Source organism: Hydra vulgaris, chromosome 02 (genome assembly GCF_038396675.1).
Source record: "Hydra vulgaris chromosome 02, alternate assembly HydraT2T_AEP".
In the NCBI taxonomy this organism is placed as follows: Eukaryota; Metazoa; Cnidaria; class Hydrozoa; order Anthoathecata; family Hydridae; genus Hydra; species Hydra vulgaris.
The window spans coordinates 25,898,831-26,043,009 of NC_088921.1; the positions used below are offsets into that span (position 1 = coordinate 25,898,831).

Below are 144,179 nucleotides of genomic sequence, written 5' to 3' on the forward strand. Positions count from 1 at the left end.
ATTTTGACTGCACTCATCTTCAATCTTATCTAAGTAGTTCAATACTAGTTGATTGCTTCCGCGTCCACTTTGAGTCTCAAGCCATGTGTATATGTCCACATTTTGTTTGTCTTGTTTTGTATCAGGCTGAGTATTTCTTAACAGATCAAAAAACTTTGAAGCACGCAGTTTGTGGACTCGCAAGTCAGTAATAAGCTTTTGCTTAGCAGCTGGTGTGCTTGCACTCTTAATTTCCATTTTCGTTGTCTCACAAAATGAGCAGACATCAGTTCTAGGATTTCCAAAGCCTAAGACCTCACACTTTTGCCTCTCCCATAAAGACTTTCTCTGCATCGATAGGTAGCGATGAAGTCTGTGATGCTTTTTGTTACCCTTATATTGTTGAGACTCTGTCCGGATCGACTTCTGGTCTCTTTAATAACAGAGCTTTCATTCTGAGCGTAGTTGCGCTGTATTCTCTGAATACGGTCTGCAGAAAAACATGTAATCGATTTAAATGACTTAGAACATGCAGGCACTAGGTCACCTGCACTGTTGCGCACAGTGTAGTTAAGTATTTTCCGGCGTGTTTTAGTCTGCAATGCCTTACGATGTCTTGTTCTAGATGGCATTTTACTCGACACATGCCTTAGAATGAACTTGTCTTGCTCAATCTTTTCTCCACATTGGTAAAATGCATCGAAAAATCCTAAAAACAAAAGAATATATAATTAAATATAATATAAATTATATTACAATTTCATTATGTTAAATTTAAATATTAACATTAAAATATTATAAATATAAAACCATTTTTATAATAAACAATAGTACTTTATTAAAAACTAATAAAATATAGCCTATATTAATAATAAAATATATAGGTCTAATCTTTGGAACAAAAAGTTATTTTTTTCAATAATAACTAGACTCGATTATATTACTATAACTATAACTATTAGACTACTTTCTAATGGTAGATCTACTAATATTAGAAGAGACCAACCTTGTAAATCTTTCAAAACTAGGTCATTAGCCCTACACTGGCCATTACGATGTTGGCAGCTTAGTATTGGCACTTTATCGATCTTTTTATATTTTGTACTCCTTATCTTTTGTTTTCTGCCATTCTTTAATTCTTTTTCGTCCTCTACTGGGTGTTACTGGGGAAGGGAATTCTTCAAGGAACTCCGATACATCTACATTGTCGTTCGACGCCATTGCAACAAAATGCTTTCACTGCGCATGCGCATGGACATAACGAGTTTTTGAAAGAATTCGTACCATGACTTACCAAGTTTTGGAAAAATGTCAATATTTTGTACTTACTTTATATTGCCATATAACAAGTTTTGCAAGAAACGGTTTTATTCATTAAATAGACGTCATAGAGAATTTCCAGAAAAATCTCATTTTTTTCATTTTTTGACTCAACCAGTTTTGGAAAGCTGCTCTTCAATTATGATAAATGCTCTTTCTTTTGCTTCTGCGTTTGCAGTGATTCCAGGCATCATTCTGAATTTTTTTGGCGATTGTGCAGTTAAGTAGATAAGTTAAGATAAGTAAAGTAAAAAACTCTGTATTTCCTCTTTTAGCAACCAAATTCGTTCTATGCACATTTTTTTATTGTGACTTTAACACCAAGAATATGCCTGGTCAGAGGTTCTTGGGGCTGTAATGAAGTCTGATGTGGCCTCTTTCAGGTTCACCCATTTGGGTTCCTCCCTCATTTTCAATCATGGATGTGACCAAGAAAAGCTAACAAACTAAGCTATTTCTTTCAATGGTTGCCTTTCTTCGGGGACTCCATTTTGCTGAGTGAGAACATGGCAATCTAGTTGGTAGCTCCAGTTTGTATAAAATATTCTTATCCAACTAATGCTGAAGGCAATGCATTACCTAAATGAAAACATACATACAAAATATTGATATATATTGTATGCATATCATTAATGTTGAAAAAGAAAAATTTTAATGGAAAAAGCCAAATTAATAGTCTAAAATTGTTTCTTCAAGTTTATCAGTAGGAAGTGGATGAGGCATTTTATGCAGGATATTAAACGATTCCTTATTGTGGATACTTATCTTTTAGTTTCTTTATAAACTGAAAATCAGTTAGAGCAGGTGATTTTGATGGTATTGGTGAATAGAAAATTATCATTTTTTAAAAACAAGGTCTAAAATGCGAGCATTACCCATAATACGGAACATGTCTGTTAAATAGCTCAGTTCGTAAAACGTTTATTATTCCACCAGAACTATCATAAGCTCCACCTAATGAAAAAAGTAGTTACATATTTATAAATAAATAATAATATTAACTTTACGAACCAGTATTGACAGAGCAGATGTTGTATATGATAAGGGATATTTTATCAACAACATTATACTCTAACATCGTTTCCCTTATCATAGCTGCTAGATTTTTAGAAGTTTCACTAGCATGTAGTATTTTAATGCCAATGTACCAAAAAATTGGTTTCTGACTGAAGGGCAATGACCATACGTTCCTAGAACGTATGGTCATTGCCCTTATACGTTGTAAAAAGAGCAGATTAATGTGGAGTGGAAATATCATCATGGAAATAACTTAATGAGCGAGTTACTCTAGCTCCTTTGTGGGTAGAGATTTCAGCTTCGGCGCATATCATAGCAACTGCCATTGCCTTTAAATAAAAACGAAGTAAATATATTTACAAAAAAAGTAATAATTTTTATTTTGAGAAGTATTATTACTTACGTTTGATTCAAGTTTCCGATTGGGTGGTTCGAACGAAGGGTCAAAACCATCAGAGTCATAATCATTTTGAGAGCTGGATTCTGCATGTAATTGCTCCAAATAATCAGGATACAGGTTTTTTAGTATGAATTGCCTATTAGCAGGATGCTCAACTATTTCTTGACTGGTGAATACGCAGCTCTTTCTATCAGCCCTTTGATGATTATAAAATATTTGTTCTTTGCTTTTCATTTTTCTTCTTATCTCAAGAAAATTAAACGGCATAAGAAAATTCATAGTTAATTTTCTTATGCCGTTTAACATTCTTGAGATTTTTTGTGATGCCAGCTCTTGATACTGACGGTAAGCTAAATTTCATATTACGGAGCTGCTCCAAATTCTCCAATATTATTTGTATAACAACTTTTGATGGCGCTGCAGGGTGCTCGTCAACTAAATGGTGATAGTAGCCAAGAATTGCCGAACGTCTGGAATGGTCTTGGAAATAGCTAAGTTTGTCCTAAGTAATTCATAAGGAGCAACTGATACCAGAAGCTCCCTCAATTCTTTTGAACATGCGGGATATATTTACGGAACTATATTTTTAACTAAATTATAAAATTAAATAGAAGTACTTTGTTTCTACTCCAACAAAAACAGTTAAACTTAATTTATAGTATAATAACTATTAACTTCATCTAATTTAAAAACGATATAAATGCTCTCTAGTAAAGAATAAACATACTTTAGTAATCCTGATAAGTAATTTTTTCTTCTTTCTATAAAGTAACCTTTTTTTTTTGACCTAATAAATTTTTAAATATTTAATTTTCTTTTTATTAAACTGTTTTTAGAACATATTTATTAATATTATGGAAAATATTTCATGAGAAAATAAAAAATAGCATCACCGTAATGCAGGCCCATCTCCACAAAAAGATCGCATTATGTCATAAATTGAAACACCTTTGACTTCAATTGGTTCCCTGGGTTCTTTAATATCTTCCAATTTTGTATCAATTTACATTATTTGTTGATTGTTTAAAGGACACTGCGCCAAAATATACAATTCTGGAGATTCAATTAACGACTGTACATGAGTATGTTCTCTGTATTTATTGAAGTATTCATTATTACTTAAGTAGATAGCTTTGTTATACATAACATTCACCATAAATAAAATGTATGCATGGCTTCCTATTGTCGAGCCATCGTGCCATAATTGCATATATCTTCTGCTTCTGATTTCTTTGTATTTTGTTTTTAACTCAACATCACTGTAGTTTTCTTTTAGTGGTATAGAAAGTCTATCAAATTCGAAAAAAATAGTTACTTTTGACATTAAATTGATACCAATATCACTTTTCAATATAACTTTTCCATATCACTTTTCAATATCACTTTTCAATATCACTTTTATCAAAATTCTGAAGTACGATTTGTGCCTCATTTTTAGTTTTTTACGTATCAATTTTAATGAAATCTTTCGTCCTCGGATTTTAGTCTCTGTAATAGAGGCATGCAGATTTTTATTTATGGAAATTTTGGGATATTTTTATGGAACAATTAGCTGACCTGTCATATTATCTCCTCTGTTAATTAGATCACTTAGTTCTTGTTTCAGCTTTTTATTTGATATGTTAGTTGGTACACTTACATTGACACTATCAAACTTGAGTTTGCTTTTTCTAATACGCTTGTTCTGTGCAACAACTTTATATTCTTCAAAGTTTTTAATTTTAACACTCTCTGAAATTAAAAAATCTTTGATTTATGACCAGCGTTACCTGGTAAATTCCCCAGTTTGTTGTGCACACCGTATTTTCTTGCAAGAAGTGAGTAATTTATTTTCTACCCTAATTTATATTTTAAAAATTCCTCTAAACAATCTTTTTTATTCCATGGCTGTGTAGAAGATACGTGGTCTCTTGATTTTACTTTGCCATCTGTTACCCTTTGTTTTCTAATTAATGCTCGCTTTCTAGCTTGTGTATTAATTTCAAAACTATGTAGCACACTTTGTTCCTTCGACTTAATAAAACGTTAAAACCAAACGCCCTACACACAAGTAAACATAATTTAAATGCTTTTCTAATCTCAATGAAAAAAAAAATCAACATATCTTTAAACAATAACAAAATAATAGTGTAGTCGTTTTTTAATTACAGTTAGGGGTGATTTTAGTAATAAAATGAAGGGAAGAGGGTGAATCCTTTAAAAGTGCCGATTGCTTTCCAAAATAAAAAGGCCATAACACTCTAAATCTACCAATTAGTGACGATTTTACTGAGGGGGAAGGGAGGGGTTGCAAGACACCGCCTCTTAACAACAGTGAGAACATTTAAGTGCTTACCTATGTTGCTTTACCTACGCCCAAAATAAAATTCCCTTATATTTAAGGGTAAAAATAAGGAAATAATCCCTCAAAATCAGCACTAGTAAAGATTTCCTTACAATAAGGAAATACAACTTTAAGGAAATAGTTTTAGTCAAAAAAATTTCTTTAAAAAAGGGAAATATTTAAGTAAATAATTTCCTTATGTAAATAAAGAAATTATTTACTTAATTATTTCCCTTTGAATGTAAATAAATGAGCGAAATTTTCCTTACATTAAAAACGTCATTTAGGCATTTTTTCTGCCATAAAGAATGTAATTAAGGCAATATTTCCCGACATTGGGGAATTTAATTAATGCAATTTTTACTGACTTTAAGGATTGTAGTTAAGGGATGATTTCCTGACAACAAAGTATATAATTAAGGCAATCATTGTGTCATTTGGCAAAGCCAAGGTTTATATTTTGAAACATGTACCTAAGCTACATTACAAAATAGTTGCGCGAGTAACACCCAAGATCCAAATAATTAAAAAGTCAAACGCGTTAAATAAACTCACAAATCAATATTAATAACTTATTGGGGAGCAAGTCAAAAGATTACAAGTATTAAAATATACTAAACTGTTTACACAACTTAATAATACAAAAATAAATAAGTTGATATAATATAATAACTGTAGCAAGAGCACACAAAATAACACAGCTACTTGTGCAGCCAAATATTTATGTGAATGCATTATAATAAATGCAGCATATTCATACAAATTTACAAAGTAACTTACACAGCCAAATATTCCTGTAATTAAAATGTAATTAAAAGCAACTGCAGCACGAGTATTCGTGTAACAAGGCCAGTTATACAGCTAAATATTCAAGTTTATACTATCTAATAAATGTAGCATGATGAGCACACAAAATAATAAAACTGAAGTAATTATACAATTTTGTTTACACTATTATTAATTTAACTATGCCATGCTTTCATACATCACAAGTGGTGATCACTAGTTAGTATATGTTACAGTTGAAAAAATTGAGCTACACTGTTGATGGTGCCAACCATTTTTCCTTGCCAAAAGTTAAATTATATTTTAAATTACAAAAATTTAAAAATTATCTCTAAATCGTTGGAATGCTCTAAATTAAGAATCCAAAACAACTTAAACATGTAATCCAAACATTCCACAATTGAAAATTCAGTCAAGCAAGCTTTTCAGTCGCACACAACCCAGTGATCATGTCAAGATAATTTGACAAATATTCTAGGTACAACTTGGGATGAGCCAAGTTTTGCAGAACATCTGTAGAATTGCCAGTGCTAGGCTAAATATAAACCACTAAGTACATGCAATACAAACTACACACTAAAAACTAAAGGTAGAAGTTTTTAGTTAAGGTAGGATATGTGATATACCCTTAGTAAGGTATAATTTTCTACCTTATAAGGTAGAAAATTATACCTTTAAGTAAGAAAATTGTATGACAAATAATTGCTTTTAACATAATTTTCTACCTTAAAAGGTAGAAAATTATACCTTACTAAGGGTATATCACATATCCTACCCTAAGGTAGAAATTTTTTTTTTTTTTTCAGTGTGTAGGAGATTTCCAATTCCATACAAATTAAAAATACTCACAGTTTAAATACTAAATTAAATAAGTTTCAAGTTAATGTTAACTTGAGGAATTAAAGACTTTATAAGATAAATGTGAATTTTTGAACTAAAAAAGAAAAAAAGACATTATATTTTAACAAATATGAACAGCAATGCATCCAAAACGGTTCTATATGCAATCAGCAAATCAAACAACTCCTTTGCAGTTTGGCGCTTCTTTCCTGTCATCGGCAACAGGTATAGCAATGCTTTCACAGCAGCTGTAGTCTGTCCGCCTATAAAAAATGCATTAAACTTACTAATTTTACTGTAAAATATGCAATTTATTTGTATTGATAACAGTCAACCTCTAATTATATTTACAAGTCTCGGAACTAGGGTTGGCATTCGGCAAAGCCGACCTAAAGGTGTTCGAGGTCGGCAATTTTTTGCCGACCTTGTTTCTATGTTTTATAGTAAGACCGTTTTATCAAATTGTTTTTGACGTCTAAAAGGTTGAAGTCGGCAAATTATTGCCGTCCTCATTTTTCCTAATTCCAAGAGTTGTATATATACATAACACTTCTTAGACAATTTATATATTAACTTACTTTGGAAGAAATAATGTAGCACAGAAGTTATCAAATTTCCTATACACACAACAAAACCATTACTTGCATCAGGATAAAAACGACGAAAATCTTGCAGCAGCGAAACATTAAATAAATCTTTACAACATAGGCTTACTAATGACAAAAAAATAATGACATGAATAGTAAGTTACGTACTAAAAACGGTTCTATTTACTTTTTAATATCTATTTAGAAAATATTTACTTTTTATGGCAAGGATAAGTAACAGGGTATCTACTGTACACATTATAGATATGATGGATGAAGTTTTTCAATCTTTTCACTTGTAGCAAAACGCTTTCTTTGCTGTTACTAGGAAATCTTTTTCAAACACTGATGCAGACAAGGTAGTTAACTTGACCATTTCTGTTTTCATATCATCGCTGCTATACCTGTAAATCAAAAATAGATTATATGTTTTACGCAACAAAGTGTGTAAACAATTTTTAATAAAATTCATGAACTACATAAATGAGTCAACGCAATACTCATTAGTTAAACAGTTATTTAAAAACAAACAATCTAAACAAGTCTTGACTTGAGTCTGTTATACTAATTACTTTCACAGAATTCGCACTCCTCAAATCCTTAACAGAAACCTGTGAAATGAGCTCATCATTTTGTAGAACAGTAGTTATCAATGAGTTTGCAGAGGGTGAATTGGACAGTGCTGCAGTAGTTTTATTTCTTTCCTCTTTCGGAGTTTAAGTCCATCTTTTTTAATTGCTGTTAAGCTTAGCACATGCGTTTTCTGTTTTGTTTTAAATTTTTTATATTCACTGGCTGGTGTCTTTCAACATATTTCTGGCACCGGGTACCGGTACTATTTTATTCAGAAAAAAAGTTGATATTTTCAGTTAATTTTGTTATTTACTTTATGATTATGAATTTAAATTTAAAAAATATTAGTTACTAAAAAAAACCTTTTTTTTTTTTTGAAGAGGTTGGGAAGGAGTGGGAAAGAGGTTTTTATTTTTAAGATGCAAAAAAAGTTTATATTTATAACAAATATGAATAAAATGCATAGATGCACCTCAAAAAGTTTTACATAAGTAATGTACTTGTATAAAACACTTCAATAAAAAATTTAGCTAAAATCAAATGCCAAAATCAACATTCAAATTTTTTTAATTCACTAAATAATCTAATTAAATCTAATAAAGTTTATCTAAGTTAATCTATTAAATCTATAAATATTTATCATTAAGCTCCTTGATTTATATTTAAAAACAAAAATGTTTATATAATTATTTGTGCGGCCGTGGCGCAGTGGTTAGAGCGCTTTCTTTAGAAGCAGGAGATCCAGATTCGAAACGAGCCCTCGACATATTTACGCGTCACGGTAATGATGGAGGCGTGAACTTCCTGGTTACATGTACTTCCGCGGTGCTCTGTGACAAGACCGTTAGGTCTTCCTGGGGCACCTAAATAAAAAAATAATAATAACAATAATAATGATTGTATATAATTAAAAGATAAAAGTGTTTAAAACTATATTCATACATATATATATATATATATATATATATATATATATATATATATATATATATATATATATATATATATATATATATATATATATATATATATATATATATATATATATAAATATAGAGTGTACATATAAAGCCTATGCATTGAACTTAGCTAGTTAGGCTGGTGGTATCAAATATGCTTGATTTAAATACTTTTCTACGTTAACCTTAGGTTAAAATTATACTTAACAATTTGATAAGAATTAAATGAATATTTCACAGTTTATTTAAAAAAAAAATTTTCTAATACTCCATGACGATTGGGAAACAGTTTACTGCTTCTAACAATAAAAATAACAATTTTTTTGTGAATAAATAACTTTTTCAGTATAATGTAACTTTATTATTTCATACGATATCAGCGCCTTTACTGTAACACTAAAGGCGCAATTTATTTTAAGGAAATATACTTTTGATCGAATACGATATAACCGTATTTCTTTAAAATAATTCCTTTGTTTTTACTTAATTTGGATTTATGAAAATAAGTTTCCTTAAATTATGGAATGCTATTTACTACGAAAGGGAAATTTTTAACGAAAAACCTGTAAGGACATTTTTTACCTTAATACGCTAAGAAAGATTTTTTGAGTGTATGAACAGCAGTTTTACATACATGTTTCTCTATATTACTTTTTAGATCATTTGCCGTTTTTCTCTTTATGGCTAGTTTTTCATTTTTTGTTCATTTCACTGACAAATTTAATTTTTTCAGTGTTGTTTGTCCTTCCGGAAAATATAAAGAAGATATAATAAAGCTTTAAAAACTTTTTAAATCTTTATTATATATTTTATTTGCTATATCTTTGACATTATTTATGATTGGTGTGGATATTAGTTTTGTCTTATGAAATATCTTTGTTTTATTAAATATCTTTTTAATGTAAAAGGTATTTTTAACTTTATATTATTTTTAAGAATTATAAATTTAATAAAATGATTTATTTTAAATATAAAATTATAATCTTCAATTACGTTCTAAATAATATCATATTTTTTTAACCTCTTTACTGTTTTAAAAAAGTTAATGTCGCCGAATGGCAAGTTCAAATCATCAGCTTGCTTTTTTTTAAGCAACGTTTTTTATTTCAAAATAAACTTATTTCTTAAAAAGTGTTTTATTTTGTATTTCAGAAAAATCGAATAATATTTAATGAGAATAAAAAAAAAACCCCGCCAATAGCAGGAATCGAATTACGACTTTCCGAAACCCGGTGTGCTAATCACTCGGCTACGCAGGCATATTGTCTAACAAAAATTTTAAAAGTACATATCAAATAAAAGACTATATAAAACGAAAATAAATGCTTCAGATCAAAGATCTTGCCGCAATGCAATTTACAAGTGAAAGTAAAACTGTAAAACTTCATATATGTTTTTGTATGTTTTAACATTTTGAAGCTTACGTATATTAGATATTTGCTCAGACTTTCGTTGAGTTTTCTTATAAAAAGAAGTCCTGAAACTTTTTCTCACTGTTATTTCGTTTGTAACGGCTGCCAAGAGTACCGCGTCAAACACGCTCGAATGAGCAGTGACATGTTCCTTATTATATTATAATATGATTAAGTTAAAGTTAATCTACTTAGTTTATATATATTAAGAATTTATAAATTAATAATATAATAAAATATTTTATTATATAAAATAAGATTTTATAGAGTATTAATAACATATCATCTTTAAAAGGTGTTATATTTTTATGATGCAATTATGATTTTGGTAATATATATAATTGTTGAATTATTGTGTTTTGTAGAAAAAAAATTATATCTTAATAACTATTTTATTTCACAATTTTTTTGTTAAATGGTACATATCTCATTAAGTATAACAATCTTAGTTCATTTAGTTGTTTTAATAGCTTTATTTAGATTTAGTTAAAACGGAATTTAGTAAAGTTGGTCAAGATCAAATCTAGCATTAGGCTCAGCATGTTTTGTAAAATCGTTACTCTAATGTAAAATGTGTTCAAAAATTTTGTTTGTTTAAAAATAAATAGAGATATTGTCAACACATGAACAATGATTTGTCACCAATCACATTGAGATGCAACCCAATTTTTATCAGAAGCAAAAGTGCTAATATCAATTAGGCTTTTATCAAAGGAACTGGGAGTTTTTAAAGAATAATTGGTAAAAATTATTAGTCATTCAAAAGAAAATAAGTTAAAAAAAAAAGAAAAATCATTTGTCCTTTTATGGTTAGTTATGCTTGTTACTGATGAACTGTTACAAATAAATTTTAATAGAGTTGATTTGAAGACTAAGTTTACCTACTTAAAAATAGCCTTTTTCCTTTTTCTGAGTTATTGTCAAAAATTATCCTGGATAAAGAATTTTATTTTTTTTAATTCTGTATTAAAAAAAATATTGAAATATCGTAATACAGGTTGTTACCAATCATGTTTATATGATTTAATCAGCCAAATACAACAGAGAAAATATATTTTAATAAAGTTGAACTTCAGGTAGATATTGATGTGGAGCAATCCTTTGGTCATCTCAAAAACCATTTTAGGTCACAATAGAGGTTGAACAGTTCAGTGCCCCAACGATATGCTCACCCTAACAATATACTGCAAAGTATATTTTACATGCATTTTACTGGAAAATCTTTGCATTTTGTTCAGGATAACAAATTCCAGATGACACTAACTTTTGAGAACAATGATAAAGATAATGTACATAATGTTCATGCTAAATTAACACAAGCCAACCAAATTCGACTTGGTATTGTATAAAGAACATAAATTAAAACTGTTTATTTGCAAATCAAAGGCGTTAATATATTGTTGAATGCTACATGGCCAAATGTTACAAGGATTTTTTAATGTTGTATAATTTACGTTTAGGCATTATGCAAACTCCAAACTTATATAAGTTCATGGTTATGTCAAATTAGAAAAAATTTTGCAAAAATACAATAAAAAGCATTCCCCTTACCCCTCCCCCCTCTCTCTCACACACACCAAATACAAGTGCAATTAATAAAATAGCATTAACATGCAGAGTGCAGAGTTTACAAAAAGCCTGTTTTCAGTTTCATATCTAAACCCAATGAAATGTTGTAGTTACCGTATGTTGTAGTTACCGCATGTTGTAGTTACCGCATACGTTTTTTTAGTTATTTTTATTTTAAATAAGCACTATTTACTTGGTATTTATGGTTGAAGAAAATGAAATTTTTTATGGCAAGTTCAATTGTATATCAAGCAATTGTCAAAATTTACTTGCCCTTAATAACTTCTTTTTAGAATAATCAATTCTGAACCCCTCTCCTCCTCTTTTTTACTTAAAGCTAGTTTCCTAATTTTTATAATAATTTTTTTTAGAAAATATTCAGTAAAAAACATTTAGCTTTTTAAGATTTTTTTTTTTAAATTTTATTCATACTTTTATAAACATTTTTATAAAAAAGTTTTATAAAAATATTATAAAATATTATTAAAACTTTATAAATTATAAAGTTTTATAAAAATATTATTATTTTATTAAGCTATAAAAAGTATTAAATTAAATATCCAAAATTAAAAATGCTTTATAAATAAAAGTCATAAAAATATTGTCATATTAAGCCATAAAAAATGATAATTAGTAATAATCCCTTATTTGAATTTGTTAGAAATTAGATGAACTAAATATGAGAAAAGTTTGTTTTAAAAAACGGCCAAAACTTGGTTCATTATAAAAAAATCAATTCGTTGTTGTTGTTTTTTTCGCGTAAGTTTAGCGCTGCTCGTGTGCAACCCTAACTTTACGGAAATGTCGTGAAACGTTAGTAAATACCAAATAGTTACGAAAACAACGCTGAGCGTACGCTTTCCGTAACCTTAGTTGATCAACGCAAGAGTTACGAAAGTTTGGTGAATACGCACCCAGGCTCACTAAGACTTAGGGAACCACTAAACCAAGAAGCAGCCTCATAAGACTTAGGGGACAAATAAAATAAGGAGGCTACTCATTTTTGGTTTAAATTTTTGGTTGTAACAACCTGCTCTCAACTTCAACTCCCAAACACAAACCTTTATAAACAAGTTTGCTTTTTTTTTATTGATTTCAGAGAGCAATTGGTATTTTAAAAGGTTTCTGTAAAGAAAGGATTTAAAATAAGTTGTGTTTTTTCGTTAAAATAGTTAAAGTGGTAAAAAAATGGTTAAAATTGCAAAAGTTAATAACTTATTCTGAGAAACTTCTTTAACTAAAACGAATAATTTACTATTTGAATAATTAATAACATAAACAAATGACAAAATATTCAAAGTCATAATAATCAGAAGTATCCTGAAAAGGTGATAAAGACCATTGTGATAAAATCATGTTCAGTGCTAAATTATAGTTTAAAAAAACTTTAATAACTCTTATCACCAGAATCAATATATCCAGATTTGAAAACAGAGATAAAATCTGTATTATTAGTATTTATAAGCTAAAAAAAACATTGAAAAGCCAAGTTAAAAAATAAAAAATGAATCAACTTTTAGAATGTACCCTTTTCTGATAACTGTTTTTAATTTTTTTCCCCAATATTTTTTTTTCCTAATTATTGTTCTACAAAATAATGGAAATTTATAAAAAAATGGAAATTTATAAAACTGTTATTTCTTATTATTATTCATCAATTAACAAGAATGAAATTATTTTTTAGACCTCTGTCATCTTATATGAATGCTAAATAAACAAATTTTATTAAATCATTGATTTTTTTTTAAAAAAACGAAGATTAGTTTAACATTTCATTACGTTTCACAAAAACTCAATCAACGATTCATAAAAATTCAATTACTGAATGAACAAATGACAAATAATTATTTACGATGCACAAACAAGAAGTATTATTATTTAGTCTAATTAAATTATAAACTTATAATTCAAAAATTTACTTCAACAATATAAACTTTTTTAACAGTTTTTGTAAAAATTTTTCTAAAACAAAATTTTTTATTATTAATTCCCTATATAATAATAGTATGTAACCAGACCCGCTGTTTGATTGTGGTGACACGCTCTACATTTCTTTAAAATTGAGCTGAGTATATAATAAATGATTTGCAAAGGAAAACACTAAAAATCAATTTTTGGTATTATTATAGCTTGCTTTACCTTTTAGAGATATAGGTACTTAATATTATATCAGCCTGATAATAAACAAAAATTTAAATATAAAAGAATATGTCAAACTTTGCTGAAAGAAAAAAATAAACACAAAAACCAGATTAACTTTTATTCTTGAAATTTGCGTAATTTTTGCCTACAAGTATATAATTGTTTCAGGTACTAATATCTTAAAGACTTAATCTTTTTCCTGAAAAAAATTGTTAGCATTAAAGTTACTTTAAAGGCAGGGGGGTAAAAGTTATGAACTCTTTTACCCGCTTCTTTTTTAGTTTTCGCATACTTTATGAATAAATAGCTGGATAATAAAAAAAAATCTTTTAACTAAAACTATTTTTTGTTACAAACTATTTTTTAAAAGAATATTTTAATATCCTAACTTCCACAAAATCACAAAAAAACTAAAAAAAAACCAAGCCTCGCTTAATTATATTAAATATTCATTGTTTAAAAGTGGTTTTAACAAGCAGATGTTTGCTTAACATCGAGAGATCATAATAATCACATTTAAATTTCTAAATGGTACAACTAAAGCATTAAAAAGATTTTTCAATTGACCTTCAGTTAACAAACTAATGAGATCAGTATCACGAAGGTTTTCTAAATATTATTATAAATAAAATAAAAGAGTTTAATTAAGTACAAAAATTTAATTCAAGAAAATTTTTTAAATAAAAATGTAAAAATTTGAACTAAATAAAATTGTTTTGTTATTTACACTTACCGAAAAGACTCGAAACCATTCATTAAACTTTTATAAAAAACAAATGTTATTATTTAAATCCAAGTGGGCAAAATGATATCTAAAATGCATCTAATATACATCTACAAACAGATCTAAAAGACGTTGAATTTACGTCGTGATTGAATGCTAAATTGACGCCTTTCTTATGGATGTCTTTTAGATGCATTTTATTCGACACAAAAAATATTCCTGAAAATAACATCTAACAGGCGCTTTGTTTTAGATGCATAAAAAACGTTAAATATACATTTTAAGGATGTATATTAAATGATGTCTAAGGGGCATTAAAAAAAGTCCATCAAACATTTTCCATAGATATTATTAGCTTTTTTTCCACATCTAATATACATCCTTAAGTTGTATATTTCACATCTTTTATGAATCTAAATCAATGCATCTTTAAAATATTATTTTTATTTGGTATCGAATGAAAAGCATATAAAAAGCATCTATAAGATAGATATCTATTTTGCGTTCATTCACGACGTATATTAAGGCGTCTTTTAGACTAGCTTTTGGATGTATATTAGATGCATTTTAGATATTTTTTGTCCAATTAAGTTGAATTAAGTTAAAAATATTCGGCAAGTAAAGAATCCATTAGGTTCAAATTTGTTAAACTTATTTATAAATTTAAGAATTATACAATATAATATAATTATGTATCGAGTTCGCCAACTCACTGTTCCACGTCATCGATATCTAAAATGTAAAATAATGTAATAATAAAAACATGGTAAATAAACACACTGATGCTTTAAAAAGCATATAGACTTTTCAATAATCTGTTAACATGAAATATATATAAATTTTTGCTTGGCTTTCTGCAAATTTCAAAAAACATAAATCAAAGATAGGAGATATGACAAAATTTTCTGTTGCACAGTGACCAAATTTATTATGAAAAAAGCTTATCTTATTCACAAGCAACAGTTAATTTTAATTTAAATGTGTAATTTAATGTGTTTATGCGAAAAGTTGTAGTGAGTTAAATATATAACTGCATCAGCAAAATTTGTGTGTTTTTGTTACATTTTAAAAATGTTTGTGTAATAAATAAATTTTATTTTAATGGATAAATTTGAAAATGTTTTACATGTTTACCTTTATTACACGCTTTTCTTTTCTGGCTACATGGATATTTCCATATCTTTAACGGAACCACCACTACAATCAAAGGAATCTGTCAAAATGAAAATATTTAATAACTTATTTAGGTAACTCAAGCATAATGATGAATGTAAAAATACTAGTATTACACAAAAACGAGCCTAGGAGTATATTTTTAATACAGATAGTGATGTATATATTATTAAAACTATACCTAGTAAAGTACTCCATATATTTACATGTTTTACTAGACTTATCTTTTCCCCATTACCTCTTCGATTTAGTTTCCATTGTAGTTGGTTGAAAAATAATCTGACAAATTAAATTTAAACGGGACAAATTAAATTTAAAAATAAATTGACATATATTTGAATATATCAATGGAGTTACATATTTAAATTTATAAAATAAACTGACATATATTGGAATAAATTAATGCATATATATTATCAAATTTATAAGTGTTAAACTTAAATAAGAAATTCAGAACAAATTTTTTTTTTTTTTTGCATGTACAAACAACATACAAACTTAAACATAAACAATAAAATGTTTCTCAAATCGTTATGTTATAAGTAAATGCATAAAAAAAAATAGTCGAAATAAAATTTTGTATGCTCCATTTAAATTTAGTTTTAAATTAATTAATGATTAATTACAAATAATATCATTTACTTTTTCATTATCACGTACACATGCTCTCTTGGATTCCTGCCATCAACCTTTTTTAAATTATCAAGCTAAAAAAATGTAACAAAAGGTAATATTAACAGCAGAGCTACTTAGCATAAATCCACATTTGTGACACTACATTATTACATATATTACATTATATATATCCATTACATATATTTTTCATTAGAAATTAAAAACACCAAATAAGCCAAACGGAAACTTATTTTCAAGTAAGATATATAGTTAATACCAATTTATTAAATTCTGTTTTGTCATTTAATTTATTATCAAGAGAAACCACTTCATCCATTGATTCTAGAAGCTTCATCCCCCTTGCATGATACATTACTTCTACTACCTCCTTTAAAATAACTTTTATTTCTGCCAACTCCTTAAGAATAAAATGTTGCGTTTCTTTAAACAATAACATATATGTGGAAAAAGGTTTTACTTTAAACTTATCATTTATCTCATAAAATAAACAATGCTATTAGTTGTAAGATTGTAACTATGTTTACATACACCGACATTTTTATTCATAAACAGTTTTTAATGATAATAATCCCCAAAAATACAATATTTGTTATTTTATTTGCTTTTTTATTTACTTTTATTTACAAATAGTCGCCTTAATATTTTCCCAAACTTACTTTTTATATCAGCAAATTCTTGCGATGAATCAGGAGCCTTTAGAAGGAGGCAGACTTGAAACCTAGAAAAAATAATCTAGACTCTAAACAGTTATTTAAACATGTGGGAAAGAAAAAGTTTACAAGGTGGTATAGAAAATTTTACTTAACAGGTAAACAAATAAAAAGTCGCAAATTAATCTGCATTGACATACTATTATCCTTTTATTTTTCTTTCGGCTTGGCTTTAGAGCAATTGCTGAGCTTTCCTTCTGTAAAAAATTTGTCTATAAAGTTTCTTTAACTATTCACATTAAACCTGGACTTACAAAAAACATACTAATTAGAGATTTCAGAAAAGAAAAAAAAAGTTGTTTTTAACTAAGATCGCAGTTTCTGAATCTGTTTAAATCTGTTTAAAAGACATAATAAATATTGTGAATTAGTGAAATCAGACAAAAAGTTCCACCAACTGCCATCCTCATTACTGTTTTATCAACCAGTTTTGATTTTATACCAAACTGATTGATTACAAGTACATTAAATCTATATATATATATATATATATATATATATATATATATATATATATATATATATATATATATATATACATATATATATATATATATATATATATATATATATATATATATATATATATATATATATATATATATTCTCATATATATATATATATATATATATATATTCTCATATATATAATATATATATATATATATATATATATATATATATATATATATATATATATATATATATATATATATATATATATATAATCATTCCATGGTTTGACTATCTTTTGCTTTATATATATATATATATATATACATATATATATATATATATATATATATATATATATATATATATATATATATATATATATATATATATATATATATATATATATATATATACATATATATATATATATATATATATATATATATAAAACAAAAGATAGTCAAACCAGTAAACAAAGGTAAATCTTTTTTTTTCAAAAAATTTAAAATTATATTTAGTGCTGTTTTGGTATTGTAGCAAGATGTTAGAGAAAAGAAAATACAATAAGTTTTAAATCCGATGATATATTTTTAGCAATCTTATTTAATCGATAAACAAATATAAATACCTCACAACTAATAAGATAAAATATATCACAAACTTTAAATGGAAATTTAGTAATTTCTATGTAATTCCTAAAACTTACAAATGTCAAGAAATTGTTAATAAGGTAAAAGACTCTTTATTTAATGAAATGAAACCACCATAGGATTTTAAAGGTAGACCAATTATTACCCGAATAACTTCGCAAACATCTCAATTGAGCCAGTTTTTACATATATATTTTATCACCGGTTGTAAAGAAACAAAAATCTTTCATTAAAGATGACTAGGATTTCCTCAGAAAAATTCCAAGAAAGTTTGAATCAGTAAGTTGTATAATGACATGCGACATTGTTAACCTTTAAACAAGCATTCCACATTATCTTGATTTAAAGGCCCTAAAGTTCTGGATATTTAAATATAAAGAATTGATAGATAAAAGATTTAAACCTGAATTCATAATTAATTCAACATCTTTTATTTTAAATAACAAAAATTTCGTATTCGATAAATAACTATTTCACTAAAGAACTGGCACAGCCATGGGTACAGCTTTCGCACCAGATTATGCTTGTCTTACTATCGGGTTTCTAGAAGAGACTAAGCTTTTTCAAAAAATCTTACCTCAGTATTTTTCAAACCGTTAAGTAGATGATATAAAGAAATTTTATCTTAGATATATTGATGATGGTTTTATAATCTTGTCAAAACATCTTGACATCATAAATTTTAAAATTTCTCTTACTGAATTAAATGATTAAATTAGTTTCACAACCGATTTTGGCAAAGAGTTTTCTAAAAATGATTACATCTACAGTGTAATTAACTTTGAAGACATCGCAGTTACTCTTAATAATTGCAAAAAAATTCAAACAGACATTTATTGTAAAGAAACTAACACTCATGGCTACTTAAACTATAACAGCCTTGATCCATTTTACATCGAAAAGAGTATTCCTTATAATTCAGCTAAAAGAATAATTGTTTTTACATCTAATTACGCAATTAAACAACTTCGTTTAAAAACTAGTCTAAAACTATTGAAAAACATCGTCTAAGAACTCTTCGTCAGAATTAAGCTTATGTTTGAAAGATTGTGAATACCCTGTAATTATAGATAAAGCATTCCATGATGCAAAACTACAAAGACCAGCACCAAAAAAGAAGTCTGAAGAAATATTTCCTTTAGTGACAACATTCTCAAGCAATCTCAATTGTTAACCTTTAATCTCAGAAGCTAACCTTTTACTCAAAATATCTTATAATGAAAGAGTCAAAAATGTTTTTTCTAACATTCATACGGTATTTGCTTTTAAACAACCTCCTATCTTACTAAGAAAACTTACTTCTTTAAAAGTTGAAGCATTTATTAAGAAGATTGACATATTTAAATGCAAAGACATTTAGTTTAAAATATGCAGACTCTAGCTAAGTAAGTCAGAGTTAGGGTTAAGAAGTAGATGAGTACTTAAACGTAAATATTTCTAGTTGCAGAACCGGCCAATGAACTAATAGATTCGAGAACCATATTTTTACCTGTCAACGTTCCAACAAAAAATAAAATTGAACCTTTTTTTCAACTTTTTATTTTCCTTGAGCTTAACAATGAAAGTTTTTTATTATCATACGAAAAGCATCTGCACAAACAAAAACATGATACTTTTAATTGATACTTCCTGTGTATCATTAGAATTTCATCCATCATAATAGCTACTTATAGCAACAATATGCAATTAAAGCTATTTTTATTTTGTATGCAAAAATCTTGCTAGAATATCAAAACAGAACAACTGAAACAAGAGTTTCTCCACCATCAACATTAATTTCCTGTTTTACTTTTTGATACTAAAATCCTTCAGGAATAACTTCAACATTTAGCCCAGCATCGATTCTATTTTCAACATTATCTTGAATTCCAAAGTAATTGTGTAATTTGTTTGCATTGGTACTACTTCTATTGGAACATTTAATTTTGCTACGTAGCATCGCAAATGGGTAAAATTTTGTCAGAACCAACGATTGTTAACAAAGCCGAAAATGCTTTTTTTTGATACATTATACTGTACACACCATAAAACAAGTTTGTCTTGTAATTAAAGCTGATCTAAGTATTTTAAGTGAGAATTTTGGTCATCATCTTGACTTAAGTTGTCTAAAGTTTGGAAAAAATCTTGATCATTGGAAAAATTAAAATTCTTTAAAATATTTTCCGTATTTTTATGGTGAGTTGCCTCATTTGTAAAATCAACTGTGGTATTGTCAACTTGAGATATAGAAGGTAAAACTGCAGAGCAGTCGAAAGGCATATTATCTCCTATCAAATAACAAGTAAAACATCACACTATAAAACAGCTGACTTATTATTTAAGAACATTTAAAAAGAGTAAAAGAAAAAAGAGTATTTATTTTATTGTTGTTTTATATGACATGTATTACATTTAAGATACATTAATAATCAACCTTACAAATTTGTTCAACCATAACCTTATAAGTAAGTTTATATAATAAATTGTATGTATAACTATCGGGGGCTATTTGTATAACTATATGCATTTTAAACCATATTACTTTACTTTTATATTGCATTTACTTATAACTTTAGATCATATTACTTTAAAAACCTGGAACCCAAACTTTTTATTATTAATAACACTATTGTACTTAAAAATTAAATTTTTTTTGTAAATCTCCTGGTTTTGTTTCTCAATGTAGTCCATAAGTCTCTTTGGTCTTAAAGACCTTATGAAATCCTAAGTTAAGAGTTTTAGAGCCTACCAAAAATTTATAGAATCACCTCCCTCCCTTTTTCTCGTTTTAATTAAAGAGAAAGGTGAATTTATGTGACTTTCTATACAGTTTTTTTTTTAGAAAACTGAATCCATAAATTTTAACAACACTTAAATCTGTATCAGATAATTGTATGCAGATAAAATAATCAAGAGCTGTATTCAAATAACTATTATATTATTATAATAATACGTCTATTTCCACAAAAACTCTTATTTCTTTTAAGACAGAAACAAATTATTTGTGGTAATTACATACTTTCTTGCCATTTTTCACAATTAATTTCAAATATTTTTACACATAAAACTTAATTATTTAAAATAAGCTGAGTATAATCTCGCTGCGTATTTTTTAGTTTCCAGCCTTCAAATAAAATCTCATATAAATCCCACAAAAAACCAACGTGGAATTTCCCATGTGAATAAATAACATATGGTTCCCACATGTAACCCATGTGGGAATACCCATATGGGTTTGAAGTAACAATATTCTATGCGGATACCACACGGGAAAATCCATCTCATGTAAATCCCATGAATCCCACACGAAATCCACATGGAGCCCATGTGGGACACGGTTTTATTTTTCACAAGTTTAGGATAGTTCTTTTCTGTGATGAAAATATTATTTTACGACAAACGTAACAAAAATTTAAACACTTTCTTGACATGTTGATTTGACAAAATTAATAGAAAAGATTAGACCAGAAACTTTAGCAAACACACAAAACTAATATCACAAGTTTTAAACATGAATAAAACATTATGGATAATCAAAAACAAAACAAAAATACTTTTTCAAAAAATAAAAAATTGTACCCCTGAGAAAAAATTTTTGCTTTTATTTCTCAAACTAGTGCTAATATGTCATCTTCAATGTCATTTTTGAATTCAGCTAGTAGAAATACATAAGAAACAACTAATTTTGGTTCCGAAACAAAATCACTGTTGGGCAGTGTAATTTATCTGCATTAGGGTCGAGCTAGCTTTTTTGTTGTTTAGTTCGAAGTGGTTTTTTAGTTTCTTTTCTATACTTGATGTTAGTACGCATTTTTAACAACTTGTTATTATACGGTTGAGAACATCTAAATTTTCTAGCGGCTGCTGTTTGAGAACGTCCTGATCTATGATTGAACATATTTTTTAGTTTTCTAATGTTATTTTTGTTGCTATTTTTATTGGCAATTTTTCTTTTTAATATACCATATTTTTTTACTTGTTTAATCCAACGATATATACTACGTTTTGGGGCAAGATGAACTGCTTTGCAATTTAATTTAATTCTATTTCAGGATTCTGAACAATGAATTTGTACAATTTATTTTTTATAGTCTCGTACATTGCCGTTTCCAGTAAATTGAAAAAAAAAGAAAGTAGTAAAAAATTGTTTTAAACTTTTCGATTAAATTCTTTATTTTGAGTAGTTTACAATGTATATAGTGTGTAATAATAAAACTATGTGCACTTTTATATTTGAGCCAAAACTTAGTTACTACCCGTTATTTTGCAAAACTAACATTGAATTCATTGTTCTCTTGATCTGCTGTTAGCAAATGATTAAAAAACAGTAAATGCATAAGTACTCTTTACCTTCAGATGAATTCAAGACTGTCAATGTGCTTTTTTAGCAAAGTTTGGCTTTAACAATTTTTTGTTTACTTCCGCTCTTATTATTTAGGTTTATGATTTTTAGTCTCACTAGTTTTTATCATTTGTTACTTATGCTTTGACAGGTAAGTCAGTTAGAATCATTGTTAAACGCTTTTTTCTACCTCTATTTGATGCTAACATTTGACTTGCTTTAAGCAGAGGCCTAAAACTTTCAGTTTGTATAATTTAATTTTCAAAAAACTAATGGAGTGGTTGAGTCATAATCGAGATTTTGCTTGATAAAAGTGGATCTTTTACACTTCTGTCTAGATGATTAGCTGATATTTTAACCAGACTCTTTAAACCTTTTATTCAGTGGTTCTATTTGAACTGAATACGGTTGGAAAATATCTTTATTTAAGTCTGCATGTGATTTGGGGATCAACATCAGTAAAAATATCAGAAATTACGGGTAAATACCAGTTGCGGCAAAACCGCTCAAAATATTCTTGGGAGAAACAGCCTGTGGAAATGCAACGCCTACGATTTTTGGAATATCATATAATGTAACGTGTTTCGAGGATTTGTTACCAACCATGAAGTCATGCCAGTATTTATATCGCTTTTGAGAAGACCATAAACAGCCTTATACATCGGTTTCAATCTTACAAAGTTTTCTTTCTTCCTATTAAGACAAGATCTTTAACGTTTGTACAAGGAAAGAATAAAAAATGGTGGAACGTTATTTCCAATAGTATTTTGTGTGCATGCTAAAGTTACAAGTGTTCTTCTTTCAGCTGATCTGATAGCTCCTACTTGTTTAATCCTTTCTTGGAAATAATTTTTTTAGATTTTTGTAAAGTAGTTACTGCTGTTTTGTTCATGGCCCAAATGTTATTTGGTGGATAGGAGTAATTATGCAGGTATGTTGCAAGTTGGTGCAATATTCTGCTTTTTGAAACTGGTTGTTCGACTTAATATAGTAGCTTCAGGTTACCTTAAAAAAATATTTAAATGGCACTTTATATATACAGTAAGCCAATCTTTACCATCTTGCTCTTCTACAATCCAAGAATTAATTGCAAGCTGGAATGTAAGTTTGTGACTTTTATGGAGTTAGACCAAATTAAATTTCTGCTGCTTGCAACGAGTTGGTTACCAGTTCTTTTTCTATTGTGTCTTGCAATATCAGTCATTTACTTAGTCCAATATTCATGCAGGTAGGCTCTTGATTTTTTGTTATGTAATCATGAGATATTTTTACAATAACGTGTTAATGTTCTGTAGTTAATACCATGGTCATTTGGGGATGATCTAATAGATATGTTATTAATCTTTACATCAGCACTTATCAGCACGCATTATGACATCTGCAGAAGTTTTACTTCCTAGTTTTTCGTTTAAAATGTTGTGGCGTTTTTTTACTAAGCAAAGGAAAAATCTTCTCATGTTCATTTATACGCCAAATATATATGTATATAAATTCTGGACGCCCATCATCGTGGACTCGACAAAAAAAAGCAAAGCTTCGCAGGTTGACCAATAATTGAAAAGGTGTAAGTCAAAGAAAACTTGCACGTAAATTCAACGTCGATCAAAAGACGATTTGTACACCATTGGCCAAAATGAGCATTAAGCACCGTAAACTTAAAAAAATATCCGAATACAATGATGGACAACGTCTAAGGGCACCAAAAAGAAGCCGAAAACTCTTAAATCACGTCTATAAAGAACGGAGTGTTTTAATTTTAGTCGACGAAAAATACTTTTGCTTCGGTGGCGATGAAATGCTTGGAAATGCTGGATATTACACGGATGACAAAGACAAATGTCCAGATAATGTTCGTTTTGCAGAGAAAGAAAAATTTTTAAAAAAATTCTTGTTTGGATAGCACTATCTGAGCGTGGAATGTAAAAACCACTCTTTTAGTCAACAACATCGGCTGCAAGTTAATCAAGCATTTATATCAAATAATGCTTAGAGGAACGACTTATATTATTCATCGATAAGTATTATCAAAACCCAAATTACATTTTTGGCCAGATTTAGCTAGTGCTTATAGGCCTAATGAGACCATTTCCTGGATGATTGATAATATCAAGTTCGTGCCGGTCGATATGAACCCTCCTAATGTCATCAAAGCCCGGCAAATTGAAGACTTTTGGGGAGTATTGGCTCAAAATGTGTATGAGGGTGGATGATACACCCAAAATTCGGTTTATAAAAAATAATATTGTTAAAATAAGTATTGTATTAACTTAAAAAAAATATTTAAAAAAATTTTGCTTTTATTTCTTTAAAAATACAAGGCTTTGATTTTTGTGTAACTAGTTTTTCCTCACACGTGTTATATATATATATATATATATATATATATATATATATATATATATATATATATATTTATATATATATATATATATATATATATATATATATATATATATATATATATATATATATATATGTATTTGTATATATATATATATATATATATATATATATATATATATATATTTATACATATATATATATATATATATATATATATATATATATATATTTATATATATATATATATATATTTATATATATATATATATATATATTTATATATATATATATGTATTTGTATTGACGGTTGAGCCATGACAAGCGGCTCAACCGTCAACTAGTGAGGAGAGATCAAACTTACAAACAGAGTTGCGGTTGATTGGAACTCTCTCACACAGCACACTGTAAACGCTCCAACTTTAAATACATTTAAAGATTGTATTTCGATATGATAAACTGTTAAATCAACTGTTAAATATATACATTTTAACTGAAAATAATGACGTAACAATAATAAATAAGTACATATTTATCTATATATATATATTTGTATATATATATATATATATATATATATATATATATATATATATATATATATATATATATATATATATATATATATATATATATATATATATTTATATATGTATATATTTATATATATATATATATATATATATATATATATATATAAATATATATATATATATATATATATATATATATATATATATATATATATATATATATATATATATATATATATATATATATTTAACAGTTGATTTAACAGTTTATCATATCGAAATACAATATTTAAATGTATTCAAAGTTGGAGCGTTTACAGTGTGCTGTGTGAGAGAGTTCCAATGGACCGCAACTCTGTTTGTGAGTTTGATCTCTCCTTACTAGTTGACGGTTGAGCCGCTTGTCATGGCCGTGCAGGTTACGCACCTCACGCTCAATTAGTTGGTGCTGTGAGCCCAAAAATTAACTTCACCAATGTTGTTGAAAATCTTGAATTGTTGGATTATATCTCCACGTAAACGACGTTCTTTAAGGGCTGTAAGTTTGAGTATTTGCAGACGCTTTATTTTAACAAAATAGCTGATAGATGATATTGTCTTACTGAAGCGGTTTTGAACATCCTCAAGCAACTTAATGTCTGTTTCTAGATACGGGGACCAGGTCGTATCTGGAAACAGAAATCCTAGATGTCGCTGGATATAAATTATATAGAGTGTGCGCCACAAAGTTCCACAACATGCGATTTGCTGTGGATCCTGCTTTCTCAACTTTCAAGCTTTCAATAGTTGTAGTTGTAATTGTGTGACGCATGCCATCGGCGGTTTCCATGGAATACTCAGATGATATACGATTTTTTGGACTACCTGCATGCATCACCTTACATTTATTTATTTTAAAGTGCATGAGCCAAGTAATTTACCATGTAACTGCGTTATCAATCTCTGCCTGAAGCGTTGTGATGTCTGATTCTGGCTTTATGATCCCAATAGTTTTGCTGTTATCAACGTATAGAAATATCTTGTAAACGATACTATCACAAAGATCTTTTATAAAAAAAATGAAAGTAGTGGCCCTAAGACAGAAGATTGAGTAACTGCGCTTGTGACGTTCTTCCACTCAGAAACTTGTTTTTCTTCGTTACTTATGATCTTTTAGCCACATTTCGATCCAAAGTAGCAGTTTGTTGTGAATGCCGCATGTTTTCAGTTTATGTTGGAGACGTTTGTGTGGACTTTATCGAATGCCTTAGCAAAAATCGGTGTAGATAATATCAGCATTGTAACCTTGGTGTATAGTCTCAGAAAATATATCGCGAGCTTCAAGGAGGTTAGTCAGACATCCTTTTTTACAAAGAAAACCGTGTTGATGCTTGGATATTAGATTACTTTCTACGCAATGCGCCATAATACGTTTGTGACCCATTCTTACCATTACTTTGGACGGCATTGAGGTGAGAGAGTCTAGTCGATAATTATGAGCCTTAAGTTTGTTCCCTTTCTTAAAGATGGGAGTAATGTTAGATTTTTTCTAAACGTCAGGTACAGAGCCAGAAAATAAAGATTGTCTAAATTTTCATTTTTAACCCTTTATTGCTCACTATGTGAAGACATTGAGTAAAACAATATTCCTTTGGCAAAAAGCATAGTTTTATATCATTAATTGCAAATCAAAAACTTTTTTTTGCAACCATTAGCAGTTTTCAAATGGCAATAAACCGCCATTTGGCGGTCATGAACCATTAAGGAAAAATCACAAAAAAAATTATATTTGAATAAAGAAACCTTAAACAAATCAAAACAATTACTTTACATGAAAAGAAGAAAAACAATTGTTTTTTTATTTAAACATAAAAAAATGTTGTATTTTTTGCAAAAAATTCTGCTGTTTCTAACCTTACATAGGCGACAATCAAGTTTTTTCTCACGATGTTCAGGCCAATGATTTAAACAATCAAGCTGAATAGCTTTATTTGGTAAAGGAATTGAGTTCTTTCGTTTTTGTGGTTTCACATCTTTATACAATTTTCTTTTAGATTGTCTGCCAACTGCCACTAGGGGTTTCTCTGCATAAGACAAGCTAGATGTAATTTGTGTTGTAAACTGAAGTAATGTCAGCTGTTTTCATTTTAGCAATATTTAATTGATTGCAATGACGCCTGTAAATCAACCAACCATTAACTTTACAAATGTCAATGCAGTGAAACAATATTTTAATGTACCACCGCTTGGTTTTAATATTAGTGCGATAAAGTGAAATTGACATGTCACATGAATCTACACCTCCCATGCATGGTTGTATTATTTTACTACTGATGGAGAATTTATGTTGACAAAGTTTTTTTCAGTGCGATTCCAACTTTTAACATCTGATATTTAATCTGGATCACGATATGTTGAGCATAAATTGACACATCTATTATCGTACCTGTTGATTATTATTCCTGAATTAATATCACATTTATATCTATGGCTTCCTCTTCCTTTTTTTCTCAATTCACTTTCAGTTGGTAAACAACACCCTTGCATTCTATCATTTCTAATTGTTGATGTTATAAGAAATGTAAACATAAATCTAGACTGCAAAACCAATTATCAAAGCAGAGCTTAAAGTTTTGATTTTTTGGTAAGGGTTCTATTAATCGTTTCACAACATATGAGCCGTTTCATTTTTCAGAGCCAATTGCTGCAGCACCAGTACATAAGAAAAAGTCAAATATAATTACTGAAATTCCACTACGAACAAAGTTTTTGAAACCCCACTTCACTGGCTTTTTTAGGGTTGTATTGCTTTATTCCATTATAACGAGTTTTAGCTGGAATTATTTGCTCGTCAATAGAGTGCCCATTTTCTGGATCTATAGAAAAACAATTTTGACGAACATGATCTAGTACAGGTGCAACATAAATTATTTTATGTTTATTAACTGGATCATTAAGTCTTGAGTTATCAGCTGCATGTAAAAATTTTCTTATTTTTTTATATCCAGACAAAGACATGAGATCAGCTATTTCAGGATATCGCGTCTCCGCTAACCAATACATATAATAGGTAAATTTCATGTACATATAACATGTACATTTGCATTGCAATAAACTGCTTGAATTCAGTTTCTGTTACATTAACAGATTTAGAAGATATTTGAACACTGTAAAGATTGGTTTGTTCGGCAATTACGGTAAAAAAGTATCTTTCCAAAACATTTGGAAATACATCAAGTATCAACATTGTTAGGCGGTAGACTAAATTCACAACCAGAAAAAGTAGAGTCTCTTATAGATGGTCTTTTATTACCTCATTTAAAATTATGAGTTATTGGCTTTGGTGATGTGGATAAAGAAGTTTGCTCTTTTGTATTTGGCTTCTCTGGAGTTGTAAATTCAATTTTAATTTCATCTTCCAAAAGAATATCTGCCGTCATACATTGCTCTTCTTCACATATACTTATCTTATCATTTATACGGGTAACCACAAATAGATTATTATCGTCCTCTTTATCATTACTATGTTCCAAATCTGAAAGCTCAGACTTTGAACTCTGACTCTGAACAAAATATATTGAATAGCTTCATTTAAGTCGTAGCGTGTTTTGCTTTGTTTATTCATTTTATTATCTAAATGAAACTGTGATTTATAGATGAGAAAAGAACATATATGTAATTATTTATATGGTTTTTTTATTCTATAAAAGTTATTATTTTCCTAATAAATTTTTTTTTCTAAAATGATCTTAAAATAGTTGTTACAAAATATGTAAATAACATGATAGAGAAATTTTATTTAACTTTAAAATTATTTTTTAGTTATCTTGGGATTACAATTGATTCTAATCTCTCTTTTCAAGGCCATCTGAATGAATAAGCAATGAAACTTAGCATATCTAATGGAATGCTAGCCAAAGTCCGCCATCATGTAAATCTAGAAACTCTGCTAAATATATATCATGCTATTTTTGGGTCCCATTATGTGTTTCTTCAACATCAATTAGATGTTTCTAAAATAATAGTAATGTCTTTCTAATATTTAATATCTGTAAGAGTTAAACCAAAACAGTGTTACGTTTTGAACCAAAAACGAATCACCGTAGTTCATAACAGCCAATTGGCGGAATCAAAGTAACTGATTAGATATTGATCACATAAACAAATATTACAAAATTGGTTGCATACAAAAAATTAAATTCTAGGCTTCAACTAATAAATAAACTAAAAACATTATTATTATATTCAGTAAATCTAAGGGAAAATGTTTGGGAAGTCACTGTAATATTTGGAAAGTGAAAAAAAGACATTGATTTCAATGAAGTATGTGAAAGGTCGTTTGGCAAAATTAAAACATTACTTCAATGAAACACCATAAACTTAGAGGCCAAATATCTGAGACACTGTAATAAACTTTGATCTGTTTTTGTGCTTTTTTGTAATAAAATAATTTAGTGTTTAATCTATATTTAATTCCATGATATAATTTTTAATTTAAAATGAAAATGGTTTAAGAATGAAAATTTAGAATTCTACTAGCAATAACCCTACCCCAAATTACAAAAATCTTCATACGTAGTTCGTAAGCAGGGAGACTAGCCACGCTGCAGTATTCAATGCAGTTACCAGTTGATCGGTGAACTTTGGCGACTTATTACAAACTTAGGGGTCGTTGTCTAAACTTAGAGGTCATTTTCAGAGTTTTGGCGCCTTAATAAAATGTTTGGGGGAGGGGAAATTGTTTGACCCTTTAGCCAAAGCAGTGTTTGTAAGGTATTGTCTCAGCCCTATGTAAATTTTTTGCTTTTTTTTTTTTTACTTATACATTTGTTTAAAAAGGTCATGCCTTTTAAAAATTTATTGCAGCAACAGATTCTCGAACGTTTTTAGCATTTTAAAATAACGAGTTCGCGCACAGAGTTTTTAAATCAGTTACGGTTAAAATCAATTTTAAAATACTTTTTTTTTTGTTTCTTAATCAGTAGTAATTGAGAAAATTGATTTTAGGAAAAAGATTTAAAAATTTCTGCTATTAATGTATATTATTTGACATGCATCTCTAATTTGAGTCAATGTGAATACGACTATATTAGTTAATTTATGTACGCATTGATGCACTTATTCTATGAAACTATAATATAACTTCTGAGGAGAATAAGCACTGACGCTTTTTTAAGCAAAAGCGAATAGCTGCTAATTTATTCATCGGTACACAAAAACTTTAAACATCAGTATAAAAGTTTAACGAATAGTACAAATCGATAAGCGAATAGTAATAATTGTTATAAATAAAGCGAATAGTAATAAAGAATAGTACTACTCGTAAAACGAACACTACCAATTTAAATATTCGTTAGAAAATAAAATCGTTTAACAACTTCAAAAGAAGTTGTTAAACGAACGTCGCACAGTGGAGTATTTGTCTGACAAAATCGCTAAAAAAGTCAAAAAATCAAGTTCGCATAAAAATCTTATTAACTTTATTATTTTCAAGCTAGATAATTGCTTCATTTGATTATGTAACAGAAAATTCTTCTCGATTTTTCCTTTCGTCGTATTTTTGTTCAGAACATGGCGTTGTTATTTGAAATTTCGTGGGAAAAAAAATTTGTGACATTTGCTATTGCAGCTATTATTAAATATTGTTCAGTTTTGAAAAAATAAACGGCAAGTTATGGCAAAGGAAGGTATGACCTATATTTTAAAATAAAATTACATTAAGTTTCTGTCGTTATTGTGCATTATATAAAGCGTTTTTATGATGGACTATTTGAGTTTTAATTTTCATATAAAATTATAAGACAATAATGTTTTTGTTAACAAGTATGGTCTTGTCGAGTTATAATTTTTTTACGAGCAATAACTATAGGCTGTAAACAATCAGATACTTTTGTAAAATTATCCGCCAACGTCCGCCACTTTTTATTTTAACGCTTCAAAAATAAAAAAAGTCTCTCGTAAAAAGTCTAGAAATAGCTGTAAAATAAAATCTTGTTGTCTAACTTTTAAATATTTTTGTACAAACCTAACCAAACTACGTAAATCTGAAAATGTATCTAATATATTAAACTATTAAACTATAAAATCTCAAACAAAAGAATATATTTTATTCGTCGTTCATTAAGGACACACCACTATGTATTACTTATTTTATTATTTATTATGTAGATTCGACAGAAGTCAAAAAGTTGTTCACTAGAAGAGAGTTATATGAAATAATGAAAGATTGTAAAGGTAAAACCTTATAACAGTTATGAAATATCGAATAGATCAAAAAAGTACCATCATAAGTACCATCACAAAAATTTTAAAATTCTTTAAGAGCAATTTCAAGAAAAGATGGATAGCTGTAAGTTATAAACAAGGAAGTTTTATGAAAAACAATAAACAATGGCTCAAATCAAACATCGAGCTACCTTATTGGTCAATAAACATTCGACAAAAACCTGGACGACCATCAAAATTATTTATAGAACTAAGTGATTGCAGCAAGCGTCGAAAAACTATGGATTTGCGCAAACAGGTATCTGTTGATGAGTTGACGTTTGTAGCCAGAATGAGCCAGCACACTTCAGGAAATACTGATGTTTCAAAATTTATAAAAGAAATTACTGCCACGCCTACCAGAGCAAAGAAATACCGAAAAGCATTTAACTCTGCTTTTAAAAAAGTAATTGTCAATAAATTGACACCTCAAGCGGCACTGGCACTGATTGTAGAAGGCGATTTTACTAGAAAACAGTGGGAACTTATTTAAAGTAGAAACAAGAATGTCTACCCCTGCTACTCAATAATACAACAAGCCAAAAAAGAATGATACCCTAATAAGTAATCGATACAAGTAACCGAAACAACAGCTGAAATTCAACCACAAGCATTACTTGACAACACTATATTACGCTTATAGAAATATGTCTCAGAGGTTGTAAAAAATTGAAGAACAAAAAAGTATGGTTTTAGTATCAAAATGGGGCTGTGATGGATCGCAACAAGCAAAATTTAAGCAAAAATTTCAAAACAACACCGACAGTGAAGCTAATATTTTTCAAAGTTCTTTAATTTTAACAATCATTCTCTGAGAATTTGATTGTTAAAATTGATGGTTAACAGGAAAATATTATATGGCAAAACCTAGTCACCTTATCTCCAAGGTTCTGCAGCCCCATTCGGATACGTTTCATTTGTGAATCTAAAGACATAACAATGACAAAATAGAGCATGCGAAAAACCAAATAAGGACTCTCAGGAAAACAAGGTTGCCCAATGAAATTGGAAAAATAAAGCATACCTTGTTTTTTACAATGGTAGATGGTAAATTGTACAACGCTGCAACTGATTCTATATCAACTATGGGGTGCTACATTTGTGGACAAACATCGAAATATTTTAATAAATTGATTAAAAAAGAGCCAATCAATACAGAAACCATCTAATTTGGACTCTCGATTTTCATTCAAGGATCCTTTTTTTTGAATGGCTTCTTCATTTAGCTTATAAAATACCTTTACAAAAGTGGCATGCTCGATCAGACGAGAGAAAAAAAATTGTCAAAGTAGCAAAGAAGAAAATAAAACATCTTACAAAGAAGAATTAGAGCTTCAAGTAGATATACCTAAAGCATAATTTGGTATACAAATGACGGCAATACGTCAAGAAGATTTTTTTCAAACCCGGAATTATCTTCACAAATAAGTTGTGTTAACTTGGATTTGAGAAAAGGTTTACACGTTATTCTTGAATTCATTTCAAGTGGATATAAAATTGATGCTGTTAAATTCGACGCTTTTGCTCATGAAACTGCTAAACTGTAAATCAATCTATATGGTTGGTATCCCATGTCTCCAACCATGCATAATGTTTTGATGCATGTACCGAAGTAATAACTCATGCAATCCTCCTTATCGGCCAGTTATCCGAGGAGGCAGCTGAAGCCCAAAACAAACACTTTCGGCAGTACAGACAAAATTTTAGTCAAAAGTTTTCTCGTATCGACTGCAATACAGACGTATTAAATAGGCTGCAGAGGCGTAGCAAGGAATGGGCGGTTGGGGCGGTCGCCCCGGGCGCCACTCTGGGGTGAGGGCGCCAAAAAGGCGAAAAAATAACAAAAGTAAATGAGTTCACAACTCTGATCCAATGCTAACAATTACTCAGTGACTAACAGTAACACAGCTGAATTAAAGAGCAAGTTCAAGAACAAGAGCTTGTCAGCCAGAATCCGAACCACCAGTAATAAGCAGCCCCAGGAAAATTTAAAATAATCCCAAACCTCAGATCTTCTAAATATGCTGACTTCTTTGAAAGTAGTCATTTTTTATTTTTACTTTTTATTAAATTTTTATTTTTTTTCAAAACCTAAATAAACAGTGGTCAAACGGTTACTGTTCATTTAATTTTTAACGTGAAAAAAACTGACACATTCTGAATTGCAATGGTTTTACACGTGACGTTATTCTGTTTGTATTTTTAGAGTGGTCGGACAAACACTGTTTTTCTAAAATTTAAATAGCTACAAATAAATCAAAAAGGTTAAACATTGTTTTCAAAAAATGTAACAAATTTTAAAACACTAATTTTTATTTATATTTCAGCTGTATTTATCGAAATGACCGTAAAGGCATTTTATCTGAAAGTTCGAACTTTTAAGAGAAAAAATCTCGAACCTGAACGTTGAAATTTTGGCTTAAAGTTCGAACGTTCGAACTCGAACACGTTCGAGCTAGCGTTACATGCACACGTATTAGTAATACAAACTCAACCTAAAATTACGGTTAAACTTATGAGTTTTAATACAAATATTTAAAGATAAATCAATATGAAATATAAACATTTCAGCTAAATTAAAATTATCAATGCGAAAGGTAAGTGTTAGTATCACACTAAAACTGAGTTATACAATTTTGGGAGTTTGCATAATCTAAAATGACAAAATTTCAACACTTAAATCGTTGAACTGCATTATCCCCCACGTCGAAACATTAAATGTGACTAAAAGATTAAAGGCGGAATTTTCGGAGTTAAACGCTTACATTTATCATACATTTTTGCGATCTTTACTGCTTTAAACAATATATATATATATATATATATATATATATATATATATATATATATATATATATATATATATTATATATATATATATATATATATATATATATATATATATATATATATATATATATATATATATATATATGTATATATATATATATAAATATAAATATATATATATATATATATATATATATATATATATATATATATATATATATATATATTGTTTAAAGCAGTTAAGATCGCAAAAATGTATGATAAATGTAAACGATAATGTAACGATAACGAAATAACGATAACGATAACGATAACGAAATAACGATAACGAAATGTAAAAATGTATGATAAATGTTTGACTCGAGAATTCAGCCTTTTATTTACAACGTTTTTAAAATCTATAAATTGTATTTAAGTAGAGAAACTTATCCTAATCATCATAATATATAGACATAATAGAAGACTCAATGGATCAAGAAGGTGAAGATACCCGCGATGTCCTAATAATGGCAGTAACGGTAAAAATGAAGAAATGGTTGAAGATCTTCCTATTCCTGCCGTATTGTCATTTCTTGATGTTAGCTTTTTAAAATTTGACCAAACAACACAGCGGCCAATCATATCGCAAGCCTTTGAACTGAGATCATATCTCGCGGATCTGATTTATTTCAAAACAAAAATAGGCCTTTTGTTGCAAAGTCAGGAGGACGTTTAATGAACTCGACGTGGTTCAAACGACGACTTGTTAATGGTGTTGAAGTGGGTTGTTCGTGGTTGTTATATTCACTAGTTAACAAAGCAGCTTATTGTTTCTGTTGCTTACTATTTCCAACTTCTGTTGCTTACTATTTCCAGCTCAAATTCACAATCGTCTTTTGATTTAGCTGGTGGATTCACTAACTGGAGTCACACAGAACAATTAAAAGATTACGAGAACAGTCTCTGTCACCGCAAATCATTTACTATATAGAAAGAAGTTGAACGAAGACAAATTTATGAAAAAGGAATAGATTTAGAACTCGAAGCCCAAATTGAACCTGAAAAACAACACTGGCAACAAGCAACATCACAAGCAACACTGGCAAACACTGGCAAAATATCTTAAAAAGAAGTCTTTCTTGTATTAAAGTTCTTGCTTCTCAGAACATGACTTTAAGTGATTATAGAGAAAAACTTAGTACTGGTGATGAAGGAGCCAATATTGGAAACTTTTTTTCCCTTTTGAAACTCCTTGCTGAGTATGAACTTCTCACTGCTAATCATCTACATCATGGTAAAGAAAATCCAGGGTCTGTCTTTTATCTGTCTCTAGACATTCAAAATGAATTCATCAACCTAGTTGCCTGTACTGTTAGAGATAAACTCCTCACCAGTATCAAAAGAAGTAAGCATTTTGATATCTTACTTGATTCGACTCTTGATCTGGGACATCGAGAGCAGTTATCCGAAGTAATAAGATTTGTGGACATTGATTTTGTTACCAAGAATCTGTGATCAGAGAGTCATTTTTTGGGTACATTGAAATCCATGCCAAAGATGCAGCATCTCTTGAAACTGTTATTACTGAGAAACTTGAATCGGACAACATACAACTGGCAGATTGTAGATCCTAATATTACGACGACGCTGCTGTGGTGACAGGATATATCTCTGGGCCTCAAATATGTGACCGAAATCCTCAAGCATTGTTTGTTAACTGTAATAAAAATAGTTTGAACTTGGTTGGATTTCATGCTGCTAAAATAGATCCTATAGTCATAAAATTTTTTGGAACAGTTGAAAGCATTTATCTGTTTTTTTCTCGTTCGACTCTGCGATGGGAGCAATTGAAAAATGCTATTAAGATCACTATTAAACGGGAAGCAGAAACCAGATGGAGTGCAAAAGCAGAAGCTGTTAAAGCAGTTTCTGAAGGAGTCACTGAATTGGTTGAACTTCTTGAAAGTCTTTCAGATGACATAAGCTAGACAATGGATAAAAGAAATGAAGCTGGAACTTTACTTCAAAATATTCTGCATTTTAATTTCATTGTTTTACTTTATTTCTGGAAAAGTAGACCGCGTTCAAAAACGACTACAAGATCCCACATTGAAATTTAAAGATGCAGATATGAACTTTAAAGATCCGATATGGAAATACTTGGAAATTATCTCAAAGAATTTCATGATCATTTGTGCAAAAATTCAATTGAGTATAGCAAGGGCAGATGTATGGAATGGGGAATTGAAGTTGAGAAGAGAGTCAGGCGACGGCGAATAATGCCAGATGAAAAGGCTGGAGATAGTGGCCTCTCTGCTGAAGATGAAGCTAGCAGAGTTTTGAAAATGATATTGGATTGTTTCCAACAAGAACTAACAATTTGCTCTAGACGATTAAATGATCTCAATAAAAAATTTGGATTCTTGCTCATTGTGAGAATATTGCTAAAGAGGGATGGGGATGAAAATCAACAAAGTTTGTAGCAGCATCGTTTGGATCTGGGAAACTTTTACAGAACAAATATCAGTGGAGCAGAATTACATACTGAAATTGCAGACTGTCAGATGCTGCTCGTGGGGGCCCAATACCAACAACTCCGCTGGATTTACTTTCATTTATTTTGCCATACAGAGATGACGTTTTTCCGAACTTACCCATTGCATTACAAGTCTTGCTTACAATTGCAGTGTCAATAGCCAGTTATGAACTTTTCTTCAGCAAGTTGAAGTTTATTTTTTCATATCAAAAAGCTTCAATGGGGCAACAACGTCTGGTTAATTTGGCAATCTTTAGTGTCAAAAGAGAAACTCAAGAATCGACATACTTTGACGACATAAGAAATAAATTTGCTGCAGCTAAAGCTAGAAAGATCAAATTATAATTTATAAACAGTTATTGATTATTGGATCTGATTGACCATCTGTTGTTTTCAATTACTAATTCACACGAACCATAATGGATACGTAACTGGGAACATAAGTTAAATTGAGTTTGCATTATGATTAGCTTGTGCATTTTTTTATTAAAACTGTCACATACTTGAAATCATTAAGTGTTTTTATTTAGTTCGCATATCTGCTTCAGGGTGGCGCCAATTAAAATTACACCAACAGCGCTACGCTTATTTATTCAGAAAAGGGCAAAACTTTTAATATATAACCTTAAATCCGCATAATTTAAGTAACAAATTTTGTTTGATTTGTTGCTTAAAGTTCTTTTTTGTAGCTTTTTTGATCATAACGTAATTAATTCTTATTCAAATGCAAACAACCTTGTATCAAAAAATAGCGGGTTACAAATTTATATTGACTTCTAAACATTGGGTGTATTCAGGGTGAAAGAGAAGAAACAAAACTTTAGGTTAACAAAAATTAGGTTATTAATAATATTAATAACCTAATTTTAATGATCTAATTAAAATTTTAAGTATATTAAGATTTTCAAACCGGACATTATTGCAGTTTTTCCATTCATTACCTAACCACATCCACATTAGTAATATTTTTGTTATTTTAAACAACTGTTTAATCTAAATACTGAGACACCAACAGGAGCCAGAAAGTCTAAAACGCCGTGAGGGAAAAAGGTAATTAATCTTTTTGACATATGAGGATAATTCCTTTATGTCAGTCGACCTAGCCATGTCTTAAAGTTTTGTTTTAAAAATAATTTAATCATAAAAAATATCAAACTAAACTTAAATACTAGACTGAATAAAAAGAATTTTGACGAAAATAAAAACCGGTTAGCGTGATTAAAAAAAGATTTTCTAAATCATTAAGTAATTAAAAATACCTGTTAAATAAAATATAGCAAAAACGTTTGCTAAAAAATATAATTCTTTTTGCACTAAAAAGCGGAAAATAAATCTTTTAATTTAAACTTAATAGTTCAGTAACTAAAGATTGACAGGTCTGCGCAAAATTTATTTTGGAACAGGCATTTCAATTTTTAGTTTACTCAAGGGCGTAAAGTAAGATGGACGTTCAACGCATTGTTTTATAAAAACGATATGCGTGTTAAGGAATTGTTTGGAGAACAATGGGAAAATAATATGGAGAATTGCAAAATATGGAAATATTTGTATTAGATTCGACATCAAGAAAAGTAGGTCTCGACTATCCAATAAAATATATTAAAACTTCGTAAAATATATTTTTTGAACAGTTAAACATAAAATGAATTTGATAGATGACTTTAATATTAATCAAGAAGATTATTCTTTTTTCTTGAAATTATTGATTCTAATGTACTACTGGACCTCCAATTGAAGATTATTTTTATACTATATTTTGTACTACTCTCAAAATTTAAAAAAAAAATTCATGGGAGTTGGTATAAGGTCTTAGGTCACCTTTAGGGTACCAGTCAAATGCAAACTTAAAAGTTATTAATAGCAATGTATTTTATGAGTTGCATTAGCCGATAAATTTTGAAAGACAAGTAGTTAGAAGAAAATATTATTCTATATTTATTATTTCCACCACCTGTTTGGCCAAATTCCTACCTATCTTCCTCCATTATGTGCAATAACTCGTGCTTCTTCGTGTTTTCAAAATTTCGCTCAAATTTTTTAGAAAAAGATAGAGTAACTTTTGCTGAAATGAAAATAATTCTTTTAAATAATAAAAGAGATTGAGGTGTTCCATTAGTATGCTTTATGGTGAATAACGCAATTCATTTACAATGACAAGTTTATTCAAATGGAGTTCCATGTTTTTTAATCAAGATTAGTGGGGATTTGCATTTTGAAACGATTCATTATGGTGCCGAAAATCAAGTTTCGACAGTTTCTAAAAATAGAATTTCTAAAACCAACACATGGTCTATATTAGAAAAAATTTTACGTTGTTTGAAAATTTTAATTCCCGGCAGAAAAGAAATTGTAATTCAGAAACATTTAGCTTCTATCGGTACACAATGTATTGGTAGTAAGAATTATTCTAAGGAGGTTATTATTAGATCTTTTCAACATTTTGCTACATCCAAAAGTTCGTTTAATCAATTGCGAACAGATAACCAATAGCCTTTTGTAAGAACTCTGACAAGAATAAATTTAAATTTTTCTAAATTAAATGAGAAACATTTTGTCGACTAATATTTTTCAATCTGTTGAAGAAAAACAAAGACTTTGTTTTTTATTGCATAATGAAGTTTATGTTAAAAATATTTTGTGATACCGTGGTGGTACATAATTCAGAAAAGCAATCAACGATTCAACTTCTCTTGCAAAAACTATTCTGGGTCTAATGGTTAGTTGCTTATTCGGTGGACCATCGTTTATTTCCAAAATGATACCTTTCAGTAAATAAAACTCTTAATTTCTTTTTGAACAAATTAACATTACTATCTAATCAATAAAGGAGTCTTAAGGTCAAGTTAAAGCCATGATATGCGATGGAAATAAAATTACTCAGACATTTTTTTAAATCTTTGAAAGATCTGCTCCAGATAAACCCTGATTGACTAATGATAGTATTTTTCTTAATCTTTGATAATTTCCATTTGCTTAAATATTTGTATAATAAAAAAATATAATGAATAAAGAGATAGTTGGCTTACTGAAAAAACTGATCAACTTATTTTTTATGATAAAGGAGTATGTAAAGTTGCACGATAGGATCATCTTTAAAAACTTTACGAACTTGAATCTAAAAGTTTAATTACAATATCCAACTTAAATAAAGTTTCAATATTTCCAATTGAGACGCTGTCAGTTTCTACCTGTTTAAGGCTGTTTTGTGACAAAACTTACCATGCTTTAATTAACCATCTAGGACTGCAGCATATAAAAAAAGACAAGACTCAGCGAAGTTTTCAATATTAAGGGAACAGGCACTGATATTAAATTCAATGATGAACTTCATGCTGTAATTAGAGATCCTAATGATAATAGATTAGAAAACATTTTAAATTTTGGAAAAATGGGTTTAAAAATGGCTGGAAAGCAAGGTAAAAGGGAGAAACAACTTACTTGTCACACTGCACAGTCAATTCTCAACATATGCAATGATATTGTTCAACTATGTAAACCATTATTGGATAGTTCACATCAATATGTCATTCTTAGTGAAGTTTCTACTGATCCATTAGATAAAAAATTTAGCAAATTGCGCCAAGGTTTAGGAGGTACATATTTCATAATAGTACAACAAGTGATTGAAAAGTAAAATATTTCATCAGCTAAACTTTTGCTATCACTTGATAACCCAGCTGTTGAGATAAGTCTTGAAGCAACCAGATCTACCAGATCTCGAATCTTTTATTTTTCTTAATACAAACATGACTCTTATATATATATATCAGGGTATTTAACTCGTAAAGATAAAGAACTATCAGAAAATGAATTGCTAGATAAAACAACTTTTTACCACCAAAAGTATGGACTATACATAAACTCAATCGATCGTTGTGGGCTTAATATTCCCACAGATAATACCTGTCAATGGGTAATATTTTCTTATAGAGTTTTCGATGCAATTAAGGATAGAGTATGTAAAGTATCATTATGCAATATTCCAATGATGATTTCTGAGTTTTACAACTTTGAGATGCAGCGACACCATGGAAATATTCTTACAAATATCTTTTTGAACGATTTATGTATACTTTTGAAACCGCTTTCAAATAAAGAACCAGCTCAAAAAATATTGAAATTTTCATGAATTCTTTAGCAAACATTATAAAACTAAAAATATATATTTATTTCAAGTTTACTGACTTTTTTTAATTCAAAGTTTTTATTTAAAGTTTTTGTCGATTATATAACGGGTTAAGCGTAAGTTATCAGACAAAATAAAAATGTCAATAACTTATTAATAAAGAAAAAAAACTACCATTTATTTTATTTTTTTTGATAAAGTATTTATCAAAAATAAATACTTTTAAAAAAAATAAGTTATTTTTTAAATGAAAAAACACCGCCATCTGCAATTGATCTCAATTTCGCTCTGACACCTTTCATAAGCGACTGTATAAAATTTAAACCGATTTCTTGTAGTTTTACTTCGATCAATCAAAACTTGCTCTGTTGAAGTGTTGCTCTGGTCTAAATTTAAACCATTTTAAATTATACCATAATTTTTTAAATTTTTGATTTATAAAGTCAAAAGTGCCTAAGCAAAGTTGTGGTGAGTAAGACTTAAGTCTTAAAAGCACTTATTTAAACATAACGGTGGAGCTTATGACCTCGAAATCATTAGTTCTTTGTTTTTATTGGTAACTATATTTTTAAATAGTTCAAATTTAGCAAAATATTTTTTATAATTTTTGCCGTTCCTTAAAGCTCTGTTGAAGTTTGCCAATCTCCCTCTGTGGCAAATGTCCCCAAAAGTTTAAACCTTCTGTGGCAAATGTCCCCAAAAGTTTTTAATTGGTAGTGTTTGAGGCACATTTGGGGGATTAAATTCTTTGTCAACGTAATTAACATATTGGTCCATCTAATTTAGAGAATCTTAAGAATTATGCGAACTTGGTAAATCTGGCCAATATAAATTGTTAAAGTCTCCATAATACTTGTGAATGAATGGGAAAAGTTATTTTTCTAAACATTCATCGATATAGATCAATGAACTAGTTGCTACAGCCTTGGAAGTGAGAAACAATGGCTCGGACATACCACATACAGATATGGCTATCGACATTAATAATTTTTTTAAAAATTTCACTTTTCCTATAAAACGAACACTTTCTGGGTATGTTTTTTTGTTGCTTGCTAGTATTCAGAATTTTCAGCATGTTGTTTCCTGCAAAACAAAAGCAATTTTCGTCATCGATGACCAGAAGCGATTTTGCTTTATAGAGTTGATTAACTAGTTTCCTGCTTCTTTTTTTTGCCTTTAAGTGTTATTTTAAAGTGTATTTTGGAGTCTTTTTATGGTTTTTATAGTTCATATTCATTTTCTGTTAACTAAGGACCAATTGTTGATTGATTTACACCGTATTTAAAACCTATTTTTCTCTGTATGGCCCCTTTTCGACTGTTGACAAGTCTCGTTAAATCGGCTTTTTTTTCTTTAGTTCACAATTTTGAATGACCAGGGTGCTTTCGATCATAAAAGGATTGAACAGTTCTAAGTCTTTTTAAGTTATCATATATTATACTTTGAGCAAATCCTTCCTTTTTAAAATCGTTTGAGATTTTTTTTTTTGAGTCGTTTTCAAAAAGATTATTTGTCGATTATATATATGTATATATATATATATATATATGTATATATATATATATATATATATATATATATATATATATATATATATATATATATATATATATATATATATATATATATATACATATATACATACATATATATATATATATGTATATATATATATATATTTATATATATATATATATATATATATATATATATATATATATATATATATATATATATATATATATATATATATATATATATATATATATATATAAATGTATATATTGTTATAGTAATAGTTAAGAAATGTTTTGTTTTAATTTCAATTTTTAATTATAAAGTATATCTTTTAGAGAGAAAAAAGTTTATTGAGTTAATATAAAATGAATGAAGAGGTTTTTTAAGTTTTTGCTGTTAATAAAATAGGCCCTCAGTCGATACGCCGTTTGCAAGGCCTGAAATACAGATCGCCATGCCTTTGGGGATGCGGGGGTGCAATTTATGTTTAGCCTTAAAAAGAGCTTGCTACGGCAAATGTCAATATACTTAGCAAATAAAAGGCTAAAACAAAACTTAGAAAATTTTGAAAAAAATTATCATAGATGCTACTTATAGTTACGATAAAAAAAACTCAAAAAACCAAAAAAGCGTTTTTCACAAAGCATTTTTAAATTTTTATAATCTGCTTCACAATACTGTACCATAAAACTGTCCATAACAACTGCCTAAGTTTATCATTGAATTTAATCCGTTAATTTTAAAACATCTATTAATTTAAAAATAGAAAACGTTTATTATTACTTTAAAGGGTTTATTTAAGGAGGTATTACATTAAAAAAAATCTTTTTTAATACTTAAAAAAAAACGGGTTTCTGTTAAAAATCGGGTCTTAGAAACCATAGTGCAGTGACATAAAAACATGTTTAGTACTTTTATTTTGTAGGACTTTATATTATTATAAAGAGGCGGATTTAAACTCCGTCAAGTCTTCCAGGAGACGGGGAAAAATAATAAATACAAATAAGCGTTTTATGACGTCTTCCGGCAGGTTAGTATTTGACTACCGATCTTTACATTTTATTTAGAAAATGTGTTGAAGTAAGTGTGAACTATGCTTTATTTTACAACTTATTTTACAAATCTAGCTAATGTAAATTATTCTTTACAGAATATGAAAAAATTAAAAAATGTTAATTGGTTTTTAAAAGCAGCAATCGGATTACTGGGAGAATTTATCTTTAAACTATCCGCAATTCGTTTAAAATTAAATTCTCTTAAAATAAAGTATAAACTATACATTGCAGCATCTGCATTTGATTGGTTGGAAATGTTCTACCACGATTTGACAGATGAAGTATGCAATTGTTAAATCATAATTAGTAGAGTACAAAAAAAAGCGCTTTTGAATTTTAACGTCAAAGCACGGCTTAGAACTTGATTAAAGGCATCATGAACAGATTTAAAACCGTTGATTTTGTTAGTTTTAACATAGTTTATGATTTTTTGTTGTATAAAATTGTAAATAACAATGAACGGTTAATAATGAAGGTCTTGTGAGTTGTTTTTTTGATGGCACAATAAGAAGAAATCTATGTGCAGAAATTTGTATCCCGTTTTACTCAAAAGTCAATAAAAAACATTTCATTGCTCTGAAGTAAGTCTTTTTACTTTTTCTTCTAAATAAACTATCGTATTGTTTTTAATGGAATATGTATATCCTTTTCTACCCCTTTTTTAATTTGTACAATTTGCGTTGTTGCGTCACTAAAACATGGAGTAAGACGGGTTTTTATAGAGGTTTTTTTTTGACGCGGTTAACTTAATCTTCACTCATGAAATTAACATTAGTTAGATGCAGATAGAATCTACCCGCAATCAACAAATTATAAGAAGTTCCTACATAAAATTTTTAAAAACGCTCAATTAATAAAATTCATATAATAATATGTAATATTACTCATATAATAAAATTCAGACTTACTGACGGTGACGATGATGCTTAAATGTCTCCCGTGTTGCACATGTGGCTAGACGGGAGATCCAACCGTCCAATATACGCTAAGTGGGTAGAAGGCGATATAAATTTGTTGGTTATTCTTATATGTGTTCTTTTGATATTAAACTAAAAAAGTTTAAACACTTCAGAGTTATATGACAATACTTGACTCTTGTTGAAAGTTTAAACACTTCAGAGTTATATGACAATACTTGACTCTTGTTGAAAGTTTAAACACTTCAGAGTTATATGACAATACTTGACTCTTGTTGAAAGTTTAAACACTTCAGAGTTATATGACAATACTTGACTCTTGTTGAAAGTTTAAACACTTCAGAGTTATATGACAATACTTGACTCTTGTTGAAAGTTTAAACACTTCAGAGTTATATGACAATACTTGACTCTTGTTGAAAGTTTAAACACTTCAGAGTTATATGACAATACTTGACTCTTGTTGAAAGTTTAAACACTTCAGAGTTATATGACAATACTTGACTCTTGTTGAAAGTTTAAACACTTCAGAGTTATATGACAATACTTGACTCTTGTTGAAAGTCGAAGAGCAAATTTATGGTTTTTCAGAAAACGCTTAGTTCAGAAAAAGGTCTATTGTACGGAAAGCAGACATTCACTATTGAACGTCTATAATAAAAACACAGTAATTTTGTTTTTAAAAAATCTTAACTAAATTACTGAGCAACCAGTTTAACCAATGTTGCCAGCGGCAACACCGGTTAAACTGTTGCCAGCAGCAACATTGGTTGTAAGATTAAAATAACAATGGTTTTTAACTTAAGTTTACATTTAACTTTAACTAAGTTATATACTTAAAATCTCAAGACTTGCACAACATAACATAACTTACGTATAACATACATGTTGATATTTATGTTTTTTTAGCTTTTCTTTAAAGTTTTTCAAGTTTTTAAAAGTTTTAAAGATTATTCGAAGGTCTCTATATATTCGATATTGAAATTATGCAGTTAATTAATTAGTTAGAAATTTGTTTTTAAGTTCATTGAGAAGTAAGTTTGTTTCTTAACAAGTATATATATATATATATATATATATATATATTATATATATATATATATATATATATATATATATATATATGTATATATATATAAATATATATATATATATATATATATATATATATATACATATATATATATATATATATATATATATATATATATATATATATATATATATATATATATATATATAATATATATATATATATATATATATATATATATATATATATATATATATTGTTAAAATTGAAAACTATACATTGTCAAAAAGAAAAAGTATTTGCGACCATCATTTGAAACTTCAAGCGCTCAAAAAGCTGCTGCATAATCAGTTCTCTTTTCGATGGTTTTGGAGGAATTTCCTACAACCTAGAACATTTTATTCTAGATAATAGGAAATTCCCCCATAATCATATTCTATTAATTTTTATTCTGTTTCTTTTAATGATTTTTTTTTTTATGTGTAATAGAATTGGTTTAGAGTTGGCATTGTAGTGCTTTTTAAAACTTTAATTTGGTGGGTTAATGTAACCCATTGACCAAGATCTTTCAAGGTCAAGGTCAGGGTCAAATAATAGTTAATATGAGCAATTAAAGTTTCTTTAATTATTTGTGTCAATTCGGATGCCTCTCTTTTCTGGTTAGCCCCTCTCCCCCTTTTCTCATTAGCAAAATCAAACCAGTTTTAAGGCATCTTATAGTAATTGAATTTACGGTTTGAGAATGTTTTTCATGAACAGTGACAATTGCAAATACAGAGTGTTTGAGTGGGAATTTTGCTATGAATCCTTTAGCTCTGCATTCGACACGGGGTGTCTTGTCTGTCTGCATGAGATGTTTGATTGTGACATTGTTTTAATAGGTTTACCGGTGTCAATTTGGCGAGAAATGATGAATACGTCTACGAGATGTTTGTTGTGCAAATTTTATGGGCCGCGGCTAATCAACTCATTTGTTTCTGATTCTTGTTGCATAGAATGGTTTCTGCTTGCACTTAAATAATTTTTTATGTGACTGATTGCAACAATTATGTAATTGTTTACATAATTATGCATTTGATTGCAAAAATTATGTAATAGAAGTTGGTAAATCCAATATGAAGCTCTAAATACATTTATAACTAATAGATTTTGGGTGGAACATTCTTATATGAAAACACAAAAGTTTCTAGTTTAGAACTAATCTGAAATTTCTTAATTTAAATACCAAAAGTTTCTGGATTCGCTCCTGATAATAAACAATAATAATAAAACAACAATAATAATAAAAAAGCAATAAATTATCTCTACAATTGCAATAACTTTTTTTTACCGTTATATTATAATAATACTTTTAGACCATTTTTTTTTTTTTTTCTTTATTAAGTAGGTTTTAAAATCACTATTGTATTTCGCAATACTCTTAAGGGAGTACAATACTTTTAAACTAATTAAAGTGACAATAGTTATAGCGTTGAAATTTTAACAATGTATTTTTATATAATAGATAAAAGCGTAGATAAGCATAGATTTTATATAATTGATAAAAGCATAGATAAAAGCGTTAATCATAAGAACAATAAAAAGTGAACTTTGGCGAAATCAAAAAATTAATTAAAAAAAAAAATAGGAAAAAAAATAAATGCAAACCAAAGCACAGCCAGGCAGATTAGGTTTAAATATATATATATATATTTTTAATGTCGAAGTAAACAACTTTTTTGGTAGAAAATCGACGCTCAAAAATTCCACAAAAAAATCAAAATTTAATTTTAACATAAAATATGTGAGAAGAATTTTTTTTTTGATTATCCAAGGTATCTTTATTGTCAATTTAATCTTATTTGTTATCAGTTTTCAAATCTCTAATACTCTAATACTACTAGACTGCCAGCTATTTTATCTTTAGTAAATAAAAATTCTTTTTTTTTTTAATTTTTTTTTTAAAAACAATAGCACTTTCATGATTTACAACTAAAGACCTTAGTGCTTAAATTACTTAAGTCACAAAATACTCATTCAGAGATAAAGGAGTTCGAATATTCAAACTAACCTTTAAATCAGGCAAGACATCCTAATACATTTCTTATTACCGCGATGTCTTTACATTATTATAATAGATAAACTTGCTTATTTTAAAATCGTAAAACCTCATCTTTTAGAAGATATGTGTAATTTTATTTTAGGACTTAAAGGTACTTTTCGTCCTATTACTAGACTTAGATACTTTTTACACCGATAAGAAACACTGAACTAATGTAGTTTTTTAACCTATGCTATTACTATAAAGAAATAAGACTATTCTATGTCTTCAATGTCACTCGTGTCTCCATCTTTATCTATGCCTTGAATATTACTATAAAATGTAACTCCTTCTGGTAGATTGACACGTGTTAAAAGTTCACAAATATCATGAAATTTGGCAGTTTTAACAGGCAAAAAGTTTACGTATGCTCTATTAGGTTTGAGTGAAATGAGCGTTTTTCACCACATTTGAAAGTTTTTGTGACATCAAAACATTCTCCTGTCATTTAAATTCGACATACTGGTACCTTGCCTCGTTCAAAATTTGCTCCTATGAGCTCACTAATTTCAGTTACTGGTTTTATCAAGGGATCATATGCTCTTTTAAATTCAAGTACTTTAACAACTGGGGTTCCATCTTCAATCATGTTGTCTATGAGAGGATGTTCCAAAAAAACAACATTAACTCATTATTGTTCACTATGTGAAGACATTGAGTAAAACAATATTCCTTTGGCAAAAAGCATAGTTTTATATCATTAATTGCAAATCAGAAACTTTTTTTTGCTACCATTAGCAGTTTTCAAATGGCAAATGACCGCTATTTGGCGGTTATGAACCGTTAAGGAAAAATCACACAAAAAATTATGTTTGAATAAAGAAACCTTAAACAAATCAAAATAATTACTTTACATAAAAAGAATAAAAACAATGGTTTTTTTATTTAAACATAAAAAAATGTTGTATTTTTTGCAAAAAATTCTGCTGTTTCCAACCTTACATAGGCGACAATTAAGTTTTTTCTCACGATGTTCAGGCCAATGATTTAAACAATCAAGCTGAATAGCTTTGTTTGGTAAAGGAATTGAGTTCTTTCGCTTTTGTGGTGTCGCATTCTTACACAATTTTCTTTTAGATTGTCTGCCAACTGCCACTAGGGGTTTCTCTGCATAAGACAAGCTAGATGTAGTTTGTGTTGTAAACTGAAGTAATGTCAGCTGTTTTCATTTTAGCAATATTTAATTGATTGCAATGACGCCTGTAAATCAACCAACCATTAACTTTACAAATGTCAATGCAGTGAAACAATATTTTAATGTACCACCGCTTGATTTTAATATTAGTGCGATAAAGTGAAATTAACATGTCACATGAATCTACACCTCCCATGCATTGGTTGTATTCTTTTACTACTGATGGAGAATTTATGTTGACAAAGTTTTTTTCAGTGCGATTCCATCTTTTAACATATGAAATCAAATCTGGGTCACAGTATATTGAGCATAAATTGACACATCTATTATCGTACCTGGTGATTATTATACCTGAATTAATATCACATTTATATCTATGGCTTCCTCTTCCTTTTTTTCTCAATTCACTTTCAGTTGGTAAACAACACCCTCGCATTCTATTATTTCTAATTGTTGCTGTTGTAAGAATGCCTAATTTGTTCAAATGTAAACATAAATCTAGACTGCAAAACCAATTATCAAAGCAAAGCTTAAAGTTTTGATTTTTTGGTAAGGGTTCTATTAATCGTTTAGCAACATATGAGCCGTTTCATTTTTCAGAGCCAATTGCTGCAGCACCAGTATATAAGAAAAAGTCAAATATAATTCCTGAAGTTCCACTACGTACAAAGTTTTTGAAACCCCACTTCACTGGCTTTTTTAGGATTGTATTGCCTTATTCCACTATAACGAGTTTTGGCTGAAATTATTTGCTCGTCAATAGAGTGTCCATTTTCTGGTTTTATAGAAAAACAATTTTGACGAACATGATCTAGTACAGATGCAATTTTATAAACTATTTTATGTTTATTAACTGGATCATTAACTCTTGAGTTATCAGCTGCATGTAAAAATTTTCTTATTTTTTTATATCGAGACAAAGACATGAGATGAGCTATTTTAGGATATCGCGTCTCCGTTGACCAATACATATAATAGGCTGGCAATTTAAAAAAATAGACATATACATTTGCATTGCAATAAACTGCTTGAATTCAGTTTCTGTTACATTAACAGATTTAGAAGATATTTGAACATTGTAAAGATTGGTTTGTTCGGCAATTAAGATAAACAAAGTATCTTTCCAAAACATTTGGAAATACATCAATGGGGTAAAAGTATCAACATTGTTAGGCGGAAGACTAAATTCACAACCAGAAAAAGTAGTGTCTCTTACAGGTGGTCTTCTATTACACCATTTATAATTATGAGTTATTAGCTTTAGTGATGTGGATGAAGAAGTTTGCTTATTTGTACTTGGCTTATCTGGAGTTGTAAATTCAATATTAGTTTCATCTTCCAAAAGAATATCTGCAGTCATACATTGCTCTTCTTTACATATACTTATCTCATCATTTATTCGGGTAACCACAAAAAGATTATTATCGTCCTCTTCATCACAACTAAGTTCCAAATCTGAAAAGCTCAGGCTCTGAACTCTGACTCTGAACAAATTATATTGAATAGCTTCATTTAAGTCATAGCTTGTTTTGCTTTGTTTATTCATTTTATTATCTAAATGAAATTTTGATTTATAGATGAGAAAACATATATATATAATAATGAGAAAACATATATATATAATTATTGATATGGTTTGTTTACTCTATATAAGTTATTTTTTTTTTAATAAATTTTTTTTTTCTAAATTGATATTAAAATATTTGTTACAAAATATGTAAATAACATGATAGAGAAATTTTATTTAACTTTAAAATTATATGTTTAGTAATACAATTTGTAAAAATTATTTTATTATCATATTTTGTTGTAACTGTGTTTTTGATAGGTTTTACCATAAAAAATTACAAAATAATGAAGAATAAAATTTATCTAACATTTGATAATAACTATGTGTTTCTTTTACATCAGTTAGATGTTTCTAAAATAATAGTAATGTCTTTCTAATATTTAATATCTGTAAGAGTTAAACCAAAACAGTTTTATGTTTTGAACCAAAAATGAATCGCCGTAGTTCATAAAGCCAATTGGCGGAATCAAAATAACTGATGAGATATTGATCACATAAACAAATATTACAAAAATGGTTGCATACAAAAAATTAAGTTCTAGGCTTCATCTAATAAATAAACTAAAAACGTTATTATTAAATTGAGTAAATCCATGTATACAGGTCATTCAAAAACATGTAACTTTTGAATGTAAAAACCTTATAACTTTATCGACCTATTTCATAATATCCAATTGTTCAGCCTCGCATAAGTTTATTGCAAAAAAATCGTAGTAGGCTAGGATTTTATGAAAATATTTTCTAACAAAATTCAAAGAACTCGTCTGATTTGGATTTAAAAAAGAATGCTGCCACTTGGCCGTCCTAACCAATAAAGGTTTTAGTTATTTTCTGGTATCGGTATTCTTTACAAGTGATACCCACTCTGAAGGTAAAATTACCCAGTCCTTTTTTCTTCTCCTTTTTTAATGCGCCCAAAATTCGGATCACAAGGCATTCGGCTAAGACCTGGGTGAGGATACTTTACATAAGCTTGTGTTATAGAGACATTCTTATTTACAAATCTTTGTAGAAAAGCAAAGATGTAACGGTTTTTATTCTGTGAAAAACAGTTATCCATAAAAATTATAATTTTTATAGTTGTAGCCAGAAGACCAGAAGTGTAATGGTCTAGACATGAAATGACTCCATTTAGGTCCTTAGCTGCTTAATGTTCAGCATATAAATACATGTTAGCAGATACCTTTACATTGCCATGAATGCACAGGTTGTGAATCCAAAGTTGACGCTTATAAAGCTCTTGTCCAATGCCATTTAGTGGAAGTGGTAAATTTTTTTCAAAGTCTAAACAGTCTTCGTTTTGCTGTTGCTTTGTTGATTTACAATCTTCTGTAGCTTTGTTGATTTACACATTAAACACACCTGGTTTCTTTATGTGAAGCTCATATTAAAACATCAGTTTATTTACAAGAATCACATCATTAATAGATTCGGCTATTTTAATGTGTGCCTGAAGATATTCAAACTTAACACATATGTCACTCCTTGGAAATACAAGTTTAATATTAAAATGGAAGTTAAATATGTCATGATAAAGCCAGTATTTACAATCATTAGATATAAGATCTGGATTTGCCTTTAAAAATAGGTGATGCATTTCTGCACAGTCAGAGGTGAATCCAGATATTGTTTGTGTTTGTTTTTTGATCGGCTATAGTGGATTTCAAGTGCAGAAAACAGTCTAATGTGATCACTAACACGTTATCTAATTTTTTTATGGTTTTTATGGTGGTTTGCTGGTATCTGTATTTTTTACAAGTGATACCCACTGTGAAAGTAAAATTACCCTGTCCTCTTTTCTTCTCCTTTTCTCAATGCGCCCGAAATTTGGATCTCAAGGCATTCGGCTATGACCTGGATGGGGATGCTTTACATAAGCAGTCTAATGTAATCACTAACACAATCTCTAAATTTTTATTAATTTTTTTATGGTTTTGGTGTTTGCCCCGGCCCTCTTTAATGGGAACAATAAATTTAAGAACTTCATTTTTAAGTCTACATTCCTTCACCCCGTGCGTAGCTCGGGGTAAAGGAATCTAGACTTAAAAATAAAGTTCTTAACTTTGTTGCAAAGAAATGCTGCTTTGCAAACGGAAACAGTTTGGTCCAGTGCAGTGGACCAGAAGAAGCTGCTTCGTTCTTTACCATTTTCTTTTCTAGGCCTTTGATAAATACTTTTGACAGGGATTACATTTGAGCTTTAAGAGCCGAAAATGCAGGAAAAAATTGTATTTTCTCAATTTCTTTGGATTTAGTAAGACATCTACAATGACATTCAATTATGGCAGGCTTCCTTAATGGCCTCAGCTTTTTATCATAAGATGTGAGAGCTTCTCCTGAAATAAAATAAACTTAATATAAAATATCCATGCTTTAGTTGTTGTTATTTTATGATACATAAATATTTCCATTCAATTACATAAGATATAAGTTGGGTATTTTTTTCTAATATTATAATTGCTCAGTTCATTAAAAACATTGAGCTTTTTGTAGAATACAATAAACAAGTTTATATTGTATATATTATATATACTATATAAACTTGTTTAGTGTATTCATGATATACAGTATATATATATATATATATATATATATATATATATATATATATATATATATATATATATATATATATATATATATATATATATATATATATATATATATTTAAACAACTTTAAAAAGTATTCTTCACAATAGAGTGCTCAATGTTCTTAAAAGAACAGAGCAATTATATTAGTAGTAGAAAATCACTTAACAAAAATTTTTTCCATTTAACACTGTGTTTCATCAACAAAGATTCATCAGAAATGGATGATCAAATTAATAAAACTTCAATTTATACCAAAAATTAAATTACAGGAAGTTGCAAACGTCTTAATTACTGTAAATTTTCACACATTTGTAGAATTTGCTGACACTATTATAAAAAAAATTCTTTAGAAATGATTACTTATGCTATTTTTTTAAAATGTTTTTTTTAAAAAGGGTAGTTAATGTAAATATTATTTGAACTCATTTCTTTTTATAGTTTTTTAGGAGAAACTTATTTCCGTGCCTACATTTAGAAATTAATTCCGATCTTTTGTTAAATAAGCATTCTTGATTTGCATGTGTAATTATTTTAAATTTTTCTTGGAGGCATAGTATGCATTTTTTGGAAATATTGTTATATGCAAGCGCTGTTTTAAGGATAGACTAATTCAGTATAAAATCATCAATATTTTTTTCTTTTAATTCCCATATATATTTTGACAGCATGGTGTCTTTTGAATACTTTTTATTCTTGAAAGATTGCTTATGATTGGCAAAACGTTTTTTCCATTCACCCTCTGTTATGCCAATATATTGTTTATCAGGTACATTCTTAGAGGAAACAACACATTTATATACCACATTTTTTGATAAACAACTATATATATATATATATATATATATATATATATATATATATATATATATATATATATATATATATATATATATATATATATATATATATATATATATATATATATATTTAACAAATATATATATATATATGTATATATATATATGTATATATAATATATATATATATATGTATATATATATATATATATACATAAATTCGTAAAAACACTTATAAAATTTTTCAATACTTCAACACTGTATTTCACCATCAGTAGGTTCATCAGGAAGAATTCTTCCTGATTCTTCCTGATGAACCTATTGATGGTGAAACACAGTGTTGAAGTAATCAAAAATTAGATAAGTGTTTTTCCTAATTTATTATTGCTCTGTTCTTTTAGAACATTGAGCACTTTGTTTGTAGAATACACTAACATAATTTATATATATACGTATAAATATATATACATACATATATATATATATATATATATATATATATATATATATATATATATATATATATATATATATATATATATATATATATATATATATATATATATATATATATATATATATATATATAGCCAGGTTAACGCCGTTACTTTTCCATTTTGATGGTGTTAGTCTTCTTTTTTTGGCTTTGGATTGAATTTTGGGTAACGCAGTGGTCGCTGTATCCACCATTTTTTATAGTTATAAACATTCTAAAAGCCGTTTGGCGGAAAAGCTAAGATGAGTATTTTTAACACCGAAATTGGGGACTTAAGTACTATTTGCTCAAAAAATTGTATCATTCTTATTTTTGGCTTGTTAATGGGGGAATAGGAACATATTTAAATATTGCAATTTATGCAGTACACAGGGCTTAACCGTATTAGCAAAATTTACCAATTAGCTTGATTTCGTCAAAATGTGACTTAAGTACCTTTAGCAGGGGCGGACTTAGGTATATGGTGGCCCCTGGGCGGAATATACTGTTGGGGCCCCTTATAAATAAATATGGAAATATATATTTTTTACTTATTGAATAATATTTATTATTATGTTTAATAGTAGTAACACAAGTAACAATAAACTACTATTTAATAATAAATAATTACAAAAACAATCAAATCGAATATAACTAGTTACTAGTTATACTCGATATTATGATAATATATTTTTTTGCCGTTTACGGTGTTTCAAATAATCTGTTGTTTCCAAAATTTCTGCTCTTTGTTTTTCATATTGATCAAAGTTATCACGTTTAGCTTGAACAAAATTCATTAAGACTTAATAGCAGATATTGCAGTATTAAGGTCTAATGCCGCATATTGCAGTAATTTATTAGTTTTATCTACTCTTTCAAGGATATTATTCCAAAAAACCGTGAAAATTCCAGTTTCAAGTGTGCACCATTTGTTGTATAAACAATTTGCATCGCAGCGCGTTTTTGTTGTTTGTTCAAAGTCATCAGCTATTTGAATTAGAGTACTTTTAAATTGTGTATAGCCTAGTATAAGAGCTTTTGTTGCATCAGATCTACATGACCAGCGTGTAGTATTAACTCGTTGTGTTACATGGATACGGGTTTTGGTATTTTCTAAACTTAGAGCTTTAACCAGTAGTTCATAACGTTTTGTTGATGCCGTAAAAAATACATATAACTGCTTTAAAAAGTCAAAAAATTCAACAGCAGCAGTACATCACTCGGCTGCTGCTTTTCCTACCAAATTTAGGGAATGTGTAGCACATGGAATCCAGGATGCTAGTTTATTATTTTTCAGAATTTTTGATTGGAGACCATTATATTTCCCACTCATTGCAGAAGCATTATCATACGATTGGCCTCTACAATTTTTTATGTTTAAGTCATATTTGTTTAAAAAGTTTATTAAACCATCATACATATCTTGAGCTTTATGGCCTTGGTTTGGCATAAATACCAAAAATCTTTCCACTGGTGTATCTTTTTCAATATATCTAAAAACTAATGTTAATTGATCTATATGACCTTCATCAGGTGTTAAATCTAATGAAATTGAAAAATGTTTAGATAATTTTATACGAGAAATTATTTTATTCAAAACATTATTTCCCATTATTTCTATTAATTCTTCACAGAAAGCAGGAGATAAATAGTTAGTGTGCCCACTTCCACGATTTGCATGATTTTCAATATGCTGTTTAAGAAAATTATTATACTCAGCTAATAGCTCTAGAATTTCAAGATAGTTACCATTTTTAGACGAACCGACAATTTCATTTTTACTACGTAATGCTAAACTTCGTTCACATATAAATGTTATAACACTTACGAGTCTCTTGATTATATTACGCCAGTAACTCTTTACATCTTTACTTTCTTTTATAAGTTCATTGTTAATACGGCCTAATTCTTTTGAACAAACAGCTAAATTTATCACAGAATTTAAATGATCTTTGGAAGTTTCATGACTTATTAATTGATTATCTGCATGCTTCTACTCACAGAAACCATCATGAGTAAATTTACTGCGTGCTTTGGACATTAATTTTCAAACAAAACAAAAAATGCTACCATTGATTGGTGAAAAACATAACCATGAACGCTTAATTATTTCTCCGTTAGCAGTTTTTCGCTCAAACAATGATTTATTACATTTACGAGTAAACTTCACATCAAACTGTTTTTTTGATTTTTGTATAAATAATTCTTCATTACAATTTTGTAAATTTGAACTTCCTACTTTTGCCCAATAATCTATTAATCCTGTCATATTTTCAGGCCATAATCCTATATCTAAATTTAAGCTTTCATTTGTTTCTTCAACAATATTTTGAGGTGAAGGGTTTTTGGTGATAGTTACTAGTTGAGGCGGTAGAGCAATTTGATATGACTGAAATAAAAAAAATATTTAAAATATATACCTAATGGAAATTAAACTGATAAGACTTTTTTAAATTTGTATTTATAATATTTATGCGTTTGATTTTCAATTTTCATTATTTTTTTTTTAATTAATATTTACCTAAGTAGCCAATATACGTATAATTTTTTTCGATTTTAAACAATTTTATTTAGGAAAGGTAAATTTGAAGAGATAAGTATAGTATAGTATGTATACATGAATAAAATATTAATTGTAACATTTATTATTTAAACTACCTAACCTGCATATATTTTATTATTATATGCTATTAAATATAAAAAAAATATATATATATTATTAAAAGTAATATTTATTCTTTGTATAGTTATTGTAAAACTTCTAACAAACCTCAGAAGAAGAAGAAGTTGTGTTGGGCTGTTTTATGAAAAACTCTGCCATTCGACTAGTTTTTGAAATTATTCCCATACTTTTTTTATCTTTTTCTTTTGCCAATTTTCGTTTATTTGCACCACTCATATAAACTCGCTTTAATTTATGACGATCTTCTTCCATTTTTAAATTTTAACACTATTCACTGGTTAACTTATAATTTAAGAAACAAATAAAGTCTGTAACTATTGCCTATTGTGTATGCAACTGTAGTTAACTGACGTCTGACATGCAATAAGTGCAACGAACAAATAACGATAATTTATCTACAGACAGATAGTCTGTAATATGTGTTTTATATTTCCGAAAACCCACATGTGTATATTTAGAATCACATTTACTAATATTATTACAATCGACGGTGCACACAGATCGCGGACGGCATAAACTATCTTATCTTGATTTTTAGAGACCATTCATTGTCAATAAACGTAAATACATCTATTGTTAGTTAAAAAAATAAAAATTTTTAAATGTTCAAAAAAAGTTCAATATTATTTAATTAAATATGTGTAAATATAAATAAAATGTTTTTTTTGTATTCTAATTTAAACATCATAAAATTGTGGGAACCCGAATCTTTGGGGGTCCCTGGGCTGCAGCCCACTCAGCCCTCCCCTAAATCCAGCCCTGACTTTTAGAACTAAGGTCTTCAATTTTAAGTAGTAATTTTGAATGCACAATTATAAGCAAATGCACTAGCCAATTAAAAATTCGTCGTTGTTCCACTTTTGATTTTTGTTTCTATAAGCCAGAGTTGATAAACCGCGAATTGTTTTTACCTCCACTTTACTTCTATTTTTGCAAAAGCAAAAATCTTTAAGTAGATTCAAGAAGATCCAGCATTTATCTTCCTAGACAGGAAACGATGTAACGCAGATTTACATCAACGCCAGTCTAATAAATGAAAAAGGCGTTTTCGGCTTTTCAACAAAATTATTTTGCTCACCCCTAAAGTCTTTGCCTACGAGGCATTCTAAAACACAATACAACAATAGTTGGATGCAGTTAACATCTGCCCAAGATGAGTATTTTTATCAAGACACCATCTCTAGCCTTTACTCAACCAAGAGCGCCAAGGCTTTTTATTGGTATGGCTTATGTGGATATTTAAGTTAGAGTTTATTTACTCTAGTTTTTGCTTAAAAAGAACCAAACTTTACAAGGCAGCAGTGCATAAGACAGGTAATACTAGTTTACATGATACGTCTAAAGAATGTAAAAGCGTAGAAAAGTAAATGTGTAAAAGATTGTTTTCTTTTTTTGCAAATATTACTTCAAGTATCTTACTTAGAAATTTAGATCTCAAAGCTGTATTATACAATGATACTTGAATAAAAATTTGTGCTGTTTAAAATAATTACATTGATGCAGAGGTTTTGACACGTGTTTTCGGCGGTAAACAGGTATTTGTTTCTCAAACTCAGTTGACACCATCACATTTTAATTTACTCTTTGTTCTAAAACATAGTTAACTTTCTATTTGATTGATTTCGATGACAATCAGTAAAAGTCAAGTTCTAAATTCAAATAAAGTTGTTGTATATCTAAAAAAAATAGCGTTTTTCTTATGGTCAATTATATGTTGCATGTTGAAGTGCATATAGTTTTTAAAATAGATAAGCTTCCTGTCTAAGATATGGTAAAAAATGTTACACAATTAATGTTACATTTTCTAAGGTTATGACTTTATTATTTTTAAATTTTTTCTTTAGAAAGTTTATTGTTTGTTGGTTGCAACCACTTGCTGTGTTCATCCTATTTATTTTACTTTCATTTTATAATTTTATTTCTTTGTACTTTTTTTATTGTTAATATTTAGCATGTTTGGTTTGTTAAATAATGCTTTAAAAAAATATATATATATATTTATATATATAAATACATATATATATATATATATATATATATATATATATATATATATATATATATATATATATATATATATATATATATATATATATATATATATATATATATATATATATATATGTATATATATATATATATATATATGTATATATATATATGTATATATATATATATATATATATATATATATATATATATATATATATATATATATATATATAATGTGTTGAAATGTGTTATGTTAAGTTGTATGTTTAAAAAGTTTGTTTATATTTTCATTATGTTACTTCTTTATTTTCAGAGTGTTGTAACTTGGAAACGTAAAAAGCAACATAGTTAACCTTGTCAACCAAACAAAATCAAATAGCAAAAGTGTGACTTGGCAACATCTATTGACAACCGGTGTTTTTGCTATTGAGCTTGATTTTTTTCAATTATTCTGGAATCGTGATAATATGATAATAATTATTCTGGAATCGTGAAGTGATAATATATGTTAATATTTAGGGCGTCCAATGCCAGAACCGAATTTGTGCAAATGTTCTAAAACCGAATTGTGGAAAAACTGGTTAAAATCGAAAAAGATTTAACTAATTTCTAGAATCAAATTTATTGAACATAGAATGAGATGATTGAATATCAGTAAAAGTTTATTGAAACTAAAAAAACTTTAAAAAAACCCAATTCCTTTTCACAACCGAATAATTTAGCCTCGAATTTTTACAGTCGAATTTGTACAATCGATTTTTTTACAATCGGATTTGTAATTTTAAAACTTAATTACTTTTCACAGCCGATTAATTTAGCATCGAGTTTTTTTACAATCGAATTTTTTACAGCTGTAGTTTTAATGCATTTGTGATGCAGTTCAAAGACAGCATAATTTTTTCAAACTGGTTTTTGTCTTAAAGGTTAAAGTGTACATGATCCTTCAAAAAGAGGTTTCTATTATTTTCGAAAATAATATTTTTTTTTTGTTGCAAAATTTTAAATCATCAGAAAATGGTGTCGTAAGTTTATTTCCATGTGCTTGTTACCACCCAATTTAGTAAGACCTGAAGTTGACAAACTAAAAGCTGAAGCTAACCATCACAGTGACATCAATGTTAAATAAAAAATGAAAAAGTTTGTTCAGTATTACGAAAGGTAATGGATGCTCCAAAAATCTTTTGTGATGTTTTCTGTTCATGGCCTGCGTCATCGTATTAACAACGTGTCTGAATCCTTACACTCCAAGATGAATCGTTCAATGACAGCACAACCCGGGTTTTGGCGTTTCTTGGACGAGCTTCAATAGCACTTTAGTGTTTTGATGCAGCAGTTGAGATCTTATCCTTAAAACTGTCTTTAAAGTATCAATTTTAAATAGAAAGTCTATTGAATGGAAGGTGAAATGCTCCAGATCCGAAATGGTTCCCAACCTAGAAAAGATCTGCGTCAAGATCGTCAAAGGCAGCAAGAGCGCCTTCTAGGGTACGAAGAAAAGCTTGCAAGTGTTGAATGGACAGCAACCAAAAATTTTGAAGCTGCATCATTCCTCTTCAACGATATGAAAATGCCAAGTGATCAGGAAGTTCAAAAATTCATGGAACAGGTTAGATAATTAGTTACAATTTTTAACAATGAACCAAAAGTGTTTACTGCATTGTATTCATGTTAGGGGTTCGTTGTTGTTATTTTTGACAGGTGGAGACCATCTACTAGTTAGACGTTTTATATTTACACTTTTTTTAGGAAAAAACTGTTGATAAAGAATCTCAATCGAATGGACCAGCTGCTGTGGTGAAAAGACCAATTGAAAATGTCTGCAAAGTTTGTCTCGTCAACAATCTTCAAATTGCTGTTTATCCTTGCCGCCATCTTTACCTAAGTCGGCAATGTGCTGAAACTAGTCAAAGTAGTTCTATTAATCACTGTCCAGTATGCAGAGGACCAACAGCAGATTTTAAAAATAATTTTGTTTAATGTACTATTTAATATACTATTGCATACTATAAATTTTTTATTTGTTTAACTGATTCGACTCAAGAAGATTCGGTTCTAGATGGTGGTTCTATATTATTCGACTGAAACAAGTTTTAGTAACTTAAAAAATTCGACTGTAAATGATTCTACTCTAACAAAGAAAGTTCAAATTCGATTCTAAATAGCTTCGATCAATAAAAAATTTGATCATCTCATTCTATTCTATTTAATGTCGGTTCTGACATTGGACACGATATGTAGTATATTGGTAACATATGCTATGTGCTATTGTTATGTGTTATTGTAACGATGTTTTTGTTGTGATGTTTTGTGTTGAGAGACTTGATTTATCTTTTCAATCCATATCTATTGTTAAAAATGATTATTAAGTAGTTTTATTCTTAAAATTGACTTCTAATCATTCACTAAAAGCGAATTGATAAGTTTTTTAATATGTGCATAAATTTTTTGATTTATATCTTTTACGTTATTGTAAACATAAAAACCGTACCGAAAATAAAGTTTTTGTAAAACAAGTATGACGTTTTCCTTAAAAAAAAAGTTGTTTCCAGTTTTCCAATATATTATTTTGACTCTTTTACAAAAAGTTTCACCTTTCACCATTCTTCTCAGTAAGTTTAATATATAAGTTTTAATTATTGTTAGAATGTTTCAAGTTATAGAGTTAATTCTTTTGATAATTTGATATAGTTCTTTTGGTAATTTTTACTTTGCTATAACTCATATTACGATTTCTTTTTTTTTTAATTTAAAAGAGGGATATATCCCTTTTATATTAACCTCTTTTTAAGGGTTCTCATTAAAAGATTTAAAATTTTTTAGTTAAGAACTAAAAATTTTTAAATCTTTTTGATGAGATGATTCGTTTTGTCATATGTTTACTTTCAGTGCCAAATTTCAGCAAAACTTTTTGAGCACTTAGCATTTTAATACTTATTTAATTACATTTCTTACATTTCAAATTTTTATTTCTTTAATTGACTTTTTAGGATTTATTCATATTGTGGTTGAATGCTAGAATCGTTTTCTGCTTTGCCAAATTTTAAGTTGAAAAACATATCACTGTATATATATATATATATATATATATATATATATATATATATATATATATATATATATATATATATATATATATATATATATATATATATTATATAATATATATATATATATATATATATATATATATATATATATATATATATATATAAATATACATATATGCATATATATATATATGTATATATATATATGTATCTATATATATATGTATATATATATATATATATATATATATATATATATATATGTGTATATATATATATGTATATATCACTTTAGTTATTTATATTTATACTATATTATATTATTCTTATTATATATATATATATATATATATATATATATATATATATATATATATATATATATATATATATATATATATATCTGTCTCATATTTTGAGAGCAGCTATACATTTTCTTTTTACTTTAGACTTAAAAAACAATGACTAGTATTGAAGAGTTTAAAAAATTCTCAAAAGAAATGATTGATTACGTTGCAAACTACTACGAAAATATAGATAATAAAAGTGTGCTTCCTAAAGTTCGTCCGGGTTACCTTAGAAGCCTTTTGCCTTCGAGCGCACCTTTTGAACCTGAAAAATGGGAAGATATCATGAAAGACGTTGAAAATTTTATTTCTCCTGGAGTTACTAATTGGCGACACCCTCACTTTCATGCATATTTTACAACTGGTATAACCTTCCCATCAATTGTAGCTGATATTTTGGCTAACGCTTTGGCATGCCCAGGTTTTTCTTGGATATCGATGCCAGTCAGTACTGAGTTAGAAATGGTAATGATGGATTGGCTTGCGGATTTTATAGGTCTACCTGAACATTTTAAGTTTTCTTCGAATAGCTCAGGAGGTGGTGTTCTACAAAGTTTTGCAAGTGATGCTACTCACTACACTTTGTTACTTGCACGATCTAGAATAACTAAAAATAATTCATGCGTTAGCGACATTATGTCAAAACTTGTAATGTATACATCAAGTCAATCTCATTCTTCTGTATCAAAAGCTGCATTGTTGGCGGGAATTAAAATACATTACGTTGATACAGACGAAAACTTTATTTTGAGAGGAGAAGAGCTTGAAAAAGCAATTTGTAAAGATAAGCAAAATGGACTTATTCCATTTTATCTATGCGCAACGCTTGGCACTACAACTTCATGTGCGTTTGACAACATTCAAGAATTAGGACCAATATGCAATAGGGAAAAAATATGGCTCCATGTTGACGCGGCTTATGCAGGAAGTTCGTTTGCATGCGAAGAGAATCGTTATCTAATGGCAGGTGTTGAATTAGTAGATTCATTTAACTTCAACTTACATAAGTGGATGCTAGTATCTATTGATTGCTCTGCATTATGGGTGAAAGACAAAAGCGAAATAAGTAGTGCTTTCAACGTTGATCCCGTCTATTTAAGATTTCCTATTGGCGGAGAATTGCCTCAATACCGGCACTGGCAGATTTCATTAGGGCGTCGTTTTCGGTCTCTAAAAGTATGGTTTACTTTACGTCTTTATGGAAAAAAAGGAATACAAAGTTACATTCGAAACCATATTCAACTTGCACATGAATTTGAAGCCATTATTCAGTCTGACAATAGGTTTGAAATTAGTTATCCAGTTACAATGGGTTTGGTTTGTTTTCGCTTAAAAGGTAGCAATGAACTTAATGAAAAATTAAACGAGTTAATCAATGCAGAAGGTGAAATACACATAACTCCATCAAAACTTGGCGACAAATTTATTTTGCGGCTGGCTATCACTTACGAACATGCGAACACAGAGCATATAAAATTTGCATACGATAATATTAAGAAGCACGCGGATTTGTTACTTTTGTAAGTTTACTTTAAAATGTAAACTAAACTTAAAAATATAGAATCAGTTGTGCTTTAAAGTTTCTTTCCAATTTTTTAATTCTTTTTTATATATACTTGAGAAACTTTTGTTCATTTTAAACATGTAAACTAAAATAAGTTGACTTAAGCGACCGAATCGGTCAATTTAGTGGAGCTGTACAGGATAAAATATATAAAACTTCTGTAAAAAATAGGATTTAATATGAAAATACTGGATAATTTTCTGTCCGGAATCCGTCTAAATATATACTGAACATTGCATTATACTAAATTTTTTTTTTTTTAATATATAAAGTTTTTTAAAAGTTAATTCAGGTCATTTCAACAGTTCCTCAAAAAATTTGATTTTAAGCTTGTTTTAAAGTAGTCAGTAAAAACTGACTTTAAATCTCTTTGATTTAGAGTGCTCAAAATCAAATTATGTTAAAATTTGATTTTGAGCACTCTAAATCAAAGAGATTTAATAAATTTTGGCTGACCATATTTTTTTTATGTTTCAGATATGATTTTCGAAATTATGGGGCGACCATATTTTTTTTATGTTTCAGAGACTTTCAAGCTTTGTGCAAGTAATAAGTTTAGGTATGGTTTTGCAAAAACCATAAAAAAACCAAAATGTTAGGATTTTATAACAGGCGTTAATGAGCTGGTTTATATAATTTTTAAAAATTAGATAATTCTTAAATAAAAATTAGATAATTTCTAAAAATTAGATTTAACCATTTTTTGTATGAATGTATTCAAAATTATAATAAACTTTAAACCTAATATTTGCCACAGATATACTAATTGCACTAAGTTTGGCAGAGATTGTGTTAAACTTTTTAGAAAATATGTTTAGCTAAATATGTACTAATTGTTTTGCAATATAGAATAACTAATAAATTTGATAAATTAGTAAACTTACTTTAAAAGTAAATTATGCTTGATATTTGCAGAATCAGTTGTCATAGTTACATTTCTAAGTTATTATATCATATTACACTTTTTCATTATTATTATTATTGCTATTATTGTTGTTACTATTATTATTATCATTATTAGTATTTTTATTATTACTATTATTGTTACTACTATTTTTATCATTATTAATATTAGACAGAGTTGAACTTAACATCTTTCAAAACTCAACCCAAATAGCATCAATTGCAAAGGAAGTAGAAAAAATCAAAGAGAGTTTAAATTTTCATAAAGATTTTTTTCAATAAAAAAATGAAAACCGCCATTGATTGTCTTGCAAAATAAAATCTGGCAAACACCAAAATACAAAATAACAACAATGAACTTATAAAAATAAATAACAAACTCAGAGAGATTGAGGATAGGTCAAGGCGTAATAATCTAAGAATCGATGGTGTCCCTAAAAATTACAATGAAAACTAGGCTGAATGTGAAATAAAGGTAAAAGATATATTCAACGACATATTGGGGGTCAAAAGTGTAAACATTAAAAGAGCACATAGAATAGGCAAAGTAGTTCATAACAAACATAGAGCAATAATCCTAAAACTTCTGGATTTTAAAGATAAAACAGAAATTCTCAGCAACTCTTTCAAATTAAAAGGTAAAAACATTTTCATATATGAAGATTACTGTAAGGAAACGAATGTTATCGAAAGACGCTACGTGAGAAAATGAAAATTGAAAGACAATTATATTTCATACGACAAACTTATTGTTCGGGATTGGTAGTATGCAAAAAGTTTTGTAGTATGCAATAAGTTGATCACTTCCAATATGAAAGTCTTCCTAAAGGACTTTCAAATTGTCGCAAAGTATTATTTATTGCCAAATCTATATTATAGTGAAAATGGAAACAGTTAATAATTATTTTGAAAAAAGAGTTAATTTATTTGAAACCCATTCATTACACGTAGACGACAAATACGAATCACGTCCCGATTATTTTTTTCTATAAGTGTTAATTTAAAAAAAGAAAGGCAGAGAATTTATTTTTACTTATTTAAAAAGCTTCGCAAAAGTGAAAAAAAAACTACTATTCAAACTTGCTTAATAAATATAAGCACAACTCAAAACGCGTCTGGCAAATTATAAAGGAGGTGTCTGAAAAGCTCAAACCAAATAAAAATTTACTCCCAAATTTTATTCAAATTGACAATAAATCAATAAATGACTCAAACGATATTGCATTTGAACTTAATAAGCTTTTCACCCCTATTGGGACAAAATTAGGCGATAGTATTTCATTCATTAAAGATAAATCTGTTTGAAACATCAATAAGCTCTAATCTAAATTTTAATGAGTTAACTTTTAATGAATTTTAGGTTGCTTTTAAGTCATTTAAACGAAATAAAGCTACTGGGTATGATAATATTAACACAAATATTGTGATTGACTGCTACGATGTTATAAAAGATATTTTTTATAAAATCTTCCGAGCATCCATTGCACAAGGGTCTTTTCCAGATAAACTAAAAATAGCAAAAATAACTCCAATCTTTAAGACAGGGAATCGTACAAATATAGCAAATTATCGCCTTATTTCAGTTCTTCCAGTTTTTTTTAAAATTTTAAAAAGAATAATATACAACCAAATCTACTTTTATCTTGTTGGAAATAAAATTTTATACTAAAACTAATTTGATTTAAAAAAAATAATTCAACCGAGCATGCCATTCTTTAGCTTACGCGCAGTATAACAGACTCTTTAAAATACTATTGTTTTACACTAGCAGTACTTAATGATTTGTCTAAGGCATTTGATACAGCCAATCTTCAAATCTTGTTAAAAAAAACTAATATCATATGGCATTAAGGATAAAACCCTATTCTGGTTTGATAGTTATCTTGCTAACCATAAACAGTTTGTTTACAATAAAGATTCTATATCTCATCTATTAGTGAATATAAGATTTGGTGTTTCACAAGGATCCATGCTTGGCCCAGTTAATTTTTTAGTATACATAAATGGTCTTCATAAATCATCAAACTTAACAACAATAAGTTTTGCAGATGATACAAACTCTTTTTTTGTCTTATGAAGATATTATTATGCTTTTTACTAATATGACAAATAAATTTAAAAAAAGTTTCTGTTTGGTTTAAACAAAATAGATTGTCTCTAAATATAGAAAAAACTAAATGGACACTTTTTATACACCTTCCAAAAAACAGAAACTGCCTCATATCATGCCACACCTTTCAATTGATATGATAATAATAAAAAGAGAAAAAGTTACTTAGTTTCTCAAAGTATATTTTGATGAAAATCTATCTTGGAGATATCATATTGATAATAACTCCAATAAAAATTCTAAATGCATGGGAGTTCTCTATAAAGCAAGAAATATATTAAGAATCATCATTTAACACAATTATGTTATTCATTTAAACATTGTAATATAAACTACGCGAATATTATAAGGGGAAGCACTCAAAAAACGAAGTTTAAATCTTTTTACCTTCATCAGAAACACGCAGCTCGCGCAATAAATTTTAAAAATCGGTTTTTTCATACGAAACAACTTTTTAAAGAAATGAATACTTTAAATGTATATCAACTAAATGTCTTAAATACTCTATGTTTCATGTTTAAATGTAGAGAAAATTTATTGCCAAATGTATTACAAAATCTTTATTGTATGAAACCTAAAAACAAATATAATCTTCAAATTAATAACAATCTTATTGCTTCTTTTTGCCGTAAAAGCAAAAACCAGTTTTTTATTTCTTGTCAAGGTCCTTATCTTTGGAACAACATAGTTTTACCAAATTTTGATTTTTCTACTCAATTGACTTTTGCTTCATTCAAACAAAAATTTAAAAAAGTTATATTTTTATATTAAAAATATCTTGATTTATTTATGTTTTTTTTTTTTGTTTGTTTGTTTGTTGTTGTTTTATTTTGTATATTATTTGGTTTAACATTTTATTTTGGTCCTTAAATGTTTTTGCATAAAGGTGTATTAATATTTCATTACAGACATAGTATTTTTATTAAAAACTAACCATATATGTCGTTACTAGTAGTAGTAGTAGTAGTAGTAGTAGTAGTAGTAGTAGTAGTAGTAGTAGTAGCAGTAGTAATAGTAGTAGTAGTAGTAGTAGTAGTAGTAGTAGTAGTAGTAGTAGTAGTAGTAGTAGTAGTAGTAGTAGTATTAGTAGTAGTAGTAGTAGTAGTAGTAGTAGTAGTAGTAGTAGTAGTAGTAGTAGTAGTAGTAGTAGTAGTAGTAGTAGTAGTAGTAGTAGTAGTAGTAGTAGTAGTAGTAGTAGTAGTAGTATTAGTAGTAGTAGTAGTAGTAGTAGTAGTAGTAGTAGTAGTAGTAGTAGTAGTAGTAGTAGTAGTAGTAGTAGTAGTAGTAGTAGTAGTATTGTTATTAGAACAAATATTTAACAGCCATTAATATATATAATATTAAGAGACCGGGCTCCAAAAAATATGTCAATTATTCTCAAAAAAAGTTCAAACAGTGCCTTTCTGCTATTAACAAAGTTCGAAATTAGTTAAACCTAAAACACATTCAAAACACAGGACATCCTGCAACGTTTACTGCTTTGGAAAAATCTGCTTTCGTTTCTCACATCTGTGTAGTGTCTGAATTTGGATTTCCTGTAGATGAGTTGGATTTTAGGTTTATTGTGAAGGATTAACTCTCTTCCCAAAACAAAACTATTCCACAGTTTATAAATAATTTTCCTGGACTAGAACAGAGTAAACTATTTTTAAAAAGACATCCCATCCTCACTTTGCCTTTGGTAGCCAACATAACACACTATCGGGCTGTTATTGACAAAAAAAACCTCAAGCGAGTATATTAAAAACCTCACCCAAGTTGTTGCAAATATGCCAGCAGAAAATATATACAACTATGATGAAACAAATCTAAGTGATGAACCAGTCCGCAATAGTAGTAATAGAAGTAAATTACAGTTTAAAAATATACAAATACATGCCAGTATTTAATAAATAGTAAATATAAGAATAAAATTATAATATATAAAGTATTATAATTTTTTTCCTAGCCCGGCTATCAACCCACGCTAAATCTTATAACTTTACCGAGGCAGGAGCCGGGTTTGCAAAAATTTTCTTTTTTGCCGAAGCCGAGGCCCCGATCACTTACTACGGGACATATATGTCCTGGTTCATTTAAAACTATATTGAAATTCAGCTTTTGTTTATATCCGCTTAAAAATTAATCAAAATATTAGTCACATAGTTAGACAATACTTTAAAACAACTTTTGTCTTATTCGCGAGTTTTTTGAGTTTATTTTTTTTCTTCATAATTATGAATTTAAAAAATTTGCCAGTTTCGGCAAAATTAATTGTCACTCTTTTATATAAAACAGTGATAATTAAAATATGTTGCTTAGATTTAGTAAGTTACAATATAATTTGTAGTTCTTTAAAGGATCATGCTATACCTTTGAAACAGTTTTTATATATTACTTATTCTTTGTTGAATAAAAATAATACATACTTTATATCTGCATTATCGTTCTGGTGTAGTTTTTTTTGGTAATTAGTTGTGGGACATATGTCCCACTTTTTGAAGTCTTTTTTTGTATGAATTGGTTATTATCTTTATTATTTTTATTTGTTGCAATCTTTTAGTAAACAAGTAAAAAATGAGTCAAAAAAGATATTACTCTGCTGCTGAAGTTGCGAATATTATTTTAAAAGATATTCCAATAGAAAATTACAGTGATCTGGAATCATCAGATTTAGAAGATGAAGATTTTGTATTAGTAGACCAAATTTAACTGAGCAAGATGAGAGTGAGATAAGTTTTTATTCCAATTCAAACTATGAAAATATTAATATAGCATTACCAGATAACTCTAGTAGTTCATTTGATCTTGCACCTAACAAAGAAAATCTTGTTGTCAATCAAGACAGGAAGTGAAAGAAAAAATAATAAAGGATGATCTTACTTGACCTTTATGAACCTCGAGGTAGCTACTTGATAGATTTCTATTTGACATAAAGTATCAATAGCTTGAACTTGTTGCATGTATTCTATATTATACATAAAATAATGATTAAGCAATGTATAAAATAATGATTAGTAATAATAAGTAAAGATAATTTCAAACCATTTGCTCATGTACAGGTCCTTCATTTGTTCATGTACAGGTCCTTCATTTGTTCATGTACAGGTCCTTCATTTGTTCATGTACAAGTCCTTCATTTGTTCATGTACAGGTCCTTTATATGTTTATTTTGATAAATGCAAACCCTGTAGACTATTTTTTGAAATACTATGATGATGAAATTATGGAATTTATTACTTATCAGAGTAACTTGTATATACATCAGTTTCAGAAAAAGTTCAAGTGCTAACAAAAAGTTTCTCCTTCCTGGTTAAACTACTGGAGTAGTGAAACCGATATGACAGTGCTATTTGTTTCAGATAACGTTTTACAAAATAGGTTTATACAAAAACTTTCTAATATACACTTAAACAACAACATTTAATACCAGCTGACAATACAGATAAATTATATAAGTTACGTTATGGATAGGCAGCTTGAATAACAACTTAAACAAGTTATACGCTGTATCGCGTTATCTTAGTATTGATGAGAGCATGATACCTTTTAAGGGTCGTAGCTCTTTAAAATAATATAACCCTAAGAAACCAATTAAAAAGGGATATAAGCATTGGTCGATGGCTAATATGGATGGATATTTTTTTAAATTTGAAATATGCCAGGGAAAGAACAATAAATGTATACAATGTATACAATACAATGCAAAAGTATTTTAAGTTCAGTAAAAAAGTTGTTTATCAACAAAATCTTTACAAGGAAGATATCAGGAAGTTTACATTAGCAACTACTTCATTTCTGTTCCTCTCAAGGAGTATTTGTTCTCACATCATGTTATATGTTGTGGAATTTTCCGTATTGATAGAAAGTCTAGAAAAGATAGAAAGTGTTGATAAAAAATATTGATAGAAAGGAATTTTGCGTATCGATAGAATATCTGCCCAAAACTTTTGTAAAGATAAAGATTTAAAGAGGGGAACTTTATTTAAAGAGTTTCTAAAGATAACATTTTTGTTTATGAATGGATGGATAAAAGACCAGAGCATGTCATATTTAACTTTCATAGGACTGAAAAAGCAGTGATCAAACGAAAAAATAAAGATGGCAGTATTTTGATGATCTCATGTCGTCAGGCGGTAAAAGACTATAGCACTTATATATATATATATATATATATATTTATGTATATATATATATATATATATATATATATATATATATATATATATATATATATATATACATATATATATATATATATATATATATATATATATATATATATATATGCATATATAGTAGAGTCCCATTAACTCGGACTTTCAACGAGTATATATATTTTGTCCGACTTAGCGAATGTCCGAATTAAGCAAAGCTCTCGTTATGTTGGACTTTCTGTTAAATGTGTGACTTAATGAGATTTCGAGACTTTTTGACACAGAATGATAAAGGAATGTTTTTGTGTCGGATATTTAAAAACTACATATAACATGCTCTGTCCAAATCCTCATTTAGGAAGACTCGCATTCTCACTCTTTCGCAGAAGTTGTATTTTTTGATTGATTATATTGTTGTTGTTTTTTGACAATAATTCTCCTTTATCGAATTTATAGTATTATGCTATAGCTCTTTTTTTGGGCTTTCTTTTAGCAACCTTCGACATTTTTAATAAATAAAATTTAATCAAAAATTTAGCGAACCGAAGATATCAGTAAAAATGTTTAGATTTGTTAACTTATATTTGACGCAAAAGTATTTAACTTTTTGAAAATTCTAAATTTTGAGTTTTATTTGATCTTTTTGAATTTTTTATATAATCATCATTAATAAATAGAATTTAATCAAAGCTTAACCAAATCGAAGATATCAGTTAAAATGTTTAGTCATATTTAATTATATTTGATGCAAAGGTGTTTTATTTTCGAACGTTCAAACTGGAAGTTTTGTTATTATAAGCATTTAAATGCAATTAAATGCACTTATATGTACTTATATGCAGTTCAAAATAAAAGTCTAAGTAAAACGAAGTTTCCGATGGGACCCCGAAAAACAGTATGAGTTAGCGAATGGTCAGACTTTTGACCAGTGTACGACTAAAGCGGATGATTTTATAGTAAGTGGATAAGAAAGTTTAAGGGGAATTGAAAATTCGTTGGACTTGGTATACCGTTGTCATCTAAAACCAATATACATGATAAATATGAAGATGATAAAAATAAGTAAAATCATCAAAGATTCGAGGCTAAAGTTTAACTCAGAATCATACGATTAAGATCGAAAGATTTAAGCAAACCACCACCAGTCGAGTTTGGTAGTCAAAAAACACGCAATCTAGTTTTAAAGAATGCAAGAAAACTAAAGGGAAGAATTGATTTTCAAAACATATTTATAAATCCAGATGTGCAAACGATTTTACAAAAACAAATGAGGGATAAGTGCAAAAATGAAAATAGCAGCAATAATGATGTTTTTAATATGGCCTTAGATCCAATAAGGTTGTTAAGTTAAGAAAGACTCAATATCAATCACCTTATGCAAATACATCTTCCACCTTTGCATTTAATAGATCGTGTATTTACAACACTTTATTGAAGTTAACCAATCCTTTTGATTTTTCATTCCAAAGTGATAACCAAAGTATATTAAATCAAAATACTATAGAAGTTAATATTACAAATGTCAATAATATTGAGCACTCAGATATCCAATTTAAAAATATCAATATTATTCAATAAAATATTGGTAGACAAACGCAAATTTGCTCAATAATAAATGGTTCCTATTTGAATCACGTATACAAAACAATGATCCAGATACTATTTTTGTAACAGAAACATGGTGGACACTACAGTCGTTAACATATTTGAAGGGTTATAAATCATTTAGAAAACGTCGGTCTGTAGAAAAACGTGGTGGTGGTGTAGTAATATATGTCAAAAAACATCTATCATTCTCTGAAGTTTCCATAACTGGTCTAACGAACCTAATTGAACAAGTTTGGTGTGAACTTGTTGTTGGTGAAGAAAAACAATTAGGATGCATTTATCGTCTCCTATATAATTCAATCAAATCAAACTAAATCAATGAGTCAATGAAATTAGCCTCAAGCTGTAAAACCAAAATTTATTCATGCATACTAGCGTGTGGTGATTATAATTATCCAGAAATAATATGAGATTACTATGGTATAGTATTAATATCAGAAACTGATTGTTTAGATGCTCCTTTTTTTGCTGATATATTTTTAGACTTAGAACTACAACAATTTGTACTAGAACCAACATTTCAGCTTTTGTTATTTTAAAAAGTGTTTTAGAACTAATTATGTCTGAATCACCAGTTAGAGTTTTCAATATCAATTACAACGAGCCATTCAAAGCAAAAAATAAAAAGCATTTGGTTTTAACGTAGAACTTTTATTTACGTGATAAAAATCGATTAAATTTATCATATGCTTGTTTGAATTATAAACGAGGTAATTATAAACAATTTAGCAAACATTTTGTTCGTGCACTGAAAATTTTATAAATTAACTGATTTCTTTATTTTTTTAAACTAGGCTTAGCGTACATTTTTTTCACTATTGCTTCCAGAATCATCTTTTTTATCATCAAATGATAACCTAAACTTTTTTAATTCCTTTGTCAGCTTTTTGATTAAAATTATATCATTTTTTTTTTTTTCCAGATAAATATCCACCAAAAATTCTTTTACGCTTTTTAAATATTTTTTTTTCGTACTTTTCAAAGAATTGAAAACATTTATAATTTGGATCCAAAAAAGTGGAACACAATAAAAACGAGTTATTCTCTATTTTATATGAGTCTTTGTAAGTTTGTAAAGATTCTAACAAATTACATTTGTTAGAATCTTTACAACAAAAAATAGCACAATTAACGGAGGGGTTTCATTTTTTTTCGTATTTAATTGTTTCTCAAGTACTTTATACTTGGAATAACTAATAAACATGTTGCATATGTATCGCCGTATAGTAAAACACTCACTTGATTAAATTTTACTAATGCATTTACCGTTTCTTTTAAGTTAACAATTTCATCTACATCAAGCAAATATTTTCTCTTATATTTGTATTGCTATTTCAAATTAAAGGTTACCTTTACGTAGGAGTGAAGTTTAAGCATTCTTTCTGCCATGAGAAACGTGGAGTGCCAGCGAGTTTTCACATCTTGAACCAAATAAATAATGTGATTTTTTCGACACCTTGTCGTATTTGACTTTCTTTTAAAAAATCATTAAGTGGAGAAGATCAACTGAAAGGTGAAACAATATTTCTGCACTTAGTTAATGTTTTTGCAATAAAAAAGAACTTAGATGAACTATCTTTTCGCCTTTTTTAACTAAATCTATGATATTTTTAACTGTTAATTGCAATACATGCCCTATACATCTTACTGGTTGAATGTTTAAACAAACTTTTAAAGAATTTAGACAATTACGTACGTTACTGGCGACGTCTGATACTAAACAGAAATGTTTTATCATCCACCTTTAAAGTTTTCTAATACTTTTAGCAAAGCCTTTTTAAAAATTATTTGCGTCATGGTGGCCATGAAGGTATGCTAAGCCCAAACAAAAACTGTTGAAGTTTTTTTCAGAAATAAAGTGTGCAGTTAAAGATACGTAGCTATAATTTTGAAAGGATGTCCATCCGTCAATAGTAATAGATAAAACTTTGATTGATAATAACTTCGACTTCAAAAATTCAACTTTTTCTCGATATAAACCAGTTAAAAAATGACTTTACATTTTTCAGCACGCCGATTTGTGTTTTGTATTCAAACATAAAACAAATTCTTTGAACGCATTATTTTCTACCAGCATAAACGGAAGGCAACAGGCAATAATGAAAAATAAAAGACTTCTATCAGACTATCTTATCGCTATTTTCTTTTGAGTTTCCACTCCTAGTTCTTTTTCTTTTTGGCGTTATTATTTGGTGATCGTGTTAAAGACGGTAATCTAGTGTACTCTTTGATGTTTTATTTGAGTACTTTTTAGATCTGTTCGTATTGCATTCATTACATATCCATTTAAGACTTTCTTTTTCAATTGAGTTATATTCGCATGTAGTTTTTGTTGCTTCTTCAATCATCTGAGTATTAACTATCAACGCTATCAACGTCATTTAAAAAGACTTGTTCGTCTATATTTTTTCTTTTTTCCAATCTTTTCTTTAAATCGGTTATTGGAGTGGCATGTTCAATTAAAGAAAACGTATTTTAGTTAGACATAATTTAAAGTTACATTGTTTACATTAACTATTTATCTAGTAAAGTTGAATTAATGACAACAATAAAAATAACACTAATAACAACAACAATAATATAACAAAACCAGTAATTTTATTACTGTTTTTGTAATATTATTGTTGTAACAGTAAACTATAAACAGTGAATTAACAACAGTAAGAATAATATTCTTTATAATGATAAAAGTATAGCAGTAATAATAATAACAATAATAGCGATGAAGAGAAAATAACTCAGTTTAGGAAAGATTAAATTAGCAAATAATTTATTATTTATTATTTTTAACTTTACCTATTTTTTAAAAGAATATTGCTTTTAAATCTTATACTTTTCATCAAATTATTGTTTTAAATAATAAGTTGAAGAAAAGTTAGATAAATAGAAGCTCAGAGTTATAGATAATACTTATAACTCTCACTCCGAGCATCTATTTATCTAATTATTTTTCTCTCTTTTGTTGTGTTTTAATACTTTTGATTAAATTTAATAAATTTAATGAATTTAACAAAAATATTTAAATACATCAGGAAAGAGAAGAAAAAAAAGATAAATAGAAGCTCAGAGTTTGGGTCTACAACTAAATATTCATATCTTCAACAAAAATTTCCGCAGGTTGCTCCTTTGGATCATTTTTCGAGTGTAAACGTTTCGGCTGTAGAAAGTTTATCGCCGGTAATTTTTAAAAATATTTTATAATATTGAAAAAAGTCATAGACGCGGGTAAATTTTACCACTGGTAGCATTTTACGCCGATAAAATGTTTTATAACTTTTTATTTATATGTAATATGCTGTAAGACAAACTATTTTGAAATCGTGACATAATTGATGCCTTAAAATTTGAAATTTTCAAAGTTTTTGTTTATTCTTTAAATATTAATATTTAAAATTAAAAATTGATTTTTATTTTGTTGAAGATGAACTTAAGAATCAGAAATTGAATAGTATTTACTTTCTAGTGTTGCGAAGGTAAAATTTGAAGGAAAACTTTTAAAATTTACCGCCTGGTAAGCTTTAAAATTTTTTTCACTTATTTTTATTTTTTTTTTAAAAAAAAATTTTTTCCGAGGAAAATTTACCCTCTCCGATTTAAAATTTACCGGTAAATTTTACCGTTAAATTTTGAGTCACATTTTACCGGAATTTTACACCACTATTACTTTGAAATGATTTTAGATTGAAATATTTACTGAGTCATTATCACAATTAGCAAACATTATCTCAAAAATTTATTACGTAATTATCATCTATTTTAAAACAGAAAAATCGGAATAAAAAAGAAATTAAAGTTATATTGATACTTATATATTGCTGCAGAAGATAGCATCTGGTTTCTTCAGAGTCTTATTGTGAATGGCAAGTTTGTCGTAAGATGATATTGCGAATTTATCAGACTTTTGGGTTTTTTTTCATGCGCTTTCTTAAATCTATTCTTATTTCTGTAGTTTCAGTACTAAAGTCTTCTTTTATAAAGTTGTGTTTATAATTTGAAAAAAAGACTGTCCTTACAATTTTATTAGCTTCAGAACTATTGTTTCTCGGTCCCACTCGAAGTGCTTTTTCAATTAATGTGTTTCCAACGTAAAGGCATTAAAGTTTTTTGCGAACAACTCTAAATAGCTCATCAGCAAAAAAACAAAAAAAAACCTATGAAAAAGCTCTTTCTGATTATTTCAAAAACGTCACTGATGAAGACATTAATAAAGTAAGAATAGAACGGGTACCTTTCTGATGAAAAGAAAAAAACCCTAAACAAACTCTTTTGGAAGTTTGGTTTAATTGATAGGAAGGCTGGATTTTATCAAGCTGAATTTACTGTCAACAGGTATGATGGCGTGCGAAAAGCACAACCCATAAAAATTTCATACTTTCTTTGCGAGTTTTAAAAGCGAGCTTCTAAAACTCCTAAACAAAGTACAGAATTAACCAATCGAAATGTTAGAAGAACCAGTTAAAAGTTTCGGTAAAGTTTAAAGTTTCGGTAGAGTAAGTCACAAAATGATTGACTTTCAATGTATTGTGAAGTTACCATTGACTGAAGTGCCCAGCTGATTGCTTCTTTAAAGCTGGCCAAACTTTTGACTTAAGTTTTACCAAGAAGACTTTTGTATGATAAGTCTATTTCTTGAGACCTGGTATGACCGACTGAAAGCACATAGCGATATATCACAGATGACTTAGTATGGAGATTTTTAGTACATAACGAGTACGCATGGCTCTGCGACTGTGAGACAAAAGAGTTTAACTAAGTTACGGCAACGTAAGACAGCAAAGTACAAGATGATATTTCTATTGACGCTGATATATCTGAATCACTATCAAGCCGCTCTAGTTGCTCATCTAAATAAAAAAGCGTTCCATGAAAATATGAGCCATTTCTGCCGTCAGCCTTGAGCTGAGAGATGACTAACTAGTCACTATAACAGATCAGAGCCAACTAGCATTCAAATAGCACCTTTGTTAATGTCAAGTTGCTTACCAGCCTGTTAAGGGTCTCAGCTTTTATTTAGAAAAACAATTCTCAGGCTTTCTTCATTTACAGCAGAGGGCCAACAGTAGAACATCTAAATAAAAATATTGAAAAAAACACATCCTACATTAAGTTCAACGTAAGTAGAGCGCAAACAAGTCTTTTCCCCGAAATCAAGAAAATACCACTGTACACCTCGTTTAAAAAAATTCAATTTTACAAAGACACTGACCACAGCCAGTCGTACCACAGCTTCGAAAAGAGTTTAAACGATTATTGTTTTCATAAAATTACGACTTTATCCCTGGTCAAAGCATCACTTAAGGACGTAGCGTCGGCATCAAGGTTGACATATTGGGTGTAGCAACCTTCACAATCTTTATCTCAACAAAGAGTGCTCTAGGAAATTGAAAAAAGGACATCGTAAATAATATTTATGGACTCTGTAATAAAGTATGCAAACGGAAGCAGGTTGCTGCCTGTTTTCTCAACAAATCTGAAGCAAACTTATACGGTGGTTACTTGAAAAAAAACAGGCCAAGGGGGTAGAGGATAGTCCATTGACGAGACTGGCCTCTTTTTTATTTTGCAAAAATAGTTGCACAATCGAGTTAAAGAAACGTTGATTACAAATAGTCAATCAGTTAACTAATTAATATTTGATGTATAATAAAATCAACCGTAAACAATTTTATTATATTTTAGTAAAAATTTAAATACATTTTAGTAGTATAAAAAAAATTTACAACTACAAATAATTACATTTAAGCGGTATAAGGTAACAGAAAAGATTAATTTTTTATTTATTTAAAAGTGCAGATTATATTTACTTTACACATACAAAAAGTTTACAAGTTATATAACGATATAAAAAAACTAGTGCTACAAGTTTACCACTGGGTAATAAAACGCAACTGCACCATGTCCAACGTTTCCATTATTATTCAGTAAAATTTGATATTATATTGCTGGCGAACGCTTAAATTGAGTGGAACAAATTTTTGTTCGTTATGCCTTAAAAAAAAATAAAAAATTATGAGTTTTTTTTTGTATTATTTAAAAATTACTTTCAAATAAAATTTCATGAGCTAATTAACTGATGTCCTTATATTTTTCAGAATTAAAACCAAACTTTACCCTTTCAATGCCGTACCTATAAATTTTGGTATGGAAATTTAGGTTGTAACAATATACAACTTTTTATTTCAATCAAGGTGTTGAAATCGATCACTTTCCAATCTCATATATGGATGATATTAATATATCATCAAATTGTAATACTTTAATATAAATTAATCTTCTACATCAAAACTTGCAATACTCAATAAAAAATATCTCAATACCATTATACAAAAAATATATTTTACAATCACTGGCAAAGACCGAAACGCTTATTAAAAGAATGAGGTGGAAAGCGCTTTTTTTCATTAACAAACAATCGAATGAAAAAGATTCTCTCGATTACGTTAACTACGGTATTAACTCTTTTAAATGTCCTTCGCAAATTAAGGAAATGTGTGCTTTCGAAAATAATTTAATTAATCTTGTTAAAATCATCAAATTTTGGAAAATCAACAATGTTTTTTAAGAAAAAATGGCAAACGATGTAAAATCTATACGAACCTTGAAAAAAACTCTAGCCGACAAAATATCAAACATGTACAAACTATCCAAAGATCAATACAACCATCTCCTTAATAATGCAATTACTTCCACGTATAAAAAAGCGGACACTAAACTCAAAGATCAAGTAAATAAACAAGGTAAAAAAATTTTAATCAACCATGATGTATACAATAAAATCGAAATTAACGGTAATGCAATTTGTTTTATAACTGTAAAAGACCATAAAGAGAACTTCCTAGATAAACCAACTGTTAGACTTATTAATCCTGCTAAAAATGAGATTAGAAGAATTTCAAAATCTATTGTATCCAACATTAATTCCGAGCTGAAAAAAAAGCTATTTTTGAACCAATGGCAAAACACTCGAAATGTTATACATTGGTTTCAAACCATAAAAGAAAAGCAATTCTGCAAGTTCTTAGTCTTTGATATTAATTATTTTTATCCATCGATCAATGAAAACCTACTGAAAAATGCATTAACTTTTGCAGAGCAACATCTAACAATAAATAGCGAACGAAAGAGTTTTATACACCATGCAAGAAAATCATTATTATTTAGCAATGGAACTGCTTTGACAAAATCAAATGTCCAATGAACAACCGTTGCCTTTCCAACAACATTGTTTATCAGGCCACCATCTATTCAAACAAACCTGAATATAAAGAAAAAGTGTATTTTGGACTTAGCGAAACACCTTTTAAAGTTCGGTATGCAAACCACTTAAAATCTTTTAATGCAGTTAGGTACAAGAAGATACAGAGCTATCAAAAGAAGTATGGAAATTAAAAGAAAAACTTACCACCTTTTGTCAGATGGAAGATTGTTAAAAAATGCAAACCATACAACCCAACAGCAAGAGTTTGTAACCTTTGTTTGAACGAGAAGTTCCAAACTTTGATGTATAAAAGAGAAAACCTATTAAATACAAGGAGTGAAATAATATCGAAGTGCAGGCACAAAAATAAGTTCCTTATTTCCTCCTTTGATAACGAAGATTGATCCTGGTTGGTTTACGTCACGTTTACGTCACGTTATACTTTCAAAACTTTTAAAATTTTGTTTCCATGGAGTCATTAGTAATCACGCCACCATATTTCTAATAGTAATTTTAACGCTTAATTTTTAATTTTGTAAAGTCCCATAATAAAAGTTTTTTCTTTATCGTTTTTAATTATAATTACAAATCGCTGTTTTGAAATTTATATATAATCAATATAAATTTCCTAAATATTGAGCACTTTTCCATGAACAAGAGTTTTTTATTATTTTAATACAACACTAAATCAAACAATATATATATAAATATATATATATATATATATATATATATATATATATATATATATATATATATATATATATATATATATATATATATATATAAATGTATATATATATGTATATGTATATGAATATGTATATGTATATGTATATGTATATATATATATATATATATATATATATATATATATATATATATATATATGTATATGTATATGTATATGTATATGTATATGAATATGTATATGTATATGTATATGTATATGTATATGTATATGTATATATATATATATATATATATATATATATATATATATATATATATATATATATATATATTATATATATATATATACAGTATCGGGCAAAACGAGTGCAACCAAATAATGCTAATTTAGTTTCTTTATATGAAAGTGCTGCATTTTTTCAATTTAGAGAAATAACTATGTAACGGTTTAGAGTCAAAGTTCCTCAAGTTTTATTCATCACAAAGTTCATTATTTGTACACGAAAATTATTAAATTAATCAAAAGTATTAAAAAAAGTTGATTTCCTTCTGGACAAAACAAGTGCAACTCGACAAAATGTTGACCAAGCTGTATTTCGCTATCAATATTTCGTGGCGAATCCTTTGTTGTCGATCACAGCCTTGCATCTTTGAGGCATAGATTCGATCAGGTGATCAATGAAACTTTTTGAAATTGCTGCCCAGACCTTTCGGATTTGTTCAAACAGTTGATCCTTATTACGAACACCTTCACGATTAATTCTGCAGTTGACTATCTCCCACAGGTTCTCGATAGGGTTGAGATCCGAAGATTGAGGCGGCCAATCCATCACTGATAGGTGGTTGTCTTGAAACCACTGCTTGACTACTTTTGCATTGTGTTTCGGATCATTGTCTTGCTGAAAAACCCATTTTTTTGGCATATTCCATTCAGCATGAGGTAACATAACATCTTTCAGGATATTTTTATACATGAAACGGTCCATTATTCCATCGTTTCAATGTATTGGACCTAGACCGTTAGCAGAAAAACACCCCCAGACCATTACATTGTCTCCACCATGCTTCACGGTCTTATGGCAGGAGCGTAAATCGAGGCATTGCCGGCCAGTCGACGTACACGGCAAATGGCATCGCTCCCAATGATGTTGAACTTCGATTCATCACTGAACAGGATAGTTCGCCATTTCTGCACATTCCAGTCAATATGAGATGTAGCAAAAGAAGTCTTTTTTTCTGGTTATTTAGTGAAATCAGCGGTTTCTTTGCAGGGCGTCGAGAAAACAATCCGGCTTCAACAGCACGTTGTCTGATTGTTCGGTTCGATACAGGCAGCTCTAATTGCTTTTGTATCTCGACTGATGATATCCAGGGATCCTTCTTGACGGATCTGACGATCATAGAATCCTCTCTAGAAGTGATGGAACGCGGTCTTCCACCTTTGAAACAATATTTGGAAGAACATAGAACGTAGAACGATATTTGGAACATAGTCTTGATACAGTCCATTTTTTCACGCGATATTTATCACAAATACTTTTTTGTGACATTCCACTAACGTAATCGCCAATAATTTTCTATCTTAGTTCCAATCCAAGACCGTCTGGAGCCATTTTTGCACTTGAAGTCATAAAAATAATAAAAATAAATAATCACGCCTCTCAAGGTTTACCGTGTTACATTTACCTTGTGATGATACAATAATGCTCTGTGGAACACAACATCTTGGTTGGATGTGAACTGTATTGATGTAATGAAACACTTGTTGTATTTCAGTTCTTGTATTGATGTTCTTCGATAAAACACTTTGATAAAACTCACTTCGATAAACTGTCTTGATAATACTGACTGATTGACTTCCATATACTGACTGAATTACATGTCGATTCACATGTCTCTTATATAGTAAAATGAACCTGTGTAAACCTGTTCTGGAAGATTCTAGATGCTTCTTTTCGATGCTTCTGGAAACTTCTGGATGCATCTGGATGCTTCTGAATGTTTCTGGATATTTCTGGATGCTACTGGATGCTTCTAGATGCTTCTTCTTGGAAACTTCTGGAAGCTACTGCATGCTTCTGGAAATTTCTGGATACTTCCTTTATTTATTAAAAAACTTCCGTTACGTTGACACGGACCAGACTTAAGAAAATGAAACAAACCAAAAAAGTTGCACTTGTTTTGTCCGTTGCAAAATGGCACTTGTCAACAAAATTCTGCCTGTGTGCTGTCACCTGTCAGCTGATTGCTCATGTCATGGCATGCTATGACTCCAGACTCCTGAACTGTTTACTGTGGTAGTATAGTTCGTTTCGTTTTTAAGACATGTAAAATTAAGAACACTTTTTTGCATTGTTCGATGTTGGTTGCAAATGTTTTGTCCAACACTGTGTGTATATATATATATATATATATATATATATATATATATATATATAGTTTACATGAGAAGTCAGTAGTAAACAATAATCCAAGAAGAGGTAAAGAAGAAAACTTAGTGAGTGGGTTGCCATTCAATAATACAGGAATGTGAACATTGTTGCAATAGTTTTTTGCAGAAAAAAACTGAGTTTTGATGAAGTTAAAATTCACAAGCCACTACTAACCCCAAGCTGTTATAGGAGTCAGATCAGATTCAAGATTGGCTGCTTGTTCTAAGCAATTGAAAAGAGAAGACTTTTTATCAAGACAGAAGTATAAAGTTGAGTTGTCAGGAAATAGAACCACCTTAGATGTAAGATTGTCTAGACAATTATCAATAAATAAGAAACATTACAGAACTAAAGATAGAACCTTTAGGTACCCAGAAGTAACTGAAAATGAACAAAAGTGTTGGCATTCGAGGATGACTTTAATAAAGCGCAAAGTAATAGTTTAATAATTTTAAAAATTCTCTTGGACACACCATATCAACCAAGCTTGTAGAGAAGATCAGCATGCCAAATTTAATCGAAAGCTTTAGATATGTAATAGCCCTTGCCCCTCCACCTCTATTTACAGCAGTTAGCAAGTCAGCTGTAGAATAAGAAGAAAAAAAACCATATTAGTTGTCAGATAGTAAGTTATTTGACTCAAGATGGGATGTTAGAATTTAATCAAAGAACTTGCTTATAATAGAAAGAATACTGATTAAACAATAGTTGGAGGGATCAAGTTTTCCAAAAATTTTTAATTATCTATGGGCAACATGGCGCTGTTAATACTCTGATATTTTACAGATGTTGATGGAAAAAGCCTCTCTATGTGCTACCACAGAGTTTAACAAACCTTACTGTTAGCTAGCCTCTGAACCATTAAACTGAGTTTTAGAGCTGTACCCTCATTAGGAGATAGCAGGATTCGTAAAACCACTATCAAGGAGCCACAAGCAAAAATCTTTGAGCGGAGTCAAGAAGATTCAGCATTGATCATCCTAGGCAGGAAATCATGTAGCACAGGGTTATGTCTACGCCACCTTAATAGATGAAGAAAGGGTGTGAGGCTGGTCAACAACATTATTCTGTTTACCCCTAAAGTCTTTCTCTAAGAGACCTTCTGCAATACAGTAGTTGGATGCAGTTAATATCTGAATATTTTTATCAAGATACCATCTTTAGGCTTTACTTAAACAAGAGCCCCTTACTTAAACTGGAGAACAAAAGTGAAAAAAAAAAAACATTCTGGAAAATTACATTATTATATACCATTTATAGCTAAAACATTCAGCTTTTACAAACTGTATATATTTTTGTATCATTATCATGTCATAGGTTTCTAAGCTGTAGAATAAAAAAAAAAATTTTCAATTTTTTTTTTCAAATTTGATAATATTTGTGTTTTTAATAACCATAGAATAGTTGTTAATTATAAATATGTATCTTTTTATTGCATTATCAAAAGTTAATAGTGCAGAGTTTATAGAAATACTTATCAAATAGTTTGTTTTAAATAAAAAGTAAAAATCATTAACTAATATTTTAGCTAAAAAAAACTATGAGAAAAAAACTAAAATAATTAACTAATATTTTTAGCTTTTGATGAAATATTAAAAAAATACAAAACCTTAAACAACGTCGAGGTATAAAAACAAACAACAGTAGCTCAGCTAGATAGTATGAAATTTTATTAATACATGTATTTATGGCTTATTATTATTATTATTATTATTTTGATTAACAAATTTTTTAAAAGTTTGTATATAAGTACACTATTATTTTTGTAAGGTCAAATAAATTATCAAATAAATTGACGGCATGAAAAAATGATGCCATCTTTGAACATTATTTCATATACGTCATCATTTAAAATCAATTTATAAAATTTCAAATAACGGCATATTTAAAGTATTTTATAAGTTAAAATTTTAACTATAAGTGAAATATTAACTTAAAAAGTACTTCAAATACACCTGCATTTGAATTACATAAATATAATCTCTCAAGCTCAACATTGGCATTAAGATAAGGTACTCTGTTCTGAACAATTCAGAAATGAATAACTTTAAATAGAAAAAACAACCCATGTTAAAAGTGTTTACATGTCTACAGTCATATAAACGAAAAACTAAACAAACAGATTTAGCATCATTTTGGCGTAACACTATATTATTAATGCGATATTACCCCACAAGTTTTTTTTTTTTGCATTAAAGAATAGTATGGTATTATGGAGTAAAAGAAAATCTATAAATTCGATCTTGGGACCTTGCCCATTTAATAAAATGGCTGATTTGTGAACGCTAGTTAAAACATTTTTTGACGGTTTGATGACTAATAAGTTTTTTTGTATGCAATACCCTCTTAATTTTTTTTTAACCACTAAAATTGAAACAGGATACCTTTTCCAAAAACAATAAAAAACTTTGCGGGAATTTAAATAAAAGGTTGAATTTGCAGGGTTTTAAAAATACTTCATCTAGTATTTTTTCATAGCATTCTTTTAGCTGTTTTATTTTAATTTAAATAGCAAAAAAAGATTTTTTTAAATCGTCAACCTAAAAATGACCATCTATCTAGCGATTCTTTTTGTGCTGGCATTAAATTTTAAATAGAGAAAACTGATTAAGATACTCGAACTATATAAACATACATACATACATATATATATATATATATATATATATATATATATATATATATATATATATATATATATATATATATATATATATATATATATATATATATATGTTTTAGGATATTTAACAAACTGACCTTTTATTCATCAAGATTAGTTTTTAAATAGTTGAACCACAATAATCCATCATCAGAATATTGTAAGGTGTACAATATTGTTTTCCAGTAGGTTGATAGCATTACAATAGATGTTATCTCAACTCTCTAAATAATTATAACAAACAAATAAATAACTTAAAATATAAAAAGTAAAGAAAATTTAATTCTGATTTTGTAATACTAAAAAACAGGATTTATTTTTATTATCATTGAAAATATACTCTACTTTTTATTAACTTTAGGATAAATACCTTCTTAAAGTTAATTTGAAGCCAACTACCAGTTTTATCAATTGAACACCAACCACTCTTTTCTTCTACTACACCTGAGGAACTAAATTTTCTATTATAATTACTACTAGCTGAGTATGCAGATACTGGTAATTTCTTCATCAATGGTACATCACAATCTAAATTAAAATAAAGCAAATTAATTTTTTAATACTTGCTTGATGATTGTGGTAGCAACAATAAGTAGCAATATTATATTGTAAATATTAACAACGAGCTAAATCCTGGTACATCTATGCAATTATGCAATTATGCTATATATATATATATATATATATATATATATATATATATATATATATATATATATATATATATATATATATATATATATATATATATATGTATATATATATATATATATACATACATACATATATTACATATATATGTATATATATAAAAATATCTTGTCAGATCAGGTTATCCTGCTACTGGTAACATGTAACCCAGTACAATCTGCTTCATGTCCTGCTGCCTTGTAGGATACGCCTTTTTAGGCAAAGGCTAGGAGATGCCAACTCCGATTTAAAACACCCCCTGCCTTGGGGCTCTTGGTTGAGTAAAGGCTAGAGATGGTGTCTCGATAAAAATACTCATCTTGGGCAGATGTTAAATGCACCCAGCTACTGTCTTGTAGAAGGCCTCCTGGGCAAAGACTTAAGGGGTAAACAGATTCTATCTGTTGACCAGCCTCGCACCCCTTCTTCATCTATTAGGCTGGCGCAGATGTATTTTTAATACATTGTTTCCAGTTTAGGATGTTAAATGCTGGATCTTCTTGACTCAATGCATGGGTTTGCTTGTGTCACTGTTTTTATGACTAGGCAACTCATTCTATTATCTCCTTATGAGGGTACAGCTCTAAAACTCAGTTTTATGGTTCTGAGGCCGGCTGGTAGTCAGGTTTCCTGAACTCTGTGGTAGCTCTCAGAGAGGCTGATTCCATCAACAGCTGAAAAATATCAAAGTATTAACAGTGCCATGTTGCGCATGGATGGTGTCCATGTTTGTACTTTTGGTGTGCATTGCGGAGGCCACATTTGGAGCCATTTGTTACGGCTTAGGGTTTATTAGTAGTAATGAGGCAATTGCTTGGGCTATTAAACGGTGTTCTGAGTACTATCTATGCTTTGAGTCAAGTACTTTAATCTAATTTAAAAATGAATAAAGTACCAAAAACTATAAAACACAAAAAACCATCATCATCACCAAGTTCTCTAAACCTATCATTCACTAATATTCGTGGTCTTCGAAGTAACTTTTCTTCTGTTGAGTCTTATCTCTTGCAAAGTTCACCAGACCTACTTGCTCTTTGTGAGACTAATTTGAGTTCGGCTGTCTCATCTTGTGATCTTAGTGTTGATGGTTATCTTCCTCTGATTCGTAAAGACTCCAATAGTCACATGCTTGGCCTGGGCATTTACATTCATAAGAATTCACCTGTTTGTCGTGAAACTAGGTTTGAATCCACAGACTATTCTTTCATGTGCTTTCGTTTAGCACCACTTCACTCTATTGCCTTTCTCTTTGTTCTATATCGCTCTCCTTCATCTCAAGACTGCACTCTTTTTGATGTTATTTCTGATCATATTGACCAAGCCCTCTCTCTTTGTCCATCAGCTAATATAGTTGTTGTCGGTGACTTTAATGCTCACCACTCTGAATGGCTTGGCTCTAGTGTCAGTGACTCTGCAGGCATTAAAGCCCACAACTTTTGCCTTTCTCAATCCCTAACTCAAATAGTCAACTTTCCAACTCGCTTTCCTGACAACCCTAATCATTTACCTTCTCTACTCGACTTATGTCTTGCTTCTGATCCTAGTCAGTGCTCAGTTTCTCCACATTCACCCTTAGGTGCTTCTGATCACAGTTTGATCTCTTTAAAACTAATATCTCATTCTTCTTCATCACCTGAATCCCCATATTATCAAACCTTTTACAACTACAGTAAAGCTGACTGGGATTCTTTTCTTTGTGATGGTCCTTGGGTAGAAATCTTTCAACTTCCTGTCGACAAATGTGCTTCTTACATAACTTCGTGGATTCAGGCTGGCATGGAATCTTTTATTCCCTCTCGACGATTCCAGGTCAAGCCTCACTCTCCTCCATGGTTTTCCTCACACTGTGCTGCTGCGATTGCCAATCGAAACCGTTACTTCCATATTTATCAGCAAAACAATTCTCCAGAAAACAGACGTCTGTTTATTACTGCTAGAAACAACTGTAAAAAGGTTTTGTCTAACGCCAAAACCCGCTATTCTCAGGTCATGAAATCTCGTATCTCATCTCAAAAATTAGGCTCTCGTGACTTCTGGAGAATCTTTAATAATATCAATAATAAGGGCAAATCTATAATTCCACCACTCTTGTATGGTTCAGACTTTGTCACCTCACCAAAAGACAAAGCCGAACTGTTTGCTAAAAACTTTTCATCAATATCATCTCTTGATTCCACTAATTGCATTCTACCTGATATTGCCAACAAACAGGTTGATCCATTGCTTGACATTCATATCACTCCAGCACCTGTATCTAAAGTGATTTCCTGCCTAGACTCTTCTACAGCTTGTGGCCCAGACAACATACCTGTTATTGTCTTGCAGAAGTGTTCTCCGGAGCTGTCGTCTATACTCTCAAAACTATTCAACAAGTGCTTATCAGAGTCTTGTTTTCCAGCCTGCTGGAAAGCCGCATCTGTTATCCCTATCTTCAAAAATTTTGGAGAACGATCTGATTCGTCTAACTACCGTCCCATAAGTCTTCTTCCAATCATAAGCAAGGTTTTTGAATCTTTAATTAACAAACACTTAATTTCTCATCTTGAATCTAATAACTTACTTTCTGACCACCAATATGGATTTCGATCTTCTGGTTCTACAGCTGATTTGCTAACAGTAATAACTGACAGGTTTTGTTGTGCATTAGATGAAGGTGGAGAGGTTAAGGCCATCGCTCTTGACATTTCAAAAGCGTTTGATAAAGTTTGGCATGCTGGTCTTCTCCATAAGCTTTCTTCTTATGGTGTATCCGGCAACATCTTTAAGATCATTGAATCCTTCCTTTCTAATCGTAGCATAAAAGTTGTCCTCGATGGACAACACTCTTCTTCTTATTCTGTAACTTCAGGGGTTCCTCAAGGTTCTATCCTTGGCTCTATACTCTTTTTAATTTACATTAACGATCTTCCAGATATTCTCACATCTAAGATGACATTGTTTGCTGATGATACTACCATTTATTTTTATCGTGATAAGAAACCAACACCCTCTGATTGCTTGGAGGGGGCATTTGAGCTTGAAAAGGATCTCACTTCTGCAACAGCATGGGGCTCACAGTGGCTGGTGAACTTTATTTCAGATAAAACTCAATTTTTTTCAGCCAATCGTTATCGCAATAATTTAGATCTTCCTATATTTATGAACGGTGATGTACTCGATGAGTCACCTACTCTTCATCTTCTAGGATTAACTCTTACTTCCAATCTTTCTTGGAAACCGAATATCAAATCGGTTGCAAAATTAGCATCTGCTAAGGTTGCATCTCTTTATCGAGCTCGCCACTTTCTTACTCTGGATTCTATTCTTTATCTCTATAAATCTCAAATCCGGCCTCGTATGGAATACTGTTGCCATATCTGGGGCGGATCTTCTAATGATGCCCTTTCTCTTTTAGACAAGGTGCAAAAACGCATTGTAAACATAGTTGGACCTGCTCTTGCAGCCAACCTTCAACCATTATCACATCGTCGTAATGTTGCTTCTCTTTCTCTTTTCTACAAATACTATAATGGGCACTGCTCTAAAGAGCTAGCGTCTCTTGTGCCATCTACTAAAATTCATTCTCGTGTTACTCGTCATTCAATTAAGTGTCATCCTTTTTCTGTGACTGTTCCTAAGTGCTCCAAAAAAGCTTATTCGTCTAGTTTTTTTCCTCAAACATCAGTTCTTTGGAATTCGCTTCCTTCATCTTGCTTTTCTGATTCATATAATTTGCAATCTTTTAAATCGTCCGTCAATCGTTATCTTGCTCTACAATCTTCATCTTTTCTCTTACAGTAACTTCCAACTTTAATTAGTTGCTGCTTGCAGCCTTGTTGGAAGCGAAGATGTTTTAAAAAATATATATATATATATATATATATTATATATATATATATATATATATATATATATATATATATATATATATATATATATATATATATATATATATATATATATATATATATATATATATATATGTTATAGATGATAATGTAAAGATATTTTCTTCATTCATATATATACACTTAAGTGTATATATATATATATATATATATATATATATATATATATATATATATATATATATATGTATATATATATATATATATATATGTATATATATATATATATATGTATTAATTTATATATATATATATATATATATATATATATATATATATATATATATATATATATATGTTATAGATGATAATGTAAAGATATTTTCTTTATTCATATATATACACTTAAGTGTATATATATATATATATATATATATATATATATATATATATATATATATATATATATATATATATATATATATATATATATATATGTATATATATATATATATATATATATATATATATGTATTAATTTATTTATATATATATATATATATATATATATATATATATATATATATAGATGTATATATATATATATATAAATTATGTCAGTGTATTCTACAAATAGAGTGCTCCATGTTCTTAAAAAACAGAGCAATAATAAATTAGTAAAAACACATCTAATTTTTATCTTCAACAGCTTGTTTCTCCCTCAGTAGGTTCATCAGAAAGTTCATTAGGATCTTCCTGGTGAACCTACTGATGGAGAAACAAGCTGTTGAAGATAAAAATTAGATATGTGTTTTTACTAATTTATATATATATATATATATATATATATATATATATATATATATATATATATATATATATATATATATACATATATATATATATATATATATATACATATATATATATATATATATATATATATATATATATATATATATATATATATTTATATATATACATTTATACATGTATATATTTGTCATCTATCTATGATGACATTTATCTATCTGTATAGAACAAATAAGAAATCATTTTATTACAAACTAAAGCTTAATTTTAATGATTCAGATCACAAAACAAAAAAAAGAAGATTGCTAGAAGCAGGCTGTAAACTATATTTTCCTTACATGATTGTGCAAGAAGCGCAGCAATGTTTGCCTAATGATAAACAGTATAATTGTAACTGTTTACTCAGCTTCTGGTAGTCTACAAAACTTTTTATATCAAACTGCTGTTCGCCTAGTTATTTTGCAAAAAGACCAGTTATTTCTGGAGACTAACAGAAAAAAATATTGTACAATAAAATTTATTTTGATAAATAGTCAACCAAATTAATAGTAGTCATCTATTAAAATTAGGCATCTTTAACAAGAAGAGTGTTTATTTCTTTCATTCTTATTGTGTCTTAGAAACTGATTGGATTTGATGGGTCACAAAGGCATGTTGTTTGGCTCAAAACATTTTACAAAATCATCTTTCACCAAATACTTTTAAACAGCATGGTTTAGTTATAAAAAAAAAATTATGAACAAAAGAAATATTTATATTTCACACACATTTTTATGAGAAATATTTTTTGAACAAAGCAAACTTAGACAGTTATCAAGACAAAAATATCATACAAACTGGTTAATCAACAAAAAAACTACCACCCACAAGCATCAAGCTAAATCAGCAGAGAACAAGTTTTCTGTTTCATAAAAAAAACAAATAAAAGAAAAAGTTAGGCTTGTTATTATTGTCTTAAAATCAGATTTAGTTCAGGTATATTTAATGATGAAAATACTTGGAGAAGGTTTATGATAAATGATAATGGTTTATGATAATTTATGCTAAAAAGTATGCTAAAATCTAACATTACTGGACTTAATTTCTCTTCACCATGATGATGATAAGGATTCTTGTTGTGTTACAAGTATTATCCTCAAGATTGTATACTGTTATGTCTGCTGAAATTTAGTTATAAAACAACTCAAAAAAAATGATGATTTTCAATTTTGCTCTTGAAATTGTTGGGTATTGTGCTTTGATGGTTTGCTCTGATAAACTATTCCATGAGTTTACACTATTCGGTTTGTATTTGCAGCTAGTCAGACAATAATAATTATGCAACAAACTTAGGTGGATTGCAATATGAAATATCTTCAAATTGATAAAAAAATTTATAAAATAAAATCAAATTACCATTTTTTTTACTTTTGTTACTAAACTCAGAATGATTAAATTTTCTTTGAATGATAGGTGTCTAATTTCAGGCAAATTGTAAACTAAATTTTTAAAAAAATCATTTTTAAGTACAAACTCTATACTTAACCAGCAAGTTTAAGATGAGGTATAATGTTTGATCAATCTAGCTTTTTGAAAGAACTACAAGTTTTATATTTAAAAGCTGGTAAAAATTCCTAATTTACTCTTTGCTTTTAAATCTGCAGCTATGATCTACAGGATTAAACCTACACTATCTGGTATTAAACCACTAAACCGCTTACAAGGTTTGATGTTTTTAAATTTATTTATCATAACCAATCATGTGATAATCAAAGTTTTGATTGTGTTTACCAAAAGGTATGATCTTACAATTATCGATATTGAAATCTGTTTTCCATTTACTTCTCAATTCTATTTGATAATCAATGTCATTTTTTATAACATTGCACATCATTTAATTGAAGTTAATTTCAACAAATTGTTTATAAAAATTAAAAATAACAACATAAGGGATATCAACCCTTAAGATTCTCCATTCAAAACATTTTAAATATAAAGTATCTTATAATTTTTTGAAATTGAACTTGATGCTGCAGCTGTTGTTACTCATTTGTGAGTATTTAAAACAAAACTCCTGGCAGACATTGAAAGTGAGATAATGGAGAAAATGAGTCACAGCACTTTTAATTTTATAAGAAAATGTGAACAAAAGTGTATGCAAATATCTAACTTATGTAAACTTCAAATCATGTAATGTTAATATCTCAAGTATTCAAGTGTTATTTTTACTTAAAAACTGCATTGCATTATTTTGCAACATTTTTTTTATAATCTTTTTAGAATTTTAAAATACAAAATAAAGCAATTTTGAAGTTCTACAGATATTTTATACATATATAAAGATATTTAATACTATAACAAATGAAAGGGAAATAATTTTAAAAAAGCCTCAAATTTCTAAAAACATTAAAACACTGGGAGAATTTATTGCGAAAAATGTCATGATAGAGATACTTATATTATTAATATTCTTAAGTAATAGTTTTAAGAAGTTTTGGATGTAAAAAAACTATGGTCTGAATTTTATTAAAGAAAACATTTATAACCTGTCCAGCTTCTCCAGAATGCAGCTGTGAAGGCGAATAAAAATAAATAAAAAAAGCCAAAAGTCAGCAAAAACTTTTACATTTAATTTTCAAAGTCTTTTTGCTAATTATATTTTTTTGCAATGGATATGTTACTGAATTGAAATTATTGAAAATGTATCGTGTTAAGGGAAGGATAAGAACCCTCACAAAATGAAATTGATGACAGAGCATTAAACCATTGAGATATTGAACTTATGCATGTAGTAAAAAAACAAACCATTTTATAAATCTCTCTGCCAATTGAATTTAAGCAACACTTCTCAAGCAGGCTCTCTAAATAAGCGCAAGCGGGTTCTCTAAATAAGTTTTCTTTGCACAAACTGTTTTGTTTTGAATTTTTTTATTTATATTATTGTATTTTAAAAAATTGACAAAATTGAAAAAACACAAAACATATTGTCTCATCCACGCAGAATATTTGAAACTCCAACTTTAGATTTGCCATGACTCTTCCCTCTTTTGATACTTTCTGTTAGCTAAATTTACATCATCTTCTTGGTACAGCAGTATAAACAAATATATTTAATTGCATATAGCAAAAGTAATATACCATAAGGGATTATCCATTAACTACGCAATGCTAAATTTATTCAAAATATAGAAGTAGGAGATCACTTGCTCTTTTGCGTAGCAACTTTCATTGAACTTAAGCATATGAGTTGAATTTAGCGTGGTCTAATACACGTGCAACCCATACGTTTAGTTTGCAGATGGTATATGGAACAATTGTGTATAATATATGTATAATATGAGAAAACTTTAAAATTTTATTTTACCAGTTAAAATTCTTTTTTGCTTAATATTTATTTTTTTGCTATAAATAAATACAGCAAGGTTGAATAAATTTAGAGTTTTATTATGCTTAGAGGAGGCTTGAATCACTAAATCAAAGAGCTATCGAAGATATGTTTTTAGAAGAAAAGCAAACCATTTTATAAACCTCTTATAAGCTCAACATATGCAAAAAAAGTCTGCACGTTAATTTTTTTAAGCAATTTTTTAGAATGAATTATTTTACTAAAAAAATATTGAAGAAAATAAGGAATAAGTAAAGAAATTATTGGTGTGCATTAGATAAGTATAGAAATTGTTCATATGGTAAAAACCTGTATTTTATGGGTCATGATAACTAGGATATATAAATAAGAAAAAATACAAAGAACTGTATTTTTATCAGTCCAGTCAGCTAGTTAAAGTGACGTAGTTCAAGACTACTTGTTGTCTTTCAGATGAAAATGACTTGATCCAGTTTATTAAATTGGGTTTAATGCCATAGGATAAAAATTTATATGACAAACACAAAGCGTTTGTTTGTATTCCACAAAGACAAATGCTTTTGAAAAACTAGCATATAAATTGAAAAGTAATTTTTCTTTGTCAATCAGTTTTTTTTTCATATCTTATATCCTGGGTTTTACAAATGCATGTTTAAAGATTCCTCCGAAACTCAAAGATTTACAATCAGTTGTAACTTGAGTAAATAATAATTTTTGCGTTTGTTTTAATTTGGTTATGTAAAGCTGTTTTTATGTATTTACTCAGAATAAAAACTATATGATATTTATAATGCATCCCATTTAACATGATTAAAACTAAACATATAGACATAAGCAACTAGACATACTTGCAATAGCTAGAATATAATAATATATATATATATATATATATATACACATTTATATATATACATATATATACATATATATATATACATATATATACATATATGTATATATATATATATATATACATATATATATATATATGTATATATATATTTATCTTATTCTAGTTGTCAGCAAATATTTTAGTTTTAATATACATCAGATAACCAGTGTAAACTTAGATAAGGAGTTTATTGGATAAGATTAGATAACTAATGTACATAAGATATCTAGTACTAACTTTTTTAATACTTTTGTAATTGCTTTAGTTTGCATAAAAATGATTAAAGTTAAAACACTTTATTGAATGGTAAATGTTTATCAAGTTTTAAATCACTTTATTTATGAAAAATATTTTATTCAAATTTAGTTCTGCTAAACTATTTATGTCTTTTTGCTGACGTGACCATTCTAGTAGGTATTCAGTTAGCGACCAGCTCTAGTAGGGATTATTATAATAAGAATTATAATAGGGATTATTATAATTTTACTTTACTATTAATTAGTAGTACTAATTAATAGTAAAGTTATAATAAATATTATATTATGTAATAAATTAATATATTATGTATAAATATATAATTATAAAAAATATTATATTATGATTTATATTATTAAATTATGAAAATAATTTAATAGTTCGTGTATAAATCTTTTTATTTTGACTTTAATATTTTATCTTAACTACTATATTATAAGCAGATTTAAATGTTGTTGTTCATCATTTATATCATTTATAACATTTGTAATTTTAAAAAAAATTCAAAAGCTGTCTAATTAAAATGGCGAACTGAGTGCAAAATAACCAGGAAAGATATATTGAATCTTTGAGATTCAAAGTTTCTTTGAGATTTAGTAATGATGTTCCAAAAACAACTGAGTAGAGAAGGAAAACAACAGTAATGTTTTAAAAACTTTAGAAACGGAAGTTAATTATTGAGCAAGATTTTACTTCACAGTTAAATGTGGACATATAAAAGTGATGATTATAAATAATACACTATTATTTATTATTATAATTTTTATTTGTTTATATTGAACTAAAATGAAGTTCTTATCTTTTTTTTTTTTTTTTTTTTTAGATTATTTACCTCCCCAAGGCCCGAGGGGGAGGAGGAGTTGAGGAGGCTACTCATTTTTTTGTGTTTTTTTTTATTTTTTAGTTGTTATTTGTAATGCAACCCTCTCTCAACTCTTTAACTCCGAAACACGAACCTTGCCGAGCAAGGCCGCTGCGCGGAGAAACTAAGTTGAGAGCGGTACTTCCAGGGACGTGGTGGGAGTCCAATCTCAAGTAAATATAAATTATTTTATGCACGCTTTTATATTTATTATGTTTTTAAATTAAATAAACATTTTACTAAATAAATTACATATTTACTATACTTATTATATTGTTAATTTTTTAAATAGTAAATTAAATTTTTAAGTATAATTTTTTTAAATAGTATATTAAATTTTTGAGCAAAATAGTGTGTGCTTGCTTCTTTTTATTTTAACTTAATCATTTTATTTAAACTACTGCAATAAAAATATAAACAGGCAAGTTTGACTGGCGATAGAAATAATGTTTTACATTTTTCAGGTAGTTCGGACGAAGTAAGCATTTTTAAATTACCATTTATAAGTAATAATATACTTGTTGCTACCTTGTTCTATACAAATGTTACCAACATTCAGATAACATTTATATATATGCATAAATATTTTCATTTAAACTATCATTTTATTTAATTTACTGTGTTATTTAAATTAAATAACTGTGAAAAAAAAAGTCTGTTTTGGATCAAAAATCAATAACTTTTTAGTTACTAAATATTAAAAGTTGAAATTTTGCACAAATGTAAAAATTCTAAGGAAATATTTTTTACAAAAAAAAAAATTTAATTTAAAATTTGTAAATAAAAATCTAAAAATCCTAAATTAAAGAAATTAAGCAGAAGAAAAAAAAAAGAACAAATAAAAAATCAAATTTCAAAATTCTTAAGCAAACAGTTCAAGCCAGAGTTTGATATTGACAATGTGATAACAAATAATGACTTGATGTGAAGTGTGATACAGTTGTAAAAAGCAAGGTGACTGCAGTTAACTCTATAATATAATAATCAGTGTTACAATATTAAAAATGTTTGAAGGTAAAAGTTAAGTCAAAAGTATATATAAGTTAAAAGCTGGTTTTAATCAAACTAATCCGTTTTAAAACATACTTTAGAAGGTTTTATGATCAAATTATTTTTATTTTGTTTTTTTGATCAATTATATTGAACTTTTTGAAATGATTGTTCTTTTTTAAACTAATCATCAATTTATAAAAACGAATCAAAGCATGACCCAAATTGGTTATTTTTAAAATGTTTGAAAAGTCTATACAGGACATAATTCTGGAGCATTTAAGATGTGAACTTGAACAAAGTTGCATGAATATTAAAATGTTCGAAACAGCAAAAAATACATAAAATGCTTATTTAATTGGAAAATATATTCATATTAAATTTTTATATATAAAAAAACATTTATATGAGCTTTCGGCTAAACTCTAGTGAAATTGAAATTTGAGCAAAAAATATTTATTGTACATTTTTGTAGTTTTATTTTCCACAGTGGGCAGGTTTGACTAGCAACATTTATATCGAACATTCAAAAAGTTGTGTGATGAGGCGTAATTATAAAATAAATTATAATAGATAATAATTATAAGTATAAATAAATTTGTAAATAAAGAAAATTAATTAGAATGTATATATTAACTTGATGTTTCATTGTCTAGATTGATGAACCGGACAACAATACTAACTGTGAAAGCAATAATGAATACTAAAATGTGAACGATAATTTGTTTGATGATTACCTGGTTCTACAATTAAAGTTGGCGGTGCAATCACATTTATAAATGGCCTTTATATTTTTTTGGATTAAATATGTTGTATTGATGATTCTTTTTAATTTGTTGAATTAAAAATTCAAAAAATTAAAAAGTGAATTTTATGTAAACAGCAAAAAAAAAAAAAAATTTTTTTTTTTTTTTTTTTGCTGTTTACATAAAATACAATTCCCTTTCACACAAAAAAAAAAAAAAAACACACAATTACAAATGTTTCAAAATTAAACAGACAGGGGCTCAAAGAAGATATGGATGGTGAAATACCAACCTAATCTTTTCATAGAACCCCTACAGATCAAAACAATAATAGTAAAATATGGTCAATAAATCAAGTAGAAAATTTAGCAAAAAAAATAGTAAAAAAGAAGATATATTATTTAAAAATGAAAATACAACAAAAAAAAATACATCAGTTAAAAGTACAAATATGCTTAAAAGCCAAAAAAGAAGATATTTTTATCAAACAGTATATATAAAATTATAAACATGTAAATTGTTATATTTTAAAATCGTTTACTTAATCTATTTTAATTGTTTTTTCAATGTATTTTCAATGTATATACACTTATAGTATAATGCTACTTGTATTTTATTTATTTATTTATTTTTAGTATTCTTATACATATGTCAGCATTAAATATTTTGGTAAATTCAAATTTTAATGTTTTATAGCCATTACTTTTCAAAGATTTGTAGGACTCAACAAGATTAAAATTTCATTTTGCTTATTGATATCATTTTGCGAATGCAATCACATAAACTTAGAGAACTCAATAATATTAGCAAGTCGCATGATAAAATTTGCATTTTATAGTTTATATGGCAATTAAAAGAACACAAGATTTCAAAAAACTTGAAAATAAAACATGCCTTGCCAACATAAAACATGGAAAACCCATGGAATTTCAATTGGTATTTGGAAAACTTTTCCACTGAAAACTCATGGATTTTCCAAAGAAAACCAATGGATTTTCCATGTAAAACTCACGGTTTTTCCATGGAAAATCTTTGGTTTTTTCACGGTAAATGTTTCATGGTTTTTCTATGGAAACAAGTTCCAAATACCAATTGAAATTCCATGGTTTTTGTATGGGATTTTTTCCATGAAAATTTTACATATGGGTAGGGGGGAGAAACAAATCGCAAATCAAAGAGTGAAGATAAGGGAACTTAGAAGGTTGTCTGAGAAATAAGTTACAAAGTTAACTATTTGAGTAGATTGTGAAACAAAAAAGGTATGAGCTTTAGTGCCAGCTAAGTTAGTGGTACTAGAATCTACTAGTGTTAGTCTACTAGAGGTACTAGTGTTCTCTAAGTTAGTGGTACTAGAAGCCATTTAGTGTGATGAGCATTAAAGTCACAAATAAGAACAATACTGGCTAAAGAGAAAGAGCTCAGTCAATTAGATCAGAAATAACATCAAGAGTGCAATCTTGAGATGAAAAATAATAAAAATAAAGAGGAAGGTGATAGAGTGAAGAACGGAAGCACATAAAAAAACAATCAAAAAATTCAAACCTGATTTTACAATAAATAGGTGAGTTGACGAATAAGTGTATGCCAAGACCAGGCATATGATTATTGGAGTCTTTCGAAATTAAGAGATAATAGGTAATAAAGGAATCACAATCTAACACTACATTAACAGCTGAAATTTTAATGTGCATAATGGGAATGGCTATGCCATTCCCATTATTGGTATTTCATTAAGTATTTAAGTGGTATTTCATTAAGTATTCTGCAAAAAGAGATAAATATTATTTTAAATAAATCTGGTGTTTATCTTAGAGATACAGAGTGCATTAAATCAAAAGCCTTTAAAAAGGTAAAATATAAACACTGTACTATATGCTTGAGACATCACGCATATAGAACGGCGCAGTTGGAAAAATATAACAAATAAGAGCATAGAAACAGAACACCAATTACTTCAGAAATTTAAGACAATGAATACCCTAATTGTGCTCAAAGAATTTGGGAATAGGTTAGAATAGATTATAACTGAAATGGCATAATCTATAGATTCTCTCTTTTTTTTTTTCTTACTACATATTTGTTTGCAATGCATTTATAGTAAAGAAAAAATTGAATTAAACATTTTTGTTTATATAGTCTTTCTCACAACAAATTTAGCGATTCTCCAGCGCAACGAAAAATATTTGATGTTTGAAAAAAAAACATAATTTTTATGAACTTTACCCTCTTATGTCACTTTTTTATAATAAAGCTAGAACCTTGAGGTTTTTTGCATCAATTAGTTTGACTCAACTTCTTTCCAAACATATATAGAAAGTTTTAAGTTTAATATGGCTTTTCTTAAATATTATTCATACCTTAAGACCACTATTGATAAAAAAAACTAGAAGAGAAAACGTTTTTTCAAAACTAGTTTTTGAAGGTAAGATTTCCTAAGTACCAGAACACATCAAATTCAGTGTTTAAAACTTAAAGGTTGGTGAATAAAATTAAAAAAAAAAAAAATTTTTAAAAAGGTTTCCTGTGAAAAAAGCAAGTATAGCCTTTCCTCTATTCAAATCAAGTATTTATTTATGATTCTTTGAAGAAATGGTACTAAGGAACTTTGTTTAGAAGTTATGTATATTATGTTTTTTTTCCTTTGTGTATCATTTGTTTTAATTTTTACGCTTGATTTTTGATGTTATTTATTTTATTTCAGTTCCATTTCACAACAAATATTTCATACTTAAGTACAAAGTGTTTTGTCAAAAAATCATTAGTTTTTCCAGCACAAAAAATGCAATAACTTTTGATCCAAATAATTTCGAAAGTTGGAAAACCCCTCATTTTTTAAGTCATATATAAATATATTACCAAAAAAAAAACTCCTGCAGAATGGCTAAAAAATGTTTTAAATTTTTTGAATTTTGAGATATATAGTGTAAATATAAATCTATATATGTATATCTATCTATCTATCTATCTATCTATCTATCTATCTATCTATCTATCTATATATATATATATATATATATATATATATATATATATATATATATATATATATATATGAGTAAATGTTCCAGGTAACAAAAGAAAAACTATTCAAACTTGTAAACACAGTATTGCACTAAAAGTATATGTGTTTTTTTCCGTCACGGAAAAAAACACATATACTTATCTATCTATCTATCTATCTATCTATCTATCTATCTATCTATCTATCTATCTATCTATATATATATATATATATATATATATATATATATATATATATATATATATATATATATATATATATATATATATATATATATATATATATATATACATATATATATATATATATATATATATATATATATATATATATATATATATATACACATATACATATATATACATATATATATATATATATATATATACACACACACACACAAACACACATATATATATATATATATATATATATTTTTATATATATATATATATATATATATATACACATGTATGGGTGTATGTTCATTAATTTAACATATATAATTATTTATCTTAAAGAAAAATAAGTAAAAAACTTACCTAAGGCATAAATGGTAATATAGTTATATACCTGTTCAAAAGTATAGATAAAGTATAATTTTGAAAAACATAAATAATTTTAACAACCTTGCTCGGAACTGCAGCCAATGATTTTAAGTCTTAAGCATGGATAATCTCCAAGCCATTCTTTTGGTAACACTCGTAAGTATTGAGCAGTTATTGGAGGAGAGAGAACTGAAACAGATTCATCATCATCGTCAGTAATTCCGTGAAAAACCTTAAAAAATAATTATGTTGAATGTTTTTATCTTTTATAGGTATATAAAATTTGTTAGAAATTTGCTATATGAAAAATCAATTTTTTTTTAGGTTTAGTTTAACTTCTATTTACACAGGAACTTGAGAATATCTATTATCTGGATGCTTCAAATAAACTAATTTAATTAACTTAATTAGGTTATTTAATGAAGCTTTAAATAATAAGTTCAACTTTTTCATATTCATCATGCCTTTAAAAGTATATAAATATCGAGGAAAAGTTTCTTCCATAATTTTTAGTTTTAAAGAGAGTGCTAATAAACCAGACCAGAAAAAGTTCAAAAACTTGAAGTAATTTTTTAATTTTTTTAAATGATAGATTGCTTGCCCAAACCAAACTATCAGTCGATGTAGTGTCACTTCCTTGTAGCAGCAGCAGGCTATAAAATAGTTGATGTAGCAGTACTTCTTTGTAGCAGCAGGCTATAAGATAATCGATGTAGCAACACTCCCTTGTGGCAGCAGGCTATAAGATAGTTAATGTAGCAACACTCTGTGCATGTTTTAACAATATATTAAAAACAAAAACAAAAACACTTTTAATTAAAAAAACTTTCTAGACATTATTATTGCGGTTTTTTGAAAAAAGATAAAATTTAATGTACTTTTACATTCATTTAATTAAACTTGTTATTTCGGCTCAAGTCAATTTATTAAAACTTTTCTAAATCAACAAAAACATGATTTTTATTAAAATAATGTCTGCGCTGCTAAAGAAATTAAACATTGAAGTTGATAAATAAAGAATGCATATAACTTATGTAAGTTTTATTTTTTATAAAAAAAACATTAATCATACAGTTAATTTTATTTTAAATTTTTTAACTAACTGTTAAAAGTTTTAGGCTTGTGTCCTTTTCAAAATGACAGGTTCAACTGTTTTAACTTTTAGACGACATTAAAATGTAGCTTAATTGTTAAGGTCTCTTAATTGTTGTTAAAAGAGACTTTTTTTTTACCATAAAAGTCTCTTAAATATATATATATATATATATATATATATATATATATATATATATATATATATATATATATATATATATATATATATATACACACATATAGTCACATACACACACACACACACACACACAAACACACACGCACACACACACACACACCTTGAGAACAAAATTTAATTGCACCTAGTAATTTTTTAATAACATTAACTTTATGTTTGAATAAAATATTAAATCATGCCCTAAGTCCAAAAAACTTTTTTTTCAGATTTTTCATTTGGTAAAAAAACTTAATCTTTTTTTTTTTTAATTGTGTTTACATTTACAAATTCCCTGATTAAGAATTTAAACTATAAGAATTGGTTAAAAATACTTGCACATAAAATAATTGTACAAGAAAAGCATTTTTGGTTAAACCTAAAGAAAAACCTAGTTAATTAAAAAAGTCTCATTTAGCTTTATTTATATCAAGCAAATAATATTTGGCATTGATTCTTTTAGACATTTGATTTGACTATTATCAAAGTTAGACCATGATTTATCAACAGCTTTCTTCGAATCTCCTTTTTATGTAATGACCTGTCCATATATGCTCTATTGGAATTATATCAGGACTCTGTATAGGCCATTCTAAAATCTTTATGTCATTTTAAATGTGTGTTTTAGATCCTTGTCTAGAAATACAAAAGTGTTTCCTAATCTAACTTTTAGCCTAAGATTTTAAATTTTGGTTTAATGTAACTTAATACAAATTAGCATTTATAGTTTCATCAACAAAATCAAATTTACCAACGCTATTCTATAACATACAACCCCATAGTATTACACTATAAGGGGTAAACAGATTTTATCTAATGACCAGCCTTGCACCTTTTCTTCATCTATTAGGCTGGCACAGATGTATTTTTAATACATTGTTTCCAGTTCAGGATGTTGAATGCTGGATCTTTTTGACTTAATGCATTGGTTTTGCTTGTGTTTCTGATTTTATGACTTGGCAACTCATTCTATTATCTCCTGATGAGGGTACAGCTCTCAGTTTTATGGTTCTGAGGCCGGCTGGTAGTTAGGTTTCCTGAACTCTGTGGTAGCTCTCAGAGAGGCTAATTCTATCAACAGCCAAAAAATATCAAAGTATTAACAGTGCTATGTTGCGCATGGATGGTTTTCCTGTTTGTACTTTTGATGTGCATTGTCAAGGCATCATTTGGATCCCTATGTTATGGCTTAGGGTTTATTAATAGTAATGAGGCAATTGCTTGGGCTATTAAACAGTGTACTGAGTGCTGTCTTTGCTTTAAGTCAAGTTCTTTAACAAATTTAATGAATAAAGTACCAAAAACTTTAAACACAAAAAACCAACGTCATCACCAAGTTGTCTAAACCTATCATTCACTAATATTTGTGGTCTCTAAAGTAACTTTTCTTCTGTTGATTTTTATTTTTTGCAAAGTTCACCAGACCTACTTGCTTTTTGTGAGAATAATTTGAGTTCACCTGTCTCATCTTGTGATCTTAGTGTTGACTCCAATAGTCACATGCTTGGCCTGAGCATTTACATTTGTAAGAATTCACCCATTTGTCGGGAAACTAGGTTTGAAGACTATTCTTTTATGTGCTTTTGTTTAGCACTACTTCACTCTATTGCCTTTCTCTTTGTTCTATAGTGGTCTCCTTCATCTCAAGACTGCACTCTTTTTGATGTAATTTCTAATCAAATTGACCAAGCCCTCTTTCTTTATCCATCAGCCAATATTGTTGTTGTTGGTGACTTTAATGCTCATCATACTGAATGGCTTGGTTCTAGTGTCAGCGACTCTGCAGGTGTTAAAACCCACAACTGTTGCCTTTCTCAATCCCTAACTAAAATAGTTAACTTTCCAACTTGCTTTCCAGACAACCTAAATCATATACCTCACCTACTCAACTTATGTCTTGTTTCTGATCCTAGTCAGTGCTAGTCTCTCCGCATTCACTCTTAAGTGCTTCTGATCACGGTTTGATCTCTCTAAAACTATTATCTCATTCTTCTTCATCATCTGAATCCCCCTATCATCGTACCTCTTACAACTACTTTAAAGCCCTTGGGAAGAAATATTATGTCTTCCTGCTGATAAATGTGCTTCTTACATAACTTCGTGGATTCAGGCTGGCATGGAATCTTTTATTCCCTCTTGATAATTACAGGTCAAGCCTTACTCTTCTCCGTGGTTTTCTTCACATTGTGCTGCTGCTATTTCCAATCAAAACCGTTAATTCCATATCTATCAGCAAAACAATTCTCCAGAAAACAGACAACTGTTTATTACTGCGAGAAACCATTGTAAAAACGTTTAAAATCTCACCTATTCAAAAAACAGTTGCAAGTATTAATTAGTGGAAGGTTAGGAATTTTTTAAAACCTGAAATTTCTAAAAACAACTTGAAGATTGTCAGACATTCGCTATCTATGTGAAAGTTTCTGTTATAAATGTGTTTCTTCTTGTGTGCTAAATACAAAAATGAAAGAAGGGTGTGTGTGTGTGGATAAAAGGAGTGGTGGGAATTTGAGTCCAGATCAAATAAACAGAAGGAGGGTAGGGGGGTATAAATGGGTAAGGTGGGAATCTTTTTAACAAATAAAATATTTGAATTCTATTGTGACTTGCAGTCAAATGGACATTTTTTGATAGCCATTTCTTTATAATTTCAATAGGATTTAATATGCTTATATAAGTTTTATACCATAATGAGAAATAAACAAAAATCTATTTTTGACTAATTGAAAATTAAGAGATTTTTTAGTGGTTGATGATTTTTAAAGTTTGATTACCCTAAAAGTTTTTATTCTTTTGTCGGACTGATATATACATTTTCTGTTTTTTTTTTTTTAGTTAAGAGATCTTTCTTTTTTTTTTTTTGATTTTAAGTAAAAATAAATAAATGTGGAGGGTGAGAAGGGGGGGGGGGTGATGAGGCTCAGGGTAGGTGGGAATAATTTCTAAAAATTAATAAATTTATATAATAAAAATTTACAAATATGAACTATGCTATACATAAGATATATATTACATTAAAATGATAAAACACAGTTACATTGAATCAAATACGCACTTTTATTAGTAAAGTTATATAATACTGTTACATAATAAGTGTTACAATATTATATTAAAATAATAATTAAAAATAGCAGTAATAATAAATGCAAAAAAAAATTCCTAAAACAATAAACAACTGCAACATCTTTGCCAATAAATTACTTCCTATATTAAAAGCAGCTGTTTAATATATTTTTAAATATATATTTTTGTTTAACTATACTTAGGAAAAATTTTATTTCCAATGACAAGGTGATAGAATGGAAAACAAAAATAATAACATATGATTTATGAAATAATAACTTACTCCAGAAGGCATATTTAAAAGACACCGATACTCTTTTTCTTCAAAAGTCGCCATACTGCAGTTAGAAAAACCAGGTCTATTTGACCTAAAAATAATTTATTTAAATCTAAACATGCATCATTCAGTTTTATAACTTATATATATATATATATATATATATATATATATATATATATATATATATATATATATATATATATATATATATATATATATATATATATATATATATATATATATAAATATTTATATATATACATATATATATATATATATATATATATATATATATATATATATATATATATATACACATTATATATATATTTTTACAATATATATATATTTTTTTGTTAATTCACCTCTCCAAGGCCCAGAAGGACACTATAGGTGAGGAGGCTACTAAATTGTGGTTATAACCCTCTCTCAACTTTATATGTGTATATATATATATAATAAATATATATATATATATATATATATATATTATATATATATATATATATATATATATATATTAGGGTGTGTCAATTTGACGACTAAATTCCAATATTTTCAAAAAAAGAAATTTTATAGTGGTAATAATGGTAGGAATTTATAAATGAAATGGAGAAATACTTTAAAATAAATTAAATTAAGCGGTAGTTGCATTTTTTTGGGTTTTTATGTATTCAATTTACTAATATTTAAAACAATGACATATTTCGCTTTTCTGTTTAAAAATTGGAAGAAAAATATTTTGGACCTATTAGGAGATATTTTTTAAAATTTAAACACTTGGCTTGAAAAAAATAAATCAAAGAATTAAAATTACTTGGATTATTGAAAAATTATATTTAAATAAAAATAATGGCACCAAAAATCACAAGAAATTTATCAACTACTCACTTAAGTAGATATGTTAGAAAATGAAAACCCCTTTTACCATCTGAGCTCCCTACTGAAAGGGACATTTTACGATATGGAATACTTTTGAGAGAGACCAGTGACATAAACAAAAGAAAGCTTTATCTGCTCAATGGAAAAAAACTAACTGCAAGTTTTTGCATCCAGTAGTAATAAAAGAATGTAGTATTAAAGCTAAACTGAAGTTAGCCTTGGAAATGAAAAAAAATCAATAACGGATATTTTTATTCCAAAAAGCGACAAACTAGTTGATATTTTATCCTGTAAATGTTTAATAATATTTTGTTCAGAGTATGGTTGTGATCAAGCCTGTAAAAAGCAGGCACAATTAAATGTGTGTGTGTACTTGAAAATAAAAGTCCTGTTATAGAACTCCGCTTTATCAAGTCACAGAGAAACAAAGTTGGAAGTTTTGCACATTACTATATTGGTGAAGTTTTGCAAGTTTGAGGCGCCACACTTGCTTACGTGAAACCGCAGTAATAGCAACAACAACACTTATAGATGCAAAAATTATAACAAAGAATGATATATTGATGATTATTGATCACAGCAAGATTAAAAAAAGGGCGCAAGAGAAGTTAGCAATCAAATTAGCTAATAAATCTAATAAAAAATTCTGAAAATAATGTGGTTTCTTGTGTTTTCTTTGATGGCAGGAAAGATAATACAAAGGTATTAATGGAATTTTATTGTAGGTATTTCCCTGGTCTTCTCAAGGAAGAACATTATACTTTAGTTACTGAACCAGGTGGTAGAGATCTATTTCATTTTGTTCCTGATAAGACTGATTACAGAAAACATGCTGAGGTAATTGCAGACCACTTCATTAACTGGTTGGTGGAAAGAAATTTAGGAACACAACTAAAAGCTATAGGAGGAGACAGTACAAATGTAAATACTGGTTGGGAAGGTGGTGTGATGCAATGGGTGGAAAGAAAATTGAGAAAGAGATAAGTGTGGATTGTGTGTGATCTTCACACAAACAAGTTAGGGTTAAGACTTTAATTATAAACTTAGATTGCCCAACAAAATGTCAGGACTACTTATTTCCACATTTTGTTGGGCCATCAGTGAAAGATGTTAAATGCAGCAACAAGTCTTGAAATTAATCCCAGATTTACAAAAATTGATGTTTGTCCTGCATTAATTGTTTTTAGCCCTGAAGTAATGAAAGGTTTAAGAAATGATCAAAGCTATGCTTATAGAACAACAAAAGCAATAAGGTCTGGTGGTTTAACACAGCAGTTAGCAATGTTAGATATAGGACCTGTTTGACATAGCAGGTGGCTTACAACAATAATACGATTTTGCTGGATATGGGTTTCTCAGCATGCCCTTTATTGTATCAACCTTCAAGATCTTACAGGCTTGTCGAGTTTATTGTTGGTGTTTATATTCCAAACTGGTTTAACATAAAAGTTAAATCATGTTGGGTTGAGGGACCGAGACACATTTTATACCAATTAGAACTTCTCAGAAGCCAGTGGAAATTAGTTCTTGATATTGTAATGCCCGCAATTAAAAGATTAGCTTGATATGCCCATACAGAATCTATTTTACAAGCTATGATATGCAGTGAGAGTAAAGTAGAAAGAGTTCAAGCTGTGGAAATTATTCTTAAGCTTTGTGAAAAATATCAGCAGCAAACTAATACTGGTGTTTATAGCCATAGACATCGAAAAACACCTGATATTTACATTGATGCTAAGAATCCTTTTAGTTTGATAGACTGGAGAAATAATATAACAGAACCACCTTTGACATGCAACTTTACATCTTCGGATATTAAAGATTTAATTAATAACCCCATGGTTGTTCCCCAATAAAGTTCACATATGCAATCAGTTGAGAGGTGTGTACAGCTAGTCACAGAAGCTGCAGGACATGTCCACACATCAAAAAGAAAAAAAAATTACATAAGAGTCCAATTCATTAGCAGAGAGTTGATGTCTGCTAATAGGAAAAACATGATGGAACTTCTAAACTATACTTAAAGTGATTTTTTAATTATAATTTTTTGTTGAGCTCAAAAAGTATAACATTCTGTTGTTGTTTTAATATTCAACCTATAAGTTTTATATTATTATATTTAATAAAAACTTAATATTCAATAGATTACTTATTATTTTAATAAAATAGTAGTGTTTTTGTTTTTGTTTTTTTAATACTATTAGTTGTCATAACATAACAAATTTTATTTTTATAGACAAAAATATGTGCCTAAAATAAATTTATCTTATGAGAAAGCTCAAATTATAAGGGTTACAAAAAAAAAATTTTAAATGACACACACTATAATATATATATATATATATATATATATATATATATATATATATAAATAATATATAAATAGTATATAAAATATATAATATATATATAAAATATATAATATATATATAAAGTGCTTTCAAAAAAAATAGGTGCAGTAAAATTTTGTTGATTAAAGCATAGAAAATAATACTACAATAAAATAAAAACAAAAAAAGATAAAAACAAATTTTTATTTTATTTGTGAGAAAAATCATTTTAAAACAAATCTTGCATCTTGGATAGCATACTAAGGTATTAAGTTCTATATAAAAACATTATTAAACATAATAATAAAAAATGCCAATAAAAGAACTGCAATATATAAAAAACCAAAGCAACAAAGATAACATTTAAGCTAGTATATAAAATATCCCCTAAAAGCTTTTTTGCAAGCAACACATTTTTAGTATAAATTCCTACTTCGTTGAAATTAAATCAGCCTCAAATACCAACACTCCTTCCGCCACTTTGCAAACATGGTACAAAAAAGCAATTACTTTACTTTTCCATATATAAATCTTTAAAACAAGAACTTTGCTTTTTTTATTTAACTTCAAAGTTTCTTTCAATAAAAATTACTTACTTCCACTTTTCCATAGACAACCTAAACCTCTCCTTACTCTACCTTAATCTTGAAAGCCGATCTCTGGCATTAACATAACAAAACTCAAGGTTTTCCAAGATTTTTGTTGAATGCATTTGTAATAAATAACTTAATCTAAGAAATAAGTTGGCTCTTACTTGAGAAAATATAAGACAACTTTTGTGGTCAAAATATTTAAAAATGCTTCAAGTGTGACTAAACTGGACATCTCAAGTATTTTTATTCAACCTTTTATAGATATTGTCAAACTAACATATAAAATTAAAAAATAATTATGAACAATAGTTAGATTGACGGAACGAAAATCAATTAAAAGTTTGAGTACCTATTATTTTTTACAATCTTTTCTGGTATGTTTTCTGTATTCCTTTGAAAAAAGGAAATTGTTTAGAAAAATAACTAAATATAAACATTTTATTGACATATTACTTGTAGAGAAATAATTTTACTGTCTTTCAAAAAAAAAAAAGTCTTAAGAAAATGTGGATGGGTTTTTACAATGTTTTCAAAAAGAAAATGAACACAATTTTTTCCACACCTTTTTTTTTTAAAGCACTATTGTGAATATGTGTGTATATATATATATATATATATATATATATATATATATATATATATTATATATATATATATATATGTATATTATGTTATTGTATTTTACAAATAGAGCGCTCAATGTTCTTAAAAAACAGAGCAATAATAAATTAGTAAAAAACACTTATCTAACTTTTATCTTCTACTTTAAGTTTCACCATTGCTGGATCATCAGGAAGAGTCTTTGCTGGATCATCAGGAACTCTCCCTGATGATCCAGCAATGGTGAAACTTAAAGTAGAAGATAAAATTTAGATAAGTGTTTTTTACTAATTTATATATATATATATATATATATATATATATATATATATATATATATATATATATATATATATATATATATATATATATATAATGTGTAATTTATATATGTATATATATATATATATAATGTGTATAAATGTATATATATAATGCCAAATAGCACAGTGTATACCGCAAAATTCCCAATACAATTAAAATCCCCAAAATTTAATGATCTTTTTTTTTTCAACAAAAATTCCCATAACTTTGTAAAACAATAACAATAAGTATTCTCAATATCGCAAAAATGTGGTAAAAAATATATATTCATGCCTAACATCGTGTATTATATATATTTACATATACACTACCATCCATAATTATTTGAATAATATAAAAAACTTTAAAAATGCTTTATTTTTTTAATTTTATTTTTGCATTATTAAATAGTTTAGGCAATATAAATATTTTTTGAATAAAACACTTTGATAAAAATCATCAAGTTATCAAAACACATGTTCAAATCAGTTGAAGTTGGATTTAGCGTTTATTTACTTAAGTGCACTGTTTTGTAAATAGCTCATTAATCATGCAATTACCAAGTCCAATGTTTATGTTAATTGTTCATAAATTACATAATTATCAAATTTGATGTTATGTGAAGATTATATAAAGTAAGCAACGCAAATATTTAACTATTCCAGCATATTATATTTAAAAAGATTTAGTTATGCTATTCTTGTTGAAAGATGTAGTCATTATTAGGGAAAAGTTCTTCTATACTTGGTCCAAGTTGATAAATTAAGACTTTGTGATACAAACACTGGTCCATGGTACCCTCCACCCGGTAAAGCTTTCCAACTTAGTGTGCACTAAAACAACCCCAAACATTAATTTTTTTGTTATGTTTAATTGTTGCCTTGCATGTTTGGGGGTTGAACTTTTACCTATTTAATTTCCAGCAGTGAGAATGACCATTATAAAACAACACAAAAGGAGACCCTTCGCTCCAAATATCTTTAGTCCATTGCTCACATAGCTAATCTTTGTACTCAATGCACCACTTTAATCTTTTTTTGCGATTGATAACAAAAAGTTTTTTTATTTGCTTTCGATCAAAAAACTCACCTGATGCTTTTATTTGACAAGATATTGTCCATTTTTAAAATATTAGTAAGGTTCAAATCTAGCTTTATCTCACTACATGTAATTTTACGATCTTTTTGACTGTATTAAAAAATAATCTCCTTTTTTAAATTTTAAGCTTTCTCCCAGGTTCAACAGACCTTTCAGCTGTTATTTGGTTATTTACTAAGTTATTTTGTAATAATTGTAATTGGTTTATTATGTATAATTTTTTGTCCGTTAATATTTCTCTGTAAAGACTTCTATTTTTTAATATTTATTTCAGAATTTTTTTATTATTGTAAAATAATCTTTTGAAAATGTAAATAAAATTTACGAATTATGTCAAGTATAAAAAACATCGTGTTATTTAAAATATATATATATATATTATTTCTACCGAATTTGTTGAGATATTCATTTTTATTCAAATTTAAAATTTTTATAATAAATATGACTTTGGATTATACGGAGATGATGAATTAGCACTTTTTAAAAATGCTACCAGTCCAGTGCAACCTCAAATTGCGAACTACCTTAACGTAACTCTTAATCTCTGCAACCAGTCATACCAACCATACTGCAAACCTGATAATACTTCAAACTACATATACGCTCAATCTAACCACCCTCCTAGTATACTAAAACAACTACCTCACAATGTTGAACTGAGATTAACAAGAAATTTTAATAGTAAAGAAGTGTTTACAAAATCTGTATATATTTAACATGAAGCACTATGAAACTCTGGACATAAACCACAACCTCTTCTACCAATCTAAATTAAAACAACAACAAAAGAAAAAACCATACATGCAAAATAATTTGGTACAACCCTTCTTTTAAATGCTTTTTAATCTTGATTGCTAAACCAGCCAAAAAATTTTAACAATAATTAAAAAATCAGCTACAATTGCATGCCAAATGTGAAATGAGTAATAAATTTACACAAGCGCATCCTAAACAATAATCCAACCATCAATAAAAATAACTGCAACTGTCTTAATTAAAACAATATTTCTTGACTCAATAACTGCTTGATCAACAATATTGTATACAAAGCAACTATCACTTTGGATAACCCTTCAATCAAAAAATCATACATTGGATAACTTTGGATAACCCTTCAATCAAAAAATCATACATTGGTAAAAAAAATCATACATTGGTATAAATGAAACACCCTTTAAACTGAGATATGCCAACCATTTAAAATCATTCAATATTTTTAAACATAAAAGCGATAGAAAACTGTTAAAAGAAGTTTGGAAATAAAAGATAATAACAAAAATTCAGTGTTGAGTTGAAATAAACTAGAGGATGTGAAGCGTGACAATAAAATTGTGCAACCTATGCCATAGTGCAAAAAATATGAAATTATTTTAAACAATGGCAACAGTCATTGTTTATATGTGTGTGTATATATATGTATATATATATACATATATATATATATATATATTATATATATATATATATATATATATATATATATATATATATATATATATAAATATATATTTATATTTATAAAAAGAAAACACTCAATGAAGTTTCTAGGTGTTCATCTTGACGAAAATGTCACATGGATAAACCACTTAAAATTAATCGAAAATAAAATTTCTCAAAATATTGGCATACTTTATAAGGTAAAACCTTATCTAAATCAAATTTGCTTAAAATATATCTACTTCTCTTTTATTCATTGTTATCTCAGTTATGCTGAGATAACAATGAATAAAATACAATTGCATGTATTTTATTCCCCCCCCCCCTCTCTTTCGGAGCCCCGAATTTATGAATTGAATAGTATAAAATTGTCCATTTTACATTTATTTTTGCTCCGGAAAAAAAATCTTTCATTTAAGAGTTAATAACGGGTGATGCGGAAGTTATCAGACAAAATAAAAACGTCAATAACTTATTTATAAATAAAAAAACAAACTACTATTATATTTTTTTAAATAAAGCATTTATCTTTTAATAAAAATATATTATTTTTTATATCAAAAAATACCACCATCTGCAATTGATCTCAATTTTGCTCTGACGCCTTTCATATGCAACTGTAAAAATTTTAAATCAATTTCTTGTAGTTTTAGTTTAATGCAATCAATCAAAACTTGCTCTGTTGAAGCTTGCCAATCTCCCTCGTAAACCTTCTGTGCCAAATGTCCCAAAAAATTTTCAATTGGTCGTGCTTGAGGCACATCAACGTAACAGACATATTGGTCCGTCCAATTTAGGGAATCTTCAGAATAATGAGAACTTGCATAATCTGGCCAAAATAAATAGTTAAAGTCTCCATGATACTTGTGAATAAATGGAAGAAGTCGTTTATCTAAACATTCATTAATATAGATTGATGAATTGATCGCTACAGCCTTGTAAGTGCGAAACAATGGCTCAGACATACCACAGTCAGATATGGCTATCCACATTAATAATTTTTTTGGAATCTTCTCTTTTCCTATAAAACGAACACTTTCTGGGCATGTCTTTTTGTTGTTTGTGTATTATCCAGAATTTCCAGACATGTTGTCCCCTGCAAAACAAAAGTATTTTTCGTCATTGATGACTAGAAGCGATTTTGTGTTATAGAGTTGGTTAACAAGTTTCCTGCTTCTTTTCTTTGCCTTTATTTGTTGCTCTATAGTGTATTTTGGAGTCTTTTCACGTTTTCTATATTTAATATTCATTTTTTTTAACTGACAACCAATTGTCAATTGATTTACACCGAATTTAATACCTATTTCTTTCTGACTGACCCCTTTTCGATTGTTGACAAGTCTCGTTAATTCGGCTTTCTTTTCTCTAGTCCAGGATGTCGGACAACCAGGGTGCTTTCTATCAGAAAACGATTGAACAGTTTCAAGTCTTTTTAGGTTATCATATATTGTACTTCGAGCAAATCCTTCCTTTTCAAAATAATTTACGATTTTTTTTTTTTTTTGTATTAGGTCTATTTACAAAAAACATTTTTAGTCGCTTTTGAAAAGATTCTCGTTCAGCTGCATTTAACCTCATTTTAAATAATTGTGTTTCAAATAATAAAGTTTATATTTTATAGAACGTTTATGCCTACGCATAAAACCACAAAAACTAATTATTATGCTCAAATAATGAAATTAGGATTTGTCCGATAACTTCCACATCGCTCGTTACTTGTACAAACTTGTCATTTACAACAATTAAAGACAAATAAAGTCAAAAATCACATTAAAATTACATAAAATCACTTTTTTTTATGTCTTTTTCAACCTCTTTTTGGTTTATTTCCATGAAATCTTCTAGAAGACCTTCGCCATAACTTTCAGCCACAAATTAAGATGTCTTATTTTAGATATAAAATAAAACTTTTAATACAAAAATTAAAATATTATGTCTTGGATGAATAAAGTAAGATTCAAATATGTTGTTTTTGCAATATTTTGTCATTGTTTTAGCGGCATTATTGCTCTATTCAAATAATTGCTTTTATGTAAAATATTATAAGACCCTTTCATTTTATATTTTTCAGATTATAACTAATTTCTTAAAATATATAATGGCCGATGATGATGATGGATTTCCTCTTAAATCTCTAAGGACTAGAAATGGTCAGAGTACTGAGAGAGAAAAATAAGGAGAGCTCCTTGGTAACTACACGTTGCAGAAGTCTTCCTCCAATAAGATGTACCTCTCCTAGGACTAACAGGGATTGTCAACAAGGAACCTCAGGTACATCCTTCAACATAAGTTTAGCTCCATAGAGAACTAATAGGTGTAAAAGAACAATCTACATACTTCAGCATCTATTACATATGTTTGCACCAAAAAGGTAATATTTTAAGATTTAATTAAAATAATGAATTGGAAAAGCTTTTTTTAGGTGAAAAACTTTTGAAACAAATATGTAAAGACTTTTATATATGTTTAGACTACCCACACTGGGAGAAATTTGTCGTCGAATATATTGGCTCAGGTCAAGTAAAAATAATCAAAGCTCAAAACTATACTGTGCACAAAAGACAATGTCAAGATCTATGCTTTGCATTGGAGGGGAGTGTATGAAAAGTAATAGAGGAGAATTTATTGAAGTATGCATTCTGAGAGAACTTTTAAGTATTTGGGACACGGGTGGATTTGATTCAAGATTTTGGGTTACAGAACAAGTAGTGAAGAAGAAGCTTGAGAAATCTTATGAATGCTTTAAGAAACTGTGTAGTCTTAGAACCCTAATGGAATTTAACAAGATGAAAGAAGAGCAATATAAAACAAAAACAGAGAGTTTTATAAAAGAAAAAAACTGTGTTTTTCCTGTTTATAAAACAGACATAGTAAAACTTATAAGAGATGACAAAAATAGAGACAAGCAAGCAAAGATCTTATCAAGAAAAAATGATAGACAGGGAAAAATAAATGTTAGATATGATAGAAAGTATGCGTAGAGAAAAACAACATAAAAAAGAAATACAAGAAATGTCAAAGAAAAAAGCTACAGAGGACATAGAAAGGATAAAAGATTTTGAGATTATCTTCAAGTGGTACCAGTGCCACTAATACTGACAATGAACTTGAACCTTGCCAAAAAAAAAAGAAGATCAGTGAAGATAGAGTTTACATGGAGCTTTCAATGAATGATGTTCTTGACAAATGGGTTCCTTTCTTGACTAGGTACAAGGTCAGTGTTCAAGCTGAAACTTCAATTCTGTCCTCACTTTTCAAGATTAGTGGTGTTGATCTAAATACAGTTCCTGTATCAAAGAGTAGTCTACTTAGATACAAAAAGATTGTGATTGAAAATGAAGCTAGAATAGGGAGAGAAGAAAATCTAGACAAAGTTTGGGGTTTAAAAGTCGTCATTCATTTTGATACAAAACTGGTTTAACACAATCAAATTGACCAAAAACTGTCTGAAACTGTAGAAAGGTTTGCTCTCAGTATATCATTCCCCTAGGTCATTGAGTCCTTAGATTTCTTGTAGGAGTTCTAGAAATTGAGTCATCTAAAGGACAAGATCAAGCTATAGCTATTCAGAACATATTAGAGTATTATGCACTCACTGACTAGATCATTGGTTGTAGTGCAGATATAACGACCTCTAATACTGAAAAATACAAGGGGGCGATTAAGTTCTTGGTGGATCATGTGCTTAAAAGACCTGTGCTTTGGCTGCTCTGCAGGTAAATAAATATTTTGGTAATATATTTTAAAAGTTTGTTGCACTAAACTGTCGCAAAATTATTGCATTTTGTTTCTTTTGAAAATTGATCTTTAAAGGCGCCATATATCTGAAAGGCATATTTCCCATGCAATGGATTATATTCAAGGTTCAATAAAATCTCCATCACGTGCAATATATAAAGATTTTCAAAAAATCTGGCCAGAAATAAAAGAAAGGGAAATAATGTTGATCAGTTGCTGTTTTTCAATTACGGAAGAGAGGAGTATATGGTAGGTACTGATTTTTATAGAAGGGTATTAGATACTAAGAACTTCTGCATAACAGCACTAAAATAAAATTGCTTTCAAAGGGGAGATTATAAAGTTCTTTGTGAGCTAATAGTCATTTACCTTGGTTTCCAGTTCAAACAACCAGGTTCCCACCATCAAGAAAGGTTTATGGCTGATTGTCTATACTTGCTTACAATGCAGCTAAATTCAAAGATTAATTTAAAGTTGAATAATAGTGAGAAAGATATGCTCAAACTGTAAACTGACTTTATTGTCACATTTTATAGAGCATACATTTTAAAGTCTCCTCTGGCGGCCCAGGCTCCATCACATGATTTGGGTGCTTTTAAGTTAGCTTATGAAATGATGAGCAATAAGCTATATATATCCATGTATGGTCACCTGGGAAAGCTGCTCCATGGTCCGCCATAGATGGTACCTGACCCCACAGCTAGTTATTCTTTCAATAGCAAATAGACATTTAGAATTGAAGGAAAGAGCTGGACTAGCTCAGAAGCTGCTAGGTATCAATTGTCCGCAACTTGATGATTTTGAACAGGAACAACCTCAACCTCCAACTCATGTGGTTCCTATGTCAGTTTTGTCCGACTTTATCACTAAGGACTCCTGGCTGCTCTTCACATACCAAGGTATAAATACGGGAGTAATCAACACATGGATAAAGGATAACTTTGAAAATGATTCCTACAGACATTTTCAACACCAGATGGAGAATCTAACAGTGGTAAATGACAGGGCTGAGCACCATATAAAACTTGTGCAAGATTTTGTGGCTGAAAGTCATGAAAAAAGTTTTCTACAGGATACCATGCCAGTTGTGCAAAAAAACCAAAAAGAGGTTGGAAAAGACATGAAAAAAAGTGATATGTAATTTTAATGTGATTTTTGACTTTATTTGTTTTTAATTTTTGTAAATAACAAGTTTGTACAAGTATTAACTTTTAAATGAAAAAATTTTTTTTTCAGAACAAAAATAAAATGCAAAATTGACAATTTTCTACTATTCAATTCATAAATGAGGGGCACCAAAAGGTAAGAAGGGGAGAGGCAAATAATTTCATGGAACCTTGCATATGAAAATACCTTATTCTGAAACCCCTTGACTTGGAGACCTAAAAATTTTTTTGGTGTCCTGGGACCAAATAAGGATGATTGAGATAGGGTGCAATTGAACTTTTTTTGGTCAGGTTAAAAGTGGGACACCCTATTATATATATATACACATATATATAAATATATGTATAAATATATATATATATATATATATATATATATATATATATATATATATATATATATATATATATATATATATATATATACAGTATTAGACAAAACTTCTAGAGAGGATTCTATGATCGTCAGATCCGTCAAGAAGGATCCCTGGATATCATCAGTCAAGATACAAAAGCAATTAGAGCTGCCTGTATCGGACCGAACAATCAGACAACGTGCTGTTGAAGCCAGATTGTTTTCTCGACGCCCTGCAGAGAAACCGCTGATTTCACTAAAAAACCAGAAGAAAAGACTCCTTTTGCTACATCTCATATTGACTGGAATGTGCAGAAATGGCGAACTGTCCTGTTCAGTGATGAATTGAAGTTCAACATCATTGGGAGCGATGGCATTTGCCGTGTATGTCGACTGGCCAGAAAACGCCTCCATTTACGTTACTGCCATAAGACCGTGAAGCATGGTGTAGGCAGTGTAATGGTCTGGGGGTGTTTTTCTGCTAACGGTCTAGGTCCAATACATCGAAACAATGGAATGGATTGTTTCATGTATACAAATATCCTGAAAGATGTTATGTTACCTCATGCTGAATGGAATATGCCATTAAAATGGGTTTTTCAGCAAGACAACGATCCGAAACACACTGCAAAAATAGTCAAGCAGTGGTTTCAAGACAACCACCTATCGGTGATGGATTGGCCGCCTCAATCTTCGGATCTCAACCCTATCGAGAACCTGTGGGAGATAGTCAACTGCAGAATTAATCGTGAAGGTGTTCGTAATAAGGATCAACTGTTTGAACAAATCCAAAAGGTCTGGGCAGCGATTCCACAAAGTTTCATTGATCACCTGATCGAATCTATGCCTTGAAGATGCAAGGCTGTGATCGACAACAAAGGATTCACCACGAAATATTGATAGCGAAATACAGCTTGGTCAACATTTTGTCAAGTTGTACTTGTTTTGTCCAAGGAAATCAACTTTTTTTTAATACTTTTGATTAATTTATTAATTTTCGTGTACAAAAAATGAACTTTGTGATGAATAAAACTTGAAGAACTTTGTCTCTAAACAGTTACATAGTTATTTCTCTAAATTGAAAAAAAGCGGCACTTTTATATAAAGAAACTAAATTAGCATTATTTGGTTGCACTCATTTTGTCTGATACTATATATATATATATATATATATATATATATATATATATATATATATATATATACATATACATATACATATACATATACATATACATATACATATACATATTCATATACATATACATATACATATACATATACATATTCATATACATATACATATATATATACATTTATATATATATATATATATATATATATATATATATATATATATATATATATATATATATATATATATATATATATATACGTTTTTATTTTAAATTCCAGTTGAACTTTATCATATTATTTGCCTAATCGTACCCTGGTTAAGTCGAACCATTCGCTAACTACAGTTTTTTAGGGTCCATTACACAAAAAACTTTGCTTAACTAGAACTTTTACTTTAAATTGCATTAAAGTCTATGTAATAAAATATTAAAACTTGCAACACTTCAATAAAAAATCCGAACTTAAATGTTAAAAAAAATTAAATATCTAGCGAAATATTTATAAATATCTAGCGTAATATTCATAAATATTATATAGATAAATATCTAACGTAATAATTTATCAAACTAAAACTTCACTTATAGTTTCGATTTCGTACAGGTCCAATCACATTCTATTAATTAATGACTATTATATTTAAAATTCAAAAACATCAAATAAAATTCATAAGGTTGGAATATCAAATATTTTTTGTCAAATAGAATTTGATAAACTAAATATTTTTACTGATATCTACGAATTGGTTAAGCTTGTATTAAAATCTATTTATTAAAAAAGCTAAAGCTAAACCAAACGAAAAATTAAAAAAAAAAGTCTTAATAAACTATACATATAACAAATATATTTGTTGTGCAAATTATTTATTGAAACTTTTGAAAGTGTGCTGACAAACAACAAGAGAATTTTTTTTAAATATACGTCAGTATAAAAGTTATTTATGGATAATATTAGTAAAAGTATTTATATACTTACACTAATGTATATTATATTAGTATAAGTATATTAGATAAGTCTATTATATACTTATTAAGTATATAATCAAGTATATAAAAAATATTCACTTGATAATAATTAAATTGCGCATTCAGTTTATATTAAAAACCAGTTTTTTGCTTTTTAATATTAACTGAAGTCATTACTGCTAACAGATAGAATATTTACTATTTTCAGTAATGAAATGGAATAGAAAACAGAATAGAATATTTACAATTTTGAAAACATTTTGCCCCAATGAGAATAGAAATGTTAAATTAAAAAATTAAAACTTGATAGAATTTTGAAAAATCAAAAGTTTGATTCGCAAGATTTTGTAAACGTCTCACACATCTTTTGTAAATAAAAGAAATATTCCTAGATATCTTTTTTTTTCTTTTTAAAACTATTATTTATTTTAAAATAAGTTAAAAACATTTCAGTATTTTCGAATGACCCAAATCAAGAAGTAGAAAATCCCTTATCAAACTTTTCTTATTTTACACTGTGTTTCATCAATTCAGGCTCAAATCAGGCTCATTAGAAAAGTTTTTCTGATGAGTCTTAATTGATGAAACACAGTGTAAAATAAAAAAAGTTTGATAAGTGATTATTTACTATTTATTGCTCTGTTCTTTTAGGAACATTAGGCACTCTATTTTGCCAAAGACATTTAAAATAATTAGTGTATATATATATGTATATATATATATATATATATATATATATATATATATATATATATATATATATATATATATATATATATATATATATATATATATATATATATATATTTAATATAGAACAGAGATATTAAAAATTAGTAGAAAATCACTTAACAAAAATTTTTCTCATTTTACACTGTGTTTCATCAATAAAGACTCATCAGAAATGAATGATCAAATTAATAAAACTTCAATTTATACCAAAAATTAAATTACTGGAAGTCCCAAATGTCTTAAGAGCTGTAAATTTTCACACATTTGTGGAATTTGCTGACACTATTATAAAAAGAATTCTTTGGAAATGATTACTTATGTTTTTTAAGAAAAATGTTTTTTAAAAGGGGGACTTAATATAACTATTATTTGAGCTCATTTATTTTTATAGTTTTTTAGGAGAAACTTATTTTCGTGCCTGCATTTAGAAATTAATTTCAATTTTTTTTTAATAAACTTTCTTGGTTTGCTTGTGTTATTATTTCAAAACTTTCTTGTAGGCATTTTATACATTTTTATACATTTTATACATTTCATACATTTTTTGGAAATATTGTTATATGCAGGCACTGTTTTAAGGATGAACCAATTCAGTATAAAATCATCAATATTTTTTTCTTTTAATTCCCAAGTACATTTTGACAGCATGGTGTCTTTTGAATACTTTTTATTTTTAAAAGATTGATTATGATTGGCAAAACGTTTTTTTCATTCACCCTCTGTTATGCCAATATTTTGTTTATCAGGTACATTTTTAGAGGAAACAACACTTTATACCACATTTTTTGATAAACAACTTCCACTCATTGGACAATTGCTTTTTTGTTTGCAACTACAATTTTCTGTAGTTTTTTCATTTAGGATTTCTTTTTTGTTCAACAAAGCATTATAGTGACCTTTTATAATTCTTTCCATATTTTTTGTACAACTGTGGCTAACTTTAATTGTATTTCGAATAAAAATATTTTATAATCAATTAGTGGGCGGGAAATGCTTAACAATCAATTTTAAAAACACTTTTCCTATGTTAGTGGAAACATTTTTGCTATATGGGGGGTTGAACCAAATTACATTTCTAGTTCTATTTCGCTTTTTTGTATTCTTTTTTTCAGGATCAAATTTTAGTTCAAAATTTTCAAAACCACTTTTTTTAAGGGCATCTTTAAATATTCGTTTAGAGGAATTAAATACATTTTCATTAGAGGAGTTTTGGTTAAGCATGTTGATTGAAATCGGGATTTGTTTTAGAATTTGGGGTGGATGATTTGAGTTAATATTAATATACAATGATTCATTGTCTGGTTTTTTGAAAGGCTTATATGAATTTTTCAGAGAGGTTAAATGTGACATCAAGAAAGCTCACAACTTTTAAATTTAAGTTTTTTTCGATTTGAAAGCCAATATTTTTAAAAATTTTTATAATATCTTTTCTAATTTTATCGAGCTGTGGACCAGATTTTGTACGCATTACTATTAAACCATCGTTGTGATAAAGGCCTAAATCGTTTATGTTGATTATTTCGCTTAATAAATCTAAAATATAGATTTTTTAAGTGAAATAATCAAAAACATAGTTTAACAAACTCACAAATCTCTGCTTTGTCATAACTACCCATTGTTACATCAAAGCAGTCACGTATGTTTTTCTTTTTCCAAGTTTCCTTATTAAAATAAAGTAAGGTTTTCTACAATGTTTTATTATACAGATTGTTTCTTCAGAAATAACTGTGTTGCTTTTTGCAAATTCAATTGTTTTATCTAAAATATCTGCAGTTACTGAAAGGTAAAAATCATTAATACCAAATTGAAGAAATGTACAGTCATTTTTATTTTTGATTATGGAGAACCAATTTATAACATCAGTGCTATTTTTCCATGGTTACAAATTTAATTTATTTCTAAGAATATTATTAATTTTGTCCAATTTAATTTTGCTTACATGTCCATGTTAAATAAAAAAGAAATCCTAAATGAAAAAACTACAGAAAATTGTAGTTGCAAGCAAAAAAACAATTTTCCAATGAGTGGAAGTTGTTTATCAAAACATGTGGTATAAGTGTTGTTTCCTCTAAAAATGTACCTCATAAACAAAATATTGGCATAACAGAGGGTGAATGAAAAAAACGCTTTGCCAATCATAATCAATCTTTTAAAAATAAAAAGTATTCAAAAGACACCATGCTGTCAAAATATACATGGGAATTAAAAGATAAAAATATTTTATTCTGAATTGGTTCATCCTTAAAACAGTGCCTGCATATAACAATATTTCCAAAAAATGTATACTATGCCTACAAGAAAAATTTGAAACAATTACACAAGCAAACCAAGAATTTTTGTTAAACAAAAAATTGAAATTAATTTCTAAATGCAGGCACAAAAATAAGTTTCTCCTAAAAAACTATAAAAATAAATGAGCTCAAATAATAGTTATATTAAGTCCCCCTTTTAAAAAACATTTTTCTAAAAAAACATAAGTAATTATTTCCAAAAAATTCTTTTTATAATAGTGTCAGTAAATTCCACAAAATTGTGAAAGTTTACAGTAGTTAAGACGTTTGCGACTTCCAGTAATTTAATTTTTGGTAATAATAAATTGAAGTTTTATTAATTTGATCATTCATTTCTGATGAGTCTTTATTGATGAAACACAGTGTAAAATGAGAAAAATTTTTGTTAAGTGATTTTCTACTAATTTATATATGTGTATATATATATATATATATATATATATATATATATATATATATATATATATATATATATATATATATATAAATATTTATATATTTATATATATATACACATGTCTGCTGCAAAAAGAAAAAGCATAAAAAATAAAAATTTATATTTTGCTCTAGTAAAATATCAGTTGCCAATAATAAAATGAAAAAGTCTTACTTGTCCACATTTTCCATAAAACATCCCCTTTTTTTTGTCAGACATATAGAAGGTGCATTGCATGAGTACTTTTTACCTTAAAATTAAAAATGTTTTTCATAAAAGGCAGTTTGCAACACTCAGAAATCTAATGTCTGATTATTGTTATAATTTCAAAAATACTATCAGAAATCTAATTACATCTTTTTTGAGAACTTTATGATTTAACTTTTTGTTTCTAAAATGTTACCTACTTGCAAACAGCCTATGTATGTATGTATGAATGCATGTATGAATGTATGTATGTATTAATGTATGTATGTATGTTTGTATGTATGTATGTATGTATGTATGTATGTATGTATGTATGTATGTATGTATGTATGTATGTATGTATGTATGTATGTATGTATGTATGTATGTATGTGCGTATGTTCGTATGTATGCATGTATGTATGTATTTATGTATGTATGTATGTATGTATGTATGTATGTATGTATGTATGTATGTATGCATGTATGTATGTATGTATGTATGTATGTATGTATGTATGTATGTATGTATGTATGTATGTATGTATGTTTGTATGTATGTATGTATGTATGTATGTATGTATGTATGTATGTATGTATGTATGTATGTATGTATGTATGTATGTATGTATGTATGTATGTATGTATGTATGTATGTGTGTATGTATGTATGTATGTATGTATGTATGTATGTATGTATGTATGTATGTATGTATGTATGTATGTATGTATGTATGTATGAACTATTACCAACTTTATAACCAAACCACCAACTACTTTACTCGACTCTTTACTGGTTTATTTTTTTTATCGGCTCATTTTAATGATTCGATAATTTTTTAACTTATTTTGCATTATTATTGTTTCCATATCCTTGGGATAGTACGATCATAATTGAGCTGGCATGTTAGTGTTTCTATTTTTTACACATACACTTAATTTTTGTAAAATCCATACTTAATGAATCCTCAAAGTAAGTGTAAAATTTATTTGTTATTAATGTTTTTAAGCATAATAATTTTTTTTTTTTTGTTGAAAACGTTAAACTTTTAATGAATATAAGTACTTTAATGTCTTACATAGCATGCTAATTTGGCGCTCTGTTTAAAGTCCATTTTATTTTTTATATAAACAAATATATAAAATAATAAATAAACAAATAGCGAACTTCAACTTTATAAAATCCATAGGTTTAAATCATCTTAAACAAAAAAACAACAAAATTGTTGCAATATTATGCACAAGTTTACAGAATTTTTTAAATTATTAAAGAAATTTTCATATTAGCTTAGAAATTTTATAAATATTTCTTATTTTTCTAATTTTCTTCAACTAAAATCTAGTATTTGTAAATCGATTAAAAAAGCTTTATCGTAAAAATTTTGTTTCTTGTATTTGGTTTAGTTTATCAACAGAAACTTTGTTTCAGTACTGTTGTGTTTAAGTACTTTATCTTATTTTGTTTATGTTATTGTGTTTTTAATATAGTACTTATGTACTATATTATACTATATTTATGTTATCTGTGTATGTTATTTTGTTTTTAATAAAGTACTTAAGTACTATATTAAAAACACTTTATTTCATTCATTGACAAATTTGTTTTGCTCTTAATAAAGAAAGTTATTTATACTATATATGACATTTACATTACTGTTTAAATCATTTTCATAGCCTAAATTTTAGTATTTGCAAGTTTAAAATCATGATGCACAATGTTTAGACTATGAAATAATTTAAATCCATTAGCTTGGCATTAGTTCAGAACTCTTTAACTATTGTTGTAATAAAACTTTTTAATTTTAGTGACTTTGCAGAAAGTTAGAAATAAAAACAAAAACTAAAAAACTGTAAAAGTTGGTTTTTTTGTTTTAACAATAGCTTATCTTTTTCTTGAAATTTGCATTCAGATGTTTATGTTTTATCTATTTTTATCTGGATTAAACTCAGCATGGAAAAATTTCTAATATACAAAATGTTTTTTTAAATAAAGCCATTAGAAAAAAACCAGATACAATTTTTATTTCTATTTTTTCAAATCGTAATTAAAACGTTTTAATTTATAGTATAATACTATACTCTATAAACTAAAAGTTTATAGAGTATAATACTATACTCTATAAACTAAAAGTTTATAGAGTATAGTATTATACTTTCGTTGCAACAGTAACTTTAGAATGCATTATGTTCTAGCTTACTGGGTTTTACTAAACTTCAATTCAATGATCTTTCTGTTAAGTAAGGTATTTTAGGTGTTCATAGCAAAGTTAACTAAATAGTCTAACAAAGCTATTTTGTTGTTTCATGTGGATTTATATAATTATTTTCTTTGATAAAATGTTTTTAAAAATACATATCTTCTAATGATGAGCATGATTTAAATATTTTAAGTTTTAATATATTTACCTAATTTTTTTAAGCTGTATCTTTAATTCTCATAAATTTATAAAAATTTTATATAAATATTTCTTTATAAATATTGAAATGTTTTCAATATTGATTTCTTAAATTTTTGTCTTCTAGATTTAAATTTGTTGTATGTAAACTTAAATAAATAATTTGATGTTCAATTGCTACATTATCTAGACTCCTAGATCTTTTCAATCAAATAAAGTCTTTTTTTTTCCAGCTTATATTATTTTGGGTAAGTTTTACATAATTCAGTGTCAGCTTATTATGTTTATATGTCATCAATTACTTGAAGCATTACTGTTTATTTAAGTATTATAGTTAACAAGAGCTTGTTTATGCATAAGGAATCCTATTTTTCCATGCTTTATATAAGGTTACTTTCTATATATATATATATATATGTTTGTGTGCCACAAAATTTGAAATCAATTTTTGAAAGCTTTTTTCTCAACCAATTTTGCTCAAATTTTGCACACTTAATCATTTTCGATGACAATACAAGGAAATGGAAAAATTTGACCAAAAAAAGTTAATTAAGTTAACAAAAATTTAATTTGTATTTCCCCATACATTTTATTTATTTGATATGAATTGCGTATTACGTCACAAAAATCATTGATTTGCAAATTATTTGCAGTTTCGAAGACATTAAAGCGCAGCGATTCAAAACCTATTGTTTTAAGTTATTAAGTAATAAGTCTTAAGTTATTAAGTTAAAAACCTATTGTTTTAAGTTATTAAGTTAATAAGTCTTAAGTTAAAAAAGAAAAATTTAGTAAAAACAGTAATTTTTAAATTTAAAAAAAAAAAAAACAGTAATTTTTCCTTCTACAAAAGATAACAAAAAAAGAATTTCTAGGCCCAATAGAATTCTGCTTGCATAAAGCATGGATTTGAAAAAAGAATTTTTTTTTGATTTACTAGTTAGTATTAATATTTTTGTACTGTTTACAAATAAAGACCAAAGTATAGTAAAATATGCATATAAAATAAAATAAATCAATATCCTCCTGTTTTTTTTTTGTTTTTTTAAAAAAAAAAAAAAAGTCAATAATATACAAATATTTTTTTTTAAGGGAGGTAATAGTTTCTACATGAATATGGTACTCAATTAGGAAATTTTTTTTTTTTTTTTTTCATTATGCACCTTACTTAAGGCCGAGAAGGCCACTACAGATGAGGAGGCTACTTAACAGTGGTTATAACCCTCTCTCAACTCTTTAACTCCGAAACACAAACCTCGACAAACAAGGCCGCTACGCAGAGAAACAAGTCGATTATTTTATTAGGTAAAAATCAGTTTCTGATTTTTACCATTTTAAATCATAAACTAATAGCCATAGGAAAAAACTCAAACATGAAGACCAAATAAATAAAAGCAGCTAGCAACAACAGCAAAAAAAGCAGTTTGTAAGTTTTTTAATTTTTAATATTAACAAATTTGTTTTTTTTTAACAGTGTACAAGTTCTTGAAAGATTTTGTTATTGATAAAATAAGATGAGGTTTTGATATTGCTCATAACAATTAGGCACTTATATGGCAATTTTAAAATGTTTTTTTTCAATATATATTTTTTAATTTAGCAACCAAGTTCAATGGGCATTTGACTACCTTATTAAAGGTATTTAGCTAATTTTTTATTACTTTATTTTTTTATCTAATGTAATTTGTTACTATAGTAACAAAATGTATGATCATAATTTCACCTGAATAGTGAGAAATTATGACTTTTGCTTTTCACTCAAAGTTTTACCATCCTAAAGATTTTTTCATCCTAAAAGAATGTTTTAAAAACATTCAGAATGTTTTTAAAAACATTCTGGTCAATTAAATTTGCGTTTTTGTGGGTTTTTTTAAAAAACAATTAATTTGTAATTAAATTAATGGTTTTAACTTTCTGACAACACGCAAATGTTGGACAAAAGTCAAAAGTAATTAAAAGTGACGTATGTGTTGGCGTAAAAATCATTTTTTTCCTTCTGCTCTTCCCAAATGCAACAATCTATAGAACTATATATATATATATATATATATATATATATATATATATATATATATATATATATATATATATATATATATATATATATATATATATATATATATATATATATATATATATATATATATATAACAGTCTGCAATTAACTTCAGTATGCATTTGTTTACTTGGTGTTAACTCTTATGCATTTTTGATACATGAATGTATGTGTCACTTTCCAAAAAAAGTAGGTAAATTATTATAAATACAGTTTTGTATATTTCTCACAGCTTTGATTACCAAACCTCGGTTACTTACAATAGTTGGCAATTTAATTTTGTATTTGCATCGTTATAGTTGAATTTTAGGCTAAGTTATAATAAAGCACTTTAGCCTTACTCTTTTTCTTTCAACATTGGAGGCTTCACATTCAAGTGATTCTTGAGGATCTTTATGGTCATAAAAAGACAAGAATACATATCTCTTTCTATAATTGGAAGTTCTTTTTTCTTAGGATATTCTAAAATAGAATCTTTTTTAGCTTGATCATAATGATTTGATGCCTTTAAATATCTTAAAAGTCCTGCAGTTCCAATATTGCTTTTTTCGGAAATTCTTGTAATCATAGACTAAAAGATATTTATGTATCTTGGTCTTTTAATTTTGTTGAAATTCACACGTTTTTTCAGCTCCAAAAAGAGTAATATCTATTTTGCAAGGAACAGCTTCAATAATTTCTAAACAATCTTCTAAATGTCTAGCCATTTTAATCTCATTATCATTTGCTAGCATTTCCAATGCATAAAAATGCTCCAATGTTTTCCTAACTGCTAGTTCAATTTTAAGATATCTAAGAAATCATTTAAAACATTGAGTTCCAACGTGTTTTTGTATCAAAAACTAAAGCCAACTCTTTCCTAAACTCATTAAGACAATAGCGTTGAAGATCATCATTTCTTCGAGTTGACCTTTTAAAAAACTTTACAATTATTTTAATTTTTTGGATAATGGTTTTCATTCTATCCAGCTCACATAGCTTAACAGATTCTTTATTAAGTTGTAGTTCTTGCCAATTGACAGAAGTTTAATAGTTGGTTTCATTATCATCATTACTGACTTCTTCTACTAGATCATTTGCTTCTTTATTAAGTGCATCAACTACTACTGAGTGAATTCCATGAGAAAGACATAGTTGATGAGTTATTTGAGACAACCTTCCATTTCCATTTTTTTGTTAAACTAGCTCCATATGTACCATTTGTAACCATCTATGCCATCTGCGACCATCTGTACCATCTGTGACCATCTGTACCATCTGTAATCATCTGTACCATATGTAACCATTTTAAAGATATGATTATTAGGATTTAACTCAAAATCTTTTAAAATTGTTTCAATTAATTCAAGACCATCTTTAGCCTTTGTTGAGCCCACAATCCTCATTATTTCAAGACATTAAACTGAGTTATCTGACATAAAAGTTTAGGCTAATACATTTTTGTAATCTATTGGAAGTCCATGATTTTAGAGTCAATCTAGTATTCCAAAAATACTGAAGTCATAGCTTGCCTAGAACTTGGAATTTTAGGACCTTGAGCAGCCCATCACTTTTGAATATCAATACTTTTAGACAATTTATAAATGGGAATAAGATCAACAGCAACCATTCAAGCGAAAACATTATTTTTACATTTTTTACTCTTTCTTAATGATAAGGTTATGTTGTTGCTGCTTGTTTTGCTTTAAAAGTTGACAGACAATATTTACACATAACAGTATTTTCAACTAAAGCAATATTATACTATAGTTAGGGCATAGTTAGGGTTAGGGCAGCTTTATATAAATTTGAAAATCAGACTAACTTTTGTACAAATTTTAATAAAATAATGATCTCCTGTTTACTAATTTGACAAAAAATTACTTGAGATTACTTAAGAAATTTTCTTAAGTTTTTATTTTCCGATAAATTTGCTTAAGTAATTGAATTGTTTAAACAACTACTCAAGTACTTAAGTACTTAATTTACTTGAAACAGCTCTATTTACAGACCATAGAAAAGCTAATTAAAACCTTTATTGATTTTGAAAATTCAGGCAAACTGCTTTAAATTAAACTTTTTTTATTTTTAACAGTTTCAGGCATTGCCAAACCTTACTTCTATACGAGAGTTGGATTTAAATTTAATATGCATTGTTTTACTTGGCTTCAATTTTCATGCATTATTGACACATGTCAGTATGTACATGACACATGTGGCACTTTCCAAGCAGTTTATTCCTTACGGAGTTAATACACATTACTAAATGTGTTAAAAGAATATAGAATAACTATTACAAATTATTATTAATGTAAAAAAGTTTTGGAACACTTCTATAAAAAAAAATTCTGACGGTTTTGAGGCATTACCGAACCTCGCTTACATACAATAGTTAGCAGTTAAATTTATTACGCATTTATTTAATATGCTTTTGTTTACTTGGTTTTAATTTTTATGCATTATTGACAAACGTAGGTATGTGGCATTTTAAAATCAATTTTTTCTCTATAGAATTAATATGAACTACTAAATATGTTTAAAGGTAAGAGCTTTATTGATTCAAAAGCTTTATTGGTTTAAAATTATGTAGATGAACTGATACAAACACAATTTTTGATTTTGCTATCAATTTTGATGCATTACCAAACCTTGCTTACAAACAATAGTTAGCAAATAAATTTTATTCGTGTTTTTTTACTTAAATTCAATTTTTATGCATTATTGATACACATAGGTATGTGGGATTTTAATTTTTTCTTTATAGCATTAATATGAAAGGCTATATAAGTTTGAAGGCCTGAGTGAAGAAGGCCTAGTGTTTCTTTTCTAAAAGATTAGAGTAATAATAATGGTAAATTTTTTATCAATACAATAATGTCTTTCTTTGTCAGCAAATTGAAGCACCAGTAACATTAAGTTGTCAGGATATAGAATAAAATAATTGTAAAACCAAATATAGAAACTTTTAGAGCACCTGAATATGAAGTTCATCAAGGATAACTGTTTGAATTTATTTAATAAAAAAAATATTTAAAACTTCAAATAGTTTTGAATACATATGTAGACGACTTGTGGAGATTAGTAGCGTGTCATCCTTTATCAACAACATTAGAAACTTCAAGAACAATAGTCCTATCCTTTTACTATTAATTTAATTATCAATAATTAAAAATTACTTTTGAATAATAAATGGCATTTTCTAGTCTTTGAAAATCACATGTAAAATTTTAACAAAATCTCCAGAAAACATTTTGTCTTAATCTGAAATTAGTTAAATCATGTTAATATAATCTGATAAAAGGTAACACAATCAATGCAAAAGAAGTGAAATAGAGAGTTACCTCTTTATAGACATTATTTAAAATAGTGTCTATAAAGAGGTAATTTTTTAATGATATAATACAAATTTAAATATACTGAAAATAGCGAGCTTTAGGTTCCATGTCAGCTTGAATACAAAAAGCTTGATAAAAAGAACATTTTTTTTTTAAAAAATGTTTTTTTTATGTTCCAAGAAGCCCTGACCTTTTTATTACAGAGCAACTGGAAATAGAATTTAACCAGGAAGTACACATTTTCATACAAGTAATGAATATTTAGTTCATTTATTCAACCAAAAATTTAAAAATTACAAGTTTTTTTTATAATTTTACAAAAATAGGTTAGGTGTCACTCATATAATTGAAAACTAATCATTGGAGTGAAACCTAAATAAAATAAACAAACAAAAAAAATAATAAGAAAATCATGTGTAAATTAAATTAAAATATTTGGCAAGACCTAGTTTTGAAATACGGATCTTAAATCTGAAGGCAAGACTTGAATTGCTACTCCATGGCTGCACTGGCTGCTATCAGCAGAGAGAGAAAATTAAGTATTAAGACGTACGCAGAACATATATGTTTTAAGAAATAAAAGTATGATCAGTACATACTTGTGAAAACCAAATTGATATTGAATAGGATCAAAAAAGGTTTCCAGCCTTAGTTCAAGCAGTTTCACAACCAGTTGAGCCATTCAGTATGATAAGGATTAAAGAAACAATACTATTAGAAGATGGATATAGATAAAGTCATAAGAAAAGCAGTTTTGGGAATTATGAGATAATATAATGACGAAGGCGTAGTTAGAAAAACTTTATTTTATTTATACTTTATTTTTTATTCTCTAGTTATTCTCTAGTTAATATTTTTCAATATGTTTAATAAATTATTTTTTTATTTTTTTATTATACATTTTAAATTATTTTACATTTTTACTGTTTATCTTAAGTTAGGACAGTTACAAAAGTCTTTGCATATTAATAAATAATATTATTTAAAATAAGTTAAAAACATTTTATTTTTAAAATAATTTAAAATACTTTTGGTAAACTAAATGAGCTGTAAATCAAAAATAACAACAAAAAATCAAAAATAAAACTTGCAATGAAACGTATCATTTATGTTATATAGTATATAATTAATAATTAATAAATAATAAAAATATAATTAAGTAATATAATAATATTATTATTAAACAATATTTATAAATACAAAATTTAACTTTTTATTAAATTTACAAAAACAGAGTGTACATAAATTTTGTATTTAACAACTTGAAAAAAAAAATTAAATTTTGTATATAAATATGTTTTTAATTTAAATATCTTTTATACTAGATAATTAAATGTACCAATTAAATTTACTTGCTGCACTCGTGTGGTGAAAGAATCTTGTTCTGCCCCTTAAATGCATTTGTTGCTTATTTAAATTAACTATGAAATAGCATATTGCAACAAAAGTTCAACTAACATTCTATTTGACAGCAATCGGCAAGCAAACCAGGTTTCTCATTTAAAAGATAATGAGATATTGAAAACTTTCTCATTTAAAAGCTAATGAGCTATTGAAAACTTTCTCATTTAGAAGCTATTGATTTATATAAGCTTTTTCACTTTTTGCTGATGACATTTTAAAACTTTATTGAAATATTAAATGACTTTAAATTTATTTAAAATTTGCATATAAAAATTTATTTAATGATTTAAATTATAATATAAAAATAGATAAACAAAAGTACGAATATCTATGAAAAAAAGTTCAAAAAATAATGCGGAACCTTAATTTGCTTGAATAAATTGAGTTCAATAACCGAGCAAGTTATGAGTTGCTATAAACTTTTTTGTCAGAAACCAATGACCTTTTTTTTTTTAATACGTCACATCTAAATTCCTAATTCAGAAAAAATACTTAAATTTACATACAACCAACAACTTTTTAAGTCTTCTGTCAAATTTAATCTCTTTAATTCTATTCTTTATTTTCTAGTAACTTTCAATTTAATAGTGGTTGCTTGCAGCATGTTGGGAATAAAAAAATGTATATATATATATATATATATATATATATATATATATATATATATTTATATATATGTATATATATATATATATATATATATATATATATATATATATATATATATATATATATATATATATCTATGTATGTATGTATGTATGCATGTATGTATGTATGTATGTATGTATGTATGTATGTATGTATGTATGTATGTATGTATGTATGTATGTATGTATGTATGTATGTATGTATGTATGTATGTATGTATGTATGTATGTATGTATGTATGTATGTATGTATGTATGTATGCATGTATGTTTGCATGTATGTATGTATGTATGTATGTATGTATGTATTTATGAATGCATGAATGTATGTATGTATGTATGTATGTATATATGTATGTATGTATATATGTATGTATACTAAATAATTATATAACAGTTTACATAAAGACTTAGTTTAAGCAACCTGCTTACCTTCGTCATGCAAAAACCCTAAATTGTGACCAAATTCATGACCAATTGTATGTACTGTAGGGCTAATTTTTTCCCACTTAAATGTAATAAAAATTGAAACTGAAATTAAAAAATGTGTAATCACATAACCATAAAAAATTATACTTATAAAATGTATGCAATTATATTATGTTAATTTGAAACAATTAAAGAAAATACACACATAAGCAATACTTATACAATCTTTTTTACACATGGTATCTAAGTTTGCTTTTCCAGAATTGCCTGGCCAAGAATTATGACTAAAAAAGAAAGAAACTAACTTTAAAATGAAAAATTAAACTTTTTAAAAGGTTTGTTGTGTATAAAAGTAAAAGATAGAATAAGACAAATGAACTTGTAAAGAAATTACTTTCCTAAAAGATTACAATAAAGAAAAAGAAGGTAGTTGAGGTACAGGTAAATATATATATATATATATATATATATATATATATATATATATATATATATATATATATATATATATATATATATATATTAACAATCTTTTAGAATATTACGGATGTACAGAGCAGATCATTGGTATATGCTGTGATACAACTGCAAGCAATACAGGCAGAGTAAATGGAGCAGTCCAAATTCTTACAGATATTTTGAAATTACCAATTTTGTGGATTATGTGTAGGAGACACATATATGAAGTACATGTATCTCACTATATGCTGCCCTTACTGGTGAGAAAACTAAAGGTCCAAGAAGAGCTCTTTATGTCAAGCTAAAGAACAAGTGGCCTGACATCTGTGAGAAAGTGAATTAAGTGAAAAATTTATGTAAATTGGACTGGCAAAGAGATGATCTGAAGATTGGCTCTGTTCTTCGCACTGTTGCAGAGGAAGCTAAGACATTTTTGACTAATGCAACTACTGATAGTTCCATCAACCTGGCGCCTGCCATGAGGCAAGGTTTTTAGCAGATGCGATCTACATCCTGACTCTTTATATGACTAAAGATATCAGTAATATCTTGACAGAAAAAGAAGTGCTGCAGTTGAAGGATGCAAGTTTGTTCATTGCAATTTGCTATTTTCCATGGTTTTTAAAAAGTTTTTTAGGATTTCTGGCTCCCTACAATGATTTGAAAGCTATCCAGACAGCCTATGCATTGAGAAAAGTTAGTAAGAATATTGGAAATGCTTTGCTTCTCAGCATGGGACGCCATACGTGGTACTTAACTCCGCAACTCTGTGTTTTGTCCTTTGGGGATAAAGAAGTTCCTTCTGAAACAAAGCTAAGAATGCTGTTAGCTCTGATTGAGTTTGAAGAGCCAAATGAATTTCAGCGTTGTAAACCATCAAATGTACAAATTGGAGAGACCACAGAGCTACCTGAGTTGATTTCCGAGCAAAGCTACCTTCTCTTCAAACATTTTAAAATATCAAGAGCAAGTATAAAAGAATGGCTTAATAATAGTCTTAATACTATAGATGTTTTTAACCATCCTCAGTTGCTAGATTTTATTGCATGGATCAAAAACATATCTGTTGTAAATGATGGTGCAGAAAGAAACATTAAGCTCATTAAAGGATTTCTTTCAGCTACTAGAGATGAAGATCACCTTCAAAATGTACTTTTTGTTGTTAAAAAGTCTAGAAAAAACTTGACTAAGACTATGACTAAAAATGAGCTTGGAAACTGTTCAAAAAGTTGTATTTTTTGAGAAATGTTTCACTGCAATAAAATCTTAAATTTGCTAATAAATATTAGTTTTCATGTATTTTTTTTTGTATTTTCATATTTATAAATATAATCTTATCAAGTTAAATAGTAGAAAACAATTGGAAATGATTTATACGCATCTAATTGTTTTGTTTTAATTTTCTAAAATGTGTTTTCTATTAATGTTAAGCTAGCTTAACATTAAAACAGTAAAACTCAGATTTTACATCTAGCACTTCCTGTCAAAATAAATCCGTCAAATTTTTTTTAGTACTTATTTAGGTCACATAGAATGGGAATCAGTAGAAAGCATTTTTTTTTTTTTTTGGGACACCCTAATATATATATATATATATATATCAGTATAATAATATATATATATATATATATATATATCAGTATAATAATAATATATATATATATATATATATATATATATATATATATATATATATATATATATATATATATATATATATATATATATATATATATATATATATATCAATATAATAATATATATATATCAGTATAATAATATAGATATATTATATAATATAGATATATATATTTTGTAATCATGAAAGAAGCAGAAAAAAGACAAAAACCAGGAGATCAAAAATTTGTCAAAAATTTTTTACCACTTTTTACAGTTTGTGAAAACCCCTAAAAAAGTATTTTACAAATATTTATAAAGACTTAATAAAATAAAAATAAATTTATTCACAAAAACTATTTGTTAAAGAAAAGTAGAGTATAAACAAAAAAGTCTATAAAAAAATTTTGTTTCTCTACATTAAAAAAATACACATTAAAGGGATTCCACAAGTTGTGTTCATATTAAAGAGAATGATTTTAAAAAATGCCTAAACTGAATTTTTTTGATTAAAACAAAATAATAAACGTATACCAAGAAAAACTAACTTTATAGTTTTACTCGTTTCTCGCCATCTCCTTGTTAACATGTTTTTGAAGCCTTTAAAATATACATATGCAATCTATAGACTTTATAAATTTATTTAAGCGCATTTATAATCAAAAACTTTTAGTATCAAAAATAATGCCATTGTAAATTTTTTTTTTTTGGAAAATAAAACCTAATTTTTTTGAATTAATATTATTTGTTTTTGCTTAATTTGTTTTTTAAATTAAGGGTTTTATCATCATGTCTTTCCTGTAAATTTTAAAGAAAGCTAAACATACGGAAGCTTTTTTATAGAGTGCAAGAACCAAATAAAATTTTTCATGGTACACTCTTAAATATAATAAATATATAAAAAATAAATTAATCACCTTAATATAAATTTGAATTTTTTTTATTTTTATATAAACAATGTCAATTTTTTTCTAGTTTTATCTAAGGTGTTTATCACAATGACATATTTTTGTTCTCCTATACAAATGATATTTTACAATTTAAATTTTTAAATAAATAATCTTAGTAAAAGACATTGTTTATTAGAGATATTTGCCGAACTCTTTAATTTTTAGTTAGAAAGTATTGATAATTATGCCGATTTTGTGCAAATTGATAAATTTAGATGATTTGCATATGTATTTAAAAGTAGTTTTGCATTTTGCAATTGGATTTCGATAACTAAGCAGTTAAAATGTTGGCAACTTCAACTGATTCAAACCTCTCAAAAAAAAGACAAAGAAAACTTGTATGGATATAAAAAAGGACATAGTTAACAATCACATCAGCTCCGAAAACCCGGATTTTGATATTGCTTAAGCCCCAAAATTAAATTGTTTGAATGGCACTGAAAAATTGTGTTAACTTGGATACTGTAAAACTAAGCTACTTCAAAAAGAATGTCTTTGTGGAATTGAAATGGAAATAAATATTGTCTCAGGTATTAAAACTAAAGTAACATTCTTTAAAATATAAACTAATGTATGCAGTATTAAAAGTAATAACTGTAATAACAAAGTAAAAAAGTTTTGTCTTTTTTACTATGGGCTCGAACTTTTCAAATTAAACGAACTAATTTTTAACTAAATAATTAGACTGCATTATGTCACTAAAGTAAAACTAAAAAATTAAACATAAAAAATGAATGTGGTTTAGTGTAAAAAATATTTACACTAAACCACATAAACAAAATTAAATGTAAAACAAATACTTCCAAAAAACCATGTAAATTAAATTTAACTATGTATGTATAAGCTAAATATAAAATGAACAGCTGCACCACAATTGGAAACACTTTTTTTTTTCAATTTAAATTCATCTCCCCAAGGACATGAAGGCCACTACAGTTTAGGAGGTTACTTTAGCTGTGGTTACAACCCTCTCTCAACTCAGTAACTCTGAAACATGAACTTTGACAAACAAGGCTTTTGCGCAGAAAAAAAAGTTAAGCATGGTACTACCAGGCACATGGCTTGGATAGAATTTTGAACTTCTCGCTTATGAGACGAGTGCTCTACCACTACTGCATTATAGTAAACTTAATCTAAATATATACAAAACTTAGAAGGAATAATCTCAATAAACCATATAAAATGAAAACAAATAAAAACTAAAAAAAACCTAAATAAAATATAAGTTAAATATATAACAATTATTTGCAGTAAACCGTATGATCAAAACTAAATATAAACTAAATACTAAAAGAATAGTAATAACTGTTTCTTCTCTTAATTATCTGCTATAACACTGAAAATCTGTTTAAAATAGCATAATTAGTGCACTAATACTTTTTTGAATATATTCAAAATCACTTCTTTTCTCTTTGGCGCTTATAACTACATATGTTCCACAAGTGACTAGATTTACTTGTTCTATTTGCAAACTTTATATAAAATGAATTAAATTATATATATATTCATGCATAAATGAATAAGAATTATATAGGAGAATATTGATTTATATCCTGTATGATATCCTGTTTAGCAAAAGTTAAGAGATAAGTAAGAGATGCTCTTAATTAAACTTCTATAACAAATTCTTTAGTAATTTCTATAATAATAAAATTCTATAATTTGAAGAAAAAAAAGTTTTTTTATCAAAATTCTGCAATGACATCATATACATCATATACTCCAATTTGCTTAAATAAATTTAAAAGTTTATAGATTGCGAGGTATATTTTAAAGACTTAAAAAACATGCTAACACAGACACAGCAAGCTTTGAGTAAAACTATAAAGTTAGTTTTTTTTCAAATAGGTTAATTATTTTGTTTTAATCATAAAACTTTAACCCAAAGATTTTTTTTAAAACATTCTACATAATATGAATAAAACTTGTCTCAGCACTTTAGGATCCCTGTAACATTTGAAAGCATAAAAAATATTTCCTTTATTTTCTCTAAAATAAATGAATCAGTGTAAAAACTCTTACATAAACAATCTCATACTCACTTTAGCAGGCAATAGTAGGTTAGAGAAAAGATTTTAGTAGACTGTAGTAGGCCAGGTTAGAGACAAACACCGAATCAGAAAATGTGTATTAAGTGCATTTTTAAGCTAACCTACTTTTAAAATTCATAGAGCAACCTTATGATTCATGCTGCTTTAAACAATCTAGGGCTCTCAATATAGAAAAGCTTTTTCGAAAACAAAAATTCAGCATTAAATCAGAGTTTGGACTGATGATGAGTTAGTCCTCAAATCTTTTAATTGAAGTGGTCATTTTTTGAATAGGCCTAGATACATGCATAGACTTATGGAGCACATAGACTTAGGGAGCGCAACTACATAATTACATTAATGTTACTATGATAAGGTTCTGACAATTATCTCCATAAATAATTGACCTAAACTCAACCTCAGAGTTTACCCATTAATTATATATTGCATTATACGTTTTCATTATAGGTTTATATGGTAATTTTGCTACTTTTGGATAAGGCAATATATTTTTTATATATATTTAATAGAGATTTATTTAGTTAATCTCAAAAAAAAATTTTTGATGAACCAACAATGGTATATAAAATTATGTAGTTTAATGTGATTTTATTGTAGGATAAAAACAGGGAAATTGTCTCAAAAATAGTTGATAAACTTTTTGATAAAAATTAAAAAAATGAAAAACTTATAACTGAAAAACTCAAAACTGAATTCATTTTGAAATAAGTTTTTTATACTTGATTAAAATAATAAAAATTGTGTCACATATATCACATTTATGCTATAATTTAATGTTTTAAATGAAAAACAACATTTTAGTTTATTGCAATCATGTTGAGTTTAAAAATAAATATCTTAATAATAATTAACATCTTAAAAAATACCATTTTAAAATACCTAGTGTTGTTACAACTTAAATGATTTGACTGTTGACTAAAATACACATCTTAAAATACCTAGTGTTGTTACAACTTAAATAATTTGATTGTCGACTAATTTGACTAATATATCATTCAATAATCAAGTAAATCGACTAAAATTTAAAATATATTTTATATATACGTAATAAATAAAAAAATTTTCTTCATTTCCCAATTATATTGTTTACTCATCCAACTTTTTATTGTTCAAATTAAATTTAAAAAGTTTAAATAACCTGTAATAAAAATAAAAAAGTGATTTTTATTCGCTTAGCACTCCCTAGCCCTAATAATTTAGTACTTGCTAAATATCGAGAAGCATACAGAATCATATTTACAATCTGATTGTATACTATATACACCACTACTCTGACCTGATGGTTCCCTTAGTACAGATGATAGTGAAAAATCAAATCTTCTGAATAACTTTTTTGGCTCTGCTTTTGTTACTGGTTTTGTTACTTTTGTCATGGTAATGCACTTGCCTCAGAATTACAGACAAAACCAAATTATTTTAACAATGTAATGTTTTCCTACAAGTGTATTCTTTGTCAACTCTCCAAAAGTTTCCATCAAAACATTCTTAACCACCTGATGGATACCCAGAAATATTTTTTTAAATTAACTGCAAATGCAATTCCTATTCCTATTTCCATTCTGTTTGATATGCTAACGTCAACAAATTTTATACCTGCTATCTGAATAATTGCTATATATCCAACCTTTAAGAAAAGAAACTCATGTACACAAACTATATACTTATTCCTACCACGTGTATTTTTTGTAAAGTTATGAAGTCAATAGTTGCAGAGTGCCTCACTACTTTATAATTAATAAATATATTTATGTTCATCAATTTTTAACATTTTTATCACTTTGTAAGAAACCGATCTCATTCTGTTTATGTCAGTAACTCATATTCAAATAATACTCGTGTAAAGAGTAGAATATCTCAAGGGAATGTCTTATGCCCCATCAAATTTTTAATTTTTATACACCATGTAACCTCGGGTATCAATAGTGATTGTGGCTCAAGCTGTTTGCAAGACAGCAAGTTGTATCAAGCAAGAGATGATGGAAAAATCACACACGGTGTCAAAATCATAAAAAAATTACAGAATGGTTAAAAATTTTTCAACATAAAAAGAAACTATAGAAACTATAGAAGTTATAGAAACAGTCTTTTACCATTAAATTCATACTAAATAAACATTAATAAAGGTATTGAATCTTTTAAATCTATTTATGATATCGGTAAAATTGTGTCTTTGGATATGAAGTTTTTGAATCAATGTTCTTTTATTGAAGGCAAGACACCATATTGTTTGTACTTTTAAAAACTTTCATCAGTAACGATTCCCAACATTTGATATGAGTCTAAAAAGTTAATGTTCAGTCTTTATTAGAATCTTGTATCTCAGAGTGGAAAAAAAAAGATATTCATCAGATAGAAAAGGTTTTGAAATATTTTACTAGAATTGTCTGTAAAAGATGTCTATTCCCAACCAGCACAAACAAGTCGTTTTAGCACCTAAAATGTTAACACCTTTTATATGTCTAAATTAAGATAACTAATCAACTAATCTAATAGTAGTCATCTTTGAGATGACGAATATAAGCTCATATTTGTCGTCTCAAAAATGACCGCTATCAGATGTCTTATAGTTACCTGAATTTAGACATCTAAAAGGTGGTAATATTTTAGATGTTAAAAAGACGGCTAAAAGACGTGTTTGTGCCGGCTGGGTTTCTTATAAAAATTATTCCTTCAAGCTTGATTCTCTTGAATGCTGTTTAATAAAATTTGACTTTGAAATGACATACATAATTGTAAACAATTTTGTCATCCAACCTTTTTCTGAGTTTTCTTTATATTTGCATCCTTCTTTATATTTGCATCCTTTCTTTATATTTGCAACCTTTTTCTGAGTTTCTTTATATTTGCATCTTCTCACTACTCTACAAGATGCCATTCCCAAAAACTTATTCCGTGTAACAAATGTAATAACGATAATCAGAGATTTTCTTCTGCGAAAAAATTATTAAGATATGGAAGTCTTTTCCAAATTTTATTGTTTATTCGCCAACCTTGTCTTTGTTCAAATCAAATTTAAGAAGTACATTACCACTGCACACTACATTAACTTGTTAACATGTTCATTACAACTGCACACTGCATTAACTTATTTTTTCATTAAATGAACAAACAAAAATCAAAGATAGAAATAATTAAATCCAATAAAAAGATAAAAGAATTTTGAAATTTTTTTTTTAAAAAGTCAACTTTTAGTTGATTAGTAGGAAATCCATAGTCGATTAAATCTACTATGCGATTTTTCAAAGTCAACTAAATTTGATTTTGGACTAGTCAACTTTTAGTCAATTTAGTCAAAGTCAATAACAACACTTATCATAACATTTGAATAATCAAGAGTCGTATTCTCTCTGTTAACTTAATGAAGCAAGTCAATAAAAAAAAATTTATTAATATATATTCAACAATAACTATTTAATTTTGACCAATATATATACAACAATAAATTTTTAACAATAGCTATACAAAACTAGCTTAAATATTAGAAACTATATTCACATTTTGATAAGCTTAATGGAGTGAAATAAATGCAGCCCTAGATCTATCAAACAAAATTGCCCAGCTCTAATATTTGAGCCAATAAAAGTCTTCACTGTGAAATCGAATGTAGATCAAAAATGTAATAGTCAAAATAAGAGTCAAAGTATTCGAATATCAAAAAAAAATTAATTATATTTCAAAACTAACAGTGTTGTGGAGTGAATTGAATCAACACAGTGATTAGTTTTAAATAAATAAAGTCAATCTGGTTTGTTATACATCATAAATTAAACAGATTTACATAAATATATTTTATGTTTTTACTTTCCTTTTTACTTTTATTTATACATTTTTTTTTACTTTTATTTATATTACTTATTACAAATTTCATTTTGTATTATATTTTGAATTTCAAATTTTGTATTATATTTTGTAAAGAAGAAATCAGTTGATAAATTTCACTTTGTAAACAAATGACTTTTTTGTTTAGATAAAAAAAAATAACAAGTTACTGTTTAATGGCAAAAATCTTCAATCTTCAAATTAAAGTTTTAACAAAAACAAAAAGTTAACTGTGAATAATATGGAAAAAACCATCTTCAAATTTTTACAAGGGTATAAAGTTAATCAAAAATAAAACAACCTAAAGCTAATTAAAAATAAAACAACCTATGTCAAAACAATATTACATTTTTTTTAAAGCGTTATATACATAACGAGTATAAAACATATTTAAATTCTCATTTTAATTCAAATTTCAAAAACAAGCATTAAAAATCAAAACACCAGCAGCAGAAATTTTAAAAAATGTGTTGATAAACTTTATAAAACTAGACATTGTTTCTTTGCAAAAAAAA

The 144,179-nt window shown here is 27.7% G+C and overlaps 5 protein-coding genes across 7 annotated transcripts in view; 2 read left to right on the plus strand and 3 right to left on the minus strand.

Annotated features, from left to right (window-relative positions):
* Nucleotides 1–15,266: 15,266 nt before the first annotated feature.
* Nucleotides 15,267–44,780, minus strand: LOC136076839 (uncharacterized). 2 transcript variants are annotated; one of them, XM_065790413.1, is made up of 8 exons: nt 44,606–44,780; nt 17,291–17,347; nt 17,097–17,158; nt 16,697–16,837; nt 16,447–16,511; nt 15,986–16,083; nt 15,766–15,844; nt 15,267–15,363 (listed from the first exon to the last, which is right to left on the minus strand). In XM_065790413.1, exons 4-7 carry the CDS (start codon nt 16,790–16,792, stop codon nt 15,792–15,794), a joined length of 312 nt encoding a protein of 103 aa, XP_065646485.1. In that variant the 5' UTR covers nt 16,793–16,837; nt 17,097–17,158; nt 17,291–17,347; nt 44,606–44,780; the 3' UTR covers nt 15,267–15,363; nt 15,766–15,791. The 2 variants fall into 2 exon arrangements, with proteins under 2 accessions (XP_065646485.1, XP_065646486.1); XM_065790414.1 differs by lacking the exon at nt 17,291–17,347.
* Nucleotides 43,976–61,485, plus strand: LOC136076838 (baculoviral IAP repeat-containing protein 8-like). Its single transcript, XM_065790412.1, has 3 exons — nt 43,976–44,278; nt 59,286–60,578; nt 60,719–61,485. Exons 2-3 carry the CDS (start codon nt 60,366–60,368, stop codon nt 60,947–60,949), a joined length of 444 nt encoding a protein of 147 aa, XP_065646484.1. The 5' UTR covers nt 43,976–44,278; nt 59,286–60,365; the 3' UTR covers nt 60,950–61,485.
* LOC136075962 (uncharacterized) lies at nt 48,849–50,408 on the minus strand. The gene is made up of 3 exons (XM_065789413.1): nt 49,832–50,408; nt 49,530–49,742; nt 48,849–49,333 (listed from the first exon to the last, which is right to left on the minus strand). The coding sequence occupies exons 1-3, from the start codon at nt 50,406–50,408 to the stop codon at nt 48,849–48,851; spliced, it is 1,275 nt and encodes a 424-aa protein (XP_065645485.1).
* Nucleotides 61,486–62,453: 968 nt separating the features above from the next.
* LOC100212300 (aromatic-L-amino-acid decarboxylase) lies at nt 62,454–63,945 on the plus strand. The gene has a single exon (XM_065790415.1). The coding sequence runs from the start codon at nt 62,481–62,483 to the stop codon at nt 63,888–63,890; it is 1,410 nt and encodes a 469-aa protein (XP_065646487.1). The 5' UTR covers nt 62,454–62,480; the 3' UTR covers nt 63,891–63,945.
* Nucleotides 63,946–78,287: 14,342 nt separating this feature from the next.
* The window catches only part of LOC136076840 (disintegrin and metalloproteinase domain-containing protein 9-like), a 119,894-nt gene continuing 54,002 nt past the window's right edge, over nt 78,288–144,179 (minus strand). For both annotated transcript variants that reach the window (XM_065790416.1, XM_065790417.1), the window contains 8 exons: nt 134,974–135,052; nt 134,772–134,847; nt 124,508–124,583; nt 106,277–106,361; nt 101,742–101,892; nt 86,043–86,200; nt 85,771–85,896; nt 78,288–78,675 (listed from right to left, as the gene is read on the minus strand). In XM_065790416.1, the coding sequence (XP_065646488.1) occupies nt 85,774–85,896; nt 86,043–86,200; nt 101,742–101,892; nt 106,277–106,361; nt 124,508–124,583; nt 134,772–134,847; nt 134,974–135,052 (748 nt within the window). In that variant the 3' untranslated portion in view covers nt 78,288–78,675; nt 85,771–85,773. The remainder of the gene's footprint in view (nt 78,676–85,770; nt 85,897–86,042; nt 86,201–101,741; nt 101,893–106,276; nt 106,362–124,507; nt 124,584–134,771; nt 134,848–134,973; nt 135,053–144,179) is intronic.

What these genes read in the sequence shown, in the direction of transcription:
- LOC136075962 (XM_065789413.1), bottom strand. Translation starts at nt 50,408, where the DNA reads ATGAATAAACAAAGCAAAACAAGCTATGACTTAAATGAAGCTATTCAA. An exon ending in AAATTGCCAGCCTATTATAT is followed by an intron (nt 49,743 to 49,831) that starts GTATTGGTCAAC and finishes TTTTACATGCAG; the next exon opens with CTGATAACTCAAGAGTTAAT. An exon ending in AGTGGGGTTTCAAAAACTTT is followed by an intron (nt 49,334 to 49,529) that starts GTACGTAGTGGA and finishes TGAACAAATTAG; the next exon opens with GCATTCTTACAACAGCAACA.
- LOC136076839 (XM_065790414.1), bottom strand. Translation starts at nt 16,792, where the DNA reads ATGTATCATGCAAGGGGGATGAAGCTTCTAGAATCAATGGATGAAGTG. An exon ending in AAACAGAATTTAATAAATTG is followed by an intron (nt 16,512 to 16,696) that starts GTATTAACTATA and finishes ACATTTTTTTAG; the next exon opens with CTTGATAATTTAAAAAAGGT. An exon ending in GTGTACGTGATAATGAAAAA is followed by an intron (nt 16,084 to 16,446) that starts GTAAATGATATT and finishes TTAATTTGTCAG; the next exon opens with ATTATTTTTCAACCAACTAC.
- LOC136076838 (XM_065790412.1), top strand. Translation starts at nt 60,366, where the DNA reads ATGGAAGGTGAAATGCTCCAGATCCGAAATGGTTCCCAACCTAGAAAA. An exon ending in TTCAAAAATTCATGGAACAG is followed by an intron (nt 60,579 to 60,718) that starts GTTAGATAATTA and finishes CACTTTTTTTAG; the next exon opens with GAAAAAACTGTTGATAAAGA.
- LOC100212300 (XM_065790415.1), top strand. Translation starts at nt 62,481, where the DNA reads ATGACTAGTATTGAAGAGTTTAAAAAATTCTCAAAAGAAATGATTGAT.